This window comes from Somniosus microcephalus, chromosome 34 (genome assembly GCF_052327205.1).
Source record: "Somniosus microcephalus isolate GS21.2 chromosome 34, FLI_Smic_1.0, whole genome shotgun sequence".
In the NCBI taxonomy this organism is placed as follows: Eukaryota; Metazoa; Chordata; class Chondrichthyes; order Squaliformes; family Somniosidae; genus Somniosus; species Somniosus microcephalus.
The window spans coordinates 14,776,793-14,904,888 of record NC_141020.1 but is presented as its reverse complement, the minus strand read 5'-3'; the positions used below and the strand labels follow the sequence as shown (position 1 = coordinate 14,904,888).

At 51.5% G+C, this 128,096-nt stretch overlaps 3 protein-coding genes across 8 annotated transcripts; 2 read left to right on the top strand and 1 right to left on the bottom strand.

The window, feature by feature from the left end:
• Positions 1-7,767: 7,767 nt before the first annotated feature.
• Positions 7,768-20,410, top strand: LOC147096795 (uncharacterized). 3 transcript variants are annotated; one of them, XM_085973422.1, is made up of 5 exons: positions 7,768-7,990; positions 15,799-15,939; positions 17,759-17,894; positions 18,452-18,855; positions 20,283-20,410. In XM_085973422.1, the coding sequence occupies exons 2-5, from the start codon at positions 15,840-15,842 to the stop codon at positions 20,303-20,305; spliced, it is 663 nt and encodes a 220-aa protein (XP_085829548.1). In that variant the 5' UTR covers positions 7,768-7,990; positions 15,799-15,839; the 3' UTR covers positions 20,306-20,410. The 3 variants fall into 3 exon arrangements, with proteins under 3 accessions (XP_085829548.1, XP_085829549.1, XP_085829550.1); XM_085973423.1 differs by lacking the exon at positions 7,768-7,990 and adding an exon at positions 11,747-13,742; XM_085973424.1 differs by lacking the exon at positions 7,768-7,990 and having other exon boundaries at positions 14,819-15,939.
• A 16,446-nt stretch (positions 20,411-36,856) lies between these two features.
• On the bottom strand, positions 36,857-79,594 carry paf1 (PAF1 homolog, Paf1/RNA polymerase II complex component). The gene is made up of 14 exons (XM_085973417.1): positions 79,489-79,594; positions 68,629-68,658; positions 64,515-64,607; positions 61,149-61,270; positions 60,232-60,298; positions 56,366-56,467; positions 54,071-54,176; positions 53,090-53,158; positions 45,802-45,905; positions 44,378-44,494; positions 42,154-42,282; positions 41,454-41,565; positions 38,116-38,197; positions 36,857-37,418 (listed from the first exon to the last, which is right to left on the bottom strand). The coding sequence occupies exons 1-14, from the start codon at positions 79,530-79,532 to the stop codon at positions 36,991-36,993; spliced, it is 1,605 nt and encodes a 534-aa protein (XP_085829543.1). The 5' UTR covers positions 79,533-79,594; the 3' UTR covers positions 36,857-36,990.
• LOC147096793 (transmembrane protein 229B-like) lies at positions 78,876-121,326 on the top strand. Of its 4 annotated transcripts, none has more exons than XM_085973420.1 (3): positions 78,876-78,965; positions 104,392-104,488; positions 120,008-121,326. In XM_085973420.1, the coding sequence occupies exons 2-3, from the start codon at positions 104,453-104,455 to the stop codon at positions 120,551-120,553; spliced, it is 582 nt and encodes a 193-aa protein (XP_085829546.1). In that variant the 5' UTR covers positions 78,876-78,965; positions 104,392-104,452; the 3' UTR covers positions 120,554-121,326. The 4 variants fall into 4 exon arrangements, with proteins under 4 accessions (XP_085829546.1, XP_085829545.1, XP_085829547.1 ...); XM_085973419.1 differs by lacking the exon at positions 78,876-78,965 and adding an exon at positions 99,964-100,080; XM_085973421.1 differs by lacking the exon at positions 78,876-78,965 and adding an exon at positions 99,964-100,180 and having other exon boundaries at positions 120,020-121,326.
• The last annotated feature ends 6,770 nt before the right edge of the window (positions 121,327-128,096 follow it).

Here is a 128,096-nt window from a genome sequence, read left to right as displayed (position 1 = left end):
TAGTAGCAATTGAGTTTGCTTTGGGTTTTTGTTGTTTTCTGCCCAATATGACAGATATTTATCCTTTTGCTTAGCGACGATTGTCGTCTGGGTCGAATTCTTTGTGTTACGCTGTCACTGTCCTGGGGCTGGTTATTGTTAGTAGTGTTAGTAGTTACTTCACTGAGTCCCAGGACTAGTTGACTGAGGGTATTCTTCTTTATGGTCCTCTCTTGGCATTTCAGGGCTTCGTAATGATAGCATTGGGGGTTGCTCATTTCTAGGTGTTTCCAAAATTTGGTGGCTCTTTTTTGGATAGTGATTATTAATGGATATTGGCCTAGTTCTGCCCTGCATGCATTGTTTACGGTTTTCCTTTGAGTCCGGAGGATACTTTTACAGAATTCTGCATGTAGGATCTCAATTGGGTGTTTGTCCCATTTTGCAAATTCTTGTTGTGTTAGCGGTCCCCACATCTCACTGCCATAGAGTGCAATTGGTTCAATTACTGATTTGAAAATTTTGAGCCAAATGATAATTGAGATTTCTATTTGGATTGATTTTTTAATGGCATAGAAAGCCCTTCTTGCTTTCTCTTTCAAGTTCATTCACAGCCAGATGGAAATTTCCCGTAGAACTGATTTTTAAGCCCAAGTATGTGTTAGTTAGTGGTTTGTTCAATTTTGGTTGTTCCTAGTGTGAAATTTATTTTTGGGTCCCTGATGTCTGGATCTTTGCTGGAACATAAGGACTTTGTTTTTTTGGGGATTTTATTGTCAGGGTCCAAATCTGGCAGTACGACTCCAGCAGATCCAGGTTCTGCTGTAGACCCTCCTTAGTTGGTGACAGCAGAACCAGGTCATCTGCATAGAGGAGGAATTTAACCTTGGATTCATATAGGGTGAGGCCGGGTGCTTGTAGATTGTTCAAGTAGTTTTGGCCAATTCATTTATAGTAAATATTAAAGAGTGTCGGTGAGATTGGCGAGCCCTGCGTCAACCTTCCCCCCCTGTGGGAAGTATTTTGTTTGTTTGTCTCCAATTTTAACTGCACATTTGTTGTTTGTATACATTGATTTAATTACATCATATGTTTTTTCCCCCTACCCCGCTTTCGATAAGTTTCAGGAATAAACCGTCATGCCAGATGGAATCAAAAGGCCTTCTGGAAAATCTATAAAGCATGCGTAGATTTTTGCTTTTGTTTTGATGAACGTGTTTGTCAATTAGGGTCTGTAGGGTGAAGATATGATCTGATGTTCTATAGTTTGGCAGGAATCCAATTTGGCTTTTACTCAAGACATTGTGCTCCTCAAGGAAGTTTATAAGTCTTTTGATTTATGATACTACAGAATACCTTCCCCAGGTTACTGTTTACACAGATGCCTCGATAGTTATTTGGAGTCGACTTTGTCCCCCAACTTTTGTATAATGGGCATTATGAGTCCTTTTGTTCCAGATATCAGGGAAGTAACCGACACTCAGAACCAAGTTGAAGAGTTTTAGGATAGCCAGTTTCATTTTATCGTCTGTGTGTTTAATCATCTCGCTTAGTATGCCGTCTGCCCCACAAGCCTTTCCTGGTCGCAGGTCCTTGAGTTTTTCAACTAGTTCTTTTTCTGTTATTATGGAGTCTAGCGGGTTTTGGTTATCTTTTATGGCCATTTCGAGCTTTTCCAGTTTTTTGCATATTTGGTGTTGCTCTGGCCTTAGTGTGTTTTTCTGGTATAATTTTTCAAAGTGGTTTTCCTATGTGTCTCCATTTTGAATGGCCAATTCGTCGTGTTGTTTTTTGTGTAATGTATTCAGTTGTCCCAGAAACAATTGGAATCAATGGATTCCTCAATGGAGCTGAGTGTATTCTTAATATACTGCTCTTTTTTGGTTCTGAGTGTGTTTCTGTATTGTGTTAGTGTCTGACAATAAGTAAGGCGTAATTCCTCGTTTTCTGGATGTCTGTGTTTTTGGTTTGATATTTTTCTAAGTTTTTTCCTCATGTTATGGCAATCTGGGTCAAACCATTTTTCATAGTTTTTTGTTTTGGGTTTGTTCTTGCGAGCTTTCAAGTTTGACCTTGTTGCCAAATTATCAAAAATATTGTTTAGGTTATTCACTGTCTGGTTTACGCCTTCTTTATTGTGAGTGTATATGTTATCCAGAAAGGTGTCCAAGAGAGCTTGAGTTGATGCATTGCTAATTGCTTTCTGGTATTTTTCCGTGCTGCTCTCTCTCTCTCTCTCCTTCCCTCTCTCTCTCTCCTTCCCTCTCTCTCCTTCCCTCTCTCTCTCTCTCTCCTTCCCTCATCCAAATGGGGCGATACCAAATTTCTAGCCCTCTCCCTCTCTCTCCCCCCATCTCTCTCTCCCCGTCTCTTTATCTCTCTCTCTGTCTCCCAGTCTCTCTATCTCTTCCCCCAGTCTCTCTCTCTCTCTCCCCCAGTTTCCTCTCTCTCCCCGTCTCTCTCTCCCCTCAGTCTCTCTCTCTCTCTCTCTCTCTATCTCCCAGTCCTCTCGCTCTCGATCCTCGACTCTCCCTCCTCCAGTCCTCTCTCTCTCCGTCTCTCTCTCTCCTCCAGTCTCTCCCTCCTCCAGTCTCTCTCTCTCCCCCATCTCTCTCGCTCCCCGTCTCTCTATCTCTCTCTGTCTCCCAGTCTCTCTATCTCTCTCTCCCCAGTCTCTCTCCCTTCACCCGTCTCTCTCTCCTCCGTCTCTCTCCCCAGTCTCTCTCCTCTCTCTCCCCCAGTCTCTCTCTCTCTCCCCAGTCTCTCTCCTCTCTCTCCCCCCAGTCTCTCTACTCTCTCTCTCTCCAATCTCTCTCTCTCTCCCCCAGTCTCTCTCTCTCTCCCCCAGTCTCTCTCTTCTCCCCGAGTCGCTCTCTCTCTCTCCCCCTCAGTCTCTCTCTCTATCTCCCCACTCTCTCTCTCTCTCCCCCAGTCTCTCTCTCTGGCCCCCCAGTCTCTCTCTCTCTCCCCGTCCTCTCTCCCCCAGTCTCTCTCTCTCCCCCAGTCTCGCTCTCTCCCCCAGTCTCTCTCCTCTCTCTCCCCAGTCTCTCTCCTCTCTCTCCCCCCCAGTCTCTCTCCTCTCTCTCCCCCCAGTCTCTCCTCTCTCTCTCCCATCTCTCTCTCTCTCCCCCCAGTCTCTCTCTCTCCCCGAGTCGCTCTCTCTCTCTCTCCCGTCTCTCTCTCTCTCTCTCTCCCTGTCTCTCTCTCCCCCCCGTCGCGCTCTCTCTCCCCAGTCGCTCTCTCTCTCCCCAGTCTCTCTCTCTCTCCCCCCGGTCTCTCTCTCTCTCCCCCGTCTCTCTCTCCCCCCCAGTCTCTCGATCTCTTCCCCAGTCTCTCTATCTCTCCCCAGTCTCTCCCCCCAGTCTCTCTCTCCCCCAGTCTCTCTCTCCCCCGTCTCTCTCTCTCTCCCCTCCAGTCTCTCTCTCCCCCAGTCTCTCTCTCCCCCCAGTCTCTCTCTCTCAATTCAATTCAAATCGCTTTATTGGCATGACAAGTTACATCTTATGTTGCCAAAGCATCGGAAAACATTCATGTTTATTCACAAAAATACAGATCTATCCATACAGTGTATAAACAGATATATCCGAGTGTATAAATATACTTTCATATAATTTATATATACTCTTTTCTTATATTTAGTGGTTGTCCCTCTGTTTATGGCAAGCTGTAACATAGTGTGCCGCTAGTGTTACACAATTTCTCTGTTCCCCTAGTAGGTATGGGAGTTTTTGGTCGTCATTCAAATTTCTGAATTCCTGGCATATTTTTGTGAATTTTGGGTAGAAATTCTCCCTTATGCCCTGATATTTTCTACAAGCTGTGAGGAAGTGCATCTCTGTCTCCACCACTCCCTGACTGCAGTGAGAGCATATCCTGTCCTCTCTTGGTAGCCGGGTCTGTCTGTGTCTACCTTTTTCGATCGCCAGGTTATGTTCACTAAGTCTGTACCTTGTCAAGGTTTTTCTCAGTTTGCTATCCTTTAACATGGTCAGGTAATCAGCCATGTTGTATTGTCTGTTTAGGGCCAAGTAGCAATTGAGTTTGCTTTGGGTTTTTGTTGTTTCTGCCCAATATGACAGATATTTTTCCTTTTGCTTAGCGACGATTGTGTTGGGTCGAATTCTTTGTGTTACGCTGTCACTGTCCTGGGGCTGGTTATTGTTAGTAGTGTTAGTAGTTACTTCACTGAGTCCCAGGACTAGTTGACTGAGGGTATTCTTCTTTATGGTCCTCTCTTGGCATTTCAGGGCTTCGTAATGATAGCATTGGGAGTTGCTCATTTCTAGGTGTTTCCAAAATTTGGTGGCTCTTTTTTTGATAGTGATTATTAATGGATATTGGCCTAGTTCTGCCCTGCATGCATTGTTTACGGTTTTCCTTTGAGTCCGGAGGATACTTTTACAGAATTCTGCATGTAGGATCTCAATTGGGTGTTTGTCCCATTTTGCAAATTCTTGTTGTGTTAGCGGTCCCCACACCTCACTGCCATAGAGTGCAATTGGTTCAATTACTGATTTGAAAATTTTGAGCCAAATGCTAATTGGGATTTCTATTTGGATTGATTTTTTAATGGCATAGAAAGCCCTCTCTCTCCCCCCCACTCTCTCCCTCTCCCCCCAGTCTCTCTCTCTCTCTCCCCCACTCTCTCCCTTTCCCTCCACTCTCTCCCTCTCCCCCAAGTCTCTCTCTCTCTCACTCTCCCCATCTCTCTCCCCTCAGTCTCTCTCTCTCTCCCCATCTCTCTCCCCTCAGTCTCTCTCTCTCTCTCTCCCCTCAGTCTCTCTCTCTCTCCCCCCCACCACCCCCCCCGGTCTCTCCCTCTCCCCCCCAGTCTCTCTCTCGCTCTCTCTCTCTATCTCCACAGTCCCTCTCTCCCCAGTCTCTCTCTCCCTTCCCCTGTCTCTCTCTCTCTCCCCCAGTCTCTCCCCATCTCTCTCCCCAGTCTCTCTCTCCCCCTCAGTCTCTCTCTCTCTATCTCCCCATTCTCTCTCTCTCTCCCCAGTCTCTCTACTCTCTCTCTCCCCGTCTCTCTCTCCCCAGTCTCTCTCTCTCTCCCCATCAGTCACTCTCTCTCCCCTCAGTCTCTCTCTATCTCCCCAGTTTCTCTCTCTCCCCCAGTCTCTCCCTCTCTCTCTCCCCGTCTCTCTCTCTCTCTCCCCCCTCAGTCGCTCTCTCTCCCCCTCAGTCTCTCTCTATGTTCCCATTCTCTCTCTCTCCCCCATCTCTCTCTCTCTCCCCCAGTCTCTCTCTCTCCCCCTCAGTCGCTCTCTCTCTCCCCCCTCAGTCTCTCTCTCTCTATCTCCCGTCTCTCTCTCTCTCTCCCCCAGTCTCTCCCTCTCTCTCTCTCCCTGTCTCTCTCTCTCCCCCCTCAGTTGCTCTCTCTCTCCCCAGTCTCTCTCCACTCTCCCCCGTCTCTCTACTCTTTCTCTCTCTCTCCCCTGTCTCTCTCTCTCTACCCCAGTCTCTCTCTCTCCCCCTCAGTCACTCTCTCTCTACCCCTCAGTCTCTCTCTCTCTCTCCCCAGTCTCTCTCTCTCTCCCCCAGTCTCCCTCTCTCTCCCCCAGTCTCTCTCTCTCTCCCCCAGTCTCTCTCTCTCTCCCCCCAGTCTCTCTCTCTCTCCCCCCTCAGTCTCTCTCTCTCTCTCCCCAGTCTCTCTCTCTCCCCCAGTCTCTCTCTCTCCCCCCCAGTCTCTCTATCTCTCCCCCAGTCTCTCTCTCCCCCAGTCTCTCTCCCAGTCTCTCTCCCCCCAGTCTCTCTCTCTCTCCCCCACTCTCCCTCTCCCTCCACTCTCTCCCCCAAGTCTCTCTCTCTCTCTCTCTCCCCATCTCTCTCCCCTCATTCTCTCTCTCTCTCTATATTCCCATTCTCTCTCTCTCCCGTCTCTCTCCTCTCTCTCCGCCTCTCTCTCTCTCCCCCAGTCTCTCTCTCCCCCTCAGTCTCTCTCTCTCTATCTCCCATCTCTCTCTCTCTCCCCCAGTCTCTCCCTCTCTCTCTCTGTCTCTCTTTCCCCCAGTCGCTCTCTCCCCCTCAGTCTCTCTCTCTATCTCCCCAGTCTCTCTATCTCCCCGTCTCTCTCTCTCCCCCGTCTCTCTCCTTCCCTCTCTCTCTCCTGCCCTCTCTCTCTCTCCTTCCCTCTCTCCTTCCCTCTCTCTGTCTCTCTCTCCTTCCCTCTCTCTCCTTCCCTCTCTCTCTCTCTCTCCTTCCCTCTCTCTCTCTGTCTCTCTCTCCTTCCCTCTCCAAATGGGGCGATACCGAATTTCTAGCCCTCTCCCTCTCTCTCCCCCCAATCTCTCTCTCTCTCCCCCGTCTCTTTATCTCTCTCTCTGTCTCCCAGTCTCTCTATCTCTTCCCCCAGTCTCTCTTTCTCTCTCTCCCCAGTTTCTCTCTCTCCCCGTCTCTCTCTCTCTCCCCCCTCAGTCTCTCTCTCTCTCTATCTCCCAGTCTCTCTCTCCCCCAGTCTCTCTCTCTCCTCCAGACTCTCCCTCCTCCAGTCTCTCTCTCCCCATCTCTCTCTCCTCCAGTCTCTCCCTCCTCCAGTCTCTCTCTCTCTCACCCCAATCTCTCTCTCGCTCCCCGTCTCTCTATCTCTCTCTCTCTGTCTCCCAGTCTATCTCTCTCTCTCCCCAGTCTCTCTCTCCCTTCCCCCGTCTCTCTCTCTCGCTCCCCAGTCTCTCTCTCTCTCCTCCAGTCTCTCTCTCCCCCCAGTCTCTCTCTCTCCCCCAGTCTCTCTCTCTCTCTCCAGTCTCTCTCCTCTCTCTCCCCCCAGTCTCTCTACTCTCTCCCGTCTCTCTCTCTCCCCTTGAGTCGCTCTCTCTCCCCCCCTCAGTCTCTCTCTATCTCCCCAGTCTTTCTCTCTCTCTCTCCCCCCTCAGTCGCTCTCTCTCCCCCCAGTCTCTCTCTCCCCCCCAGTCTCTCTCTCGCCCCCCCCAGTCTCTCTCTCTCTCCTCCAGTCTCTCTCTCTCCTCCAGTCTCTCCCCCAGTCTCTCTCTCCCCTCCAGTCTCTCTCTCCCCCAGTCTCTCTCTCCCCAGTCTCTCTCTCTCCCCCCACTCTCTCCCTCTCCCCCACTCTCCTCCCTCTCCCCCAGTCCTCTCTATCTCTCTCCCTCTCCCCCCAAGTCTCTCTCTCTCTCTCTCTCCCCATCTCTCTCTCTGTCCCCTCAGTCTCTCTCTCTCTCCCCCCCCACCACCCCCTCCCCGGTCTCTCTCTCTCCCCCCCCCAGTCTCTCTCTCGCTCTCTCTCTCTCTCTCCCCAGTCTCTCTCTCCCTTCCCCCATCTCTCTCTCTTCCCCCAGTCTCTCTCTCTCCATCTCTCTCCTCCAGTCTCTCTCTCTCCCCCAGTCTCTCTCTCTCTCCCCAGTCTCTCTCCTCTCTCTCTCCCCCCCAGTCTCTCTATTCTCTCTCCCCATCTCTCTCTCTCCCCTCAGTCACTCTCTCTCCCCCCTCAGTCTCTCTCTATCTCCCCAGTCTCTGCCTCTCTCTCTCTCCCTCTCCCCCCAGTCTCTCTACTCTTTCTCTCTCCCCGTCTCTCTCTCCCCCCAGTCTCTCTCCTTCCTTCCCTCTCTCTCTGTCTGTCTCTCTCTTCCTTCCCTCTCTCTCTCTGTCTCTCTCTCCTTCCCTCTCTCTCTTCCCTCTCTCTCTCTCTCTCTCCTTCCCTCTCTCTCTCTCTCTCTTCTCCCCCCAGTCTCTCTCTCTCTCTTGCATCACGGGGGGGCGTTTCATTCCATGTGTGGGCGGGCCCTAATCCTGCAGCCTCCCGAAACGTCACCCGCCATTTTCTAAATACCGACAGCGACAGCACCAGCACAACAAACCTCCACAGTGCGGCTCCGGCACATATCGCGCTCCCGGCCCGCCGGAGCGGGAGGTGAGTTGGGGTCACTTGGGCCGGGCCTCACAACCGCTCGGCCCAAGACACAGAGCGGGGGAGCGGCAGCGGCCGGCCGTAAACCGCGCGGCCCTGTAAACTGCTGTTAAACAAAAAAGCCTTGGCAACGCCAGGCCCCCCCAGCTAGTAAGTTATAAATTAAGGTTGAGGTACAAGAGTCCTATGTGCACACAGTCCAGTGATCAAGATGTTCTTATGCGCTCACGGTTCAAGTGATATACAGATCCAGGGTGGGGGGGGTGAATGTGACTATGATATGTGGGGTAGTGCGTTTAGCAATTCAGTAGGCGCACTGCCTGTGGGTAGAAACTGTTCTTGAACCTGCTGGTCCTGGTTCGGATGCTACGGTACCGACGGCCGGACCACAGGAGGGAGAACAGTTCGTGCCCAGGGTGATTGGGGTCCTGGAGGATGGAGCGGGCCTTGTTCCGACACCTGGTCTGGAAGATCTCCTCGATGGGCGGAAGTGCACACCCGATGATCTTTTCTGCCGTCCTCACAACCCTCTGGATGGCTTTCCTGTCCTGTGCAATGGTGTTACCATACCACACATTGACACCACCCGTCAGGACGCTCTCTATGGTGCCGTGGTAAAAGTTCACAAGCCACTGTGTGCTTATGCCGCATTTCCTCAGGCACCGTAGAGGGTAGAGGCGCTGGTGTGCCTTTTTCAGCATGGCCTTAGTATTGTGGTTCCAGGCCAGGTCATCGGAGATCTGCAGTCCCAGGAATCGGAAGCAACTGACAACTTCCACTGGTGCCCCGTCTATGCTGATGGGGCGGTGGTTCCCTCGGTGGTTTCTGAAGTCCACAATGAGCTTCTTAGTCTTGCCAACATTCAGGGCAAGATTGTTGTCATTGCACCATCTCATCAGCTGGACTATCTCATCTCTGTACTCCGTCTCATCGTCGTTGCTTATCAGGGCAATTACTGTGGTGTCGTCGGCAAACTTGATGATCCGGTTGTTGCTGTGTATGGCTGTACAGTCATGTGTAAACAGAGAGTACAGCCAAGGACTGAGGCAGCAGCCTTGTGGCGCTCCGGTGTTGAGGACCAGAGTGAATGAGGTGTTGTTCCCTATTTTCACCACTTGAGGCCTGCCAGTCAAGAAATCCAAAATCCAATTGCAGATGATGATGTGTTGTGATGATGATGTGTTGTGATGATGATGTGTTGTGATGATGATGTGTCGATGATGATGATGTGTTGTGATGATGATGTGTTGTGTTGATGATGTGTTGTGATGATGATGATGTGTTGTGATGATGATATGATGATGTGTTGTGATGATGTGTTGTGATGATGATGTGTTGTGTTGATGATGATGTGTTGTGATGATGTGTTGTGATGATGTGTTGTGATGATGATGATGTGTTGTGATGATGATGTGTTGTGATGATGATGTGTTGTGATGATGATGTGTTGTGATGATGATGTTGATGTGTTGTGATGATGATGATGTGTTGTGATGATGATGTGTTGTGATGATGATGTGTTGTGATGATGATGATGTGTGGTGATGATGATGTGTTGTGGTAATGATGTGTTGTGATGATGATGTGTTGTGATGATGATGATGTGTTGTGATGATGTGTGATGATGATGATGTGTGGTGATGATGATGTGTTGTGGTAATGATGTGTTGTGATGATGATGTGTTGTGATGATGATGATGTGTTGTGATGATGTGTTATGATGATGATGTGTTATGATGATGATGTGTTGTGGTGATGATGATGTGTTGTGGTAATGATGATGTGTTGTGATGATGATGTGTTGTGGTGATGATGATGTGTTGTGATGATGATGTGTTGTGGTGATGATGATGTGTTGTGATGACGATGTGTTGCGATGACGATGATGTGTTGTGATGATGATGTGTTGTGATGATGATGTGTTGTGATGATGATTTGTTGTGATGATGATGTGTTGCGATGACGATGATGTGTTGCGATGATGATGTGTTGTGATGATGATGATGTGTTGTGATGATGATGTTGTGTTGATGATGTGTTGTGATGATGATGTGTTGTGATGATGTGTTGTGATGATGATGATGTGTTGTGATGATGATGTGTTGTGATGATGATGTGTTGTGATGATGATGATGTGTTGTGATGATGATGTGTTGTGATGATGATGTGTTGTGATGATGATGTGTTGTGATGATGATGATGTGTTGTGATGATGATGTATTGTGATGATGATGTGTTGTGATGATGATGATGTGTTGTGTTGATGATGATGTGTTGTGTTGATGATGATGTGTTGTGATGATGATGATGTGTTGTGATGATGATGGTGTGTTGTGTTGATGTGTGATGATGTGTTGTGATGATGATGTGTTGTGATGATGATGTATTGTGATGATGATGTGTTGTGATGATGATGATGTGTTGTGATGATGATGATGTGTTGTGATGATGATGATGTGTTGTGATGATGATGTGTTGTGATGATGATGATGTGTTGTGATGACGTGTTGATGATGTGTTGATGATGAAGATGGCGTGTTGTGTTGATGATGTGTCGATGATGATGTACTGTGTTTTTTTAAAATTCCTTTTTATGGGATGTGGGCGTCGCTGGCATGGCCAGCATTTTTTGGCCATCCCTAGTTGCCCTTGAGGAGGTGGTGATGAGCCGCCTTCTTGAACCGCTGCAGTCCGTGTGGTGAAGGTACTCCCACAGTGCGGTTAGGTAGGGAGTTCCAGGATTTTGACCCAGCAACGATGAAGAATTGGCGACAGACTTCTAAGTCTGGATGGTGTGTGCCTTGGAGGGGAACTTGGAGGTGGTGGTGTTCCCGTGTGCCTGCTGCTCTTGTCCTTCTAGGTGGAAGTGGTCACGGGTTTGGGAGGTGCTGCTGAAGAAGGCTTGGCGTGTTGCTGCAGTGCATCTTGTAGGTGGTACACACCGCAGCCATGGTACGCCAGTGGTGGAGGGGAGTGAATGTTTAAGGTGGTCGATGGGGTGCAAATCAAGTGGGCTGCTTTGTCCTGGATGGTGTCGAGCTTCATGAGTGTTGTTGGAACTACACTCATCCGGGCAAGCGGGGAGTATTCCATCACACTCCTTACTTGTGCCTTGTAGATGGTGGAAAGGCTTTGGGGAGTCAGGAGGTGAGACACTCGCCGCAGAATACCTAGCTTCTGACCTGCTCTTGTTGCCACAGTATTTATGTGGCTGGTCCAGTTAAGTTTCTGGTCAATAGTGACACCCAGGATGTTGATGGTGGGGGATTCGGTGATGGTAATGCCATTGAATGTCAAGGGGCGGTGTTTAGACTCTCGCTTGTTGGAGATAGTCATTGCCTGGCACTTCTGTGGCGCGAATGTTACCTGCCACTTATCAGCCCAAGCCTGAATGTCGTCCAGGTCTTGTTGCATGCGGGCATGGACTGCTTCATTATGAGGAGTTGTGAATGGCACTGAACACTGTGCAATCATCAGCGAACATCCCCATTTCTGACCTTATGTTGGAGGGAAGGTCATTGATGAAGCAGCTGAAGATGGCTGGGCCTAGGACACTGCCCTGAGGAACTCCTGTAACGATGTCCTGGGGCTGTGATGATTGACCTTCAATCACCACAACCATCTTCCTTTGTGCTAGGTATGACTCCAGCCAGTGGAGCGTTTTCTCCGATCCCCATTGACTTCAGTTTTACTAGGGCTCCTTGATGCCACACTCGGTCAAATGCTGCCTTGATGTCAAGGGCAGTCACTCTCACCTCACCTCTGGAATTCAGCTCCTTTATCCATGTTTGGACCAAGGCTGTAATGAGGTCGGGAGCCGAGTGGTCTTGGCGGAACCCAAACTGCGTATCAATGAGCAGGTTATTGGTAAGTGCCGCTTGATAGCACTGTCGATGACACCTTCCATCACTTTGCTGATCATTTAGAGTAGACTGATGGGGCGGTAATTGGCCGGACTGGATTTGTCCTGCTTTTTGTGGACAGGACATTCCTGGGCAGTTTTCCACATTGTCGGATAGATGTCAGTGTTGTAGCTGTACTGGAACAGCTTGGCTAGAGGCGCGGCTAGTTCTGGAGCACAAGTCAGGATGTTTTCAGGGCCTTTGCTGTTTTCAGTGCGCTCAGCCGTTTCTTGATATCACGATACAATCGAATTGGCTTAAAACTGGCTTCTTTGATGGTGGGGACCGCAGGAGGAGGTCGATATGGATCATCCACTCAGCACTTCTGACTGAAGATGATTGCAAACGCTTCAGTCTTGTCTTTTGCACTCACATGCTGGGCTCCACCATCATTGAGGATGGGGATATTCATGGAGCTTCCTCCTACCGTTAGTTGTTTAATGGTCCACCACCATTCACGACTGGATGTGGCAGGACTGCAGAGCTTTGATCTGATCCGTTGATTGTGGGATCGCTTAGTCCTGTCTATAGCATGCTGCTTCTGCTTTTTAGCATACATGTAGTCCTGTGTTGCAGCTTCCCCAGGTTGGCGTCTCTTTTTTAGGTATGCCTGGTGCTGCTCCTGGCATGCTCTTCTACACTCCTTATTGAACCTGGCTTGATGGTAATGGTAGAGTGAGGGATATGCTGGGCCATGAGGTTACAGATTGTGGTGGAATACAATTCTGCTGCTGCTGATGGCCCACAGCACCTCATGGATGCCCAGTTTTGAGCTGCTAGATCTGTTCTGAATCTATCCCATTTAGCATGGTGGTAGAGCCACACAACACGATGGAGGGTGTCCTCAGTGTGAAGATGGGACTTCGTCTCCACAATGACTGTGCGGTGGTCACTGCTACCAATACTGTCATGGACAGATGCATCTGCGACAGGTAGGTCAAGTAGGTTTTTCCCTCGTGTCAGTTCTCTCACCACCTGTCGCAGTCCTTCAGGACTTGGCCAGCTCGGTCAGTGGTGGTGTTACCGAGCCTCTTTTGGTGATGGACATTGAAGTTCTCCACCCAGAGTACATTCTGTGCCCTTGCTACTCTTAGTGCTTCTTCCAAGTGGCGTTCAACATGGAGGAGAACTGATTTATCAGCTGAGGGAGGGCGGTAGGTGGTAATCAGCGGGAGGTTTCCTTGCCTATGCTTAACCTGAAGCCATGAGACTTCATGGGGTCCGGAGTCAATGTTTAGGACTCCCAAGGCCACTCCTTCCCGACTGTATACCACTGTGCCGCCACCCCTGGTGGGTGTGTCCTGCCGGTGGGACAGGACATACCCAGGGATGGTGATGGAGGAGTTTGGGACATTGGTCGATGCTGGGTGGCCCGTCCAGTTTCATTCTTATTATGTTTCGTAGCGATTTGTTAAAACTGGGTGACTTGCTGGGCCATTTCAGAGAGCCGTTAAGAGTCAACTACATTGCTGTGGATCTGGAGTCTCATATAGGCCAGACCGGGTAAGGACAGCAGATTTCCTTCCCTAAAGGACATCAGTGAACCAGATGGGTTTTTACGACAATCCGGTAGTTTCATGGTTACCATTACTGGTACTAGCTTTTATTCCAGATTTATTTAATTAAATGAATTTAATTTCCCCATGGTGGGATTGGAGCTCTTGTCTCTAGATTATTAGCCCAGTGACATTCCCTCTACGCTACCGTCCCCACCGTGTTGATGATGAGGATGCGGTGTGTCGTTGAGGATGTGTTTTATTTCAGCTGATTTCTGCTGCTCACAGTCTGATGATATTTTTAGTCTCAGCCTCTCAGACCCACATCCTTCTTCCTCTTTCCATCTCTCTCTCCGTGACGTCTGCCATTTCCGTTTTGCTGCCAGTTTAAAAGCCCCGCGTTCGTGGTGTTTCCTAGCACTGGCTTGTCGGTTCACAGCTTAGTGGAGTTCAGGGGCAGACAGCTGCTGCAAGTAAGGCTCGATAGTAAGCAGGACTGGAACCGTGTGAGTAACTGGAACTCTCTCTCTTACGCTCTGTAACTCGCTCTCTCTGTTACACTCTGTATTACACTCTCTCCCCGTTACACTCTATCTCTCTGTTACGCTCTGTAACTCTCTGTGTTACGCTCTCTCTCCATTATGCTCTCTAACACTCTCTCTCTCTCTCTATTATGCTCTCTAACTCTCTCTCCGTTATGCTCTGTAATACACTTTCTGTTACGCTCTAACACTCTCTCTGTTACACTCTGTAACTGTAACTCAGTGTTTAACTCTGTAAATGGCAATTAACCGAGGGCGGGGAAGAGGGGGGAGACCGAGGGCGAGGAAGAGGGGGGAGACCGAGGGCGGGGAAGAGGGGGGAGACCGAGGGCGGGGAAGAGGGGGGAGACCGAGGGCGGGGAAGAGGGGAGACCGAGGCTGGGGAAGAGGGGGGAAACCGAGGGCGGGGAAGAGGGGAGACCGAGGGCGGGGAAGAGGGGAGACCGAGGCTGGGGAAGAGGGGGGAGACCGAGGGCGGGGAAGAGGGGAGACCGAGGGCGGGGAAGAGGGGAGACCGAGGCTGGGGAAGAGGGGAGACCGAGGGCGGGGAAGAGGGGAGACCGAGGCTGGGGAAGAGGGGAGACCGAGGGCGGGGAAGAGGGGAGACCGAGGGCGGGGAAGAGGGGGGAGACCGAGGGCGGGGAAGAGGGGAGACCGAGGGCGGGGAAGAGGGGGGAGACCGAGGCTGGGGAAGAGGGGGGAGACCGAGGGCGGGGAAGAGGGGGGAGACCGAGGGCGGGGAAGAGGGGAGACCGAGGGCGGGGAAGAGGGGAGACAGAGGCTGGGGAAGAGGGGGGAGACCAAGGGCGGGGAAGAGGGGGGAGACCGAGGCTGGGGAAGAGGGGGGAGACCGAGGCTGGGGAAGAGGGGAGACCGAGGCTGGGGAAGAGGGGGGAGACCGAGGCTGGGGAAGAGGGGAGACCGAGGCTGGGGAAGAGGGGGGAGACCGAGGCTGGGGAAGAGGGGGGAAACCAAGGGCGGGGAAGAGGGGAGACCAAGGGCGGGGAAGAGGGGAGACAGAGGCTGGGGAAGAGGGGACCCCCAGAAACAGCTGACAACAGTGCCAGCAACAGGAACCTCCGCAGACAGGAGGAGTGCAGGGTCCAAGGAGCATCTCAACATGATCATCATTGAAGGAGAAGCATTCCCCTCTTCCCCAGCACAGATCCTGGGTCTCAGGACCGTCTCTGCAGCACAGTGTCTGGGCCTCTCCAGCCTGCAGCCCCGCTCCTGTTCCCACCCCCGATTGCAGCACAGGTCTCAGCCATTGATGAGCCTGTGACAGAACTCCTGCCTGGTGTGGGTGACAGGTCGGAATATCTCCACACTCCAGGTGCCGTCCGCCCATCCCCAGCCCGCCGCCGCACGGACTGCTGCCGTCACCCCACAATCCACAGGCTGAGAAAGCAAACAGTTGATGACTGTGTCCATCAGTCCGCAGTATGTGGCTGTGTGAAGCAGCAGCCCCCTGGCTAGTACTAGTGGTCTAGACCCAGGTCTTGATCATTTCTGCTGTATTGGAACATAAACACTTTGAGGAACAGGAAGAGCCCATTAGGGACAAGAAGCCCATTTCTTTCTCAGAGATTCGCACCCAGCCACTGCTCACTATATTTCTCAATCCCACCTTCTCCCCCAACAGCACCCTCCCACCTTCTCTCCATATCCCTCAATCTCCCCATATCTCTGAACCCCTTCTGCCCACCTCACTATATTTCTCAACTCCAACTACCCATCATCTCACCCCATCCCTCAACCTCACCAACTCACCCGATCTCTCCATTCCTTCTCTCGATAAGCATATTTAATAATCGTGACCCTGTTACCCTATCTGCTTCATTATCCTTCCCTGGGAACTTAGTCCAGAACTCGATTCTTCCTTGTTTCCCAGTTTCCCTTCCTGCTCCACGCGGCCTCATTTCTGCCGAGTGCCCGTTACAGGATGATGACCAACTGCACAGATAATCTCAAAAAGATGTGTTTCTTTTGACTGTAACTAAATCCGAATTCTTCTTCAGCGTGTTGCAGGTGGCGTTTCACAAACGACGGTGGTCACAGGATGTCCAGTGGAAGCAGAAACCTGCGGAGCTGCCTAACGACTCTGTCTAATGGGTTGTTGCTGCTCGTGTTTGCAGATCACGTGTCTGGAGAACAATCTGGTAATGTATCCCCGTCCCGGCGTCACTGCCTCCCCGTGTCACTGCCTCGCCCTCCCCGTGTCACTGCCTCGCCCTCCCCGTGTCACTGCCTCCCCGTGTCACAGCCTCGCCCACTGCTCCCCGTGTCACAGCCTCGCCCACTGCTCCCCGTGTCACTGCCTCCCCGTGTCACAACCTCGCCGCCCCCGTGTCACTGCCTCCCCGTGTCACTGCCTCACCCTCCCCGTGTCACAGCCTCGCCGCGTCCCCGTGTCACTGCCTCCCCGTGTCACAGCCTCGCCGCCCCCGTGTCACTGCCTCCGCGTGTCACTGCCTCGCCGCCCCCGTGTCACTGCCTCCGCGTGTCACTGCCTCGCCCTCCCCGTGTCACTGCCTCCCCGTGTCACAACCTCGCCGCGTCCCCACCTCGCCGCCTCCCCGTGTCACTGCCTCGCCCTCCCCGTGTCACTGCCTCAACGCGCCCCCGTGTCACTGCCTCGCCCTCCCCGTGTCACAGCCTCGCCCTCCCCGTGTCACAGCCTCGCCGTGTCACTGCCTCGCCCTCCCCGTGTCACTGCCTCCCCGTGTCACAACCTCGCCGCGTCCCCACCTCGCCGCGTCCCCACCTCGCCGCGTCCCCGTGTCACTGCCTCCCCGTGTCACTGCCTCCCCGTGTCACTGCCTCGCCCTCCCCGTGTCACAGCCTCACCGCCCCCATGTCACTGCCTCGCCCTCCCCATGTCACTGCCTCCCCGTGTCACTGCCTCACCCTCCCCGTGTCACAGCCTCGCCCTGTCATTGCGTCGCCATCCCCGTGTCACAGCCTCGCCGCCCCCGTGTCACTGCCTCACCGCGCCCCCGTGTCACTGCCTCCCCGTGTCACTGCCTCACCCTCCCCGTGTCACTGCCTCCCCGTGTCACTGCCTCACCCTCCCCGTGTCACAGCCTCGCCGTGTCATTGCGTCGCCATCCCCGTGTCACTGCCTCGCCGCGTCCCCATGTCACTGCCTCGCCGCGTCCCCATGTCACTGCCTCCCCGTGTCACTGCCTCGCCCTCCCCGTGTCACCGCCTCGCCCTCCCCATGTCACTATTACCGTGTCAGTGTATCACAACAACAGCTTGTATTTATATAGCGCCTTTAACGTAATCAAACATCCCAGGGCGCTTCACAGGAGCGTTAACAAAGTCTGACACGGAGTCACATAAGGAGATATTAGGACAAAAGAGGGAGGTTTTAACTCCCCCTCACGATCTTTGTGTTTCTGTATCTTGCCAGCTGTAGGAGGGCGGGGACCGGGTGCTGATCCCGGGATCCTCAGACGGACCACCACCTCCTGATGCCACCCAAAAAAACTCAAAACATTTGCTGGGCTGTTTTACAAGCGGCTCCTCCAAGACCCGACACTGAGGCCACTCCAGGCCGGGGTCCCCTGCACACCTCCGGGCCCTGCCCACCCCACAGTCCCAAACAACACAAACCCCAGTACCCCCACCCACCCCACGGCCCCAAACAACACAAACCCCAGTACCTCCACCCACCCGGGCCCCAAACAACACAAACCCCAGTACCCCCACCCACCCCAAACAACACGCACCACTGTACCCCACCCGCCATGACCCCGCTCACCCTGTGGCCCCGTCTCTACCGGTGCGCGAAGCGATTCGGCCTCAATTTCTTTCCAGGCGCAAAATGATGGCAGAGTTTCATTCAAGCTAGTTCAGTGGGCAGGGCCTCCGCCTAGGGAGGGAGGAGCCTGGCAGCTCCAGTGACCAAACTCTGCCATTTCCAGCTTTCAGTCTGTGAATGACACCAACCCCGCTTTCACATTGTGCTTCCAGGTGTGGAGCCCCGTGGCCACTCGGCGACTCATTCCGTGCCCATGGTTGCAACCCTGGCCATGTGCTTGTCGGCGCTCCTTTTCCTGCTGATGCTCTGCGTCCTTCTCTCACCCAAGGCGATATCCCAACACTGCAGGTGAGTCCAGGCAATCCCGGGACTGACTGGGGCCACACAAATCACCAGACATCACATGGAACAGAGACGGTGCAACAGAGAAGCGGCGTGTGCGGGGGGGAGCGGGAGAGAGAGCCGGGGGGGGGGGGGGGGGGGGGGGAAAAAGAGAGCGCGGGCAGACCGCGGTGGGGTTGGGGGGGGGGGGCGCGGGCAGACGGCGGGGGGGAGAGCACGGGCAGACCGCCAGTGGGGGGGGGGGGGGGGAAAAGAGAAGAGAGCACGGGCAGAGCACTGAGGGGGGGGAAGAGAGAGCACGGGCGGACCGCGGTGGGGGGAAAGAGCGCGGGCAGACCGCAGGGGGGGGGGGGGAGGAGCGCAGGCAGACTGCGGGGGGAGGGGAAAAGAGAGCACGGGCAGACCGCGGGGGGGGGGGGGGGTGCAGGGGGACAGAGCGGGCAGAGCACGGGGTGGGGGGAGAAAGAGAGCGGGCAGAGCGCAGGCAGACCGTGGGGAGAGAGTGCGGGTTAGTTAGAGCTCAGGACCTGTGTCGTGCTGTCTGATACCCAATCTCATTCCAGGTGTAGAGGAAAGGCAGAGGATTGCAGAGTGCTGATAGCCCATGGTGCCGGTGTGTCTCTTCCAACTTATGAGGAAGCAGTTTTGGGGGGTCAAGTAAAACCTGGTCTTCCCTCAGAGATCTCATTGTTTCCAGCTGGATCAGACGTGTTGCAGTGTGGCCTGCAAACTGTCCACTGCTCGACATTGAACGGGACTCCTTTCTATCTAGACCACTTTGGCCCTTCTTACCAAATGGACATGGTGTTGAATGGCACAGTTCTGTCCGGTGAGGCTGAGTGCAAGCACCGAGAGGAACCTCCAACTTACCAGGACCTCTACCCCACATGGAGGGACAGATACTCTGACCAGGAAGAGCAGCAACATTGGATTCTGCCACTTACGGCTGCCCCTTTATCTGGCGATTGTGAGTTACTGGATATTACAAAGTATTTACAGCACAGAAACAGACCATTAGACCAAATAGGTCCGTGCCCATGTTTATGCTCCACACGAGCCTCCTCCCACTCCTTCATCTCACTCCATCAACATATCCTTCTATTTCTTTCTCCCTCATGTACTTGCCTAGCTTCCCTTTAAATGCATCTATACTATTCGCCTCAACCATTCCTTGTGTTAGGAAGGTCGACATTCCCACCACTCTCTGGGTGAAGAAGTTTCTCCTGAATTCCCTATTGGATTTATCTTATATTTATGGTCCCTAGTCTGGTTTCGCCAGCAAGTGGAAACATCTTCTCTATGTCTACCCATCCCTTCCTTTCATTATCTAAAAGACCTCAATCAGGTCACCCCCTCAGTCTTCTCTTTTCTAGAGAAAAGAGCCCCAGCCTGTTCAATCTTTCCTGATAAGTATAACCTCTCAGTTCTGGTACCATTCTAGTAAATCTTTTTGCACCTTTTCCAGTGTTTCTACAGCCTTTTTATAATATGGAGACCAGAACTGTTTGCAGCACTCCAAGTGTGGTCTAATCAAGGTTCGATACAAGCTTAACATAACTTCACTGCTTTTCAATTCAATCCCTCGAGAAATGAACCCTGTGCCTGGCTTGGTTTTTTATGGCCTGCTTCACTACTTTTAGTGATTTGTGAATCTTTATCCCCAGATTCCTGTTCCATTTAAACACTTATTTTCCAAGGAGTATGTGGCCTCCTTATTCTCCCTACCAAAATGTAGCGCCTTACACTTAACTATATAGAAATTCATTTGACAATTACACACCCATTCTGCAAGTATATTAATGTCTTCCTGTATTTTAATCGCAGTCCTCCTCTGTATTAACTACACGCCCCAATTTGGTGTCATCCGCAAATTTTGAAATTGTACTTCCGATTCCCGAGTTCAAATCATTTCTGTAAATGGTGAACAACACTGGTCCCAGCACCGACCCCTGTGGAACACCACCAATCTGAGTAATTACCTTTAACCCCTACTCTCTAGTTTCGGTTTGTAGCCAGCTTGCTATCCATTCTGCTGAGGCAGACAAGCTCCACCCGTACAGTCAGCAGCAGTTACAGTCGCTGCTGCGAAAAGGGGGTACATAATGGAGGCGGGTGAAAGTGGAGGGTGGGTTTAATCAGCGCCATCCCGGTGAGGGTCTGGACAGCGCCATCCCGGTGAGGGTCTGGACAGCACCATCCGGTGAGGGTCTGGACAGCGCCATCCGGTGAGGGTCTAGACAGCACCATCCAGTGAGGATCCGATCGCTACCATTGCAGCGATTCCAAAGCACAAGCAGCAGCTTTGCTGGCCACTGATTTGCGGAGGAACCGAAGTTATTGTTTTGCTCGGTGGTGCAGCTCTGTTAATATTTATCTTTGTTTTGATTTTTGCAGTCCCTCCCTCCGTGGAGCTCTGATGTTGCTCGGACCTGGTTTCTTGGAGAAAGCCTGGGATTCACGATCCTGTTAAACTGAAGAATGAAGCAATAGAAACGCACTTCCTGCTTGGAAATAAAATTGGACTTCTTAACAATGTTAATAATCGCGCTGAAATGAGGAATTTACTGGGCGTTCCAGAAAGGATGAACAGAGAAAAACTGACAGTAGCTCAGGCAGGGATACTTATCGGCACTTCCGACTCAACTGTTAGTAAAACGGGAACGATGACATTTTAATTGCGTAAAAAATCTGAGTGTTTGACTCCCTGTCCCAGCTGTTTAATGTCCTGGGTGACTCCCTGCCCCAGCTGTTTAATGTCCTGGGTGACTCCCTGTCCCAGCTGTTTAATGTCCTGGGTGACTCCCTGCCCCAGCTGTTTAATGTCCTGGGTGACTCCCTGTCTCAGCTGTTTAATGTCCTGGGTGACTCCCTGTCCCAGCTGTTTAATGTCCTGGGTGACTCCCTGTCCCAGCTGTTTAATGTCCTGGGTGACTCCCTGTCCCAGCTGTTTAATGTTCAGGAATTCCTATCCCCTCCCTCTCCTATTTCTGTTTTCATTGTCTTGTCCCTGCTTTCCCGAAGGCTTCGGCTGGCTTTGCTGTCCATGGGAGCGGCAACATTCCCCCGCACAGGTGAGAGAGCCTGGACAGCGCGTGTCAGCAGGATATTTACTGCTGGCAGTGTCGCAGTTCCTGCCTAATGTCCACACACACACACGCACTTTGTCCTGTCCTCACTCAACTTCTAAACACACGCACTTTCCAGCAGGGGCACTGGATCAGGGTCAGGAGAAGAACCCTGGCCACATTTCCCCTCAACTCAGGAACACTTTCCAGTCACAGCATCCCAGAGGAGTGCTGGTTGAGGCGAGCTAACTCAACACCATGCCTGGCCGAACCCCACACTGGTGCCTTAATGCAGAGGCCACAGAGGGAACGGTCCTCTTACTCCGAGAGTTTGACCCTGCAGCTGTCCTCCACAGTTCGGAGTTGGAATCACAGTGGTAGGGAGCTCGCTTCCGTTCACGGGTGCTCACCTACTAGAATGAGAAGCCCAATGAGTCTGGTCCACCCCCTCAGGAAAGGGCAGAATGGTGTCATTCTGGGAGCAATGTTAAGGAGCTTCTTACTCTGAGGAAACCCTGGGCCTGGTGGGTTTGGGCTGACCTCTACCAAGAGAGTATCTGGAAATGGCCAGCAAAAGGCAGTTACAGTTTAGTGCTCGAGTGTTTCTGTATTCCTATTTTTTTTACTGGTTAATATAAATAAAAACTGACCAACTTTTTCTATATATAGTGATGGCTCTCAATTCAAATTGCTGACAGAAAGTTGGAGGAACTGAGTCACAACTCTCAAAAAACAGGGGCGGGAATGGAAGCAGAGCAGAGGTGCAACTGGATTGGAGAGGCCACAGTGTGGCTAGGTCTAAAAGAGGGGGGGGGGTGGTGGGAGGGAGAGAGGGGGGGCGGGAGGGAGTGTGATACTGGGCAGGGGAGAGAGAGGGAGGGTAATACTGGGCAAGGGAGAGAGGGAGGGAGGGAACGAACGAGATACTGGGCAGGGGAAGAGAGGGAGGGAGCGTGATATTGGGCAGGGGAGGCAGGGAGGGTGATTCTGGCCAGGAGAGAGGGGGAGGGAGGGAGGGCGATACTGGGCAGGAGAGAGGGAGGGCGATACTGGGCAGGAGAGAGAGGGTGGGTAATTCTGGGCAGGGGAGACGGGGAGGGTAATACTGGGCAGGGGAGACGGGGAAGGTAATTCTGGGCAGGGGAGGGAGGGAGGGTGGGTGATACAGGGCAAGGGAGAGTGGGAGGGTGATATTGAGCAGGGGAGAGGGAGGGCGATACTGGGCAGGAGAGGGTGGGTGATACTGGGCAGGGGAGAGAGTAATACTGGGCAGGGGAGACGGGGAAGGTAATTCTGGGCAGGGGAGAGAGGGAGGGTGGGTGATACAGGGCAAGGGAGAGTGGGAGGGTGATATTGGGCAGGGGAAGAGAGGGAGGGTGATACTGGGCAGTGAGGATCCTGTCTGCCTTGGGGTTAGGGAAGCAAAGTCGGAGAGTGACAAACTGGCAGAAACAAGCAGCAGTTTGAGAAAAGCTGAGGTGGGGCGAGAGCGAGTGTCCCAGTGGCAGCAACTGCTGCTTCAGTGGGAAGGCTCATTGTGCAGATAAATGGATTTCTGCATGTGTTGGGTTTCCCAACATATATTTCTAGATTCAGCTTGTAAGGGATTAACTGCACAGGACCCAGCAGTCAGTCAGAATCCTGAAAGCTCAATGGGGCTCACGTAATAATGATCGTGACAGAAATGTTGCTTATTTAAGTGAGTTAAGCTGTGAAACTCCCAGGGGTGAGTTACCTGAAATAGTCCCATTCACTGACAACCATCCTAGGCCCTCAATAAAGAATGTCTTTATTTAATGCTCGTGAAATCCCACCCTGGTTTAATTAAAGCACGCGGGGTATATCACCTACCCAGTGTTCTGGGAGCAATTCTAAGACAGTGCTGAGGGGAGTCTCTCGCTCTCTCTCACACACTGGCCTCACTGCCAGCAGAAAATGGCAGTATTTTTTTCTGATTACATTCTATGAAGCATTTGGCCCATACTGCCGTAACCGACAGGGCTACGGACCAAGAGCTGGACAGCGGGGTTAAGCTGGATAGCTCCTTTTTGGCCAGCACAGACACGATGGGTTGAATGGCCTCCTTCAGTGCTGTAAATTTCTATAATTCTAAGCACCGTGCGACATTTTTCTACATTAAAGGTGCTACATAAATGCAGGTCAGTGTTGCTGTAAAGTCTAACGCAGCTTAACTTCGGAGTTAAGGTATCCCATATTACAACAGTGACTCCACTTCAAAAAGTACTTTATTGGCTGTGAAGCGCTTTGAGACGTCTGGTGGTCGTGAAAGGCGCTATATAAATGCAAGTCTTTCTTTCTTAGAAAATAATGCCAAGTCTTCTGCCTTCGAGCTCACATTGAGAAAACAAGTTGTGCCATTACTGTGTGTATAAGCTGGGGAGTGTACGAGTATTACGGCCTGGATTCCCCCCTCCGCTGGAGAAGGGATGGGGCAGGTGTTCTACCCGTCAGCCTCAGCCAAGGTTCCTCCTTGGGTCTCACTCAATGTGCAGGGTTGACCAAGAGGACACGGCCCAGAGGGAAGGCATGCACGGTGGCATAGTGGTTAGCACTGTTGTCTCACAGCGCCAGGGACCCGGGTTCGAATCCGGCCTCGGGTGACTGTGTGTGGAGTTTGCACATTCTCCCCGTGTTTGCGTGGGTTTCCTCCGGGTGCTCCGGTTTCCTCCCACAGTCCAAAGATGTGCGGTTGATTGGCTATGATAAATTGACCCTTAGTGTTAGGGGGATTAAATACGTGGGGTTACGGGGATAGGGTGGGATGTGTGTTGGTGTAGGGGTTACGGGGATCGGGTGGGATATGTGTCGGTGCAGGCTCGATGGGCCAAAATGGCCTCTATCTGCACTGTGGGGTTTCTGTGATTGTCAAGGAGGACAATGCAGCGGGGTGGGTGCACCAGGTCATCCACAGCAGCACCCAAGGGGGGAGCCCGTGATTAACGGGTCCCCACCAACAATCAAATTATTAACTGAAGATCTCAGCCTGGGCTAAGGCCTGCAATAGGTTGCTGTGTGGGGCTTTGTGGAGGGAGAAGCAGCCACGACTCGTTTTCAGAAGAGCAGCTAGAGTGGTGGCAGCGGCAGAAACAAGGCCGCTCGTTTCCGAACAGAAAATCAATGCAATCCAAGACATTTTGAAGCAGGTCTAAATTAAATGTGCCCAGTGGCCACAGAGTTGGATTGATTTATCCCAAACTCAGACCAATATCGAGTTCAACAATTTCAGATCATAACCTCGGCCCCTATTACATTTTTACATATATTTTTTATCCACACCTTTGTTTTGGCCCTTCCCCCTTTTTTTCTCTCCCACATGGCAGCTGTCTCCCATTCTGCCAGCGCATTTCACACCTAATCTAGAGCCGGCTTTTGTGTCTCCACTAGTCCTATCACCATCTAGTCTCGTTTTGAATACCTCTTATTGGCCCAGTAATTCCAGTCCCAACGCGTGAGTACGGACGGGGTACTCACGCGTGGGCCCGTTGGAAGTGCCGGATTTCAGCATGCACAGCGCATGCGCGGGAAACCGGCATTTCCTCCAAGGGGTTCAGAGGTCCAACAGAGGAAGAAGAACTTCCTTCTTTTTGACAGGTTTGCCCGTGTGTAAGGGCCTCAACTTTGTTTTTAAGGACTTTACAGTAAGGTAAGTGTATTTTTAGAAAATTTTTTAAAAATTTGAATAATTGTTTAAAATAGTTCTTTAGTTATTTATAGTTCATTTAATTAGTGGGATGTTTTAAAAAATTATTTAAAGTTTAAGTAGTGTTTGGGGCGCCTGTAGTTTTCATGAGTTTGACAGTTCTTACTCTCAAACTCATGAATGAAGTTTTCCCTCCCCTGATTGGCTGCCCAGTGCTCACCTGATCCCAGCCGGCACATCGCACTAACTACGCCGCTGGATCAGGCAAGCACAGCGCGCCGACATCAGAACTGGGCCAGTGGCAGGAATTCCAAGCAGGCCCAGGCTTCAGCTGTCAGCGCGCCGGGTAAGTGCACATCAGGGGCTTGCACGCGCGGCAAGCCCCCGAACCTAAATTCTGGGCCAATGTCTCTTCACTTCTCTTTTGTTCTCTCATCCCCGTTTCCCAGCCCCCAAAACTGGCCTTTTAATCTCTTTCATTTCCTGTGCTTTTTCATAGAAACATAGAAGACAGGAGCAGGAGTAGGCCATTCAGCCCTTCGAGCCTGCTCCGCCATTCAATGAGATCATGGCTGATCATCCAAATTCAGTACCCTGTCCCTGCCTTCTCCCCATATCCCTTGATCCCTTTAGCCTTAAGAAATATATCCAACTCTTTCTTGAATATATTTAATGAACTGGCCTCCACCGCCCTCTGTGGCAGAGAATTCCACAGGTTCACCACTCTCTGGGTGAAGAAATTCCTCCCCATTTCAGTACTAAATGGCTTACCCCTTATCCTTAGACTGTGACCCCTGGTTCTGGACTCCCCCGCCATTAGAAACACCCTTCCTGCATCTAGTCTGTCCAGGCCTGACAGAATTTTATAGGTTTCGATGAGATCCCCTTTCAATCTTCTAAACTCCAGTGAGTATAAGCCCAATCGACACAATCTCTCCTCATACGTCATTCCTGCCATCCCAGGTATCAGCCTGGTGAATCTTCGCTGCACTCCTTCCATGGCAAGAACGTCCTTCCTCAGATAAGGCGACCAAAACTGCACACAATACTCAAGGTGCGGTCTCACCAAGGCCCTGTACAACTGTAGCAAGACATCCTTGTTCCTGTACTCGAACCCTCTTGCTACGAAGGCCAACATACTATTTGCCTTCTTAACCGCCTGCTGCACCTGCATGCTTACCTTCAGCGACTGGTGCACAAGAACACCCAGGTCTCTTTGCACTTCCCCTTCTCCCAATCTATTGCCATTAAGATAATAATCTGCCTTCCTGTTTTTGCCACCAAAGTGGATAACCTCACATTTATCCACATTATAGTGCATTTGCCATGTTTCTGCCCAATCACCCAACCTGTCCAAGTCGTACTGGAGTTTTATGACATCCTCCTCACAGCATAACCTCCCACCCAGCTTTGTGTCATCTGCAAATTTGGAGATATTACATCCAATTCCCTCGTCCAGATCATTAATATATATTGTGAACAGCTGGGGTCCTAGGACCGATCCTTGCGGTACCCCACTAGTCACTGCCTGCCACTCGGAAAACGACCCGTTTATTCCAACTCTTTGCTTTCTGTCTGCCAACCAGTTCTCTATCCAAGTCAATACCTTGCCCCCAATCCCATGTGCCTTAATTTTGCACGCTAATCTCTTATGTGGGACCTTATCGAAAGCCTTCTGAAAGTCCAAATACACCACATCCACTGGTTCTCCCTTATCTATTTTACCAGTTACATCCTCAAAAAATTCCAGTAGATTAGTCAAGCATGATTTACCTTTTGTAAATCCATGTTGACTTTGTCCGATCCTGTCACTGCTTTCCAAGTGCTCTGCTATTACATCTTTTATAATGGACTCTAGCATTTTCCCCACTACCGATGTCAGGCTTACCGGTCTATAATTCCCCGCTTTTTCTCTACCACCTTTTTTGAATAGTGGGATAACATTAGCTACCCTCCAATCCATGGGTACTGTTCCTGAGTCTATCGAGTTCTGGAAGATGACCAGCAATGCATCTACTATTTCTAGGGCCACTTCCTTAAGTGCCCTGGGGATTTATCAGCCTTCAGTCCCATCAATTTTCCTAACACCATTTCCCTACAAATACTGATTTCTTTCAGTTCCACCCTTTCATCAGACCCTATGTTCCCCGGCATCTCTGGGAGGTTATTTGTGTCCTCCTTTGTGAAGACAGAACCAAAATATGTATTTAGTTGGTCTGCCATTTCTTTGTTCCCCATTATAAATTCCCCTGATTCTGACTGCAAGGGACCTACGCTTGACTTCACCAATCTTTTTCTCTTCACATACCTATAAAAGCTTTTACAGTCAGTTTTTATGTTCCCTGCAAGCTTACTCATATATTCTATTTTCCCTTTCTTAATTAATCCCTTTGTCCTCCTTTGTTGAATCCTAAACTGCTCCCAATCCTCAGGATTATTGCTTTTTCTGGCCAATTTATATGTCCTCTCCTTGGATCTTATGCTATCCCTAATTTCCCTTGTTAGCCACGGTTGAGTCACCTTTTTTGTTTTATTTTTATGCCAAACCGGGATGAACAAATTCTGTAGCTCATCCATTCGGTCTTTGAATGTTTGCCATTGCCTATCCACCGTCAACCCTTTGAGTGCCATTCCCCAATCAATCCGACCCAACTCGCTCCTCAGACCATCATAGTTTCCTTTATTTAAATTGAGGACCCTAGTCTCCGAGTCAACTACTTCATTCTCCATCTTAATGAAGAATTCGATCATATTATGATCGCTCCGACCCAAGGGGCCTCGTACAACAAGATTGCTAATTAATCCTTTCTCGTTACATAATACCCAGTCTAAGATGGCCTGATCTCTGGTTGGTTCCTCGACATATTGGTCCAGGAAACCATCCCGTTAACACTCCAGGAATTCCTCCTCCACAGTATTGTTACTAATTTGGTTGGCCCAATCTATATGTAGATTAAAGTCACCCATGATGACTGCTGTGCCCTTATTGCACGCTTCTCTACTTTCCCTTTTAATGCCATCCCCAACCTCCGCCTTACTGTTTGGTGGTCTATATACCACTCCCACTAACGTTTTTTTCCCCTTAGTATTTCTCAATTCTACCCATACAGATTCCACATCATCAGAGCTAATATCCTTCATTACAATTGTGTTAATCCCTTCTTTAACCAGTAATGCTACCCCACCTCCCTTTCCTTTTTGCCTATCTTTCCTGAATATCGAATACCCCTGGATGTTGAGTTCCCAGTCTTGGCCATCCTTGAGCCACATTTCCATAATCCTAACCAAATCGTATTCGTTTACCTCTATTTGCGCAGCCAATTCATCCACCTTATTACAAATGCTCCTCGCATTAAGACACAAAGCCTTCAGGTCTTTTCAGTCCCGATGAAGGGTTTCGACCTGAAACGTTGACTCTGTTTCTCTCTCCACGGATGTTGCCGGGCCTGCTGAGTTGTTCCAGCATTTTCTGTTGTTATTTCAGACCAAGTATCCATGTGTACTTACTGTTATAGTAACACCGCATGTGGTCCTCTGTATAAGTTATATTGCTCACCTTTGGAAGATTACATTTCCAAAGCAAATAGGAATTCTTAATCTCCCCTGACCCCCCCCTCCCTCATGCTCCAATCCCCCCCAGCACCATCACCTCTGTGCACCTCCTCCTTTCACACACCTGGCCCTCACTGATCAGTTGCAGCCTAGTTGGCGAGGGCCTGGACTGCCTATCCAGTACCAAACTCGGCTCAGTCACCTCCAGACCTACCTCTCCCTGCCAAGTCCTCCTACCTTCTGGGAAGCTGGAATAACACTCGGCTCCTGCACCACAAACCGCCTCCCGCCTCGAATCAAGACACCAAATGCGAGGAGTTTGGCTTTTAACTCCATTGCCTTACCTCGTCGGCCCATCTTTAAATATGTTCAAAATCTAGGGCATCGGCTCGGATCCGCCAACCCTTCTCCAGCTGCCCGTGGGCACTCCAGCCCCCACCCCTCAATCTTCCCTCTCACCAACCATTGCTGTCCCTAGAGGTTATCCACTTCGGTGGCAAAAACAGGAAGACAGATTATCTGAACGGCAATAGATTGGGAGAAGGGGAAGTGCAACGAGACCTGGGTGTCCTTGTGCACCAGTCGCTAAAGGTAAGCATGCAGGTGCAGCAGGCGGTTAAGAAGGCAAATGGTATGTTGGCCTTCATAGCGAGAGGATTCGAGTACAGGAGCAAGGATGTCTTGCTGCAGTTGTACAGGGTCTTGGTGAGACCACACCTTGAGTATTGTGTGCAGTTTTGGTCGCCTTATCTGAGGAAGGATGTTCTTGCCATGGAGGGGGTGCAGCGAAGATTCACCAGACTGATACCTGGGATGGCAGACGTATGAGAGGAGATTGGGCTTATACTCGCTAGAGTTTAGAAGAATGAGAGGGGATCTCATTGAAACTTATAAAATTCTAACAGGACTAGACAGACTAGATGCAGGATGTTCCCGATGGCGGGGGAGTCCAGAACCAGGGGCCACAGTCTAAAGATAAGGTGTAAGCCATTTAGGACAGAGATGAGGAGGAATTTCTTCACCCAGAGAGTGGTGAACCTGTGGAATTCTCTACCACACAAGGCAGTTGAGGCCAATTCATTAAATATATTCAAGAAGGAGTTAGATATATTTCTTAAGGCTAAAGGGATCAAGGGATATGGGGAGAAAGCAGGGCCAGGGTACTGAATTTGGATGATCAGCCATGATCTCATTGAATGGCGGAGCAGGCTCGAGGGGCCGAATGGCCTACTACTGCTCCTATCTTCTATGTTTCTATGTTAAACTCAGCCAAGATTGTCCACAGGAAGGAGCTGGCGACACTGGGCTGACATCTGGGTGCGCCTATGCAAATGATAGATTAGTGAGGTGAATACTTCATCCAGGTGACAGCAGCGCTATTGTGCACCTCGCACAGTGTTGCTAAGGCAGCGGAAGCTTGTGGCTTTGATAATTATGAAGGCCCGCCTTGTAGAGTGTGGAGCAATTGATTGCATTAGGCTCCTGGCACATCAGAAAATCTAGGCCATGGTCTCGAGCTACACTTTGACCGAAACTCAAGGCTTCACTGGCCAGAAGCCTGCTCCCATGCAGGTCATTGCATATGCTGCGATTTCCCAGCATGGCATGCCTGGGTAGACTGATGTAGAAATACGAGCACCCCCCCCCCCCCCCCCCCAGCCATTCGAATAACCCATGTGCCAGAAAGCGAGCAGGGCCAGAACAAAGCAGCATGACCATCTACTGCCCCAGCACAAGCCTATGACCACCTCAATCCCGAGCAGCTCGACTGAGATCCAGCAGCTGGGCTTTCTCCTCCTGCTAGTCGGCCAGTTAGAAATGGTAATTAGATTGTAAGGGCACAAACCGTACCCGAGGGCCAAGAACCACACATACCACAGGTAAATTAAACTCCTACTGCGATAGTCATGGGCGATTTTAATCTCCATATAGACTGGACAAATCAAATTGGCATGGGTAGCTTTGAGGATGAGTTCATAAAATTTATTTGGGATGGTTTCTTAGAACAAAAGTAGGGAAGTCTTGCTGCAACTGTACAGGGCGTTGGTGAGACCACACCTGGAGTACTGCGTACAGTTTTGGTCTCCTTATTTAAGGAGGGATATACATACATTAGAGGCAGTTCAGAGAAGGTTCACTAGGTTGATTCCCGAGTTGAAGAGGTTGTCTTATGAGGCTAGGTTGAGCCTATACTCATTGGAGTTTAGAAGAATGAGAGGTGATCATATTGAAACATAAGATTCTGAGGGGGCGCGACAGGGTAGATGCGGAGAGGATGTTTCCCCTCATGGGGGAATCTAGAACTAGGGGGCATAGGTTCAGAATAAGGGGTCGCTCATTTAAAACGATGAGGAGGAATTTCTGCTCTGAGGGTCGTGAATCTTTGGCATTCTCTACCCCAGAGAGCTGTGGAGTTGAGGCCAAGATCAGATCAGCCATGATCTTATTGAATGGTGAAGCAGGGTCAAATGGTCTACTCCTGCTCCTATTTCTTATGTTATTTTCTGCCCTTCAAATAATTTTTTGTCCACTCCCTATGGCTTTGAGTTTAACGAACTGCCTTTCACGTGTTTTTTGAAAGTCTAAGTTCACCAAGTTGCAGAATTGGAAGATCACATTTAAAAAAAATTCATTCATGGGATGTGGGCGTCACTGGCAAGGCCGGCATTTATTGCCCATCCCTAATTGCCCTCGAGAAGGTGGTGGTGAGCCGCTTTCTTGAACCGCTGCAGTCCCGTGTGGTGAAGGTACTCCCACAGTGCTGTTAGGGAGGGAGTTCCAGGATTTTGACTCAACGACGATATACTTCCAAGTCAGGATGGTGTGCGACTTGGAGGGGAACTTGGAGGTGGCGGTCTTCCCATGCGCCTGCTGCCCTTGTCCTTCTAGGTGGTAGAAGTCGCGGGTTTGGGAGGTGCTGCCGAAGAAGCCTTGGCGAGTTGCTGCAGTGCATCTTGTAGATGGTGCACACTGCAGCCACGGTGCGCCGGTGGTGGAGGGAGTATATATCTATACTCTCCCATCCCTTCATAATTTAAAACACTGTTATCAAATCACAGTATAATTGCCAGTGTTCTAATGAATCAGCTCCAATTTTTTCACGTCTGTGTTCGTATTTGTCTTTCCCGATACCAGGCAGCATCCTAGTGAATCTCAACATCCTTCCTATAGTGTAGAGCCCAACACTGCGCACAGTCCCAAAGCTCTTCACAGGCAATGAGTCACTTTGGAGTGTAGTCCCAGTTCTTGGGAGCAGCAGCCAATTTGCACAATGCAAGGTCCCACAGACAGCAATGGAGCAAGCAGCCAGAGAACCGAGAAAGCTCCCTGCGCAGAATCATTTTTATATCCATCAGGAAGGGGACAGCTCAGTGCGGCGCTGGAGTGTCTGCTTCGCATTAGGTGCTCGAGTCTCTGGAGTGGGGACGAACCCACAACCTTCTGACTCCGAGGAGTGTGTGCTGCCACTGGGCGAGGCAAGGAGCACGGTATAAAAACCGGCGCGAGCAGCGAGGCCCGACCAGTTCGGACCAGGGACCAGCGAGGCGAGGAGCGCGGTATAAAAACCAGCGCGAGCAGAGAGGCCCGACCAGTTCGGACCAGCAAGGCCCGACCAACTCAGCAGCGGGGAGAGGGGTAAAAAGTAATCAGTGTGTGACGTCACCAGGGAGCAGGTAAGTGATTGGTTGGTGAGTATTTCTCTATTTTTTAAACTTTAACTCTGTGGTTTATAGTTGCAAAGGTCTTTCTAATGTAGCGGGGACTGTTGGTAAACCGTACAAGCGCCCTAGAGTTTATCTTTAATTGGTGGTAGTGAATTAATTTAAATTAATTCAAGGGCAAGTCATGTCAGGACAGCCCAGGCCCATGTTATGCTCCTCTTGCTCTATGTGGGAATTCAGGGACGCTGCCCGTGTCCCTGACGACCATGTGTGCCAGAAATGCATCCAGCTGCAGCTACTAGCAGACCGCATTGCGGCGCTGGAGCTGCGGATGGATGGGCTTTGGAGCATTCACGATGCGGAGAGGGTCGTGGAAAACACTTTTACTGAGTTGGTCACACCACAGGTAAGGGCTGCACAGGCAGAAGGGAAATGGCTGACCAGCAGGCAGTGAGTGCAGGGGACCCCTGTGGCCATCCCCCTCTCAAACAGGTATACCGATTTGGATACTGTTGAGGGGGATGACTTACCAGAGGAAGGCAGCAGCAGCCAACTTCCTGGCACCAGGGGTGCTTCTGCTGCTCAGGAAGGGAGGAAAAAGAGTGGGAGAGCAATAGTGGTAGGGGATTCTATCGTAAGGGGAACAGATAGGCGTTTCTGTGGCCGTAGACGTGACTCCAGGATGGTTTGTTGCCTCCCTGGTGCCAGGATCAAGGATGTCAACGGCTGCAGGGCATTCTGAAGGGGGAGGGTGAACAGTCAGAGGTCGTGGTTCACATTGGGACCAATGACATGGGTAGAAAGAGGGATGAGGTCCTGCAGCAAGAATTCAGGGAGCTAGGTAGCAGATTAAAGAGCAGGACCTCAAAGGTTGTAATCTCTGGATTACTCCCGGTGCCACTTGCTAGTGAGTATAGGAATAGGAGGATAGAGCAGATGAATGCGTGGCTAATGAGTTGGTGCAGGAGGGAGGGCTTTAGTTTCCTGGATCACTGGGCCTGCTTCTGGGGAAGGTGGGACTTGTACATGTCGGACGGGTTGCACCTGAACCAGAGTGGGACAAATATCCTTGCGGGAAGGTTTGCTAGCACTGTTCGGGGGGGTTTAAACTAAAATGGCAGGGGGTTGGGAACCTGAGCAGGGAGACAGAGGAAAGGGAAACAGGGATAAAAGCAAAAGATAGGAAGGAGAAAAACAAAAGTGGCAGTCAGAGAAGTCAACAGTTTAAATCAAACGTGGCCACAGTAAATAATAATTCTAATAGGTCTAAGAGCGTTAAAAAAAACAAGCCTGAAGGCTTTGTGTCTTAATGCGAGGAGCATTTGTAATAAGGTGGACGAATTGGCTGCGCAAATAGAGGTAAACGACTATGATTTGGTTGGGATTATGGAAATGTGGCTCAAGGATGGCCAAGACTGGGAACTCAACATCCAGGGGTATTCGATATTCAGGAAAGATAGGCAAAAAGGAAAGGGAGGTGGGGTAGCATTACTGGTTAAAGAAGGGATTAACACAATTGTAATGAAGGATATTAGCTCTGATGATGTGGAATCTGTATGGGTAGAATTGAGAAATACTAAGGGGAAAAAAACATTAGTGGGAGTGGTATATAGACCTCCAAACAGTAAGTCGGTGGTTGGGGATGGCATTAAAAGGGAAATTAAAGAAGCATGCAATAAGGGCACAGCAGTCATCATGGGTGACTTTAATCTACATATAGATTGGGCCAACCAAATTAGTAACAATACTGTGGAGGAGGAATTCCTGGAGTGTTTACGGGATGGTTTCCTGGACTAATATGTCGAGGAACCAACCAGAGATCAGGCCATCTTAGACTGGGTATTATGTAACGAGAAAGGATTAATTAGCAATCTTGTTGTACGAGGCCCCTTGGGTCGGAGCGATCATAATATGATCGAATTCTTCATTAAGATAGAGAATGAAGTAGTTGACTCAGACTAGGGTCCTGAATTTAAATAAAGGAAACTATGATGGTCTGAGGAGCGAGTTGGATAGGATTGATTGGGAAATGGCACTCAAAGGGTTGACGGTGGATAGGCGATGGCAAACATTCAAAGGCCGAATGGATGAGCTACAGAATTTGTTCATCCCGGTTTGGCATAAAAATAAAACAAAAAAGGTGACTCAACCGTGGCTAACAAGGGAAATTAGGGATAGCATAAGATCCAAGGAGAGGACATATAAATTGGCCAGAAAAAGCAATAATCCTGAGGATTGGGAGCAGTTTAGGATTCAACAAAGGAGGACAAAGGGATTAATTAAGAAAGGGAAAATAGAATATATATGAGTAAGCTTGCAGGGAACATAAAAACTGACTGTAAAAGCTTTTATAGGTATGTGAAGAGAAAAAGATTGGTGAAGTCAAGCGTAGGTCCCTTGCAGTCAGAATCAGGGGAATTTATAATGGGGAACAAAGAAATGGCAGACCAACTAAATACATATTTTGGTTCTGTCTTCACAAAGGAGGACACAAATAACCTCCCAGAGATGCCGGGGAACATAGGGTCTGATGAAAGGGTGGAACTGAAAGAAATCAGTATTTGTAGGGAAATGGTGTTAGGAAAATTGATGGGACTGAAGGCCGATAAATCCCCAGGGCCTGATAATCTACATCCCAGGGTACTTAAGGAAGTGGCCCTAGGAATAGTAGATGCATTGCTGGTCATCTTCCAGAACTCGATAGACTCAGGAACAGTACCCATGGATTGGAGGGTAGCTAATGTTATCCCACTATTCAAAAAAGGTGGTAGAGAAAAAGCGGGGAATTATAGACCGGTAAGCCTGACATTGGTAGTGGGGAAAATGCTAGAGTCCATTATAAAAGATGTAATAGCAGAGCACTTGGAAAGCAGTGACAGGATTGGACAAAGTCAACATGGATTTACAAAAGGTAAATCATGCTTGACTAATCTACTGGAATTTTTTGAGGATGTAACTGGTAAAATAGATAAGGGAGAACCAGTGGATGTGGTGTATTTGGACTTTCAGAAGGCTTTCGATAAGGTCCCACATAAGAGATTAGCGTGCAAAATTAAGGCACATGGGATTGGGGGCAAGGTATTGACTTGGATAGAGAACTGGTTGGCAGACAGAAAGCAAAGAGTTGGAATAAACGGGTCGTTTTCCGAGTGGCAGGCAGTGACTAGTGGGGTACCGCAAGGATCGGTCCTAGGACCCCAGCTGTTCACAATATATATTAATGATCTGGACGAGGGAATTGGATGTAATATCTCCAAATTTGCAGATGACACAAAGCTGGGTGGGAGGTTATGCTGTGAGGAGGATGTCATAAAACTCCAGTACGACTTGGACAGGTTGGGTGATTGGGCAGAAACATGGCAAATGCACTATAATGTGGATAAATGTGAGGTTATCCACTTTGGTGGCAAAAACAAGGCGGCAGATTATTATCTAAATGGCAATAGATTGGGAGAAGGGGAAGTGCAAAGAGACCTGGGTGTTCTTGTGCACCAGTCGCTGAAGGTAAGCATGCAGGTGCAGCAGGCGGTTAAGAAGGCAAATGGTATGTTGGCCTTTGTAGCAAGAGGGTTTGAGTACAGGAACAAGGATGTCTTGCTGCAGTTGTACAGGGCCTTGGTGAGACCGCACCTTGAATATTGTGTGCAGTTTTGGGCGCCTTATCTGAGGAAGGACGTTCTTGCCATGGAAGGAGTGCAGCGAAGATTCACCAGGCTGATACCTGGGATGGCAGGAATGACGTATGAGGAGAGATTGTGTCGATTGGGCTTATACTCACTGGAGTTTAGAAGGTTGAGGGGGGATCTCATCGAAACCTATAAAATTCTGTCAGGCCTGGACAGACTAGATGCAGGAAGGATGTTTCTGATGGTCAGGGAGTCCAGAACCAGGGGTCATAGTCTAAGGATAAGGGGTAAGCCATTTAGGACTGAAATGAGGAGGAATTTCTTCACCCAGAGAGTGGTGAACCTGTGGAATTCTCTGCCACAGAGGGCAGTGGAGGCCAGTTCATTAAATATATTCAAGAAGGAGTTAGATATATTTCTTAAGGCTAAAGGGATCAAGGGATATGGGGAGAAGGCAGGGACAGGGCACTGAATTTGGATGATCAGCCATGATCTCATTGAATGGCGGAGCAGGCTCGAAGGGCCGAATGGCCTACTCCTGCTCCTATCTTCTATGTTTCTATGCGGACATTGAGGCTAGTTAGGCTACATGCTTAGGTAGGGTCGATGGATCTGCCGTCAACATTATGTCGCATTATTGAAAATGATGATGCCCTTCCCCTTGAGCGATCTTTAATGCTCACTTTTAATGGGTACAATTCCCGCTGGGCAGGCGTTCACCCAAAGGTCCAGGGCTTACTGTTAATGCAGTCGGAGCAGGTAAGCGAGCTGTGCGGGCTCTGTACAGCGGGGTGAAGGGCTGGCTGGTAAAGTGCCCATTCACAGCAGGGGGGAATCTCTTTCTGACCCGCACCTGCATCTAAACTTTAACTCTCCAAACTCTTGCCGGCTCTCCCAATCTCACCGAAGAGCATCATCCAACTGGAAATTAAGTAGAGATCACACACAGCCACTGAATAAATGGAGCATTTTTTACCCAATCATAAAACATACAGCCAGGTTAATCCTGCAACAAGCACGTCCCAATCACATCGCTAAAACTCTTCCACGAAGTTCCACCCTGTACACATTTCAGGAAAAACGAGAAGTACAAAAGTCGACGAGTTTCTCTCCAACAGAAATATTGCAATTCTCGAGTGCAGTGTCTGCATGAAGCTGGGAGCTCGTGTCCCCCCACGTCTCCCTTTGTAGTCTGACCTCACACACTCGCCATTGTCCTCAGTGTCAGATGTAACAGATGGGTTTTTAATCTCCATTTAGGGATATCATAGAATGTTGCAGCTTTATACAAATGCTTATAAAAATGATTAAACATCAGCAGTTAGCCAAATGTTACAATCTTCCACACCCGCTATGTACCTGAGTCAGTCGCTCGAGGCTTAAATGTACAGAACTGCACAATACTCACCAACTGCGTAGACAGATAGACAGGGGAGAGGAGGGTCACTGAAGACCCAAAGTCTCAGTGAATCTAGAAGATTATGTCCCAGTCCATTCGAACCCACTGCAAGCAGCCAGCTCAGGGTTGAGCTGTGCTCAGTCGCTCTCGCTGCCACTTCTCTCATTCTCGCTCGAATCTGAGCCTTGCTCACTGCCACTTTGCACAGGGCGTTGGTTCTCGTTGTCAGAGTGCTCGCTGCCGCTGTTGGAGGCGCTGCGGCTCCGGCTCCTGCTCCGGCGCACTTCCTCCTCACTCTGCTGCTCGTCGTCACTGCCGCTCTCCTCCTGGCCGCTCTCGTTCTGCTGATCCTCATTGTCACTGTCATCTTCGCTGCCGAAGATCGCCTCCTTGTCACGGGCCTCGCGAGCCTGCCGCTCGTCCCCGCTGTTGCTTTCCGCATCGCTCCCACTCTTGTTGCTCGCTTTATCCTCCACTTTGATCTCTTCCCGCTCACTTTCGCTCCCCGAGTGCTCGTCGGCGCTGGCTGCCTTCTCACTGCCACTTTCTCTGTCTTTCTCATCATCTAATGAACAGCAACAATGCAGCGGTTAGGCAGAGAGCTCAGGTCCCACGACACTGCCCCGTCCTCCCACACGGAGCAGATTTAACAAACCCCCGCAGGGTCAGAGCGCAATACACAAAATACTAAAAACAAGCGTGTTGTCACCACAAAGTATTATTACAAACAACAGAACCTGGGGCCGGGGGGGGGGGATGTTGGGACCTTGGGGCCGGGGGGTGGATGATGTGGGGACCCTGGGGCCGGGGGGATGTGGGGACCCTGGGGGGATGTGGGGATGTTGGGACCCTGGGGGGATGTGGGGATGTTGGGACCCTGGGGGGATGTGGGGATGTTGGGACCCTGGGGCCGGGGGGGGGGATGTTGGGACCCTGGGGGGATGTGGGGATGTTGGGACCCTGGGGCCGGGGGGGGGGGGGGGGATGTTGGGACCCTGGGGATGTTGGGACCCAGGGGCCGGGGGGAGGGGGATGTGGGGACCCTCGGGCCGGCGGGGGGGATGTTGGGACCCTGGGGGGGGGGGGGGGGATGATGTTGGGACCCGGGGGGGGGGGGGGGGGGGGGGGGGATGTGGGGACGGGGAACTGATTATTGTGGGGAGTGCTGCAAATTGCACAGATTATTACAGGAAGCGTGTGCCATTTCCCTGCACCTTCACTGATCAATGAAGTGAAACTCATTCTGGACAAAAAGCCCTCACCTGATCCTGGGATCCGTTTCCCATGGTCAATTTCCTCTTCATCCTCTGGCTCGTGATTCTCCAGCTGAGCCCGTCTGGCTTCCTGTGGAGTAACAGCACAAAGACATTCAGGCAAGCATCTCCAGGAAAAGCTGGCCTTAGAATACCCAGTGTAGCTGGACCTCATCTTCCCCTCCCACTGGGCCACCCGGACCTCATGTCCTCTTCCCACTGCACCACCCGGACCTCATCTCCCCCTCCCACTGCGCCACCCGGACCTCATCTCCCCCTCCCACTGGACCTCCCGGACCTCATCTCCCCCTCCCACTGCATCTCCCGGACCTCATCTCCCCCTCCCACTGCATCTCCCGGACCTCATCTCCCCCTCCCACTGCACCTCCCGGACCTCATCTCCCCCTCCCACTGCATCTCCCGGACCTCATCTCCCCCTCCCACTGCACCTCCCGGACCTCATCTCCCCCTCCCACTGCACCTCCCGGACCTCATCTCCCCCTCCCACTGCGCCACCCGGACCTCATCTCCCCCTCCCACTGCATCTCCCGGACCTCATCTCCCCCTCCCACTGGACCTCCCGGACCTCATCTCCCCCTCCCACTGCATCTCCCGGACCTCATCTCCCCCTCCCACTGGACCTCCCGGACCTCATCTCCCCCTCCCACTGCATCTCCCGGACCTCATCTCCCCCTCCCACTGGACCTCCCGGACCTCATCTCCCCCTCCCACTGCATCTCCCAGACCTCATCTCCCCCTCCCACTGCACCATCTCCCCCTCCCTACTGGAAACAATCTGCTTCTAACTGCCCCGTCCCATCCTTAAATAATTTAAAACAGTTCTATCACATCACCCTGGAATCTGCGTTGGACTAGCAAAAAATCTTGCATAAAAATCCTGTTCTGCTGGATGAGGCAGGCGCGAGCGGCATCAACCTCCTTGCATCCTCCGTCCAGCGAAATGCCGGGACGCACCCATCCCGGTTTGCCAGCACCTACTGCCGGAGAGAACACGCCAGCTGTAGTGAAGACCAAGGGGCTGTAAACAGCAGAGTAGAGCGAGGAGGTGCTGTTCCTGGAGCTTGCATTGAGCTTCATTGGAAGTGTAGGAGGTCAAGGACAGAGTGAGAGTGGGACGCAGAATTGAAGTGGCGAATGACAGGAAGCTCAGGGTGACATTTGCAGACACATCGGAGCGATCACCCAATCAGCATCTGATCGCCCCAGTGTAGAGGAGATGACGCTGTGGGCAGCAAATACAGTACACTCGGGTGGAGGAAGCACTAGCAAATCGCAGTCTCACCTGGAAGGTGTGTTTGGCGCCCTGGACAGTGGTGTGGGAGGTGGTGAATGGGCAAGTGTTGGCAACACGTCAGAGATGGAGGAAATGGTAGAAGGAGATGTGCCAAATCCAGAGGCTGGTGGGGTGGAAGGCGAAAACTAGCAAGACCTCATCACTGCGGGGTGAAAAGTGATGAGGGCAGAAGCATGGGAAATGGGACGTACTTGGTAGAGGGTCCCATCAACCATGGGGGAGGGGGATGAGAAAGGAGGTCATTTCGGAAGCTCTGGTGTGGAAGGTGGCATCGTCAGAGCAGATGTAATGGAGACGGAGAAATTGGGCGAAGGGAATGTAGTCCTTACAGGAAGAGGGGTGGGAAGAAGTATAATCAAGGTAGAAGTGGGAGTCAGTGGACAGACAGCCCATCCCCAGGGATAGAGAAGTCCAGAAAGAGTTAGAGATGGCCCACGTAAAGGTAAGGAGAGGTGGAAATTTGAAACAAAATTAAAGAGGCTCTCCAGATCAGGCCGAGAACAGGAAGCAGCACTGAAAGTAATCTACATACAGGAAGGAGTAATCAGGAAGGGAACCTGAGTAGGATTGACCCTCACCCCTTCTGCATCAGTCCTGAGGAAGGTTTTATACCCGAAACATCAAGTGTCTCGCGTTCTCTCGACAGAGGCTGCCTGGCCTGCCGTGCGTCTCAAACTGGTCCGGTTATTGTTACAGATTTCCAGCATCTGCAGTATTTTGATTTTTGCTCGGGGACACACAGTAACTATAGGACACTGATTGTGGGTATAGAGGGAAAGAATGTTCCTCCAGCATAAACATAAAGTTAGAACAGACAGAGATGGGCAAGAATAAGGTAAAGGAAGTTAGGGAACTGGTCTGGAGCAGAATACAAACAAGGGTAAGATCACGAGAATATAAAGTACAATAGGGAAGGCTTTAGAAAAATATTAGCAGATATCCTGTGGCATTGTTCACTCAGTCAGATGAGCGGGACTGGAGCTCAGAAGGGGGACGTGAACAAACAGTTAACAGAGGGAGTGGGGCAGATTGTCCCGGGGTCAGTGGAGGGAGATAGTGTCAGTAAATTGAAGAGGGAACAAGACAGACGTTTTGCAGGGAATGTGATTGAGGGGTAGGAGGGATGCAGTAGATGGGATATCAGATACCAGCCAAACAGACCGGCTTCAAGGGTCTAGGGACTCCCCATCCTGTACATTCCTACGTAATCTTCACGAGCTGATAAATCGTACCATGTGTATAGAAGGACATCAAGGTCAGTGAGGAGAGCATATTCACCAGCAGGTACTCCCTCATTTTACACTCAGTATAACGGAGACTGCAACTCCTCACTGACCTGGATCGCCCACGCACGCTGGCCCAGGGTCACTGCACTGCGGTGAAAGGCTGCCGTTTTATTCTTTTTGAAGAACGGGCTCCAGTTTTATGATCAATCTGGGGTTGGTCAGCCATTCCAGGAAAGGAATCTAATCTAATACAGGAAACTCTTCATTATCCGGCATCAACGGGACCGGTGTGGTGCCGGTTTATCAAAAAGCCCGGATTACGGAGAGGTATAGTTTAAAAGGTACGAGAGCTCCGTACACAGCAACAAATCCAGGCTTCCCTGTTGCTTAGCAACAGGTGCAGGAACTCCGGCCACAGACCAAGCATCCCTGTTGCTTAGCAACAAGTGCACGAACCCCAGTTACACGGCCACAGATCCAGGAACGGCCACTAATATGAAGTAAAACTTACCTGAATCTACTCCTGAATTTTGCCGGTTAACAGAGATTTCCGGTTATTTAGGTGCCGGTAAATCGAGAGTTTCAGGACCCATCACTTTGTTTCATCAGTGAACATGAGCCACAAGCGGGAGCGGACATGATGCTGCAGGTTAGGCGTTACTGAACACCGTCAGCACGGTGAGGAACCCGCAGTCTTTCTGATTAAATGTTAAACGCAGTTCTATTGTTTTATTATTCACATTGTACTTCAGAGAGGGTGAACCGTTCTGCCAACAGGTTGGCGAGTTATGAGCAGCTTCACCTACCTGTGCCTCCAACTCCTTCTCGTTCATGTCTCTGTGATTGACCACCAGCATTGCGTTGGTGTTTGACTGAACACCGTGACCTCCCTTTGCACGGCGCTTGCTCAGACGTACTCTGCAGAAACAGGTAACGCAGCCAGTTAGCCAGAAGCTGCAGCTGTGGGTTCGCGTTAGCAGCAACTCTCACGTCCGGTGCCTCCAACACAGCAAACCGTACCATGAGGAGCTTCAGCAAGGAGCAGTGTGTAGGAGGAGCCATGGATGGAGCCATGCAAGAGAGCTGTTGCCGACTATGGGGTGGCTTAGAGCGGAACCATGCAAGGGCAGCGCCATGGAGGGCGATCGTTAAGGAAAGGCACCAAGGATGGAGTGGACAGTGAGATCGAAGGGCAGCTGGCGAGGTCGAAGGGCAGCAGTGGGTGTAGTTGGGGGAATAGATGTGCAGGATGACGATGGAAGGAAGTGGCTGGAGGAGTAGAGGGCGAGGAATTTACGGGTAGGTTGAAATCACCAGAGAGGAGGAGCTCCTCAGCGTAGCGGCTGTGCGAGGAGTGAGGAAATGACCATTGATCTGGGGGCTTTAAGGAGGCGGCAAGGGAGGGAAGTAGACGTGGGTAAAGTAACTAAGGTCCAAGTGCCTCTCGCTAGCTCCCAGCGCCTGTCTGCGACTCTACAGTCGGGGGATTCTGAGCGCTCAGCTCACCTGGTCTCCAGCTCGTTGTAGTAGACCCCATCTCCATCGCGGAAGATGAAGAAATAGTTTTCCTCGTATCCTTTGCTGGCTTTGTTCTTCACGTTCCAGTTATACTCTCTGGATATTTTGTACTCGTACCTGAAATTGCAGAAACTCATTGAGCATGGGAACCAGAGCCATCTTATCCCACACCATTCACTCTGTATCTGACCCCGTGCTGTACCTGCACTGGGAGTGTGTGAGGGGGCAGTGTAGAGGGAGGTTTACTCTGTATCTAACCCGTGCTGTACCTGCCCTGGGAGTGTGTGAGGGGGCAGTGTAGAGGGAGCTTTACTCTGTCTGACCCCGTGCTGTACCTGCCCGGGGAGTGTGTGAGGGGGCAGTGTAGAGGGAGCTTTACTCTGTATCTAACCCCGTGCTGTACCTGCCCGGGGAGTGTGTGAGGGGGCAGTGTAGAGGGAGCTTTACTCTGTATCTAACCCATGCTGTACCTGCCCTGGGAGTGTGTGATCGGACAGTGTAGATGGAGCTTTACTCTGTATCTAACCCGTGCTGTACCTGCCCTGGGAGTGTTTGATGGGACAGTGTAGAGGGAGCTTTACTCTGTATCTAACCCGTGCTGTACCTGCCCCGGGAGTGTTTGATGGGACAGTGTAGAGGGAGCTTTACTCTGTATCTAACCCGTGCTGTACCTGCCCTGGGAGTGTTTGATGGGACAGTGTAGAGGGAGCTTTACTCTGTATCTAACCCAGGCTGTACCTGCCCTGGGAGTGTTTGATGGGACAGTGTAGAGGGAGCTTTACTCTGTATCTAACCCGTGCTGTACCTGCCCTGGGAGTGTTTGATGGGACAGTGTAGAGGGAGCTTTACTCTGTATCTAACCCGTGCTGTACCTGCCCTGGGAGTGTGTGATCGGACAGTGTAGATGGAGCTTTACTCTGTATCTAACCCGTGCTGCACCTGCCCTGGGAGTGTTTGATGGGACAGTGTAGAGGGAGCTTTACTCTGTATCTAACCCGTGCTGTACCTGCCCTGGGAGTGTTTGATGGGACAGTGTAGAGGGAGCTTTACTCTGTATCTAACCCATGCTGTACCTGCCCGGGGAGTGTTTGATGGGACAGTGTAGAGGGAGCTTTACTCTGTATCTAACCCGTGCTGTACCTGCCCTGGGAGTGTTTGATGGGACAGTGTAGAGGGAGCTTTACTCTGTATCTAACCCGTGCTGTACCTGCCCTGGGAGTGTTTGATGGGACAATGTAGAGGGAGCTTTACTCTGTATCTAACCCGTGCTGTACCTGCCCTGGGAGTGTTTGATGGGACAGTGTAGAGGGAGCTTTACTCTGTATCTAACCCGTGCTGTACCTGCCCTGGGAGTGTCTGATGGGACAGTGTAGAGGGAGCTTTACTCTGTATCTGACCCCGCGCTGTACCTGCCCTGGGAGTGTTTGATGGGACAGTGTAGAGGGAGCTTTACTCTGTATCTAACCCGTGCTGTACCTGCCCTGGGAGTGTGTGATGGGACAGTGTAGAGGGAGCTTTACTCTGTATCTAACCCGTGCTGTACCTGCCCTGGGAGTGTCTGATGGGACAGTGTAGAGGGAGCTTTACTCTGTATCTGACCCCGCGCTGTACCTGCCCTGGGAGTGTTTGATGGGACAGTGTAGAGGGAGCTTTACTCTGTATCTAACCCGTGCTGTACCTGCCCTGGGAGTGTGTGATGGGACAGTGTAGAGGGAGCTTTACTCTGTATCTAACCCGTGCTGTACCTGCCCTGGGAGTGTTTGAAGGGACAGTGTAGTGGGAGCTTTACTCTGTATCTAACCCAGGCTGTACCTGCCCTGTGAGTGTTTGATGGGACAGTGTAGTGGGAGCTTTACTCTGTATCTAACCCGTGCTGTACCTGCCCCGGGAGTGTTTGATGGGACAGTGTAGAGGGAGCTTTACTCTGTATCTAACCCCGTGCTGTACCTGCCCTGGGAGTGTTTGATGGGACAGTGTAGAGGGAGCTTTACTCTATCTAACCCATGCTGTACCTGCCCTGGGAACGCTTCAACCAGCCATTTGCTTATTTCATCCCTCGTGTATAACTGTGCTCAGGTCCTGCTGTGTAATTCGCGCAGCCTCTGGTTCTTATTTAGGGACTTCCTCATTTTCAGAATTCTCGTTGTTGCAATTCAGGGGAAAGTCTTACTCTGAATTCTGACCACAAGAACACAGTAAACTGCAGACTTACACATCCTCGGGCATGTAATCGATGCATTCCTCATTGTCTCTCTTGCGTTTCCTTGTGGTGTCCTCATTTGGCAGGAAGTAAGCAACAAACTGGTTTCCTTCCTCGTCCATCATACCTCTGCAGTTCGAGAGAAACAGTCACATTTTAACCTGATCCACATCAGGCACGTTACAGCCTGCCGCACTCAACACCGAGTGCAGCAATTCCCCATCATAACCGCTGCTCCCGTTGGTTCAGACAGCAGCTGCTGCTAATGATTCTGCCGTTGTCATTTACACCTCTGGGCCCATCTTTTGTTTCTTTACTTGTCCCATTAACATCCCCTTTTGCCTCGCACCATCGTCCCTGTTGTCATTTAATCCACCCTATCACAGACCTTCCCTTTTGTTCTTTCCTCCCCCCCCCCCCCCCCACTTTCCCTGCCCCTGCACTTGCTTAAAACCTGTTACAACCTCCGGATAAACCAGTTTCCTGTATGTCTGGAAACCTCGATCTACCGGCAGAAATCAGGAGCCGTTTTGTTAGGTTTTTTTTCTTCTCGTGGCTTTGTTTTCAACAGTCGGGCTCTGGAAAGTCTCTCTGAAGCTGTTGCTAAGCTACAGAGATGCTTCCAAGGTACGGGCCAACTGTTTACAAGCTGTTGCTAAGCAACAGTGTTTGTTGTCAGATACGGAGATGAAAACCTCCGTATGCTTCAACATTAACTTTGTATGTCCGGCAGTTTTGATAGATCGGCAACAGCTCAGTCCCGTCGGTGCCGGATATAACAAAGTTTTCTGTACATATCTAACTTTTTCCAGTTCTGATGAAAGGTCATCGACCTGAAAGGTTAACTGTTTCTCTCTCCACAGCTGTTGCCTGACCTGTTGAGCATTTCCAGCCTGGGGGCAGGGGAGAGAGTTAAGGGTTCACTCGGGGACAGCACTGCAGCACTTACATAGGCCTTCACTCAGCAGAACAGTAACTGAGAATAAAACACAGTTTACCACCCTTCAAGCACAGGCCGTGTCCTCTGGTTCCGCTCTTCTAGACCAGGTGAAACAGCTCATCATGCTCGACATTATCTGGTATCTTTAGAATCCTAAAAGTATCAATCAGATCATCTCGCTACCTCTTTTTACACTCCTGGCATGAATTTTGCTATTGAATCCGTCTTAATCTGGAGCCATTTTCCTTCATGGCCTTAAATGCTTTCTCCTCTTAATGAGTTGCTTTGTGGTGCTGCTCCGTCAGTCAGGAGTCCCTTTACGAAGCAGTATGATCCCATCCTTTGATACTCGATCACTGCGTATTCAGCAGTTGTAATGAGGTAAGCTCACCGTTTGAACTCCTGAACTTCTGTGATTTTCAGCCTAAAAATGCACATTAAACCCAAGAGCTCCCGACCTCCGCCTTTACACCATTAGCAGGTTGGACTGCCTCACCTGATCATAGCTTGGGACATCATCTCCACGGCACCTGGACCAGCGATCTCCTTAGGTGCTGGGTCGGAGTCGAATATGACCTGTGCACACGGGTTAATCCACATCTACGGAAAGGAGAAAGAAATGGAGATTCGAAACCATCCTCAACAATCCTAATGGAAGTAGAGCAGGGGCGCTAGCATTTCCTGACCATGAGCATCATAGGAACATTCAGCCCCTCGAGCCTGTCCCGCCATTCAATGAGATCATGGCTGATCTGCGACCTAACTCCATATACCCGCCTTTGGCCCATATCCCTCAATACCTTTGGTTAACAAAAAGCCATCGACCTCAGATTTAAAATTAACAATTGGCCCAGCAGCAATTGCCATTTGCGGAAGAGAAACTTCTACCACCCTTTGTGTAGAAGTGTTTCCTAATTTCACTCCTGAAAGGTCTGGCTCTAATTTTTAGTCTATAGTCCCCAACCAGCGGAATTAGTCTCTCTATCTGCCCTGCTTATTTTCTTGAAAACTTGGATCAAATCATCCCTTAACCTTCTAAATTCCAGGGAATACTACCCTAATTTGTGTAATCTCTCCTCGTAATTTAAACCTTGGAGTCCGGGTATCATTCTGGTAAACCTACGCTGCCCTCCCTCCAAGGCCAGTACATCCTTCCTAAGGTGTGGTGCCCAGACCCGCTCACAGTGCTCCAGGTGTGGTCTAACCAGGGCTTTCTCCAGCTGTAGCATAACTTCTGCCCCCCTGTACTCTAGTCCTCTAGATATTAAGAACATAAGAAATAGGAGGAGTCGGCCATTCAACCCCTCGAGCCTGCTCCGCCATTCAATAAGATCATCTCCACTTTCCCGCACTATCCCCATATCCCTTGATTCCCTTAATATCCAAAAATCTATCGATCTCTGTCTTGAATATACTCAATGACTGAGCCTCCACAGCCTCTGGGATAGAGAATTCCAAAGATTCACCACCCTCTGAGTGAAGAAATTTCTCCTCATCTCAGTCCTAAACCCCTTATTCTGAGACTGTGACCCCTGGTTCTAGGGGAAACATCCTCCCTGCATCTACCCTGTCAAGCACTGTAAGAATTTTGTATGTTTCAATGAGATCACCTCTCATTCTTCTAAACTCTAGAGAATATAGGCCTAGTCTACTCAATCTCTCCTCATAGGACAATCCCCCCATCCCAGGAACCAGTCTGGTGAACCTTCGTTGCACTCCCTCTATGGCAAATATATCCTTCCTTAGGTAAGGAGACCAAAACTGTACACAATACTCCAGGTGTGGTCTCACCAGGGCCCTATATAATTGCAGTAAGGCGTCTTTACTCTTATACTCAAATCCTCTTGTAATAAAGGCCAACATACCATTTGCTTTCCTAATTGCTTGCTGTACCTACATGTTAACTTTCAGTGATTCGTGTACAAGGACACCCAGGTCCCTCTGAACACCAACATTTCCCAATCTCTCACCATTTAAAAAATACTCTGCTTTTCTATTTTTCCTGCCAAAGTGAATAACTTCCCATTTCTCCACATTATATTCCATTTGCCATGTTCTTGCCCACTCACTTAGCCTGTCTATATCCCCTTGAAGCCTCCTTGCATCCTCCTCACAACTTACATTCCCACCCAGCTTTGTATCATCAGCAAACTTGGATATATTACATTTAAGGATAAGGGGTAAGCCATTTAGGACTGAGATGAGGAGGAATTTCTTCACCCAGAGAGTGGTGAACCTGTGGAATTTTCTACCACACAAGGCAGTTGAGGCCAATTCATTAAACATATTCAAGAAGGAGTTAGATATATTTCTTAAGGCTAAAGGGATCAAGGGATATGGGGAGAAAGCAGGGACAGGGTACTGAGTTTGGATGATCAGCCATGATCTCATTAAATGGCAGAACAGGCTCAAGGGGCCAAATGGCCTACTCCTGCTCCTATCTTCTATGTTTCTATTTGGTCCCCTCATCCAAATCATTGATATAGATTGCGAACAGCTGAGGCCCAAGCACTGATCCTTGCGGTACCCCACTAGTTACAGCCTGCCAACCCGAGAATGGGTTTACTGGGAGTGTACTATAGGCCCCCAAACAGTCAGGGGGAGATAGAGGAACAGATATGTAGGCAAATCTCAGAGAAGTGTAGAAATAATAGGGTAATAATAGTAGGGGATTTCAACTTCCCCAATATTAACTGGGATAGTCAGAGTGTGAAAGGCTTAGATGGTGCGGAATTCTTAAAGTGCATCCAGGAGAGCTTTTTGAGCCAGCATGTAGAAAGTCCTACAAGAGAGGGAGCGGTACTGGACCTAATTCCAGGGAATGTAGCCGGGCAAGTGGTAGATGTGTCAGTAGGAGAGCATTTTGGTGACAGTGACCATAATTTGGTGAGATTTAAGGTAGTCATGGAAAAGGACAAAGATGGACCGAAAATAAAGGTTCTAAATTGGGGGAAGGCCGATTTTAATATGATAAGGCAGGATCTGGCCAAGGTGGGTTGGGATAAGCTACTTGTAGGAAAATCCACATCAGAGCAGTGGGAGTCTTTCAGAAAGGAAATAGAGAGAGTACAACACCAACATGTTCCCGTAAAGGTCAAGGGTGGGACCAACAAGCCCAGGGAACCCTGGATGTCAAGGGATACACAAGAATGGATTAGGGAAAAAAGAGAGGCTTTTGACAGAACAAAGGACTAAAAACAGTGGAAGCCCTAGAGAAGTATAGAAAGTGCAGGGGGGTACTTAAAAAAGAAATTAGGAGAGCAAAGAAGGGACATGAAAAAACACTGGTGGGCAAAATAAAGGAAAATCCCAAGGTGTTTTATAAGTATATTAAGGGCAAGAGGATAACCAGGGAAAGAGTAGAGCCCATTAGGGACCAAAGTGGCAATCTGTGTGTAAAGCCGGAAGGTGTGGGTGAGGTTTTAAATGAATATTTTGCTTCTGTGTTCACTATGGAGAAGGACGATGTTGGCACTGAAATCAGGCAAGGGGATTGTGATATACTTGAACAAATTAGTATTGAGAGGGAGGAGGTACTAGCGGTTTTAGCGGGCTTAAAAGTGGATAAATCCCCAGGCCCAGGCGAGATGTAACCCAGGCTGCTGTGTGAGGCAAGGGAGGAGATTGCAGGGGCTCTGACACAAATTCTCAGAACCACTCTGGCCAAAGGGGAGGTGCCAGAGGACTGGAGGACAGCTAACGTAGTACCATTATTCAAGAAGGGTAGTAGGGATAAACTAGGGAATTACAGGCCAGTGAGCCTAACATCAGTGGTAGGGAAATTATTGGAAAAAATTCTCAGGGACAGAATTAGTCTCCACTTGGAGAGGCAAGGATTAATCAAGGATAGTCAGCATGGCTTTGTCAGGGGGAGATCATGTCTAACCAATTTGATAGAATTTTGAGAGGGGGGTGACTAGATGTGTGGATGAGGGTAGTGCAGTTGATGTAGTCTACATGGACTTCAGTAAGGCTTTTGACAAAGTGCCGCATGGGAGACTGGTCAAGAAGGTTAAGAGCCCATGGGATCCAGGGCAATTTGGCACATTGGATCCAAAATTGGCTTAGTGGCAGGAGGCAGAGGGTGATGGTCAAAGGTTGTTTTTGTGACTGGAAGCCTGTGTCCAGTGGTGTGCCGCAGGGATCGGTGCTGGGTCCTTTGCTGTTTGTAGTGTACATTAATGATTTAGATATGAATGTAGGAGGTATGATCAGTAAGTTCGCAGATGACACGAAAATTGGTGGAGTGGTAAATAGCAAGGAGGGAAGCCTCAGGCTATAGGACGATATAGAAACATAGAAGATAGGAGCAGGAGTAGGCCATTCGGCCCCTCGAGCCTGCTCTGCCATTTAATGAGATCATGGCTGATCAACCAAATTCAGTACCCTGTCCCTGCTTTCTCCCCATATCCCTTTAGCCTTAAGAAATATATCTAACTCCTAGACAGGTTGGTCAGATGGGCAGAACAGTGGCAAATGGCATTTAACCCTGAAAAGTGTGAGGTGATGCGTTTTGGGAGGACTAACAAGGCACGGGAATACACAATGAATGGTAGGATCCTAGGAAGGACAGAGGATCAGAGGGACCTTGGTGTGCATGTACATAGATCCCTGAAGGCAGCAGGACAGGTAGATAAGGTGGTTAAAAAGGCATATGGGATACTTGCCTTCATTAGCCGAGGCATAGAATATAAGAGCAGGGAGGTTATGATGGAGCTGTACAAAACGCTAGTTAGGCCACAGCTGGAATAGTGTGCGCAGTTCTGGTCGCCACACTATAGAAAGGATGTGATTGCATTGGAGAGGGTGCAGAGGAGATTCACCAGGATGTTACCTGGGCTGCAGCGCTTCAGCTATGAAGAAAGACTGGACAGGCTGGGGTTGTTTTCCTTGGAGCAGAAAAGGCTGAGGGGGGACCTGATTGAGGTGTGCAAAATTATGAGGGGCATAGATAGGGTAGATAGAAAGGAACTTTTCCCCTTAGTAGAGGGGTCAATAACCAGGGGGCAAAGTTTCAAGGTAAGGGGCAGGAGGTTTAGAGGGGATTTGAGGAAAAACTTTTTCACCCACAGGGTGGTTGGAATCTGGAACTCACTGCCTGAAAAGGTGGTAGAGGCAGGAACCCCCTCAACATTCAAGAAGCATTTAGATGAGCACTTGAAACGCCATAGCATACAAGGCTACGGACCAAGTGCTGGAAAATGAGATTAGAATAGACAGGGCTTGATGGCCGGCGCAGACACGATGGGCCGAAGGGCCTCTTTCTGTGCTGTATAAACCTATGACTCTATGACCTGTTTATTCCTACTCTGTTTTCTGTCCGTTAACCAATCCTCAATCTGTGCTAGTATATTACCCCCAATCCCATGAGCCCTAATTTTGTTTAATAACCTCGTGTGGCACCTTATCGAATGCCTTCTGAAAATCCAAATACACTACATCCACTGGTTCCCCCTTATCTATTCTGCTAGTTACAACCTCAAAAAACGAACAGATCCGTCAAACATGATTTCCCTTTCATAAATCCGTGTTGACTCTGCCCAATCCTATTATTATTTTCTAAGTGCCCTGTTACCACGTCCTTAATAATAGATTCTAGCATTTTCCCTACTACTGATGTCAGGCTAACTGGTCTGTAGTTCTCCGTTTTCTCTCTCCCTCCTTTCTTAAATAGTGGGGTTTCATTTGCTACCTTCCAATCCGTGCGAACCGTTCCAGAATCTATGGAAGGCCAGAATTCCATTAGATTGGAGCACATAATCTCAGTTTGAGGGGGAAAAATGAAACTCAAAGGGTTAAGATATATCGAAGAGAAAGAAACACGTTGAACCAGTCCTTGTGTAAAGTGCTACAGGAGATCGGAGTGGACGGTACAGCAAACCGTCCCCGGACTCCAAACCTCCAGCTCGAAGCGACGTTTACATCCAGTGTTCACTCCAGACCTCATAACCCCTCGTGCAACGTGCTCCAACAGAAAAAGCGTCAGATTGGCTCAGTGGGTACTACTCTCGTCTCGGAGTTAGAGCTTGAGGGTTCAAACCCCACTCCAGGACTTAAGTCCATAATCTGAGAGGGGGGTGGGGAAATGGAACACAAAGGGTTAATAGATATCGAAGAGAGAGAAACAAGCTGAACCAGGAATGAATGAACAGTGCAAACAAAATGGAAATTAGGTGAAGCAAAATCTCCAAGTTAATGGGAAGAAAGGAGGCCAGGGAAACAGAGCTTAAAAACATCAGAGTGACTAAAGGGCCCTGGGATTTGTTGGCGGCAAGCTGTATTTATTTGTATGTTTTTTGAGAAGTTGCCGATTGAATAGACAAAGGGAATGCAGAGAATAGCAGAATCTAAGAATCATAAAAGTGTACAGCACGGAAGCAGGCCACTCGGCCCTTCGTATCTCTGCCGGCTCTTTGTTAAAGGATTCCCAAACTAACCCCACTAACACACACACTCCTCCCATAGCCCTGTGTTTATGATGTATTTATGGATTTTCAGGTGATCAAGTAGATTTTCTCAAGAGGCTTGTTAAAAAAATTCAGGAATATGAACAAGAGGAAATGTAGCTGCAGTGATAGAAAGCTGGTTGAACAGGAAAGAGTTTAGGTAAATAGGTTTTGCTCATAGCCCTGTATTAATCCCACTCATCCCACTGCCCCGCTCTCTCCTCAGAGCCCTGTATCAATCCCAAACTAATCCCTCTGCCTCGCTCTTCCCCAGAGCCCTGTATCAATCCCAAACTCATCCCACTGCCCCGCTCTCTCCCCAGAGCCCTGTATCAATCCCAAACTAATCCCTCTGCCTCGCTCTTCCCCAGAGCCCTGTATTAATCCCAAACTAATCCCTCTGCCCCGCTCTCTCCTCAGAGCCCTGTATCAATCCCAAACTAATCCCACTGCCCCGCTCTCTCCTCAGAGCCCTGTATCAATCCCAAACTAATCCCTCTGCCTCGCTCTTCCCCAGAGCCCTGTATCAATCCCAAACTAATCCCTCTGCCCCGCTCTCTCCTCAGAGCCCTGTATCAATCCCAAACTAATCCCTCTGCCCCGCTCTTCCCCAGAGCCCTGTATCAATCCCAAACTAATCCCACTGCCCCGCTCTCTCCCAATAGCCCTGTATCAATCCCAAACTAATCCCACTGCCCCGCTCTCTCCCCATAGCCCTGTATCAATCCCAAACTAATCCCACTGCCCCACTCACTCCCCATAGCCCTGTATCAATCCCAAACTAATCCCACTGCCCCGCTCTCTCTCCATAGCCCTGTATCAATCCCCAAACTAATCCCACTGCCCCGCTCTCTCCCCATAGCCTTGGGTTATCCTCTGTTTCAAATACTTATCCAACTTCCCTTTAAAAGAGGTCGTGTATTTAGATTTTCAGGTGGTGATCAGGAAGATTTTCTCAAGAGGTTTGTCAGAAAAATTCAGGCGTCTGGAACAAGAGGAAATATTGCTGCAGGGATAGAAAACTGGTTGAAGAGGAAAGAGTTATGGTGAATGGGTATTGCTGGTAAGTGGCATACCCCAGGTGTCCACTTCTGCTCTCTGTGTATATCGCTGTCTTGGACTTGGGTACAAGGAGCACAATCTCAAAATCTGTTGACGACAGACACACACTAGCAGCCTCCAAGATTCACCAGTAATCCCCGTACCTCCCCACCATTCCAGCCGACACCCAGAAGCCTCTGCCACAGCCGAATGGACAAGGTCACAAAATGCAACATTTCATTGGGAGACAATGCGCCGTGCAACATCCAATAGGTAACACACATCCATCGCCCTTACCTTAAAATCAGGGAACACAGGCATGACCTCCACAGGGATAACCCGAGGCTTGCTGTAATGTTGAGTGACCTAGGGGATGTGGAGAGACACAAGAGTAAACAACAGCCTCCTCACAGGTTACACACCCGGCCTGCTGACAGAAGCATCAGCTTCGCCCTCGGTCAGTATGTTTGCACCTGAACCAAGGAGAGGAAGGCTCAGAGCCAAACCATTAACCTGAAGTTTCTGCATTCAGCTGCTGCTGGACTGGGGCCCCATGATCTGGTTAGACAGCACCTTCCCTACAGGGGTGGGGGTATAATAATGTCCAAGGAGGTTAGTCTGTCTCACACCCTCAGGAGCAGTTTGGTACAGTCCCTCGGGAATAGGTTATAGACTGGTTTATTCCCTCGGGAGTACAGTCTCGGGAATAGGTTATAGTTTGGGCGCTCTCTCTCTCGGGGTAGTCCCTGGGGAATAGGTTATAGTTTGGGCGCTCTCTCTCGGGGTAGTCCCTGGGGAATAGGTTATAGTTTGGGGGGCGTTGGGACACTCGTACTCTCAGGATGGGGGGCGTTGGGAGTCTCGTACTCTCAGGATGGGGGGCGTTGGGAGTCTCGTACTCTCAGGATGGGGGGGGCGGTGGGAATCCCGTACTCCCTCAGGATGGGGGGCGTTGGGACTCTCGTACTCTCAGGATGGGGGCGTTGGGAATCTCGTACTCTCTCAAGATGGGGGGCGTTGGGAATCTCGTACTCTCTCGGGATGGGAGGCGTTGGGAATCTCGTACTCTCGGGATGGGAGGCGTTGGGAATCTCGTACTCTCGGGAGGGGAGACGTTGGGAATCTCGTACTCTCTCAGGATGGGGGGGCGTTGGGACTCTCGTACTCTCGGGAGGGGAGACGTTGGGAATCTCGTACTCTCTCAGGATGGGGGGGCGTTGGGACTCTCGTACTCTCAGGATGGGGGGCTGGTGTGGTCTGTTTGAATATTTTTTCTACCTCTTTATTCGCGTCCACAAAGGTCTTTTCAATCGCTGCGATCTGGCTGTCTCGGTCCTTGTAAATCTCCTCCTCTGTGAACTGTTGTTTGACAGATACACCAATCCTGGTTTTGGGGGAGGAAAGAAGATGAAACAGTAACAGAACTGGTGCAAGTTACAGCACAAAACAGAAAACACCAGAACAGCAACTACAGCTCCTGTTAAATTCCCACTAATAATACGCAGCCTGTGAGAACTCCGTAGCTGTTCACACAAATCTTAACTAAAAGTTCAGGTGAGATTATAATAATCTGCAGCACACTGGGGGATACTACCTTGGCCTGATCACTCTAAATGCTAGTTTGGCAGGACTGTACCAAGTCCCCAATATCCTCTGCCCAGAGCCCGACACAGGGCCACCAATCCCCAAACACCCAAACCTGGGTTTGGGAACGATACAACTTCAGCAGGGAGCTGCCCCACTTCCTGCTGGAGAAAGAAGCTAGCAGTCATTGGAGAACTGGGAAGAGGATTAAGCAGCAACCTGGGGCTGGGCCACCACCCGAGACCAGCCGATCACACCCAGTGTGTCCCAGGGACCTCCGGGACCAGCCGATCACACCCAGTGCGTCCCAGGGACCAGCCGATCACACCCAGTGTGTCCCAGGGACCTCCGGGACTAGCCGATCACACCCAGTGCGTCCCATGGACCTCCGGGACCAGCCGATCACACCCAGTGCGTCCCAGGGACCTCCGGGACCAGCCGATCACACCCAGTGCGTCCCAGGGACCTCCGGGACCAGCCGATCACACCCAGTGCGTCCCAGGGACCTCCGGGACCAGCCGATCACACCCAGTGCGTCCCAGGGACCTCCGGGACCAGCCGATCACACCCAGTGTGTCCCAGGGACCTTCGGGACCAGCCGATCACACCCAGTGTGTCCCATGGACCTCCGGGACCAGCAGGTCACACCCAGTGTGTCCCAGGGACCTCCGGGACCAGCCGATCACACCCAGTGTGTCCCAGGGACCAGCCGATCACACCCAGTGCGTCCCAGGGACCAGCCGATCACACCCAGTGTGTCCCAGGGACCAGCCGATCACACCCAGTGTGTCCCAGGGACCTCCGGGACCAGCCGATCACACCCAATGTGTCCCAGGGACCTCCGGGACCAGCCGGTCACACCCAGTGCGTCCCAGGGACCTCCGGGACCAGCTGATCACACCCAATGTGTCCCAGGGACCTCCGGGACCAGCCGGTCACACCCAGTGCGTCCCAGGGACCTCCGGGACCAGCCGATCACACCCAGTGCGTCCCAGGGACCTCCGGGACCAGCCGATCACACCCAGTGTGTCCCAGGGACCAGCCGATCACACCCAGTGCGTCCCAGGGACCAGCCGATCACACCCAATGTGTCCCAGGGACCTCCGGGACTAGCCGATCACACCCAGTGTGTCCCAGGGACCAGCCGGTCACACCCAGTGTGTCCCATGGACCTCCGGGACCAGCCGATCACACCCAATGCGTCCCAGGGACCTCCGGGACCAGCCGATCACACCCAGTGCGTCCCAGGGACCTCCGGGACCAGCCGATCACACCCAGTGCGTCCCAGGGACCAGCCGATCACACCCAGTGCGTCCCAGGGACCTCCGGGACCAGCCGATCACACCCAGTGTGTCCCAGGGACCTCCGGGACCAGCCGATCACACCCAGTGTGTCCCATGGACCTCCGGGACCAGCCGATCACACCCAGTGTGTCCCAGGGACCTCCGGGACCAGCCGATCACACCCAGTGTGTCCCATGGACCTCCGGGACCAGCTGGTCACACCCAGTGTGTCCCAGGGACCTCCGGGACCAGCCGATCACACCCAGTGTGTCCCAGGGACCAGCCGATCACACCCAGTGCGTCCCAGGGACCAGCCGATCACACCCAGTGTGTCCCAGAACCTCCGGGACCAGCTGATCACACCCAGTGCGTCCCAGGGACCTCCAGGAGCAGCCAACCCTATCCAGTCTCTCCCAGGGACTTCTGCCCACCAATCTCTATCTCGCCAGTCCCCCAATTCCATCTTCCCCGAACAAATTTAACGCTTACCTTCCGTTCATTTAAATTTTTTTCAAAAAGCCATTTTAACTAAAAGTACTCTTGGCTCACAGCCAGCTCCAAGTGACCAAAGACCTCACCGCGATCCCCACATAGGTTTGTTTCACATGGCAAGGTTTAAACACAGGCTAAGTGACCCGCTCAAACAATCCGCCAGAGTTGCAGTCCCACATCAACGTCTGCAGTCCCACATCAACGTCTTACTTACTTGACTTCAGGTTTCTCATTGGAGATCCCGTATCGATTGAACTCTGTGGAGATATATTCAGTCTTTCTCATCCATGGCACCACCTTCGCATGCTGCTGTGACCTGCACCAAAACATACTCAGTCACCACACAGAAAATACCACTCAGTTATAACTGGTACTCAACCTTTAAGAACATAAGAATTAGGAGCAGGAGTCGGCCATTCGGCCCCTCGAGCCTGTTCCGCCATTCAGTAAGATCATGGCTGATCATCGATCTCAACTCCACCTTCCTGACCGATCCCCATATCCCTCGATTCCCCTACAGTCCAAAAGTCTATCTATCTCAGCCTTGAATATACTCAAATGTTTCAGCATCCACAGCCCTCTGGGGTACAGAATTCCAAAGATACACAACCCCGAGTGAAGAAATTCCTCCCCATCTCAGACTTAAAAGGCCGACTCCATACCATGAGACTATGTCCCCTAGTCTAGACGCTCCAGCCAGAGCAAAGTCTAAAACTAGTAGGTCTTAACCCCTCATCATAATACAATCAAGCAGAGTCAGCATGGTTTTATGAAAGGGAAATCGTGTTTGACAAATCTATTCAAGTTCTTTGAGGAGGTAACGAGCAGGGTGGATAAAGAGGAACTAGTAGATGTCGTGTATTTGGATTTCCAGAAGGCATTCGACAAGATGCCACATAAAAGGTTACTGCATAAGATAAGAGCTCATGGTGTTGGGGGCAATACATTAGATTGGAGAGAGGATTGGCTAACTAACAGAAAACAGAGAGTCGGGATAAATGGGTCATTTTCAGGTTGGCAATCTGTAACTAGTGAGGTGCCACAGGGATCAGTGCTGGGGCCGCAACTATTTTCAATCTATATTAATGACTTGGATGAAGGGACCGAGTGTATTGTAACCAAATTTGCGGACGATACAAAGATAGGTGGGAAAGCAAGTTGTGAGGAGAACACAAAGGGCTGGATTTTCCTGGAGCCGTCAGGTGGGGTTTCAGGCGTGTGGGGGGGGGGGGGGGGGGGAAATCCCAAATTTGGGGGTCCCGACACCATCCCGCCCCACGTAAGTTTCAGGGGCGGCGGGTACCCGCCCTGCACTGGGACCCGCCGAAACCAGGCAGGAAGGGATTAGTGCCAATTAACTGCCTATTAACAGGTAGTTAACAGGCAGTTTTTAGCCTAATCCCTATTTTGAGGGGTTTCGTGTGGGTTTCCCGACGGCTCCAAACCACGTCAGGTTAGAGCAGGCGGGCCGTCGGGTTGAATAAGTTGGAGGGGTCGCGATGTCAGCGCTCAGGTGAGTGATAGGTGCATGAGTGCAAAGGTAAGTGTGTTTGGTGTGCGTAAAGTGTGTAAAGAACTTTTACTTACCTGTACTTACCTTAACAGCCTTTCTTCCTGTAGCCGTCGGGAGCCCATCACTCACCCGGCACTTAAAGCTGAACGGCTGCGATCTGTCAAAAGGTGACAGCCTTCAGCTTTGAGTGCCGGTGAGAGTTCTAACTGAGTCTGTGCAGAAGGACTCATGTCAGAACTCAGACTGTCAGTGTTTCACAGCTTCTTGACAGAGGAAATTGCAGTCTGTGACGTCACCTGTTGCCGGGCGGCCCTTAATTGGCCTGCTGAGCCCGCTGGGCGGGCTCAACAAGGGAAAATCGCGCGGATTGGCCAGACGTCGATGTAGGCGGGTCAAAAACCCAAATGGGGAAGTCCCGCCGTCTTCCCGACAAATTCGGGAAAATCCACCCCAAAGAGTCTGCAAAGGGATATCAACAGGTTCAGTCAGTGGGCAGATGGAGTATAATGTGGGAAAATGTGAAGTTATCCACTTTGGTAGGAAGAATAGAAAAGAATATTATTTAAACGGAGAAAGACTACAGAATGCAGCAATACAGAGGGATTTGGGTGTCCTCGTACATGAAACACAAAAAGTTAACATGCAGGTGCAGCAAGTAATTAGGAAGGCAAATGGAATGTTGGCCTTTATTGCAAAGGGGGGATGGAGTATAAAAGTAGGGAAGTCTTGCTACAACTGTACAGGGCGTTGGTGAGACCACACCTGGAGCACTGTGTACAGTTTTGGTCTCCTTATTTAAGGAGGGATATACTTGCATTGGAGGCAGTTCAGAGAAGGTTCACGAGGTTGATTCCTGGGATGAAGGGGTTGACATATGAAGAAAGGTTGAGCAGGTTGGGCCTATACTCATTGGAGTTTAGAAGAATGAGAGGGGATCTTATTGAAACATAAGATTCTGAGGGGGCTCGACAGGGTAGATGCTGAGAGGATGTTTCCCCTCGTGGGGAAATCTGGAACTAGGGGGGCATAGTTTCAGAATAAGGGGGCACCCATTTAAGATGGAAATGAGGAGGAATTTCTTCTCTCACAGGGTCGTGAATCTTTGGAATTCTTTACCCCAGAGAGCTGTGGAGGCTGGGTCATTGAATATATTCAAGGTGGAGATAGACAGATTTTTGAGCAATAGGGGAGTCGAGGGTTATGGGGAACAGGCAGGAAAGTGGAGTTGAGGCCAAAATCGGATCAGCCATGATCTCATTAAAAGGCAGAACAGGCTCGAGGGGCCGAATGGCCTCCTCCTGCTCCTACGTCTTAGGCTCTCCCCATACACACCACCAAAGGCTCATGTTGCCAGATCTCTTCCCCTGCTCTAAAATTGCTTGGCACAATCAAAACCTTGTGACTTGAATGAATAGAAACAGCAACTAAGCGCACACAACAATCTCATTCCTGCTCCATCAAGTGCTGTGTGCATGGATTGCAAAAATGCAGTTTGTCTCGATTGAATTTTGTTTAACTTGTATTGCTAGGGTTTAATTCCAAAGGCCGCGCAAAGTATTCTCATCAGTAGCTTGGGTTGACCGGTTTGTCAGCTGGGAATTTATTTTGACCCACAAAATGATGCTCCCAAGTGGTTGTTCAACCGGGGGGAGCTGTTAGTTACACTCCCAAATGATTTACACTATTGCCACAGATAGCCCACACTGTTCCTCAGAAAACTGAGAGATGTGTTTCTATTCATTCAAGTCCCACTCATCACGAAAACAGGTAAATAAAAGTGTGCACTGCTCGACCCCCCGGTCAGTCCCGGACAGCACTGTGACCCCCCGGTCAGTCCCGGACAGCACTGTGACCCCCCGGTCAGTCCCGGACAGCACTGTGACCCCCCGGTCAGTCCCGGACAGCACTGTGACCCCCCGGTCACTCCCGGACAGCACTGTGACCCCCGGTCACGCCCGGACAGCACTGCTCCCGGACAGCACTGTGACCCCCCGGTCACTCCCGGACAGCACTGTGACCCCCCGGTCACTCCCGGACAGCACTGTGACCCCCCCGGTCACTCCTGGACAGCATTGTGACCCCCCGGTCACTCCCGGACAGCACTGTGACCCCCCCGGTCACTCCTGGACAGCATTGTGACCCCCCGGACAGCACTGAGACCCCCCGGTCACTCCCGGACAGCACTGTGACCCCCGGTCACTCCTGGACAGCACTGTGACCCCCCGGTCACTCCTGGCCAGCACTGTGACCCCTGGTCACTCCCGGTCAGCACCGTGACCCCCCAGTCACTCCCGACCTGCACGGTGACCCCCCCCGGTCACTGCCAGCCAGCACGGTGACCCCCCGGTCACTCCCGGCCAGCACGGTGACCCCCGGTCACCACTGTGACCCCCGGTCACTCCCGGTCAGCACTGTGACCCCCCGGTCACTCCCGGCCAGCATTGTGACCCCCCCGGTCACTCCTGGACAGCACTGTGACCCCCCCGGTCACTCCCAGACAGCACTGTGACCCCCAGTCACTCCCGGACATCACTGTGACCCCCCCCCCCGGTCACTCCGTCACTTACCTTTTTGAACTGGACGGTGCCTGAATTTCTTCCTCTAGTAATTTCTCATCTGCAATGTCGAGGATCACTGCGAAGAGGAGGCGACACAATCAGAAGACAGCACCCCTCACTACAAAGGCCATGGGGCATGATCACTCACAATAACAAGGTAAGAAGTGTTACATGTAAATCTGCCAACCCTCTGTGTGTAGGTGGAACGAGGATGGGACTCTCTCAACTGGTTGCCTTCATTCAATCCAGAATGAGTAATGCCGACGAATTTCACCATTGTGCAACGCCAGACTCCAACATGGTGCCAGAGGTGGAATGTCACAGCTGGGTGGCTGAGGATGGCCCAGGCCTGTCCAAAAACAGCTCGGCTTTGGTCTGGTCATTTTTATGTATTTGCTTTCCTACTTCAAATGAGCGAAGTGGCTAACAGCAAGATCTCTGCAGATCCCTCAGCTCTTGCTGACATTTAAAGCGGTTCATACGAAGGAGTTCTATGAGCATTTAGCTTAAACACACATTAAATTCCCCAAGGAACACGACCTTAAGAGAATAAGTGAAGATGGGACTGTTAACTTTCACTGCGCCACGAACCCCAATTGTCCTGTCCGTAAACCTAAGATCATCCAAACCTCTGCTACCTGCGTCCTAACTCGCACCAAGGACCATTCATCCATCACCCCTGTGCTCGCTGATCTGGATTGGCTCCCGGTTAAGTAAGGGATGCAATCTGGTTACGACGTCGTTTCCTGGGCTGTTGAGTGTGCAAACCGTACAGCAGGACCAGAAGCTGGAACAGTGCTCAACAGCTGGTGCTGGGGCGTGGGCCGAAGCACAGGGACCGAGCCGGTGCACAGTCCCATCAGCAGATCTACAGGGAGCGGAGACGTACAGAACATTGCGTTGCTGCAGACAGGCCTGGGCCTTACCACTGTTATCAATCCGGTATGTATCGGGGTTGATGAGATCAATCACGACTCCCAGATCTGGCTCCGTTAACAGCTCATGCTTGTGCTGTTTTTCAAGAGAGGTAGCTTTATACTGTACAAACCTGCGAAATATACAAGATAAAATGTTCAGATTGGGTGAGCACTTTGCGGACCACCTCCGTTCAGTCCGTAAGGGGGACCCCGAGCTTCCGGTCGCCTGTCATTTTAATTCACCGCCCCATTCCCACTCGGACCTCACCGTACTCGGGCTCTTGCATTGTTCCACGGAAGCTCAACGTAAACTCGAGGAACAGCACCTCATCTTCCGATTCGGCACTTTACAGGCTTCCGGACTCAATATCGAGTTCAACAATTTCAGATTATAATCTCGGCCCCTATTACATTTTTATATATTTTTTATCCACACCTTTGTTTTGGCCCTCCCCCCCCCCCCCTTTTTTTCTCTCTCCCACATGGCAGCTGTCTCTCACTCTGCCAGCGCATTTCACACCTAATCTAGAGCCGTCTTTTGTCTCCACTAGTCCGACCACCATCTCGTCTGGTTTTGAATACCTCTTAATGTCTCTTCACTTCTCTTTTGTTCTCTCATCCCCATTTCCCAGCCCCCAAACTGGCCTTTTAATCGGTTTCATTTCCTGCGCTTTTTCAGTCCTGACGAAGGGTTTCGACCTGAAACGTTGACTCTATTTCTCTCTCCACGGATGTTGCCTGGCCTGCTGAGTTTTTCCAGCATTTTCTGTTGTTATTTCGGATTTCCAGCATCCACAGTATTTTGCCATCATAAAATGTTCAGTGTTGTCATAGAATCATAGAATAGTACAACACAGAAGGAGGCCATTTGGCCCATCAAGTCTGTGCTGGCTCTATTGAAGAGCAGTCCAGTTAGTCTCACTCCCCCGTTCTTTCCCCATAGCCCTGAAATTTTTTCTCCTTCAAGTATTCATCGAAGGCGACTGTTGAATCTGTAGCCACCACCCGCTCGGGCAGCGCATTCCAAATCCTAACCACTCGTGAGAGAAATGCTTTTTCTGCAACGTCACCCCAGGTTCTTCTGCCAATCACCTTAAATCTGTGGCCTCTGGTTTCAACCCTTCAGCCATCGGAACCAATTTCTCTTTATTCACTCTTTCTAAATCGTTCATGATTTTAAACGCCTCGATCAAATCTCCTCTTAGCCTTCGCTGCTCCAAGGAGAACAACCCCAGCTTCTTCCCCAGTCTCTCCATGAAACTGTATTCCCTCATCCCTGGAACCATTCTAGTAAATCTCCTCCGCACCCTCTCCAAAGCCTTCATGTCCCTCCTAAAGTGCGGTGCCCAGAATTGGACACAATACTCCAGCTGGGGCCGAACTAGTGTTTTATACGGGTTTAGCATTAACTTCCTGGCTTTTGTACCCATGGCCTCTATTTAGAAAGCCCAGGATCCCGTATGTCTTATTAACGGCTTTGTTAACCTGTCCTGCCACCTTCAAAGATTTGTGCACAAACACTCCCAGGCCTCTCTGTTCTTGCACCCCTTTTAAAATGGTACCATTTAGTGTGTATTGTCTCTCCTCATTCTTCCTACCAAAATGTATCACCTCACACTTCTCTGAATTGTATTTCATCTGCCGTGTGTCCGCCCATTCCACCAGCCTGTCTATGTCCTCTTGAAGTCCATCACTCTCCTCCTCACTGTTCACTATACTTCCAAGTTTGGAGTCATCTGCAAATGTCAAGATTGCGCCCTGAACCCCCAAGTCCACGTCACTCAAACTATTTAGTGCACTTGCCCCAACACAACTGGAAAAAAAAAGCAATATTTAAATCAATACACTTCAATGGAACAGTCTGACAGTTACACAGAATTATCAGAAGCTCAGAAACAGCCAAACGCACTGCACTCAATCAATGACAACAAACACGGCTGCCATTCTGCACACAGCAAGATCCTGCAATAAGGTGAACGACCCATTCATCTGTTTGCGCTGGTTGAGGGAGCAATGATCACCAGGACACTGGGAGAGCACCCGCACCGACGTGGCCCCGACCCATGCCCTCGCTCCCCCACCCCATGGATTTTAGGAAGGCGTTTGACAAAGTACCACATAGAAGACTAGTTAACAAAATTAAGGCTCATGGAATAGGTGGGTCAGTGGCAGCTTGGATAAGGAATTGGCTTAAGGACAGAAAACAGCGAGTTGTGGTAAATGGCTGTTTTTCAGACTGGAGGATGGTAGACAGTGGTGTTCCCCAAGGGTCAGTGCTGGGGCCACTGCTTTTTTTGATATATATAAATAACCTGGATATTGGAATACAAAGTAGAATTTCTAAATTTGCTGATGACACCAAACTTTGGGGGGGGGGGGGGGGGGTGGCAAACCGTGAGGATGATACCAATCGACTACAACAGGACATAGAAAGGCTAGCAGAATGGGCAGACAAGTGGCAGATGGAATTTAATACAGAGAAGTGTGAGGCGATGCATTTTGGCAGAAGGAACAGGGAGAGGCAATATACACTTAATGGCACAGTTTTAAAGAGTGCAGAGACAGAGGGACCTGGGAGTTAATGTGCATAGGTCCCTGAAGGTGGTGGGACATACTGAGAGAGTGGTTAGCAAAGCATATGGGATCTTGGGCTTCATAAATAGAGGTATTGAGTACAAAAGTAGAGAAGTTATGCTGAACCTTTATAAAGCACTGGTTAGGCCACAACTGGGGTATTGCATCCAGTTCTGGTCACCACACTTTAGGAAGGATGTGAAGGTCCTTGAGAGGGTGCAGAGGAGATTTACCAGAATGGTTCCGGGGATGGGGGATCTTAGCTACAAGGACAGGTTGGAGAAGCTGGATTTATTTTCATTAGAACAAAGGAGGTTGAGGGGTGATTTGATGGAGGTGTACAAGATTAGGACGGGTTTGGATAGGCTAGACGGGGAAAGGCTGTTCCCACTAGTTGATGGTACAAGGACTAGGGGACACAGATTTAAGGTTTTGGGCAAGAGATACAGGGGGGACGTGAGGAAAAACTTTTTTACTCAGTGAGTGGTGAGGACCTGGAACTCGCTGCCGACGGAAGTGGTGGAAGCGGAGACACTCAATGTTTTCAAAGGGGAGACTGGATAGGCACTTGAGGGAAATAAACTTGCAGGGCTACGGGGATAGAGCGGGGGAATGGGACTGACTGGATTGCTCTACAGAGAGCCGGCACGGACTCGATGGGCCGAATGGCCGCCTTCTGTGCCGTTATGACTCTATCCCGGCCCACGTTACCCCACCCCCACCACGGTAAATGCTGTGCAGGGAGGCATTGTCAGAGGGCAAAGAGAAAGGTTAAACCTGCAGACCAACACATTACCGTACCTGTTGGGATCAAACGGATACGTCACAAACTTTGGGTCAAAGGGAATGTCTGGCAGAGAGTTGCAATACTTCACCCTGCACACAACTCCAGACCTGGTAAATGAACAGAGACAGAAACACTCAGTCACAACACAAACAGAGCATTCGTTACTGGAACCCCAGGCTCAGGCCCTTGGGACAGCCCAAAGTTCGCAAGGATTTGAAGTGCAGTCAGGGGAGTTTTAGTGATGGACTCAAGACTGCACGGCCACAGTCCGACTGAAACATTCCGAGCCACGAAAAGATCACAGGCCATTGCCTGGGAGATCCAGTGGGATTGCCCAGGATCAAAGCCTGGGAATATCACTGACCGCCCGCCCACAGACTGGGGATATTACTGACCATCCGCCCACAGACTGGGAATATTACTGACCCCCACCGACTGGGAATATTACTGACCCCCTACCGACTGGGAATATTACTGACCCCCCACAGACTGGGAATATTACTGACCACCCACCCCCTCCCCCGCACAGACTGGGAATATTACTGACCGTCCAGAGACTGGGAATATTACTGACTGTCCACAGACTGGGAATATTACTGACCCCCCCCCCCCCACAGACTGGGAATATTACTGACCCCCCAGACTGGGAATATTACTGACCCCCTACCGACTGGGAATATTAATGACCCCCCCCCCCCTCCCCCGCACAGACTGGGAATATTACTGACCGTCCAGAGACTGGGAATATTACTGACCCCCCCCCCCCCCCCACAGACTGGGAATATTACTGACCCCCCCAGACTGGGAATATTACTGACCCCCCACAGACTGGGAATATTACTGAACCCCCCCCCCCACAGACTGGGAATATTACTGACCCCCCACAGACTGGGAATATTACTGACCCCCCCCACAGACTGGGAATATTACTGACCCCCCACAGACTGGGAATATTACTGACCCCCCACAGACTGGGAATATTACTGACCCCCCCACAGACTGGCAATATTACTGACCCCCCCAGACTGGGAATATTACTGACCGTCCCACAGACTGGGAATATTACTGACCCCCCGCCCACAGACTGGGAATATTACTCACCCCCCCACAGACTGGGAATATTACTGACCCCCCCCACAGACTGGGAATATTACTGACCCCCCGCCCACAGACTGGGAATATTACTGACCCCCCACAGACTGGGAATATTACTGACCCCCCGCCCACAGACTGGGAATATTACTGACCGCCCACAGACTGGGAATATTACTGACCCCCCACAGACTGGGAATATTACTGACCCCCCACAGACTGGGAATATTACTGACCCCCCACAGACTGGGAATATTACTGACCCCCCACAGACTGGGAATATTACTGACCCCCCACAGACTGGGAATATTACTGACCCCCCCAGACTGGGAATATTACTGACCGCCCCACAGACTGGGAATATTACTGACCCCCCACAGACTGGGAATATTACTGACCCCCCACAGACTGGGAATATTACTGACCCCCCAAGAGACTGGGAATATTACTAACCCCCCCAGACTGGGAATATTACTGACCGCCCCACAGACTGGGAATATTACTGACCCCCCGCCCACAGACTGGGAATATTACTGACCCCCCACAGACTGGGAATATTACTGACCCCCCACAGACTGGGAATATTACTGACCCCCCAGAGACTGGGAATATTACTGAACCCCAGAGACTGGGAATATTACTAACCCCCCCAGACTGGGAATATTACTGACCCCCCACAGACTGGGAATATTACTGACCCCCCACAGACTGGGAATATTACTGACCCCCCCACAGACTGGCAATATTACTGACCCCCCCAGACTGGGAATATTACTGACCGTCCCACAGACTGGGAATATTACTGACCCCCCCACAGACTGGGAATATTACTGACCCCCCAGAGACTGGGAATATTACTGACCCCCCAGAGACTGGGAATATTACTAACCCCCCCAGACTGGGAATATTACTAACCCCCACAGACTGGGAATATTACTGACCGCCCCACAGACTGGGAATATTACTGACCCCCCGCCCACAGACTGGGAATATTACTGACCCCCCACAGACTGGGAATATTACTGACCCCCCCCACAGACTGGGAATATTACTGACCCCCCACAGACTGGGAATATTACTGGCCCCCCGCCAGACTGGGAATATTACTGACCGCCCCACAGACTGGGAATATTACTGACCCCCCGCCCACAGACTGGGAATATTACTGACCGCCCGCCCACAGACTGGGAATATTACTGACTGTTCACAGACTGGGAATATTACTGACTGTTCACAGACTGGGAATATTACTGACCGACCGCCCTTTAGCTGAAATTGAGCTTCCGGACCAGACGTTCCCCGGGCTTAGACCGTGAGGTCAGCTCCTCCCAGCTGGGCAGCGGCTGGGTTCTACAATTGGCCTCAGAGCTTATGTGAAGGCAAGGTGGGGGGAAATTGGTTACGTGTCCTGCTCCTGGTCCATCCAGTGACTCCTGCTGGGAAATGAGTGTTGACGTGGGGTGAAGACAGGGTGAGGCTCGGCAGCGATGCCCTCCTTCGTTGAGCAGCTCGCTGCGTCGGCTCATTGTGGACCAGGAAACTAGCAATAAACCTCACAGCACAGCAACCGTGAGACGGGTACCTCAAACCGAGCGTGGAACTTAAAAACGCTTCGGCTGGTTCAAACAACCTGCAGACGGAGACCGTGAACAATAACTGGTCGAGGTGGGAGACTGGGCTTTAAACAGGTGGCAACAGCACAGGCAGCACCAAAGGGAAAGCTGGACTAAAACACTGCACCCTGTTGTCTCCCAACACCCCCCTCTCCAGAACCCAATCAGAGACTGTAAGAGGCATGGCAGTGTGTGGTTCCACACAAGACCTGCAAACACAGACAGTTACAGAGCCATGTGACAGGCGGAGAAAGGCGAAGGCGTATAGGAGCTGCACCCCAGTCAGTGATCTGAGATGGGGACACCGACATTGCCACACACAAGGTGCGCCAGACTTTCATCTCCGAGATTCAGGAAAGCCACAGCGGCAACACGACCACTGGCCAGCGATCAGAGAGAGAAGGGTCAGGAGAAAAATCTTCACATAGGCTGGTTGGAGCATGTTTGTGTGAGGCAGACCCCTGTAAATATGGACATACACCCGGGGACCCTCTGTTGTAACTGCTGAAAGACACCGTCAACTACCCAAAGGAAAGCACATTAGCGCACAGCAACAGAAAGAATGACATACAGGAAACTTTCCATTTACCGGCACCTAAATAACCGGAAATCTTGGTTAACCGACAAAATTCAGGAGTAGGTTCAGGTAAGTTTTATTACTTGCCTTCCTCGATCTGTTGCTCTGCAAGGGTGTGGCTGCAGCTGTTGCTAAGCTACAGAGACGCTTGAAACTTGTGGCCATTGTTCTGAACCTGTTGCTAAGCAACAGGGTTTGTTGCTTTATACGGAGCTCTCAGCTCTCCGTATCTTTTACTATAGCTTTCGGTTATCCGGAATTTTTGGTGAACCAGCACCACGTCGGTCCCGTATAAAAAAAAGTTTTCTGTAGAATGAATTAGAATGTACAGCACAGACAGGCCATTTGGCCCAACAGGTCTGTCCTGGTGTTTATGCTCCACACGAGACTCCTCCCAGCTCTCTTCATATCTTCCTATTCCTTTCTCCCTCATGTGCTTATCCAGCTTTCCCTTAATGGCATCTATGCTCTTCGCCTCAATCACTCCCTGTGGTAGTGAGTTCCACATTCCCACCACTCTCTGGGTAAAGAAGTTTCTCCTGAATTCCCTATTGGATTTATCCGTGACTATCTTATAGTGACGGCCCACTAGTTCTGGTCTCCCCCACGAGTGGAAACATCTTCGCTACGTCAACCCTTTCATAATCTGAAAGTCCTCTATGAGGCCACCCTCTCAGCCTTCTCTTTTCTAGAGAAACGCGCCTCAGCCTGTTCAGCCTTTCCTGATCGTTAGAAGAGGTGTGCAAGTAATAGAGATAGAGTCTGGAAATTTGATGAGGTCAGGAAGTGCGGTTTGAAGCTGTGCTCGATAAGTGGAACGCTCAGAGCCTGCACGGTGTCACTTACCTCTCGGGTGCTGCTCGATGTGCACTGGACCTGAAACAACACAACAACAATGAGATTCCTGTTCAAGTATCGAGCAAACCTTCAGTTTGCCAAGTCAGTGTGCAGTTCTGACCCTGCAAACAGTTACAAGCCTTCCGCAGAGCGCAATCGTTTGATCTCATTCACAGTTCATCACTCGCTCAGATGTGGTGTGCACTTTGAGCTCACCACAGATCAAGGTATTTTCCACATACGGCTACGTCAGGGAGCACAACAGAGGCTCCCTACCCACGTCACAGAGGTCTGCAGTGCAGAGTACCAGTCCGCCCATCGTGCCTGTGCCAGCTATTTCCTACAACAGTATTTCTTCAATATTGAACTTTATGCCCCTATTTATAAAGCTAAAGGTGGTCTTTTTCTGGCTTTTTGCCACGTGCAGTTTTTGGCCAACTACCGGGCAAAATGTACCACCCACATGTATTAAAATGTATATTCTGCAACCTTCATTAATAGGTAAATTATAAATCCAACTGCACTTGCACCTTCAGCAAAAGGTAGCATCTGCCCATCCCCCCCAACCCGCCTCCGCCCGCCCCCCCAACCCGCCCCCCCCAACCCGCCTCCGCCCGTCCCCCCCGCCCGCCCCCACCCGTCCCCCCCGCCCGCCCCCGCCCGTCCCCCCAGCCCGCCTCCGCCCACCCGCCTCCGCCCATCCCCCCCCAACCCGCCTCCGCCCACCCCCAGATATTAGGGCAGATGAGGGTCAAAGAGTTCGGTATTAAGGAGCGTCTTAAAGGAGGACTGAGAGGTAGAGAGGCGGAGAGGTTTAGGGAGGGAATTCCAGAGCTTGGGGCGCTGGCAGCTGAATGGTGGAGCGATCAAAATCGGGGATGCTCAAGAGGCCAGAATTAGAGTGCAGAGATCTGAGGGTTGTTTGGCTGGAGGAGATTAGGGAGATAGGGAGGGGGTTTGAAAACAAGGATGAGAATTTTGAAATCGAGGCGTTGCTTAACCGGGAGCCAATGTAGGTCAGCGAGCACAGGGGGTGATGGGTGAACGGGTCTTGGTACGAGTTAGGACACGGGCAGCCGAGTTTTGGATGACCCCAACTTCACGGAGGCTAGGAATTTACAATGAAAGCTGTAACTGAAAGCTAATAATTAAACACAAAGGGACAGAATTTGCTGGCAAATTAACAGTGAGTTTAATGCGCACATTGTTAATAATGTGTAAATAGCCCAGCAACTTGTGGGCGAGGAAGAAATACGCACGAGTTGTGAATCGCCACAAGTTGCTGGGCGAGTTGCGCTGCTCTGCTCCGCCGTTAGCCTCACGAAAACAGCAGCTCACTCTCAACCTGCAAGAAATTGCCACATCTTTGCGGGAAGATAAGGCAGGTGCTTAACAGCATAAGAACCCTTTCAATGAGGAGGTTTATCTTTCTGCAATGCCACTCAAGCTCTCCGTCCCAGAAACCAGAGAGTCTCATTCCTGCAGGTAGTAAATTGTTCTTGGAGATTTGGCAGGGGGAGAAGAACCAGGATGAAGCATCAGAGAGGAGAGGACTGGGAGAGACAAACAACATTAGAATTAAGAGCAGTCCAGAAAGGGGAGGGCTCAGACAGGAGAGGAATGCAAATCAGCCTAAGGCAGGGTTGGCGTGCATGTGCATAAATGCACAGAGCGTGATAAATAGGTGGGTGAGCTGCAGGCACAAGTTGCCACATGGGGTTATGATACAGTAGCAATAACAGAGACCTGGCTCAAACAAGGGGACTGTTCAGCCCTGGTAAGGGATGATGTGCTTGAGAATTCAAAGACAGAATCTACTTGGCTCCAGTTAAGGAGCAGATTAGGAGCTGTTACACTGCTGGGTGTAAACTATAGACCACAAAATAAAGCGATAGAGGAGCAAATCTGCAGGCAAATTTCAGAAAGATGTAAAAAACAATGGACTGGTGATACTTGGGAACTTCAATTATACTAATGCAGACTGCGAAAATAACAGTGTAAAGGGCAAAGGACAGGAGGAAACATGCACAGGAGAACCTTCTTGATCAGTGTGTTTCCAGCCCAAAGAGGAAGGAAGCAGTGCTGAATCTGGTTCTGGAAAATGAAGTGGGGCAAGTGGAGCGTGCTTCAGAGGGAGAGCATTCAGAAACATAGAATAGGAGCAGGAGTCGGCCAGTCGGCCATTCGGCCCTTCGAGCCTGCTCCGCCATTCAATATGATCCTGGCTGATCCTCTATCTCAATACAGGAAACTTTGGTTTATCCGGAGGTTGTATGTCCGGAATAATCGATCTAACGGCAAAAATCAGGAGCCGTTTTCTATAAGTTTTTTTTTTAAGTTCTCGTTCTTTTTTTTCCCCCCAGTCAGGCACTGCAAGGTCTGTAGCTATAGCAACAGCTTCAGCTAGAGACGCTTGCAGCTGCAGCCGACTCTTTAGAAGCTGTTGCTAAGCAACAGTGTTTGTTGTCAGATACGGAGATGAAAACCTCCGTATGCTTCAACATTAACTTTGTATGTCCGGCAGTTTTGATAGATCGGCAACAGCTCGGTCCCGTCGGTGCCGGATATCACAAAGTTTCCTGTACCATGTTCCCGCTCTCTCCCCATACCCCTTGATGCCTTTTGTGTCTAGAAATCTATCTATCTCCTTCTTAAATATATTCAGTGACTTGGCCTCCACAGCCTCCTGTGGTAGAGAATTCCACAGGTTCACCACCCTCTGAGTGAAGAAATTTCTCATCTCAGTCCTAAATGTCCTACCCCGTATCCTGAGACTGTGACCCCTCGTTCTAGACCCCCCAGCCAGGGGAAACATCCTCCCTGCATCCAGTCTGTCCAGCCCTGTCAGAATGTTATACGTTTCAATGAGATCCCCTCTCATTCTTCTAAACTCTAGTGAATACAGGCCTAGTCAACCCAATCTCTCCTCATACGACAGTCCTGCCATCCCAGGAATCAGTCTGGTGAACCTTCGCTGCACTCCCTCTATGGCAAGTATATCCTTTCTTAGGTAAGGAGACCAAAACTGCCCACAGTACTCCAGGTGTGGTCTGGGAACAGTGCCCATAATATCATCCGGTTTAGAGTAGTTATGGAAAAAAGGAGGAAAAATCAAACATAAATATACTCAACTGGAGGAGGGCAAATTTCAGTGAGTGGAGAATGGATCTGGCCTAGGTAGATTGGAATGTGTGTGGCAGGTAAAACGTAAATGAGCAATGGGAGGCCTTCAAAGAGAAGATGGGAATGTGTCTAGTCTGTACCCGATCTATGAGGGGGAAAGGAAGGGTATCCAAAGCTCGAGGTCCTGGATGACTAAAGATATAGATCAGCGTAGAAGATAGGAGCAGGAGTAGGCCATTCGGCCCCTCGAGCCCGCTCCGCCATTCAATGAGATCATGGCTGATCATCCAAACTCAGTACCCTGTCCCTGCCTTCTCCCCATATCCCTTGATCCCTTTAGCCTTAAGAAATATATCTAACTCCTTCTTGAATATATTTAATGAATTGGCCTCAACTGCCTTCTGTGGTAGAGAATTCCACAGGTTCACCACTCTCTGGGTGAAGAAATTCCTCCTCATCTCTGTCCTAAATGGCCTACCCCTTATCCTTAGACTGTGACCCCTGGTTCTGGACTCCCCCGCCATCGGGAACATCCTTCCTGCATCTAGTCGGTCTAGTCCTGTCAGAATTTTATAAGTTTCAATGAGATCCCCTCTCATTCTTCTAAACTCCAGCGAGTATAAGCCCAATCGACCCAATCGCTCCTCATACGTCATTCCTGCCATCCCAGGTATCAGCCTGGTGAATCTTCGCTGCACTCCCTCCATGGCAAGAGCATCCTTCCTCAAATAGGGCGACCAAAACTGCACACAATACTCAAGGTGTGGTCTCACCAAGGCCCTGTACAACTGCAGCAAGACATCCTTGTTCCTGTACTCGAACCCTCTCGCTACGAAGGCCAACATACCATTTGCCTTCTTAACCGCCTGCTGCACCTGCATGCTTACCTTCAGCGACTGGTGCACAAGGACACCCAAGTCTCTTTGCACTTCCCCTTCTCCCAATCTATTGCCGTTCAGATAATAATCTGCCTTCCTGTTTTTGCCACCAAAGTGGATAACCTCGCATTTATCCACATTATGCTGCATCTGCCCAATCACCCAACCTGTCCAAATCATACTGGAGTTTCTCTGCATCCTCCTCACAGCACACACGCCCACCCAGCTTTGTGTCGTCTGCAAACTTGGAGATATTACATCTAGTTCCCTCGTCTAGATCATTAATATATATTGTGAATAGCTGGGGTCCTAGCACCGATCCCTGCGGTACCCCACTAGTCACTGCCTGCCACTCGGAAAAAGAGCCGTTTATTCCAACTCTTTGCTTTCTGTCCGCCAACCAGTTCTCAATCCAAGTCAGTACTTTGCCCCCAAAACAAAACAGAAGCCATAACTGTCAGATTCATAATACAGCAGAGAACCAAGCTGAATACAGAAAGTACAGAAAACTGAAAAAGGAAGTAAGAGGGGCAAAGAGATTATATGACAAAAAGATTAGCGGCTAACATAAAGGGGAAGAATAAATTCTTTTATAAACATATAAATAGTGAAAGGATGGTCAAAGGAAGGGTGGGGCTGACGAGGGACCAAAAAGGAGATCTTGTGGAGGCAGAGGGCATGGCCGAGGTAACTGAGGACTTTGCATGTGTCTTCACTAAAGAGGGTGCTGCCAATGTCACAGTAAATGAGGAGGTAGGAGTGATATTGGAGAGGATAAAAATAGATAAAGAGGAAGCAATTAAAAGATTGGCAGTGGTCAACATCCTAGGGCACGGAGGGAAGGGTGGAAATTGCAGAGGCTCTGGTCACAATCCTCCTCGGATATGGGGCTGGTGCCAGAGGACTGGGGGGTTGCAAAATTTTACACACCTGTTCAAAAAAAAGGGGAGGGATAAACCCAGCAAGTCAGCCGGACGACAGTGGTGGGAAACTTTCAGAGAGAATTATCCAGGACCAAACTAACTGCGACTTGGGTATGCAGCGCCATCATTTCAAAGCTTGCAGATGACACAAAACGCAGCGAGAAGAATAGGAGCAGACTTCAGGAGGACTTAGACGGATTGGTGAATTGGGAAGACACATGGCAGATGAAATTTAATGCAGAGAAGTGTGAGATGATGCACTTTGGAAGAAAGAATAAAGAGAAGCAATATAAACTAAATGGTACAATTTTAAAGGGGTCCAGCGACAGAGAGAGCTGGAGTTTACAAGCAATTGTTGATGGTGGCAGGACAAGTTGATGAGGTGGCTTTATGAACAGAGGAATAGGAAAAGCAAGGAAGTGACGCTGAACCTTTATAAAACACTGGTTAGGCCTCAGCTGGAGTATTGTGTCCAATTCTGGGCACCACACTTTAGCAAGGATGTCAAGATCTTGGAGAGGGTGAGGAGGAGATTTACCAGGGATGGTTCCAGGGATGAGGGACTTCAGTTATGTGGAGAGACTGGAGAAGCTGGGATTGTTCTCCTTAGAGCAGAGAAGATTAAGGGGAGATTGAAGAGAGACGTTCAAAATGATGAGCGGGTTTGACAGAGAACATAGGAACAGGAGTCGGCCATTCAGCTCCTTGAGCCTGTTCTGCCATTCAATTAGATCATACCGTAACTCCATCTACCCACCTTGATTCTGTAACCCTTAATGCCTGGCCTAACAAAAATCTATCAATCTCAGTTTTCAAATGTTCTATTGATCCCCAGTGTCAATAGGTTTTTGGGGGGGGGGGGGGGGGGGGGGGGGGAAAAAGAGTTGCAGATTTCCACTCCCCTTTGTGTGAAGAAGTGCTTCCTGACATCAGCCCTCAACGGCCTAGCTCTAATTTTAAGGTTTCTGCCCCCTTGTTCTGGACTCCCCCCACCAGAGGAAATAGTTTCTCTCTCCCCTATCAAATCCCTTTATCATCTTAAACACCTCGATTAGATCACCCCCTAATCTTTTACACTCAAGGGAAGACAAGCCTAGTCTATACAACCTATCCCTTTAGCCCCGGGATCATTCTGGTGAATCTGCGCTGCACCCCCTCCAAGGCCAATCTATCCCTCCTGAGGTGTGGGGCCCAGAACTGAACAGTGTCCAGAGCTTTATATAAACTGTAGCATAATTTCCACCCCAGACAAGTGAATGACCTCACCCTTCCCCACACTGAACTCCATCTGCCACAGCTTTGCCCACTCACTGAATCCACCAATGTCCCTTTGCAACTTTCTGCTCCCAGCTACACTACTGACTGAGCCACCTAACCCAGTGTCGTCAGCAAACTTGGATATACGGCTCTCTGTTCCTTCATCGAAGTCATTGATACATATAGTGAAAAGCTGAGGCCCCAGTACCGATCCTGGGGGACACCACTAGTCACATCCTGCCATTGGAGTACATCCCCATTATCCATACACTGTCTCCTACCTCCAAACCAATTCCCTATCCAGGTCAACAGGTGGTCTCCAATTCAATACACTTTTTGTTAATAATCTCTTATTAACAACAACCTGGCCCTTAACACCAAGAAAACAAAGGAAATAATCGTGGACTTCAGGAAGTCCAAAGGCGGAAGTCACACCCCCATCCACATCAATGGGGCGGAGGTGGAAAGGGTGGCCAACTTTAAGTTCCTCGGAGTCCACATCACGGAAGACCTCTCCTGGTCCCTCAACAACACCTCTCTGGTGAAGAAGGCCCAGCAGCACCTATATTTCTTGAGGAGGCTGAAGGGATGTAATCTGTCACCCCCGATCCTCTCTAACTTCTACCGCTGCACTATAGAGAGCATCCTGACAAACTGTATCACGGTATGGTACGGCAGCTGTAGCTCCCATGACCGGAAAGCCCTGCAGCGGGTAGTCAAAACTGCCCAACGCATCACCGGCACCCGGCTACCGACCATAGAACATATATATCAGAAATGCTGCTTACGGAGGGCACGGTCCATCATCAAAGACCCTACCCACCCCAGCCACAGTCTGTTCGCCCTCCTACCATCTGGAAGACGCTACAGATGCATTCGCACCCATACGACCAGATTTAGGAACAGCTTCTTTCCCAGGGCTGTCATCCTACTGAACTCCACAAATAAACACTAAAGCCTGCACATCTGCCAATGCACTTTATTATGGTCATATTTATGCTAATATATATGTACAAATGTATGTTGAAATGTTTAAGTGTCCTAATCCAAATTGTACACTCTCGGGAGCCGCAAGCCTACATTTCGTTGTACTGCACTTGTGCACTAACAATGACAATAAAAGTTGATTTGATTTGATGTGGAACCTTGTCGAAAGCCTCTGGAAATCCATATAAATAACATCCATAGACACTCCCTTATCTACCACGTTAGTGACCTCTCCAAAAAAATCGAGCTAAGTTTGTTAGACATGATTTATCCTTTACAATCCATGCTGACTCTCTGAGCAGCTCATATTTGCCCAAATGCTCAGTCACTCTGTCCCTAATAACAGATTCCAGTAACTTCCCCCCAACAGGCATTAGACTAATAGTATTATCATTTCCCAGTTTCTCTCTCCTACCATTCTTCAATAACGGAGGGACATTGGCAATTCTCCAACCCAAGGGGACAATTCCTGAATCGAGAGTTTTGGAAGATCATGGCGAACACATCAATAACTTCCTCGCCTACTGGCAGCACGGTGGCATAGTGGTTAGCACTGTTGCCTCACAGCGCCAGGGACCCCGGGTTCAAATCCGGCCTCGGGTGACTGTCTGTGTGGAGTTTGCACATTCTCCCTGTGTTTGCGTGGGTTTCCTCCGGGTGCTCCGGTTTCCTCCCACAGTCCAAAGATGTGCGGGGTTAGGTTGATTGGCCCTTAGTGTTCGGGGGGATTAAATACGTGGGGTTACGGGGATAGGGCTTGGGTGGGATGGCCGTCAGTGTAGGGACCGGGGTGCTAGGGTTTGGATGATCAGCCATGATCTCGTTGAATGGCGGAGCAGGCTCGAAGGGCCGAATGGCCTACTCCTGCTCCTATCTTCTATGTTTCTATGTTTACTTCTTTTAAGGCCCTGGGGTGGAAACCATCAGGTCCTGGAGATTTGTCAATCATTTCTCCATCACCATTTTCTTTTACTTGTATTGAATCTAGTTAGTTAGCCACTCTCTTTCTCAATATATTGGTAGAAACCTTTAGTGTTGTCCTTGATATCCCTCGCAAGCTTTTTCTCGTATTCCCTTTTTGCAGTTCTCCCCACTTTCTTTGTATCCCTTTGCTGTTCTTTATATCTCTCCCAGTCTCTACTGATCTTTGCCTTTGTATAAACACTTTCTTTTAGTTTTATACCATCTCTCACTTCTCTTGTTGACCAAGGTTGTTTAAATACACACGTAGAGCTCTTGCCCTTTAGATGTATGGTCCTGTATTCTACCAAATACTTCTTTCAATACCTCCCCCTGTTCATCCGTGGTTTGATCCATTAATAGTTCTGACAATCTATTGTGGTCAATTCCTGCTTCATCCCTCCAAAGTCAGCCTTACCTAAATTTAAAACTTGGTTCGTGACTCACCCATCTCCCTCTCAAACACAATATCGAATTCAATCAGATTATGGTCACTGTTTGGCTCGGTGTTCCCTCACCGTTAGACTGCTGTCTAACGGAGCCTCATTACTCAGCACTAAATCTAATATGGCCAGTTCTCAAGAACATATTATTCCAGAAAACTGTCCCAAATACACTACATTGGATTACATAGGATATATGGCACAGACACAGGCCATTCGGCCCAACCAGTCCATGCCGGCGTTTATGCTCCACGCAAACCTCCTCCCGTCTTTCCTCATCTAAATCTACTCAAGAAATTTGCGGCCTTTAAGTTGAAATTGCACTAGGGAGAAACTGTTTCCACTGGCAGGGTCGGTAACCAGAGGACACAGATTGAAGGTCATTGGCAAAAAGAACCAGAGGAAAGATGAGAATTTTTTTTAACGCAGCGAGTTGTTGTGATCTGGAACGCGCTGCCTGAAAGGGCAGGGGAAGCAGATTCAATAGTAACTTTCAAAAGAGAATTGGATAAATACTTGAAGGGGGAAAAACTGCAGAGCTATGGGGAAAAGAGCGGGAGCGGGACTAATAATAGTTCTTTCAAAGAGCCGGAACAGGCACGATAGAGCGAGTGGTCTCCTTCTGTGCTAATTCTGTGATTTTTAACATTTTCTTTTACTTTCTGTCTCTTTCTTCACTCTTAATCCAATGATTCTTTCCTTCGGTTTCTTGCTCAATCTTTAAATCTCATTGGTAATGGAGAGACACTGTTGGTCCTGTTGTTTACCAGGTCCCAGATGCCCCGATGACCTTGGTTATAAGCTCCAGCACAAAGTTTTTCGAGTTGAAGGGCGAGAGAAAAAGGCGAACCAACGGAGCACACCGCAAGAGGCCCCACTCCAGCAAAATCTGGGCCATTCCGCTCCGCCATCTGCGAGCTGGCTGACAGCAAGGGGGGGGGGGGGGGGGGGGCCAAGAGCTGGACGAGAGGGTCTGCCCTGCCCCCAAAGGATAGATCGGGAATAGGGAGAGTGGGATAGAACTGGATAACAATCGGCAAAATATTACTTCCTGTGTTGGTCTGCAGCAGGTAGCGTGAGCAAGCAATTAGGAAGCTGGTTGGACAAAAAGGACCGCAGAACATTGGGATGTCCTGATTGTTTTGGGGGGGGGGGGGAATTGGATGGATGGAGCAGGGAAAGTCTGAAGGGTCTGGGAGGGGGCGAGAATAACATCTGGTGCCGCTGGAGCAGAGACTGTGGTGGATTTGGTGTTTACCAATGTTGTGTCAGCAGTGGCTCAGTGGGCAGCACTCTCGCCTCTGAGTCAGATGGTTGTGGGTTCAAGTCCCACTCCAGGGCCTTGAGCACAAAAATCCAGGCTGACACTCCAGTACTGAGGGAACGCACACTGTCGAAGGGGCAGTGCTGAGGGAGCGCTGCACTGTCGGAGGTGCCGTCTTTCGGATGAGATGTTAAACTGAGGCCCCGTCTGCTCTCTCAGGTGGACGTAAAAAATCCCATGGCCACTATTTCGAAGAGGATCAGGGGGAGTTCTTCCTGGTGTCCTGGGGCCAATATTTATCCCTCAACCAACATTACCAAAACAGATTATCAGGTCATTATCACATTGCTGTTTGTGGGAGCTTGCTGTCACGTTTCCTACATTACAACAGCGACAGCTCTTCAAAAAAGTATTTCATTGGCTGTGAAGCGCTTTGGGACGTCCGGTGGTTGTGAAAGGCGTTATAGAAATGCAAGCGCTGGTCAGTAAGCTTGGCGAACACCAGAGCCAGGTGAGTTCCCCATCAGTAGATCCGATACTGTCGGGACCAAAACCAACAGGGGAACCGGAGTTTGGGAAAGGGGCTGGGACAACAACTTGTATTTATATAGCACCTTTAACATAGTAAGACGTCCCAAGGCGCTGCACAGGAGTGTTACAAAACAAAATTTGACACAGCCACATAAGGAGAAATTAGGGCAGGTGATCAAAAGCTTGGTCAAAGAGGCAGGTTTTAAGGAGCGTCTTAAAGGAGGAAAGGTTTAGGGAGGGAATTCCAGAGCTTAGGGCCCAGGCAACAGAAGGCACGGGGGGCGCAAGAGGGCAGAATTGGAGGAGCGCAGATACCCGGGGGTTGTGGGGCTGGAGATTACAGAGACAGGGGGAGGGAGGAGTCCCAAAGGCCGCGGCTCTGTGTACCCTGGCCCCGTCACACCTCACTCCCGCTCCCCGGGCTCTCTGCCCCGGGTACAGCTACCGCTCCCCGGGCTCTGTCCCCCCCCCGGCGCTCGCTCTGTCCCCCCGGGCCCACCTACCGGTGTCCGTCGTCCCGCTGCGCACTCTGGATTGTCGGCGCCATGGTGCTGCGTTGCGCGAGGACTGCTGGGAGCTGGAGCCCAAGCCCGAACTACACCTCCCACACTGCCCCGCGCCCACACTGCCATGCGCACTGAGCCGCCTGCCATTGGCCCATCGGTTAGCGAGGGACAGCAAGGCGGGGCCGACACTGACCCCGCCCTCACTGACCACGCCCCCCGCAATGACCCCGCCCCTCACTGACCCCGCCCCCCACCCGGCACTGACCCCGCCCCTCACTGACCACGCCCCCTGCATAAGAACATAAGAAATAGGAGCAGGAGTAGGCCAATTGGCCCCTCGAGCCTGCTCCGCCATTCAATAAGATCATGGCTGATCTGATCCTAACCGCCAATCCACTATGACAGGACTATCTCCTGAATCTAACAGCATTAGACACACGAAAATAGGAGCAGGATCAGGCTACACGGCCCCTGGGCCCGCTCCGCTACCCACAGGGCCATGACCTATCCGAACCTAGACTCATGTCCAAATTCCTGCCCGCTCCCCGTAACCCTTAATTCCCTTTTCTACTAGGAAACTGTCTATTTCTGTTTTAAATTTATGTAATGATGTAGCTTCGACAGCTTTTTGGGGCAGCATATTCCATGGACCTACCACCCTCTGAGTGAAGTAGTTCCTCCTCATCTCAGTTTTGAAAGAGCAGCCCCTTATTCTAAGACTATGCCCCCTAGTTCTAGTTTCACCCATCATCTGGAACATCCTCCCTGCATCCACCCGATCCAACCCCTTCATAATCTTATATGTTTCAATAAGATCGCCTCTCATTCTTCTGAACTCCAATGAGTAGAGTCCCAATCTACTCAACCTCTCCTCATATGTCCATCCCCTCATCCCCGGGATTAATCGAGTGAACCTTCTTTGTACTGACTCGAGAGCAAGTATGTCCTTTCTTAAGTATGGACACCAAAACTGTATGCAGTATTCCAGGTGCGGTCTCACCAATACCTTGTACAACTGAAGCAATACCTCCCTATTTTTATATTCTATCCCCCTAGCAATGAAAGCCAACATTCCATTGGCCTTCTTAATCACTTGCTGCACCTGCATACTAACCTTTTGAGTTTCGTGCACCAGGACCCCCAGATCCCTTTGTACTTCAGTACTTTCAAGTTTCTTGCCATTAAGATAATAACTTGCTCTACGATTTTTCCTGCCAAAGTGCATAACCTCACACTTTCCAGTATTGTATTCCATCTGCCAAATCGCTGCCCACTTACTTAGCCTGTCTATGTCCCCTTGCAGGTTTTTTATGTCCTCCTCACTCACTACTTTCCCTCCCATCTTAGTATCATCTGCAAACTTTGACGTGTTACACTCGGTCCCCTCCTCCAAATCATTAATATAGATTGTAAAGAGTTGGGGACCCAGCACTGACCCCTGCGGAACACCACTGGTTACTGATTGCCAGTCTGAATATGAACCATTTATCCCAACTCTCTGCCTTCTGTTAGATAACCAAACCTCTATCCATGCCAGAATATTACCCCCAATCCCGTGATTTTTTATCTTAAGCAATAATCTTTTGTGTGGCACCTTGTCAAATGCCTTTTGGAAGTCTAAATACACTACGTCCACTGGTTCACCTTTATCCACCCTATATGTTACTTCCTCAAAGAACTCCAGCAAATTTGTCAAACATGACTTCCCCTTCATAAAACCATGCTGACTTTGTCTTATTAAATTATGATCATCCAAATGTCCTGTTACTGTCTCCTTAATAATGGACTCCAAAATTTTACCTACCACAGATGTTAGGCTAACCGGTCTATAGTTTCCAGCCTTCTGTCTACTGCCCTTTTTAAATAAGGGTGTTACATTAGCAGTTTTCCAGTCTGCCGGGACCTTTGCTGAGTCCAGGGAGTTTTGGAAGATTATTACCAATGCATCCACAATCCCTACCGCCACTTCCCTCAAAACCCTGGGATGTAAGCCATCAGGTCCAGGTGATTTATCCGCCTTGAGTCCCATTATTTTACCAAGTACTACTTCCTTAGTGATTTTAATCGTATTTAGCTCCTCCCCCCCTATAGCCCCCTGCTTGTCAAGTGTTGGGATATTCTTGGTGTCCTCTACTGTAAAGACTGATGTAAAATATTCATTCAGTGTTTTTGCCATCTCCATATTTCCCACCATTAATTTCCCGGTCTCATCCTCTAAGGGACCAACATTTACTTTAGCCACCCTTTTTCTTTTTATATAACTATAAAAACTCTTACTATCTGTCTTTATATTTTTTGCTAATTTACTTTCATAATGTATCTTCCCTTTCTTAATCAATCTTTTTGTTATTTTTTGCTGTCTTTTAAAGTTTTCCCAATCCTCTATCCTCCCACTAGATTTGGCTACCTTATATGCCCTTGTTTTTAGTCGAATACTATCCTTAATTTCTTTACTTAGCCACGGATGGCTGTCTTTTCTTTTACACCCTTTTTTTCTCAGTGGAATATACTTTTTTTGGAATTTGTAAAATAACTCCTTAAATGTACACCACTGATCATGTATCGTCTTATCCTTTAACCTATTTTCCCAATCCACTTTACTCAATTCCGCTCTCATACCTTCATAGTCTCCTTTATTCAAGCTTAGCACGCTTGTTTGAGATACAGCCTCCTCACCCTCTAACTGAATATGGAATTCAACCATGTTATGGTCACTCATTCCAAGGGGATCCTTTACTAGGACATTTTTAATTAATCCTGTCTCGTTACACAGGACCAGATCTAAGGTTGCTTGCCCCCTGGTTGGTTCAGTTACATACTGCTCAAGAAACCCATCCCTAATACACTCAATGAACTCATCCTCAAGGCAGCCCTGCCCAATTTGATTCGTCCAATTTATATGATAGTTAAAATCCCCCATAATTATAGATGTTCCCTTATTACAAGCCTCAACTATTTCCTGATTGATACTCCGTCCAACCGAGTTGCGACTGTTCGGAGGCCTATATACTACACCCACTAGTGTTTTTTTCCCCTTATTATTCCTTATCTCCACCCAAACTGTTTCATTATCCTGATCCTTTGACCCAATATCATTTCTCTGTATTACAGTGATTCCTTCCTTTATTAACACTGATCCCCGCCCCCGCCCCCTCACACTGACCCCGCCCCCACTAACCCCGCCCCCTCACTGACCCCGCCCCAATCACTGACCCCGCCCCCCACTAACCCCGCCCCAATCACTGACCCCGCCCCCCGCACTGACTCCGCCCCCTCATTGACCCCGCCCCCCTGCACTGACCCCGCCCCCCGCACTGACCCCGCCCCGCACTGACCCCGCCCCTCACGGACCCCGCCCACCACCCGGCACTGACCCCGCCCCCTCATTGACCCCGCCCCTCACTGACCCCGCCCCCTCACCGACCCCGCCCCCTCACCGACCCCACCCCCGCGCCGATGCCGCCCCCTCACACTGCCCCCGCCCCCGCACTGACTCCGCCCCCTCACACTGACCCCGCCCCCTCACACTGACCCCGCCCCCTGCACTGACCCCGCCCCCTCAATGACCCCGCCCCCTCACACTGACCCCGCCCCCCACCCCAGTCATAAATCAATGAGCCATTACCAGGCCCACAACCTGCCCAAAATAACAACAGAAAATGCTGGAAAAACTCAGCAGGTCAGGCAACATCCGTGGAGAGAAATTTGAGTTGACGTTCGACCCGAAACGTCAACTCAAATTTCTCTCCACGGATGTTGCCTGACCTGCTGAGTTTTTCCAGCATTTTCTGTTGTTATTTCGGATTTCCAACATCTGCAGTATTTTGCTATCGCACAACCTGCCCTGTCTTGACAAAGAGTTTGACTCGAAACGTTGACTATTTTCTCTCCCAAAGGATGTTGCCTGGCCTGCTGAGTTTTTCCAGCATTTTCTGTTGTTATTTCTGCATTTATATCACGCCTTTAACAGAAATAGGGAGGGGGCGAGGGCCACGGACGGATTTGAAAAGGATGAGAATTTTGAAATCCAGGCGCTGCTTAACCGGGAGCCAATGTAGGTCAGCGAGCACAGGGGGTGATGGGCGAACGGGACTTGGTGCGAGTTAGGACACGGGCAGCAGAGTTTTGGATCATCTCAAGTTTATGTAGGGTAGAACATGGGAGGCCAGCCAGGAGTGTGTTGGAATGGTCGAGTCGCGAGGTGACAAAGGCATGGATGAGGGTTTCAGCAGCGGATGAGCTGAGGCAGGGGCGGAGACAGGCGATGTTACAGAGTTGGAAGTAGGCGGTCTTAATTATGCTGCGGATATGTGGCCAGAAGCTCATTTCAGGGTCAAATACGACACCAAAGTTGCGAACAGTCTGGTTCAGCCTCAGACAGATGTTCGGGAGAAGGATCACGTTTGTGGAGGGAACCGAAGGCAAGAGCTGGAAAATGTATCAACGCAAATTTAGTGGGGTGGGCAGGTCCCAGCTCCCTCAGAAGATATCCTCTGCGTGATCTATACATGCATATTCATGTACACACAGACACAGGCATACACACCTACATTCTTATCTATATTACATCTGAGTGCAGCCAGTCCACAGAACCTTACTGTTGTGAAATAAAATAGGAAGATTGGGTTGTTCGGTGATGCTGTGCCTGGTGATATTCAGTAACTTTGAATGTTTCTGCGTGTACGATGTGTAAGATCGTAATGATCTCTGAGTTCTTGGACAAGATACCAATAGGCAGCAGCCAGTATGTTTGAGCAATAGATCAAGATTTATTAAGCATACAGCGTAATATACTTAATATTAGGCAATAGTTTTAACGAGTAGCTCACAGCCCTTGGTCTCTGGAACCTCTCAGACACAGATGACGTTGTCTTAAGTCTGTTCCTTTGTCCTCGCAGTACGACTGTGTAAAGTAGTTCTTTGAGTATCGAGGTTTTAACCCTATTCTTATCAAAAGTTGGTTTGGCCAGTGTCCATATATGGTCTTTAACAAAATCACCTTTTATAATTGGTTCTAATGGTCAAAATACCATTGTCATTCAGACTAAGGGTAACAGCCCTCCTTTCCAGTATTTTTCCACCAACTTTGCCATGTTCAGTGTTATCTTGTTTATAGTTTTTCACCCCATTGGAATTTACAAGGCCTTGTCGTGGATTTTGACCAAATAATATCCACTAGAATGGAGCTAATTTACAGAACAAACGGGAAACTGTTCAACCTCCGTCGCCTCCAATCCAGATCCAAGGTTGTCCCATCCTCTGTCGTTAAATTACAGTATGCAGACGACGCTTGCGTCTGCGCTCACTCGGAGGTCGAACTCCAAACCATCGTCAACACCTTCACCGAAGCGTACGAGAGCATGGGCCTTACACTAAACATCCGTAAGACAAAGGTCCTCTACCAACTTGCCCCCGCCACACAGTACTGCCCCCCCCATTATCAAAATCCACGACAAGGCCTTGGACAACGTGGACCACTTTCCATACCTCGGGAACCTACTGTCAACAAGGGCAGACGTCGATGACGAAGTCCAACACCGCCTTCAGTGTGCCAGTGCAGCCTTCGGTCGCCTGAGGAAGAGAGTGTTTGAAGACCAGGACCTGAAACCCGGCACTAAGCTCATGGTTTACAGAGCAGCAGTGATACCCACCCTGCTTTATGCCTCAGAGACATGGACCATGTAGAGGAGGCACCTCAAAGCACTGGAGAGGTACCACCAACGCTGCCTCCGCAAGATCCTACAAATCCATTGGCAGGATAGGTGCACCAACGTCAGTGTTCTCGCTCAGGCCAACATCCCCAGCATCGAAGCTTTGACCACGCTCGATCAGCTCCGATGGATGGGTCACATTGTCCGCATGCCCGATACGAGACTCCCAAAACAAGCGCTCTACTCGGAGCTCCGACACGGCAAGAGAGCCCCAGGTGGGCAGAGGAAACGCTTCAAGGACACCCTCAAAGCCTCCTTGAAAAAGTGTAACATCCCCACCAACACCTGGGAATCCCTGGCCCAAGACCGCACAAAGTGGAGGAGAAGCATCCGGGAAGGCGCCGAACACCTCGAGTCTCTTTGCCGGGAGCAAGCGGAAGCCAAGCGCAGGCAGCGCAAGGAGCACATGTCAACCCAAGCACCCAACCCATCCGCCCTTTCAACCACTGTCTGCCCCACCTGTGACAGAGACTGTAGGTCCCGCATTGGACTCATCAGTCACCTGAGAACTCAAGCAAGTCATCCTCGGTTCCCGAGGGACTGCCTAAGAAGAAGAAGAAGGACATCGCTGCAGGAGTTCCTAGGCCCAACCATCTTCAGCTGCTTCATCAATGACATTCCCTCCAACATAAGGTCAGAAATGGGGATGTTCGCTGATGACTGCACAGTGTTCAATGCCATTCACAACGCCACAGATAATGAAGCAGTCCATGCCCGCACGCAACAAGACCTGGATGACGTTCAGGCTTGGGCTGATAAGTGGCAGGTAACATTCGCGCCACAGAAGTGCCAGGCAATGACTATCTCCAACAAGCGAGAGTCTAACCACATCCCCTTGACATTCAATAGCATTACCATTGCCGAATTCCCCACGATCAACATCCTGGGGGGTCACCATTAACCAGAAACTTAACTGGACCAGCCACATAAACACTGTGGTAACAAGAGCAGGTCAGAGGCTAGGTATTCTGCGGCGAGTGTCTCACCTCCTGACTCCCCAAAGCCTTTCCACCATCCGCAAGTAAGGAGTGTGATGGAATACTCTCCACTTGCCTGGATGAGTGCAGCTCCAACAACACTCAAGAAGCTCAACACCATCCAGGACAAAGCAGCCCGTTTGATCGGCACCCCATCCACCACCTTAAACATTCACTCCCTCCACCACCGGTGCACCGTGGCTGCAGTGTGTACCATCTTCAAGATGCACTGCAGCAACTTGCCAAGGCTTCTTCGGCAGCACCTCCCAAACCCGCTGTGGTAAACCACTGTTTGTATTCCACTGTGTACATGCCTGGACATGCCTCGGCTGACTCCTCCCACATGTCCTAGTATAAAGGTGACTGCTCCCCAGCCCTTTGTATTTCTGGACCGGTCGACCACTCGAGGCAGACCTTCATTCTTTTGTTAATAAAAGCCTTTAGTTACTCTCTTAACACTCAGTCTTTTATGAGTAATTGATAGCGCATCAATTTTATTAACAACATTTTTATAATGGAGAAGATCCTCACACCAGCATCCCTGGACTTAGATCATCGGGAGGCGGACTCATCCACCAAGTTTACTCACTGGCTTAAGTGTTTCGAAAAATTCCTGACCGCCTCCGCAGCAATCAAATCGGACGAGGACAAACTGGATGTCCTGACCTCCAAAGTGAACCACCGAGTGTACTCGGTCATCCAAGACGCGACCTCGTACGCGGACGCTATCAAGCTCCTCAAGGACCAGTACACGCGCCCAGTGAACGAAGTGTACGCCAGGCACCTTCTGGGGAGTCGTAAACAACAACCTGGGGAATCGACCGTGGAATACCTTCAGGCACTGTCTGTGCTTGGCCGGGCCTGTGGTTGTAAGGATGTAAAGGCCGCCGTGTACACAGAGGAACTTATCCGGGACGCTTTTGTAGCGGGCCACAGATCCAATTACACCCGACAGCGACTGTTGGAGCAGAGTGACCTCGACCTCAACAAGGCCTCTGAACTCGCACTATCATTGGATGCAGCCTACCGGGGCATGGATGCCTACTCCTCTGCACCGTGGACGCCGCGGGGAATGACAGCCTGGGACACGGTAGGACCGCCTCATAGCGCCGTGCCACCCCAGCCACACCCCAGCAATGGCCCAACTACCGCAGCAGTGTCCCAAGGCCAGACAGCAGTGCCCCAAGGCCAGAAATGCTACTTCTGTGGCCAGGCAAAACACCCCAGAGCGCGCTGCCCGGCGAAAAACGCGATCTGCTCGGGCTGCGGGAAGAAGGGACACTACGCTAACGTCTGCAGGGCCAAAGCCACCCCGAACCCCAGCAGCGCCGCGTGTGGGCCATGCGGGCCGCCATCTTGGGCCTCCCCGGCCATGTGCGAACCACCGGTACAGCAGCCATTTTGGACGCCTCCAGCCACATGGGGATCATGGACGCCGCCATCTTGGACGACAGCCGGAACGCAGCAGGCCCCCAACACCGCCTCATCTGATACCCGCAGCGACACAACGACCCCTACGCTGGCATCCGTTACACTGGACCAAGCGAGACCGCACCAGCTGGCCAGTTCCACAATGGACATTAAGGTAAATGGCCACGATACAATCTGCCTTTTTGACTCTGGGAGCACGGAGAGCTTCATCCACCCCGACACGGTGCAGCGTTGCTCTCTCCCAGTCCTGCCTGCGCACCAGCGGATTTCTATGGCCTCCGAGTCCCAGTCGGCGGACATCGGCGGCTACTGCGTAGTGACACTCGTAGTAGACGGGACCGTGTATGATCATTTTAAACTTCTGGTCCTGCCCGACCTCTGCGCTGCTGTCCTGCTGGGGTTAGATTTTCAGTGCCACCTTAAAAGTGTTACGATGGCGTACGGTGGACCCCTACCCCCACTCACAGTCCGCAGCCAGCAGCTCCCAAATTGCCCGCCGTGCACCAGGTGCAACCTCTCCACACTCAGAGTCACCCCCCCCCCACTGTTTGCTAACCTCACCCCCGACTGTAAGCCCATCGCCACAAAGAGCAGGCGATACAGTGCCGGGGACAGGGTTTTCATTAAAACCGAAGTGGAGCGGCTCCTGAAGGAAGGGATCGTAACACTTCGTAACACTTTTAAGGTGGCACTGAAAATCTAACCCCAGTAGAACGGCAGCGCAGAGGTCGGGCAGGACCAGAAGTTTAAAATGATCGTACACGGTCCCGTCTACTACGAGTGTCACTACGCAGTAGCCGCCGATGTCTGCCGACTGGGACTTGGAGGCCATAGAAATCCGCTGGTGCGCAGGCAGGACTGGGAGAGAGCAACGCCGCACCGTGTCGGGGTGGATGAAGCTCTCCGTGCTCCCAGAGTCAAAAAGGCAGATTGTATCGTGGCCATTTACCTTAATGTCCATTGTGGAACTGGCCAGCTGGTGCGGTCTCGCTTGGTCCAGTGTAACGGATGCCAGCGTAGGGGTCGTTGTGTCGCTGCGGGTATCAGATGAGGCGGTGTTGGGGGCCTGCTGCGTTCCGGCTATCGTCCAAGATGGCGGCGTCCATGATCCCCATGTGGCTGGAGGCATCCAAAATGGCTGCTGTACCGGTGGTTCGCACATGGCCGGGGAGGCCCAAGATGGCGGCCCGCATGGCCCACACGCGGCGCTGCTGGGGTTCGGGGTGGCTTTGGCCCTGCAGACGTTAGCGTAGTGTCCCTTCTTCCCGGAGCCCGAGCAGATCGCGTTTTTCGCCGGGCAGCGCGCTCTGGGGTGTTTTGCCTGGCCACAGAAGTAGCATTTCTGGCCTTGGGGCACTGCTGTCTGGCCTTGGGACACTGCTGCGGTAGTTGGGCCGTTGCTGGGGTGTGGCTGGGGTGGCACGGCGCTATGAGGTGGTCCTACCGTGTCCCAGGCTGTCATTCCCCGCGGCGTCCACGGTGCAGAGGAATAGGCATCCATGCCCCGGTAGGCTGCATCCAATGATAGTGCGAGTTCAGAGGCCTTGTTGAGGTCGAGGTCACTCTGCTCCAACAGTCGCTGTCGGGTGTAATTGGATCTGTGGCCCGCTACAAAAGCGTCCCGGATAAGTTCCTCTGTGTACACGGCGGCCTTTACATCCTTACAACCACAGGCCCGGCCAAGCACAGACAGTGCCTGAAGGTATTCCACGGTCGATTCCCCAGGTTGTTGTTTACGACTCCCCAGAAGGTGCCTGGCGTACACTTCGTTCACTGGGCGCGTGTACTGGTCCTTGAGGAGCTTGATAGCGTCCGCGTACGAGGTCGCGTCTTGGATGACCGAGTACACTCGGTGGTTCACTTTGGAGGTCAGGACATCCAGTTTGTCCTCGTCCGATTTGATTGCTGCGGAGGCGGTCAGGAATTTTTCGAAACACTTAAGTCAGTGAGTAAACTTGGTGGATGAGTCCGCCTCCCGATGATCTAAGTCCAGGGATGCTGGTGTGAGGATCTTCTCCATTATAAAAATTTTGTTAATAAAATTGATGTGCTATCAATTACTCATAAAAGACTGAGTGTTAAGAGAGTAACTAAAGGCTTTTATTAACAAAAGAATGAAGGTCTGCCTCGAGTGGTCGACCGGTCCAGAAATACAAAGGGCTGGGGAGCAGTCACCTTTGTACTAGGACTTGTGGGAGGAGTCAGCCGAGGCATGTCCAGGCATGTACACAGTGGAATACAAACAGTGGTTTACCACAGCGACATCATCCGAAAACACAGCGTCAGTTTCCACATGTACGCTGATGACACACAGCTCTACCTCACCACCACTTCTCTCGACCCCTCCACGGTCTCTAAATTGTCAGACTGCTTGTCCGACATACAGTTCTGCATGAGCAGAAATTTTCTCCAATTAAATATTGGGAAGACCGAAGCCATTGTATTCGGTCCCCACCACTAACTCCGTTCCCCAGCATCACCAGGCACAGCATCACCGAACAAGCCGATCTTCCTATTTTATTTCACAACAGAAAGGTTCTGTGGACTGGCTGCACTCAGATGTAATATAGATTAGAATGTAGGTGTGTATGCCTGTGTCTGTGTGTACATGAATATGCATGTATAGATCACGCAGAGGATATCTTCTGAGGGAGCTGGGACCCGCCCACCCCACTAAATTTGCATTGATACATTTTCCAGCTCCTATTTTCGGTCCCCACCACAAACTCCGTTCCCTCGCCACTGACTCCATCCCTCTCCCTAACATCTGTCTGAGGCTGAACCACACTGTTCCCACCCTTGGTGTCATAATTGACCCGGAAATGAGCTTCTGACCACATATCCGCAGCATAACTAAGACCGCCTATTTTCACCTCTGTAACATCGCTCGTCTCCGCCCCTGCCTCAGCTCATCCGCTGCTGAAACCCTCATCCATGCCTTTGTTGCCTCTAGACTTGACTATTCCAACGCGCTCCTGGCCGGCCTCCCACATTCCACCCTACGTACACTTGAGGTCATCCAAAACTCGGCTGCCTGTGTCTGAACTCGCACCAAGTCCCGTTCGTTCATCACCCCTGTGCTCGCTGACCTACATTGGCTCCCGGTTAAGCAGCGTCTCGATTTCAAAATTCTCATCCTTGTTTTCAATTCCCTCTATGGCCTCGCCCCTCCCTATCTCTGTAACCTCCTTCAGCCCCACAACCTCCCGAGATATCTGCGCTCCTCTAACTCTGCCCTCTTGAGGATCCCTGATTATAATCGCTCCACCATTGGTGGCTGTGCCTTCTGTTGCCTGGGCCCTAAGCTCTGGAATTCCCTGCCTAAACATCTCCGCCTCTCTACCTCTCTTTCCTCCTTTAAGACACTCTTTAGAACCTTCCTCTTTGAACAAGCTTTTGGTCACCTGCCCTAATTTATCCTTGTGTGGCTCAGTGAGAATTTTTTTGTCTTATAGCACTCCTGTGAAGTGCCTTGGGACGTTTTACTACTTTAAAGGCGCTATATAAATACAAGTTGTTGTTGTTGTTGTTGATCCAAACATGGACAAAGGAGCTGAATTCCAGAGGTGAGGTGAGAGTGATTGCCCTTGACATCAAGGCAGCATTTGACCGAGTGTGGCATCAAGGAGCCCTAGTAAAACTGAAGTCAATGGGAATCGGGGGGAAAACTCTCCACTGGCTGGAGTCATACCTAGCACAAAGGAAGATGGTTGTGGTTATTGGAGGCCAATCATCTCAGCACCAGGACATTGCTGCAGGAGTTCCTCAGGGCAGTGTCCTAGGCCCAACAATCTTCAGCTGCTGCATCAATGACCTTCCCTCCATCATAAGGTCAGAAGTGGGGATGTTCGCTGATGACTGCACAGTGTTCAGTGCCATTCACAACTCCTCAGATAATGAAACAGTCTGTGCCAGCATGCAGCAAGACCTGGACAACAGGCTTGGGCATAGTCTCAGGATAAGGGGTCGGCCATTTAAGACCGAGATGAGGAGGAATTTCTTCACTCAGAGGGTTGTGAATCTTTGGAATTCTCTGCCCCAGAGGGCCGTGAATACTGAATCTTTGAGTATATTCAAGACTGCGATAGATAGATTTTTGGACTCTAGGGGAATCAAGGGAGATGGAGATCGGGCGGGAAAGTGGAGTTGAGGTCGATGATCAGCCATGATCTTATTGAACGGCGGAGCAGCCTCGAGGGGCCGAATGGCCGACTCCTCCTCTTATTTCTTATGTTTCTTAGTGGCAAGTAACATTCACGCCACACAAGTGTCAGAAAATGATAATTTCCAACAAGAGAGAGTCTAACCATCACCCCTTGACATTTAATGGTATTACTATCACCCACTGATGAAGGGTCCCAGACCTGAACCGTTAACTCTGTTTCTCTCTCCACGGATGCTGCCGGGCCTGCTGAGTATTTCCAGCATTTTCTGTTGTTATTTCAGATTTCCAGCATCCGCAGTATTGTGCAATTATATCAACATCATAGGGTTCACCTTTGACCAGAACCTCAACTGGACCAGCCACATAAATGCTGTGGCTACATGAGCAAGTCAGAGGCTGTGTATACTGCGGCAATTGACTCACCATCCTGTTTTGGAAATATATTACCTTTCCTTCATCGTCGCTGGGTCAAAATCCTGGAACTCCCTACCTAACAGCACTGTGGGAGCACCTTCACCACACGGACTGCAGCAGTTCAAGAAGGCAGCTCACCACCATCTTTTAAAAAGCAACTAGGGATGGGCAATAAATGCCGGCCTTGCCAGCGATGCCCACATCCCGAGAATGAATTTAAAAAAAAGGTATTCTGAACTGGCCAAGGCCGCGTCCACACCAATCCTTTTGTTCCCTAGTTGGACAGGAAGCTGAGGGCTTGACCTCTGACCCCCTTCCAGCTCTCAGTGTCTGGGGAGTCCAGAACCAGGGGTCACAGTCTAAGGATAAGGGGTAAGCCATTTAGGACAGAAATGAGGAGGAATTTCTTCACCCAGAGAGTGGTGAACCTGTGGAATTCTCTACCACAGAAGGCAGTTGAGGCCAATTCATTAAATATATTCAAGAAGGAGTTGGATATATTTCTTAAGGCTAAAGATGTCAAGGGGTATGGGGAGAAAGCAGGGACAGGGTACTGAATTTGGATGATCAGCCATGATCGCATTGAATGGCGGAGCAGGCTCGAGGGGCCGAATGGCCTACTCCTGCTCCTATCTTCTACGTTTCTATGTTATCCAACTGCACCAGCTGCCATCCTGCGGTGTGGTACCCGACAGATAACCTGTATCCATGAATTCAGCCTCTCCATTAGGAGACAAAGAATTAAAAGACACCGAATTTATTTGGCCTGGAAAGTGCCTTAGGGGCCTGGGGCCGCTCGGCCTTACAACAGGTTGGGGTGCGGGGCTCTGAAACATCCCCACAGGCAATCTGTCTCCCTGACCCGTCAACTGATTGTGTACGGGGTCTGTCCGTTGATTTGGAGTTCCCTCCTGCTCGCTGTGTGAGTATCCAGATTACTCGCCGTACCGAGAAACCACAAAGGAAATCTCTTGGCTTACTCCTTCACCCCAGAATCCTGTTAACAACTCTTCACGCTCCCGTTTGCTTTACATACCACGACATGACCTCTGCATGACCCCGCTGAAAGGCCATACCATCACATAAACTGAACCCAGGAGCAGTTCATAGGAACATAGAAGATAGGAGCAGGAGTAGGCCATTCGGCCCTTCGAGCCTGCTCCGCCATTCAACGAGATCATGGCTGATCATCCAAACCCTAGCACCCGGTCCCTACACCGACAGCCATCCCACCCAAGCCCTATCCCCGTAACCCCACGTATTTAATCCCCCCTAACACTAAGGGCCAATTTTTTTATCATGGCCAATCAACCTAACCCGCACATCTTTGGACATCGAGTGAAGCTGCCATGGATGTTTTATGTTGAAACAAATACTGCTTCACATTTCAAAGCCAGCCTAGGTGACATGGATTTAACGGATGATTAAAATCCAGCTGTGAACTCAATTGCCACCATACTTGGCCCCAGCATTTGCACCGATTCTGTGGGACCCTCAATCACTGGGGGGGTGGGGCAATACTTTGCACTCAGGGGTGTAATGATCAATAACATGTCATTCTAGAGTGGTACACTAGATGGAGCCGTAGAGCTGTATATTTAGTTGTATGCGTTTAAGACTACACTACCCACGATGCACTAGGCTACCCACAAGGCAGTAGTCAAGATGGCTGCCTGCACACAGAAGTACACATGCTGAATCTCTACAGATGCTGTACCTAGAGAACGTGTACTGAATAAATGACTAGCTGGAAGCTAGCTGTTCATAATAAGAATGTCTAGTTATTAATGAACATAACAGGGGTTTTTTGCCTCATACTATGGGTAGAACAAGTACAGAGACTTACTATACTGCCAGGAATGGAGTGTTTTCTCAATTTTACACACGCTGTGCCATTGAGTCCTCCCTGCTCAAGCATGGCAGTAAATAATCATAGAGTTCGATGGAGTAGGGTGGGAGGAGGCTTGTGGAGAGCACAAACACCTGCACAGACCTGTTGGGCTGAATGGCCTGTCTCTGGGCTGTAAATACCGTGTAATGCTATGTAAAACTGCTTCAGCCCAACATCAGAGTGTCACCACCTGTGACATTGTGGTTTTCACACCAGCTCCGGGTGAAACTACTGGTTTGTGCTGAATTCTGGGTACCGTTATACTACAGACTCAGGACGCTAGGAATCAGTTACAAGCAATCCCGTCCCGTACGGTCACAGTGCAGCTGACGCACACCCTGGCCCCCACCAACCAGACACATAGGCCTAGATTTTCAGTGTGCCGTGAGGCGGGCTTCTAGGCGTGCGGGGGGCAAAAATCCCGAATTCGGGGGTCTCGACGCCATCCCGCCCAAAATCCGCCTCCACGTGAGTTTCAAAGGAGCCCGCACCGGGACCCGCCGACCCGAGGCGGGAAGGGATTAGTGCCAATTAACTGCCTGTTAACAGGTAGTTAACAGGCAGTTTTTAGCCTAATCCCTATTTTGAGGGGTGTCGTGTGGGATTCCCGACGGCTACAAACCACGCCAGGTTAGAGCAGGCGGGCCGTCGGGTTGAAGGACTTGGAGGGGTCGCGATGTCGATGTTCAGGTGAGTGATGGGTGCATGAGTGCAAAGGTAAGTGTGTTTGGTGTGTCTAAAGTGTGTAAAGAAGTTTAAATTACCTGTACTTACCTTAACAGCCTTTCTTCCTGTAGGCGTCGGGAGTCCATCACTCAGCCGGCACTGAAAGCAGAATGGCTGCGATCTGTCAAAAGTGGCAGCCTTCAGCTTTCATTGCCGGTGAGAGTTCTAACTGAGTCTGCGTAGAAGGACTCAGGTTAGAAGTCAGACTGTCAGTGTTTGACAGCTTCAAACAGCTGTGAAACACTGATATTTCATCTGTCAACACGTCTTGACAGATGAAATTTCGGTCTGTGACGTCACCTGTTGCCGGGTGGCCCTTAATTGGCCTGCTGAGCCCGCTGGGTGGGCTCAACAAGGTCAATCAAGGGAAAATCACGTGGATTGGCCGGACGTCGATGGAGGCAGGACTAAAACCCAAAAGTTGTAGTCCCGCCTCCTTCCCGACAGCTTAATGAAAATCGACCCCACAATCTCCTGGAAGAGGTGGAAAATAACAGGGACAAACCCTTGAGAAAAAACACTGTGAAATTCCACTCCAACCCCTGAAAGCAATTAAAGATATTCCAGGAGACCACAGTGACTGAGAAACACGTCTCGTGCTCCGCTGACCCCTCTTGTGTCCCGCTGACCTCATTCATGTCCCGCTGACCCCTCTCTGTGTTGCACTAGGCCGACTTTTTCAATTAAGTGTTTGAGTCTGTTGAAGGTGAGGCCTGGGTTGGTGAATTGTTTGTTAGGGAGTCACAGCCTAGACTCACACAATGAGTCCCTGACGGACATTTCACCAACTGGACACAGGCCTCACGGTAAACAAACTCAAATAATTTCACAGCCTCGAGTGACTTGGCATCAATTTCCTGCAAGGTTCTGGCACACAGCCAGCTGATTCAGTCGCTGGCATCTGTGTGATTTATGTTTAAACTAATTGAACTGGAATATTTAATTTACTAGATCATACAAGAATAGGGGAAGAGTGCGGGACAGTGGGATTAGAATCATAGGGGAAAAATTCGGTTGCTTTGCGCCTCCCGTTAGCGCCCTAAGAGAGCGCTAATGGGGCGCAAAGCAAATAGCGCCCGGGCGCGGTGATGTTTGCGCCGCTTGCGAAATTGACCAGACATTTTGCGGTGGTGCTAAACACTGCCGCCACGATCTCCTGCGCCCGCAGATCGTGACATCAGTCGAGCGTGCAACGCCCTGGTAGCGCCCCAGACTGGATATTGAGCAGCGCCCCCTGCCTTACCGCCTGCCGCTAGCAATGACAGGTTGAGGGGAGCGTTTTGCAGTCAGGAAGGGACTGGGGGAGCGCTATTTAAAGGCGACCGCTTCCTGCCATTTTTTGTCGGCGATATCTTTGCACCACGCATTCTGAGAGAGAGAGAGAGAGAGACTTCTGGAGAGATTCAATGCTGTGTGAAGGAGTTTTGGGTACTGAGCAGCACTTTGCAGGTTCATTTTGATTTGATCTTCCTTGCATCGATTTAGAAGAGACTATGGGGGCTGCACTCTGAGCTCTTTCCCTGGGCCTCTCCATTGTTCTTTCCAACAGATTTGATGTCCAGGTCTCTCCAGGCCGCGATTCAAGGCTGCAATGAGCAGGATGTGGATGGAGAGCAAGATCGACCCTCCCCTTTAAGAACTGGCCGGCGCCAGTGTGTCTGTGTTCCATTGCTGACTGACATCACCTGAGCTTCGCCAGCGCTCTGAGGTAGCGCCTCGCTCCTCGGCCTTTGCGCCTTAAGACAGGTGTGAAGCGCCTGATTTAGCGCTCCAATCACCTCCAGGGGCGATAAAAGCCAAGTTTGCAGTCGGAGGCGATAATTAGCACCAGGCGCAAATCTTTGCGCCCGGCCGATAATTGCGCCCCAAACGGGGCGATACTGAATTTCTCCCCCAGAGAGTCATAATGGCACAGAAGGAGGCCATTGAGCTCATCGAGTCCGTGCCGGCTCTCTGTAGAGCAATCCAGTCCGTCCCATCCCCCCACTCTATCCCCGTAGCCCTGCAAGTTTATTTCCCTCAAATGCCTATCCAGTCTCCCCTTGAAAACATTGAGTGTCTCCGCTTCCACCACTTCCGTCGGCAGCGAGTTCCAGGTCCTCACCACTCGCTGCGTAAAAATGTTTTTCCTCACGTCCTCGCTGTATCCCTTGCCCAATCTGTGTCCCCTAGTCCTTGTACCATCAACTAGTGGGTTCAAAGGTGGTAAAATGCAGATCAGCCACAACCAAACAACATTGCAGAACAGAATGAAGGGGCAGAATAGCCTACTTCTGCGCTGGTCTCCAACTCTCCCCTCCTATACAGCCTTCCCCTCCTGTGCTCCCCCCACCGTGCAGCGTCTCCAGTCCCCCTCCCTCTCTCCAGTCCCCCTCCCTCTCTCCAGTCCCCCTCCCTCTCTCCGTTCCCCCTCCCTCTCTCCAGTCCCCCCTCCCTCTCCAGTCCCCCTCCCTCTCTAGTCCCCCTCCCTCTCTCCAGTCCCCCCTCCCTCTCTCCAGTCCCCCCTCCCTCTCTCCAGTCCCCCTCCCTCTCTCCAGTACCCCCTCCCTCTCTCCAGTACCCCCTCCCTCTCTCCAGTACCCCCTCCCTCTCTCCAATCCCCCTCCCTCTCTCCAGTCCCCCCTCCCTCTCTCCAGTCCCCCCTCCCTCTCTCCAGTCCCCCCTCCCTCTCTCCAGCCCCCCCTCCCTCTCTCCAGCCCCCCCTCCCTCTCTCCAGTCCCCCCTCCCTCTCTCCAGTCCCCCCTCCCTCTCTCCAGTCCCCCCTCCCTCTCTCCAATCCCCCTCCCTCTCTCCAGTCCCCCCTCCCTCTCTCCAGTCCCCCCTCCCTCTCTCCAATCCCCCTCCCTCTCTCCAATCCCCCCCCTCTCCAATCCCCCCTCTCTCCTCTCCTCTCCCTCCCTCTAGCCCCCCCCTCCCTCTCTCCCTCTAGCCCCCCCCTCCCTCTAGCCCCCCCTCCTCCTCTCCTTCCCCTCTCTCCAGGCTCCCCCCTCTCCCTCCCCTCCTCTCTCCTGTTCCCCCCTCTGTCTCCTGTTCCCCCCTCTGTCTCCTGTTCCCCCCGTCTCCTGTTCCCCCCTCTGTCTCCTGTTCCCCCCTCTGTCTCCTGTTCCCCCCTCTGTCTCCTGTTCCCTCCTCTGTCTCCTGCCCCCCCCGTCTCCTGTTCCCTCCTCTGTCTCCTGCCCCCCCGTCTCCTGTTCCCTCCTCTGTCTCCTGCCCCCCCGTCTCCTGTTCCCTCCTCTGTCTCCTGCCCCCCCGTCTCCTGTTCCCTCCTCTGTCTCCTGCCCCCCCCGTCTCCTGTTCCCTCCTCTGTCTCCTGCCCCCCCGTCTCCTGTTCCCTCCTCTGTCTCCTGCCCCCCCGTCTCCTGTTCCCTCCTCTGTCTCCTGCCCCCCGTCTCCTGTTCCCTCCTCTGTCTCCTGCCCCCCCCCCGTCTCCTGTTCCCTCCTCTGTCTCCTGCCCCCCCGTCTCCTGCTCCCTCCTCTGTCTCCTGCCCCCCCCCGTCTCCTGTTCCCTCCTCTGTCTCCTGCCCCCCCCCGTCTCCTGTTCCCTCCTCTGTCTCCTGCCCCCCCGTCTCCTGTTCCCTCCTCTGTCTCCTGCCCCCCCCGTCTCCTGTTCCCTCCTCTGTCTCCTGCCCCCCCGTCTCCTGTTCCCTCCTCTGTCTCCTGCCCCCCCGTCTCCTGTTCCCTCCTCTGTCTCCTGCCCCCCCGTCTCCTGTTCCCTCCTCTGTCTCCTGCCCCCCCGTCTCCTGCTCCCTCCTCTGTCTCCTGCCCCCCCGTCTCCTGTTCCCTCCTCTGTCTCCTGCCCCCCCCGTCTCCTGTTCCCTCCTCTGTCTCCTGCCCCCCCGTCTCCTGTTCCCTCCTCTGTCTCCTGCCCCCCCGTCTCCTGCTCCCTCCTCTGTCTCCTGCCCCCCCCGTCTCCTGTTCCCTCCTCTGTCTCCTGCCCCCCCCCGTCTCCTGTTCCCTCCTCTGTCTCCTGCCCCCCCGTCTCCTGTTCCCTCCTCTGTCTCCTGCCCCCCGTCTCCTGTTCCCCCTCTGTCTCCTGCCCCCCCTCTCTCCTGTCTCCTCCTGTCTCCTGCCCCCCCCGTCTCCTGTTCCCTCCTCTGTCTCCTGCCCCCCCGTCTCCTGTTCCCCCCTCTGTCTCCTGCCCCCCCGTCTCCTGTTCCCCCCTCTGTCTCCTGCCCCCCCCGTCTCCTGTTCCCCCCTCTGTCTCCTGCCCCCCCGTCTCCTGTTCCCCCCGTCTCCTGTTCCCTCCTCTGTCTCCTGCCCCCCCGTCTCCTGTTCCCTCCGTCTCCTGTTCCCTCCTCTGTCTCCTGCCCCCCCGTCTCCTGTTCCCTCTTCTGTCTCCTGCCACCCCCGTCTCCTGTTCCCTCCTCTGTCTCCTGCCCCCCGTCTCCTGTTCCCCCCTCTGTCTCCTGCCCCCCCGTCTCCTGTTCCCCCCTCTGTCTCCTGCCCCCCCGTCTCCTGTTCCCCCCTCTGTCTCCTGCCCCCCCGTCTCCTGTTCCCCCCTCTGTCTCCTGCCCCCCGTCTCCTGTTCCCCCCGTCTCCTGTTCCCTCCTCTGTCTCCTGCCCCCCCCGTCTCCTGTTCCCTCCTCTGTCTCCTGCCCCCCCGTCTCCTGTTCCCCCCTCTGTCTCCTGCCCCCTCTCTCCTGTTTCCCCCTCTGTCTCCTGCCCCCCCCGTCTCCTGTTCCCCCCTCTGTCTCCTGCCCCCCCCGTCTCCTGTTCCCCCCTCTGTCTCCTGCCCCCCCCGTCTCCTGTTCCCCCCTGTCTCCTGCCCCCCGTCTCCTGTTCCCCCGTCTCCTGTTCCCTCCTCTGTCTCCTGCCCCCCCGTCTCCTGTTCCCTCCTCTGTCTCCTGCCCCCCCGTCTCCTGTTCCCCCCTCTGTCTCCTGCCCCCCCTCTCTCCTGTTCCCCCCTCTGTCTCCTGCCCCCCCCGTCTCCTGTTCCCCCCTCTGTCTCCTGCCCCCCCCGTCTCCTGTTCCCCCCTCTGTCTCCTGCCCCCCCGTCTCCTGTTCCCCCACTCTGTCTCCTGGCCCCGCCCCTCTGTCTCCAGGCCCCGCCCCGCAGGATCAGCTGCTGTCAATCACCCGGCCCGCCCGAGGCGCACTGCACATGCGCACTGCTCTCCCCGCCGGGCCAGGCCGGTGACGCCATCACGTTGTGTTTACGTCCCTCTCAACCGGACGGAGCGGGCGGGCGCGGAGGGAGCGGCGGAAGATCGGGCCGGGCTCAGCGGACCGGGCCGCTCACACCGTGCGCGCCGCTCGCTGCTGTCCGGTCACAAGGTGCGGCACGGCACGCTCCCGCTAGTGTCGCGCGCCCCTGCCGCTGTCCGGATTGGGGCATCGCTGGAGGCGGGCCAGGGACGGCTGATTGACATCCAGGGTAACCAATGGGGAGCGGCGGGGTGGGACTGACCGTCGGCCAGCAGGTTAGGTGGCGGGGCGGTCCCAGCAGGTTAGGTGGCGGGGCTTTCCCAGCAGGTTCCACTAGAGGAGCATACTGTATAGTATCTAGTATACTGTATTCGCTGCTCAGGATGTGGTCTCCTCGACATTGGGGAGACCAAACGCAGATTGGGTGACCGCTTTGTGGAACACCTCCGTTCAGTCCGTAAGGGTGACCCCGAGCTTCTGGTCGCCTGTCATTTTAATTCACCACCCCATTCCCACTCGGACCTCACCGTCCTTGGCCTCTTGCATTGTTCCACGGAAGCTCAACGTAAGCTCGAGGAACAGCACCTCATCTTCCGATTAGGCACTTTGCAGACTTCCGGACTCAATATCGAGTTCAACAATTTCAGATCATAACCTCGGCCCCTATCACATTTTTACTTAAAATTTTTTTTCCCACCCCTTTGTTTTGGGTTTTCCCTCCCCCCCCCCCCTCTTTTTTTACATGGCAGCTGTCTCTCATTCTGCCAGTACATTTCACACCTAATCTGAGCCGTCTTTTGTCTCTTTACTGGTCCTATCACCATCTCGTCTGGTTTTGAATACCTCTTAATGTCTCTTCACTTCTTTTGTTCCCTCCCCAGCCCTGCCTTTCGATCGATTTCATTTCCTTTCCAGTTTTGAAAAAGGGTTAGACCCGAAACGTCGATTCTAATTTCTCTCCACGGATGTTGCCTGGCCTGCTGAGTTTTTCCAGCATTTTCTGTTGTTATTTCGGATTTCCAGTATTTTGCTATCCACTAGAGGAGTGATGGGGAACATCTTGGCAATAGTGATCACAACACATAATGATTGAGAAAGACATGTTTAACTGGGGGAAAGCCAAATTCAGTGGGAGGAGAATGGATCTGTCCCGGGTAAACTGGAATCAAAGATTGGCAGGCAAAACTGTAATGGAACAATGAGCTGCCTTTAAAGAGGAAATAGTTCAGGTACATTCTCAGTAGGGGGAAAGGCAGGGCAAGTAAAGTCAGAGCTCCCTGGACGATGAAACAGATAGAGAATGGCCCAGAAATTCCGTTCGCAGCCCTCCCGCGGGCGGAGGGCTGCGATTTGGAAAAATCTGCGCCTGGACCGGAGGGCTCCCGGGAGGTGCAGAATTCCGTTGCTGTGCCTCTTCAAACTGCCGGTGTGCAGGGCCCGCGTATCCCAGAGGCGCAGCTATTCCGCAGTGTCCCTGGGATCACGTGGGCCATGGGGAGCCAATCAGAGCAGGGAGTCTCCATTCATAGATTCAAAGACATCAGGGAGAAAGGAATAGAAGGATATGCTGATAAGGTGAGAGGGGTGGGAGGAGGCTCGCATGGACCAGTTGGGCCGAATGGCCTGTTTCTGTGCTGTACATTCGATGTCATTCGATGATTTTTTTAATATGTAGTTACAGTCAGTTTACAAAAAGGACACACAGGCCATCGAGCCTCTTGATTAAATCGATTAGGAAAATACCCTTTGCAATTTTGATATCAGCTTTGAGTCAACGGGAAGCCATGACGCACACCCTAAAGGTTTTCACACCCTTAGTGTCAAAGTGCGACTTCATCAGTTTGTGCAGTGCGATGGGCGGGGGTTGGAGGGGGTTTGGCTCAACAGACTGTGTCATGGCCAAAGCTTCCTCCGCAAGGGGGATGTTTCCCATTCGAGGTGCTAACTTCGTTTGGTGACTCAGTGAGGCAACCGTGAACACAGAGAGCTGAGGGAGGGGTCAGTCGTCATCCGTGTTCTCTTTGTGTATCTCTGGAGAACTCAAAGAAAGAGAGACTTGGACATCTATAGCGCCTTTCGCCACCTCAGGAAATCCCAATGAAGTAATTTGACGTGTAGTCACTGTTGTAATGTTGGGAAACATGACAGCCAATTTGCATACAGCAAGATCCCACAAACAGCAATTTGATAATGACCAGATAATTTGTTTTTGTTATGTTGGTTGAGGGATAAATATTTTCCAGGAGACTGGGGAGAACTCCCACTGCTCTTCTTTGAATAGTGGCCGTGGGATCTTTTACGTCCTCCCGAGAGAGCAGACGGGGCTTCGGTTTAACGTCTCATCCAAAGTCAGTCTAGAGCAGTCTGTGCGTGGAACAGCCAGAGATACGGAGAGTTCTCGCTATCTCTCCAGCAGTGACGGAGGCTATCAGACTCCACAGTGAGGTATGGACATGTGCAGTCTGTAATAGGAAGGTTAGTGCTTGTTACTACAGGGCTGCTAAACCTTGTGAGTGAGTTCAGGCCATAGCACAGGGGCGGAGTTGTGTCATTTATTATTTATCAGGGTATGAGAACAGTAGGAAATGGATATATTGCACTGGAAAACTTTATTCTGTTCATTCATATATTTTATGTGAAATAAGCTAGTTTATTAGCTTACAGTTACTTCTGTATGTGCGTGTCGCAGTGCTTGTAAGATCATCGTATCCAGTGCACATAACAATAAGATCCCTTGTTATGACCCTCCCTGGCTACGCCATCATTTAAAAAAATATCCGACAGCAAAGGTGCACTCCAGATCATAGGGAACATGATCAATGTTCCCTCTAATTTTTTTGTATTGAGCAGGACACAAATTCCTTTGAGTGTGACCTTTGTTTGCCCGTAGACAAATTTTACAACGACAATAACGACTTTTACAACAGCAACAACCACTTAAATGCCATATTGCCACCCCACCGTCTCAAATCATGAGGCAATCAGACAAACTCTTAAAAATCATGAAATCAGTTGCTTTCTTTTTGGTTTATAAACATCATTTGTGGCCACTGAACTCCCGCCTCAGGGTGGGGGGGGGGTGTTGTGTTCGGGGGGGTGGGTTGTGTTCGGGGTGGGGCGGGTGTGTTCGGGGGGGTGGGTTGTGTTCGGGGTGGGGTGGGTGTGTTCGGGGGGGAAGGGTGTGTTTGGGGTGGGGTGGGTGTGTTCGGGGGGGTGGGTGTGTTCGGGGTGGGGTGGGTGTGTTCGGGGGGGAAGGGTGTGTTTGGGGTGGGGTGGGTGTGTTCGGGGGGGTGGGTGTGTTCGGGGGGGTGGGTGTGTTCGGGGGTGTGGGTGTGTTCGGGGGGTGTGGGTTGTCTTCGGGGTGGGGTGGGTGTGTTCGGGGGGGAAGGGTGTGTTTGGGGTGGGGTGGGTGTGTTCGGGGGGGTGGGTGTGTTCGGGGGTGTGGGTGTGTTCGGGGGGTGTGGGTTGTCTTCGGGGTGGGGTGGGTGTGTTCGGGGTGGGGGGGTATGTTTGGGGGGGTGGGTTGTGTTCGGGGGGGGTGGGTTGTGTTCGGGGTGGGGTGGGTGTGTTCGGGGTGGGGTGGGTGTGTTCGGGGGGGAGGGTGTGTTCGGGGGGGGAGGGTGTGTTCGGGGTGGGGTGGGTGTGTTCGGGGGGGTGGGTGTGTTCGGGGGGTGGGTGTGTTCGGGGGTGTGGGTGTGTTCGGGGGGTGTGGGTTGTCTTCGGGGTGGGGTGGGTGTGTTCGGGGGGGTGGGTGTGTTCGGGGGTGTGGGTGTGTTCGGGGGGGTGGGTGTGTTCGGGGGGGTGGGTGTGTTCGGGGGTGTGGGTGTGTTCGGGGGGTGTGGGTTGTCTTCGGGGTGGGGTGGGTGTGTTCGGGGGGGAAGGGTGTGTTTGGGGTGGGGTGGGTGTGTTCGGGGGGGTGGGTGTGTTCGGGGGTGTGGGTGTGTTCGGGGGGTGTGGGTTGTCTTCGGGGTGGGGTGGGTGTGTTCGGGGTGGGGGGGTATGTTTGGGGGGGTGGGTTGTGTTCGGGGGGGGGTGGGTTGTGTTCGGGGTGGGGTGGGTGTGTTCGGGGGGGGCGGTGGGTTGTGTTTGGGGTGGGGTGTGAGGGGGGTCCAGTAATGTGCCCCTAGCTTGTCATTTCTGTTCCCTTGTGCCGCGTTGGATTTGAGGTTTTTTTCTTTGCTGTAACCGCTGATGGGGCCCATGCACTATCTCAACGCACCATCTCCCTGATAACACCAGTGCTCTAGAAATAACTGGCACTATTTGCAAAATCTTAAGATAATTGACTTGCTACAGTTGAGCAAAGTTTGCTCAGTATTTCTGGAGGTCTTGTGCGAGTACAGTACAGTTTTGTGGCTGTAAAGGGCTTTGGGACTCCCTGAGGTCGTGAAAGATGCTATATAAATGCAAGTCTTTCTTACAGTTTTTGTTTTGACCCAGGTCCTGCAGGTGAAAGGCCGGAGCCACAGCCTCTTGTAGCACGCAGTCAGAGCGTATATCCATGATGGATCTGAACCTAGGTCACAAAAGAAAAAAGGTAATATTTTTAAAAATCTCAACTTTTTTATTTCCCTGTAACAACTATTATCTATCTAAATCATTAAAATTCTCATTCTGCACGTACTGCCATTATAAAATCCTATGCCCATAATTATAATGTAAACGTCACGCTGTAATGACACCTCCTGCTCATGGTGGCGCTGTATTACCTCAGTTTGTGTGTCCCTGTGCAGCAGAGAAACTCCCACTCTCCATCCAACTCATCTTTTCTTGCTTCCTAAGTTGCCATGGCTTTTGCTGTTCAACTTGTTAGTAATTTGAAATCAAAGTATTATAGAAAAACAAGAACAGAATGTCTGGGTTAGAAATTCCATAGCTCTTGGGCCGCTAAGTTTTCAAAAGTTGAAAAAGTAGCGCCAGGCACTAATCCTTCTCTCCTGGCGGGAACTGTGGCTTCAGCGCTCCCACTTCTCCTTAAATATACCATTTAACTGTAGTGTAATTGGTGGGATTGATTTGATTTAATTTAATTGCAATTAATTAAAGGGTAAGTCATGGCAGGACAGCCCGGTACCGTGGTATGCTCCTCCTGCGCTCTGTGGGAACTCAGGGACACTTCCTGTGTCTCTGACAACTATGTGTGCAGGAAGTGTGTCCAGCTGCAGCTACTGGCAGACCGCATTGCGGCGCTGGAGCTGCGATTGGATACATACTGGACCATTCGCGAGGCTGAGGACGTCGTGAATAGCACGTTTAATCAGTTGGTCACACCGCAGGCAAAGGTTGGACAGGCAGAAAGGGAACGGGTGACCAACAGACAGAGTACTAGGCACAGGCAGGTAGTGCAGGGGTCCCCTGTGGACATCCCCCTCTCAAACAGATACACCACTTTGAGTACTGTTGGGGGGGTGGCTTATCAGAGGAAGGCAGCAGCAGCCAACTTCCTGGCACCAGGGGTGGCTCTGCTGCACAGGACGGGAGGAAAAAGAGGGGTAGAGCTATAGTAATAGGGGATTCTATTGTAAGGGGAATAGATAGGCGTTTCTGCGGCCGCAAATGAGACTCCAGGATGGTGTGTTGCCTCCCTGGTGCAAGGGTCAAGGATGTCTCAGAGCGGCTGCAGAACATCTTGGAAGGGGAGGGTGAACAGCCAGTTGTCATGGTGCATATAGGTACCAACGATATAGGTAAAAAATGGGATGAGGTCCTAGGGAGTTAGGAGGTAAATTAAAAAATAGGACCTCAAAGGTAGTAATCTCAGGATTGCTACCAGTGGCACGTGCTAGTCAGAGTAGAAATAGAAGGATATTTCAGATGAATACGTGGCTAGAGGAATGGTGCGAGGGGGAGGGATTCAAATTCCTGGGACATTGGAATCGGTTCTGCGGGAGGTGGGACCAGTTCAAACCGGACGGTTTGCACCTGGGCAGGACTGGGACCAATGTCCTAGGGGGAGTGTTTGCTAGTGCTCTGGGGGAGGGTTTAAACTAAAATGGCAGGGGGTTGGGAACCTGAGTAGGGAGACAGAGGAAAGGGAAACAAGGATAAAAGCAAAAGATAGAAAGGAGGAAAACAAAAGTGGCAGTCAGAGAAATCAACGGTTTAAATCAAACATGGCCACAGTAAATAATAATTCTAATAGGTCTAAGAGCGTTAAAAAAACAAGCCTGAAGGCTTTGTGTCTTAATGCGAGGAGCATTCGTAATAAGGTGGATGAATTAGCTGCGCAAATAGAGGTAAACGAATATGATTTGATTGGGATTACGGAAACATGGCTCCAGGGTGGCCAAGGCTGGGAACTCAACATCCAGGGGTATTCAATATTCAGGAAAGATAGGCAAAAAGGAAAGGGAGGTGGGGTAGCATTGCTGGTTAAAGAAGGGATTAACACAATTGTAAGGAAGGATATTAGCTCTGATGATGTGGAATCTGTATGGGTAGAACTAAGAAATACCAAGGGGCAGAAAACATTAGTGGGAGTGGTATATAGACCTCCAAACAGTAATGCGGAGGTTGGGGATGGCATTAAAAGGGAAATTAGAGAAGCGTGCAATAAGGGCACATCAGTCATCATGGGTGACTTTAATCGACATATAGATTGGGCTAAGCAAATTAGTAACAATACTGTGGAGGAGGAATTCCTGGAGTGTTTACGGGATGCTTTCCTGGACCAATATGTCGAGGAACCAACCAGAGATCAGGCCATCTTAGACTGGGTATTATGTAACGAGAAAGTCTTAATTAGCAATCTTGTACGAGGCCCCTTGGGTCGGAGCGATCATAATATGATCGAATTCCTCATTAAGATGGAGAATGAAGTAGTTGACTCAGAGACTAGGGTCCTCAATTTAAATAAAGGAAACTACAATGGTCTGAGGCGCGAGTTGGGTAGGATTGATTGGGGAATGTCACTCAAAGGGTTGACGGTGGATAGGCAATGGCAAACATTCAAAGACTGCATGGATGAACTACAGAATTTGTTCATCCCAGTTTGGCATAAAAATAAAACAAAAAAGGTGACTCAACCGTGGCTAACAAGGGAAATTAGGGATAGCATAAGATCCAAGGAGAGGACATATCAATTGGCCAGAAAAAGCAGTAAACCTGAGGATTGGGAGCAGTTTAGGATTCAACAAAGGAGGACAAAGGGATTAATTAAGAAAGGGAAAATAGAATATGAGAGTAAGCTTTCAGGGAACATAAAAACTGACTGTAAAAGCTTTTATAGATATGTGAAGAGAAAAAGATTGGTGAAGTCAAGCGTAGGTCCCTTGCAGTCAGAATCAGGGGAATTTATAATGGGGAACAAAGAAATGACAGACCAATTAAATACATATTTTGGTTCTGTCTTCACAAAGGAGGACAAAAATAACCTCCCAGAGATGTCGGGGAACATAGGGTCTGATGAAAGGGAGGAACTGAAAGAAATCAGTATTTGTAGGGAAATGGTGTTAGGGAAATTGATGGGATTGAAGGCCGATAAATCCCCAGGGCCTGATAATCTACATCCTAGGGCACTTAAGGAAGTGGCCCTAGAAATAGTAGATGCATTGCTGATCATCTTCCAACATTCAATGGAATCTGGAACAGTACCCATGGATTGGAGGGTAGCTAATGTTACCCCACTATTCAAAAAAGGTGGTAGAGAGAAAACGGGGAATTACAGACCGGCAAGCCTGACATCGGTAGTGGGGAAAATGCTAGAGTCCATTATAAAAGATGTAATAGCAGAGCACTTGGAAAACAGTGACAGGATCGGACAAAGTCAACATGGATTTACAAAAGGTAAATCGTGCTTGACTAATCTACTGGAATTTTTTGTGGATGTAACTAGTAAAATAGATAAGGGAGAACCAGTGGATGTGGTGTATTTGGACTTTCAGAAGACATTCGATAAGGTCCCGCATAAGAGATTAGCGTGTAAAGTTAAGGCACATGGGATTGGGGGCAAGGTATTGACTTGGATAAAGAACTGGTTGGCAGACAGGAAGCAAAGGGTTGGAATAAACGGGTCTTTTTCCGAGTGGCAGGCAGTGACTAGTGGGGTACCGCAGGGATCGGTCCTTGGACCCCAGCTATTCACAATATATATTAATGATCTAGACAAGGGAACTAGATGTAATATCTCCAAATTTGCAGACGACACAAAGCTGGGTGGGCATGTGTGCTGTGAGGAGGATGCCGAGAAACTACAGGATGATTTGGACAGGTTGGGTGATTGGGTAGAAGCATGGCAGATGCAATATAATGTGGATAAATGTGAGGTTATCCACTTTGGTGTCAAAAACAGGAAGGCAGATTATTATCTGAATGGCAATAGATTGGGAGAAGGGGAAGTGCAACGAGACCTGGGTGTCCTTGTGCACCAGTCGCTGAAGGTAAGCATGCAGGTGCAGCACGCGGTTAAGAAGGCAAATGGTATGTTGGCCTTCATAGCGAGAGGGTTTGAGTACAGGAACAGGGATGTCTTGCTGCAGTTATATAGGGCCTTGGTGAGACCACATCTTGAGTATTGTGTGCAGTTTTGGTCGCCTTATCTGAGGAAGGATGTTCTTGCCATGGAAGGAGTTCAGCGAAGATTCACCAGGCTGATGCCTGGGATGGCAGGAATGACGTATGAGGAGAGATTGGGACGATTGGGCTTGTACTCGCTGGAGTTTAGAAGAATGAGAGGGGATCTCATTGAAACTTATAAAATTCTGACAGGACTGGACAGACTAGATGCAGGAAGGATGTTCCCGATGGTCGGGGAGTCCAGAACCAGGGGTCACAGTCTAAGGATAAGAGGTAGGCCATTTAGGACAGAGATGAGGAGGAATTTCTTCAGTGGTGAACCTGTGGAATTCTCTACCACAGAAGGCAGTGGAGGCCAATACATTAAATATATTCAAGAAGGAGTTGGATATATTTCTTAAGGCTAAAGGGATCAAGGTGTATCGGGAGAAAGCAGGGACCGGGTACTGAATTTGGATGATCAGCCATGATCGCATTGAATGGCGGAGCAGGCTCGAGGGGCCGAATGGCCTACTCCTGCTCCCATCTTCTATATTTCTATGTTTCTATGTTTCCTGGGGCGCTGAGGAGTGTGAGAGGGGTGGTAGCAGCAGAGTGCACATGAATGTGCAGTGCAGTGCTGCCGGCATCAGAGGCTGCTTCGCTCGCCTAAAGGGAAGGGCCAATGATGGTGTGCAGCATTCTGTGGGGCCTCGGGACCTGAACGACTTGCATTACAGCCCCAAGCGCTCAGAGAGTGGAGGGCTGAGGAATCGCGCCTCACTCAGGCGTGAAAAACATTCAGCAGGCACCAGACTGGTGCGCAGAATAAAGTTTGTCCTACCTGACCACCGCTGCCTTTAATTATCGCTCCCCAAGCTCACCGACCGAGGGGACACCGCCTCCTGCTGCGGCTGCTGTTCTTGACGCCTGGCGATGCAGCAGGGGAGCGGGAGCGAATTTCACATCCGGGGTGGTAATGGGGCGCCGCACACCTGACGACGTCACGCTCTCCGCGGCGCAACAGAGCGAAGCAGTAAGTGTTAGTGCCAATGGAAAACCACCAGGGAAGTTCGCGTGCGCCGGTGAACTCGCCGCGCCTGGTCGGTCACCCCCTTCGCGCCCTGTTAACGCCCCCCACAGGCGCTAACGGCAGGCGCTAAGGAGACGAATTTCTAGCCCCCTGACTTTACAGTGGGGATTGAATCACGCCTGGGCGCCTGGTCCAAGTATCCCCTCGCCCTCTACACGCACTTCGCCCGAAGATGGCCTTCAGTCTTGTCTTCCACGTACTCGACCCCAGGAGACTGACCGGTAAATATATCAAAGGCTTGTGTCTCATGAGTGTGCGTCACACTTCAAAGTGTCGAAGTATAAAAAAGACAAGAAAACCAGTCATTTTGTGCTGGTTTCCTTGGACCTGGAGCTGAAAATTTAGCAGTGCCGCCAATCTGCAAACTTTCCCCACCAACAGCAATAGTTAATACAGCACCCTGACAGAGCCTGGACACTGACAGCACAACAACATCTTGCATTTATACGGCGCCTTTAATGTAGTAAAACATCCCAAGGCGCTGCACAGGAGCGATTATCAAACAAAACCTGACACCGAACCACAAAAAGAGATATTAGGACAGGTGACCAAAAGCTTAGTCAAAGAGGTGGGCTTTAAGGAGGAGCAAGAGAGGCGGAGAGGTTTAGGGAGGGAATTCTGGAGCTTAGGGCCTCGGCAGCTGAAGGCACGGTCGCCAATGGTGGAGCGATTAAAATCGGGGATGCTCAAGAGGGCAGAATTAGAGGAGCGCAGAGATCTCGGGGGGTTGTGGGGCTGCAGGAGGTTACAGAGATAAGTGAGGGGCGAGGCCATGGAGGGATTTGAAAACAAGGATGAGAATTTTGAAATCGAGGCGTTGCTTAACCGGGAGGTCAGTGAGCACAGGGGAGATGGGTGAACGGGACTTGGTGCGAGTTAGGACACGGGCAGCAGAGCTTTGGATGAGCTCAAGTTTACGGAGGGTGGAAGATGTGAGGCCGGCCAGGAGTGCGTTGGAATAGTCAAGTCTAGAGGTAACAAAGGCATGGATGAGGGTTTCAGCAGCAGATCAGCTGAGGCAAGGGGCGGAGACGGGCGATGTTATGGAGGTGGAAATAGACGGTCTTTGTTATGCTGCGGATATGTGGTCGGAAGCTCATTTCGGGGTCAAATATGACACCAAGGTTGTGAACAGGCTAGTTCCGCCGCAGACAGATGTTAGGGAGAGGAATGGAGTGGGTGGCTAGAGAACGGAGTTCATGGTGGGGACTGAAGACAATGGCTTCGGTCTTCCCAATACTTAGTTTGAGGTAATGGTGCAGGAGCGGGAAGCAAAGCCTAGAGAGATAAGAATGGAACCAGGCGAGTGCAGTCCCACCAAGCTGGATGATGGAAGAGAGGGAGTGGTCAACCGTGTCAGAGGCTGCAGACAGGTTGCGAAGGACAAGGAGGGATAGTTTACCTTTGTCACAGACACATATGATGTCATTTGTGACTTGGATAAGAGCCGTTTCGGTACTGTGGCAGGGCTGGAAACCTGATTGGAAAAGTTCAATGATCTAGACGAGGGAACTAGATGTAATATCTCAAAGTTTGCAGATGACACAAAGTTGGGTGGGCGTGTGTGCTGTGAGGAGGATGCCGAGAAACTCCAGTATGATTTGGACAGGTTGGGTGATTGGGCAGATGCTTGGCAGATGCAGTATAATTTGGATAAATGCGAGGTTATCCACTTTGGTGGCAAAAACAGGAAGGCAGATTATTATCTGAACAGCAATAGATTGGGAAAAGGGGAAGTGCAACGAGACCTGGGTGTCCTTGTGCACCAGTCGCTGAAGGTAAGCATGCAGGTGCAGCAGGCGATTAAGAAGGCAAATGGTATGTTGGCCTTCATAGCGAGAGGATTCGAGTACAGGAGCAAGGATGTCTTGCTGCAGTTGTACAGGGCCTTGGTGGGACCACACCTTGAGTATTGTGTGCAGTTTGTGTCACCTTATCTGAGGAAGGATGTTCTTGCCATGGAGGAAGTGCAGTGAAGATTCACCAGACTGATACCTGGGATGGCAGGAATGACGTATGAAGAGAGATTGGGACGATTAGGCTTATATTCGCTAGAGCTTAGAAGAATGAGAGGGGATCTCATTGAAACTTATAAAATTCTAACAGGACTAGACAGACTGGATGCAGGAAGGATGTTCCCGATGGCGGGGGAGTCCAGAACCAGGGGTCACAGTCTAAGGATAAGGGGTAAGCCATTTAGGACAGAGATGAGGAGGAATTTCTTCACCCAGAGAGTGGAGAACCTGTGGAATTCTCTACCACAGAAGGCAGTTGAGGCCAATTCATTAAATATATTCAAGAAGGAGTTAGATATATTTCTTAAGGCTAAAGGGATCAAGGGACATGGGGAGAAAGCAGGGACAGGATACTGTATTTGGATGATCAGCGATGATCTCATTAAATGGCGGAACAGGTTCGAGGGGCCGAATGGCCTACTCCTTCTCCTATCTTCCATGTTTCTGTGTTTCAAACATGGAGTTGAGGGAGAGATGGGGACGGGTTAGGGAGGCGACAACACGTTCCAGGACTTTGGAGAGGAAAAGGTGGTTGGAGATGTGGTCATAGTTTGCAAGGACAGAAGAGTCGAGGGTTAGTTTTTGGAGGTGAGGGGTGATGATGACGGCAGATTTGAATGAAAGGAAAGTAGTTGATGAGAGAGAACCATTAACAATATCAGCGAACATGGGGGTCAGGAAGGGAAGTTGGACGGTCAGCAGTCGTGGGAATAGGGTCAAGGAGGCAGGAGGTGGGTATCATGGGCAGGGTGAGCTCGGAGAGGGAATAATGGGAAAAAGGAGAGAAACTACAGCCCGGGATAGGGAGAGAGCCCGGGAGAGAGAGAGAGCCCGGGATAGGGAGAGAGCCCGGGATAGGGAGAGAGCCCGGGATAGCGAGAGAGCCCGGGATAGCGAGAGAGCCCGGGATAGCGAGAGAGCCCGGGATAGCGAGAGAGAGCCCAGGATAGAGAGAGAGAGCCCGGGAAAGGGAGAGAGCCCAGGATAGGGAGAGAGCCCGGGAAAGCGAGAGAGCCCGGGATAGAGAGAGACCCCGGGATAGCGAGAGAGCCCGGGATAGCGAGAGAGAGCTCGGGATAGCGAGAGAGCCCGGGATAGAGAGAGAGAGCCCGGGATAACGAGAGAGCCCGGGATAGAGAGAGAGCCCGGGATAGCGAGACCCCGGGATAGGGAGAGAGCCAGGGATAGAGAGAGAGAGCCCGGGATAGGGAGAGAGCCCGGGATAGGGAGAGAGCCCGGGATAGGGAGAGAGCCAGGGATAGAGAGAGAGAGCCCGGGACAGCGAGAGAGCCCGGGATAGCGAGAGAGCCCGGGAGAGGGAGAGAGCCCGGGAGAGAGAGAGAGCCCGGGAAAGGGAGAGAGCCCGGGATAGGGAGAGAGCCCGGGATAGGGAGAGAGCCCGGGATAGAGAGAGAGCCCGGGATAGAGAGAGAGCCCGGGATAGAGAGAGAGCCCGGGATAGGGAGAGAGCCCGGGATAGGGAGAGAGCCCGGGACAGGGAGAGAGCCCGGGATAGAGAGAGCCCGGGATAGAGAGAGAGAGCCCGGGATAGGGAGAGAGCCCGGGATAGGGAGAGAGCCCGGGATAGTGAGAGCCCGGGATAGAGAGAGAGCCCGGGATAGGGAGAGAGCCCGGGATAGTGAGAGAGCCCGGGATAGGGAGAGAGCCCGGGATAGCGAGAGAGCCCGGGATAGAGAGAGAGAGCCCTGGATAGGGAGAGAGCCCGGGATAGGGAGAGAGCCCGGGATAGCGAGAGAGCTCGGGATAGGGAGAGAGCCCGGGATAGAGAGAGAGCCCGGGATAGAGAGAGAGCCCGGGATAGAGAGAGAGCCCGGGATAGTGAGAGAGCCCGGGATAGGGAGAGAGCCCGGGATAGAGAGAGAGCCCGGGATAGCGAGAGAGCCCGGGATAGCGAGAGAGCCCGGGATAGGGACAGAGCCCGGGATAGTGAGAGAGCCCGGGATAGCGAGAGAGCCCGGGATAGCGAGAGAGCCCGGGATAGAGAGAGAGCCCGGGATAGCGAGAGAGCCCGGGATAGCGAGAGAGCCCGGGATAGCGAGAGAGCCCCGGATAGGGAGAGAGCCCGGGATAGAGAGAGAGAGCCCGGGATAGAGAGAGAGCCCGGGATAGAGAGAGAGAGCCCGGGATAGAGAGAGAGAGCCCGGGATAGAGAGAGGGAGCCCGGGATCGGGAGAGAGCCCGGGATCGGGAGAGAGCCCGGGATAGGGAGAGAGCCCGGGATAGAGAGAGAGCCCGGGATAGGGAGAGAGCCCGGGATAGAGAGAGAGCCCGGGATAGCGAGAGAGCCCGGGATAGGGAGAGAGCCCGGGATAGGGAGAGAGCCCGGGATAGAGAGAGAGCCCGGGATAGGGAGAGAGCCCGGGATAGAGAGAGAGCCCGGGATAGAGAGAGAGCCCGGGATAGGGAGAGAGCCCGGGATAACGAGAGAGCCCAGGATAGAGAGAGAGCCCGGGATAGAGAGAGAGCCCGGGATAGAGAGAGAGAGCCTGGGATAGGGAGAGAGCCCGGGATAGAGAGAGAGCCCGGGATAGAGAGAGAGCCCGGGATAGCGAGAGAGCCCGGGATAGAGAGAGAGCCCGGGATAGGGAGAGAGCCCGGGATAGCGAGAGAGCCCGGGATAGGGAGAGAGCCCGGGATAGGGAGAGAGCCCGGGTAGGGAGAGAGCCCGGGATAGGGAGAGCCCGGGATAGCGAGAGAGAGCCCGGGATAGAGAGAGAGACCGGGATAGAGAGAGAGAGCCCGGGATAGGGAGAGAGCCCGGGATAGGGAGAGAGCCCGGGATGGGGAGAGAGCCCAGGATAGAGAGAGAGAGCCCGGGATAGGGAGAGAGCCCGGGATAGCGAGAGAGCCCGGGATGGGGAGAGAGCCCGGGATAGCGAGAGAGAGCCCGGGATAGAGAGAGAGCCCGGGATAGCAAGAGAGAGCCCGGGATAGTGAGAGAGCCCGGGATAGGGAGAGAGCCCGGGATAGAGAGAGAGCCCGGGATAGGGAGAGAGCCCGGGATAGCGAGAGAGCCCGGGATAGGGAGAGAGCCCGGGATAGGGAGAGAGCCCGGGATAGGGCGAGAGCCCGGGATAGAGAGAGAGCCCGGGATAGAGAGAGAGCCCGGGATAGAGAGAGAGCCCGGGATAGAGAGAGAGCCCGGGATAGGGAGAGAGCCCGGGATAGGGAGAGCCCGGGATAGCGAGAGAGAGCCCGGGATAGAGAGAGAGCCCGGGATAGCGAGAGAGCCCGGGATAGTGAGAGCCCGGGATAGTGAGAGAGCCCGGGATAGAGAGAGAGCCCGGGATAGAGAGAGAGCCCGGGATAGGGAGAGAGCCCGGGAGAGAGCCCGGGATAGGGAGAGAGCCCGGGATAGCGAGAGAGCCCGGGATAGCGAGAGAGCCCGAGATAGCGAGAGAGCCCGGGATAGGGAGAGAGCCCGGGATAGGGAGAGAGCCCGGGATAGGGAGAGAGCCCGGGATAGAGAGAGAGAGCCCGGGATAGCGAGAGAGCCCGGGATAGGGAGAGAGCCCGGGATAGAGAGGGAGCCCGGGATAATGAGAGCCCGGGATAGCGAGAGAGCCCGGGATAGAGAGAGAGCCCGGGATAGGGAGAGAGCCCGGGATAGAGAGAGAGCCCGGGATAGGGAGAGAGCCCGGGATAGGGAGAGAGCCCGGGATAGGGAGAGAGCCCGGGATAGGGAGAGAGCCCGGGATAGAGAGAGAGCCCGGGATAGAGAGAGAGCCCGGGATGGGGAGAGAGCCCGGGATAGGGAGAGAGCCCGGGATAGGGAGAGAGCCCGGGATAGAGAGAGAGCCCGGGATAGAGAGAGAGCCCGGGATAGGGAGAGAGCCCGGGATAGAGAGAGAGAGCCCGGGATAGGGAGAGAGCCCGGGATAGAGAGAGACAGCCCGGGATAGGGAGAGAGCCCGGGATAGCGAGAGAGCCCGGGATAGGGAGAGAGCCCGGGATAGGGAGAGAGCCCGGGATAGGGAGAGAGAGCCCGGGATAGGGAGAGAGCCCGGGATAGAGAGAGAGCCCGGGATAGCGAGAGAGCCCGGGATAGAGAGAGAGAGCCTGGGATAGGGAGAGAGCCCGGGATAGGGAGAGAGCCCGGGATAGGGAGAGAGCCCGGGATAGGGAGAGAGCCCGGGATAGAGAGAGAGAGCCCGGGATAGGGAGAGAGCCCGGGATAGGGAGAGAGCCCGGGATAGAGAGAGAGAGCCCGGGATAGGGAGAGAGCCCGGGATAGGCAGAGAGCCCGGGATAGGCAGAGAGCCCGGGATAGGGAGAGAGCCCGGGATAGAGAGAGAGAGCCCGGGATAGGGAGAGAGCCCGGGATAGAGAGAGAGCCCGGGATAGCGAGAGAGCCCGGGATAGCGAGAGAGCCCGGGATAGAGAGAGAGCCCGGGATAGGGAGAGAGCCCGGGATAGGGAGAGAGCCCGGGATAGAGAGAGAGCCCGGGATAGGGAGAGAGCCCGGGATAGTGAGAGAGCCCGGGATAGAGAGAGAGCCCGGGATTGAGAGAGAGCCCGGGATAGAGAGAGAGAGCCCGGGATAGAGAGAGAGAGCCCGGGATAGAGAGAGAGCCCGGGATAGGGAGAGAGCCCGGGATAGGGAGAGAGCCTGGGATAGAGAGAGAGAGCCCAGGATAGGGAGAGAGCCCGGGATAGGGAGAGAGCCCGGGATAGAGAGAGAGCCTGGGATAGGGAGAGAGCCTGGGATAGGGAGAGAGCCCGGGATAGAGAGAGAGCCCGGGATAGAGAGAGAGCCTGGGATAGGGAGAGAGCCCGGGATAGGGAGAGAGCCCGGGATAGAGAGAGAGCCCGGGATAGAGAGAGAGAGCCCGGGATAGAGAGAGAGAGCCCGGGATAGAGAGAGAGCCCGGGATAGGGAGAGAGCCCGGGATAGGGAGAGAGCCCGGGATAGAGAGAGAGCCCGGGATAGAGAGAGAGCCCGGGATAGAGAGAGAGAGCCCGGGATAGAGAGGGAGCCTGGGATAGGGAGAGAGCCTGGGATAGGGAGAGAGCCCGGGATAGAGAGAGAGCCCGGGATAGAGAGAGAGCCCGGGATAGAGAGAGAGCCCGGGATAGGGAGAGAGCCCGGGATAGAGAGAGAGCCCGGGATAGAGAGAGAGGGCCCGGGATAGGGAGAGAGCCCGGGATAGCGAAAGAGCCCGGGATAGAGAGAGAGCCCGGGATAGGGAGAGAGCCCGGGATAGGGAGAGAGAGCCCGGGATAGGGAGAGAGCCCGGGATAGAGAGAGAGCCCGGGATAGCGGGAGAGCCCGGGATAGGGAGAGAGCCCGGGATAGAGAGAGAGCCCGGGATAGGGAGAAAGCCCGGGATAGAGAGAGAGCCCGGGATAGCGAGAGAGCCCGGGATAGCGAGAGAGCCCGGGATAGCGAGAGAGCCCGGGATAGAGAGAGAGAGCCTGGGATAGAGAGAGAGCCCGGGATAGAGAGAGAGCCCGGGATAGAGAGCCCGGGATAGGGAGAGAGCCCGGGATAGGGAGAGAGCCCGGGATAGAGAGAGAGAGCCCGGGATAGGGAGAGAGCCCGGGATAGAGAGAGAGAGCCCGGGATAGGGAGAGAGCCCGGGATAGGGAAAGAGCCCGGGATAGAGAGAGAGAGCCCGGGATAGGGAGAGAGCCCGGGATAGAGAGAGAGCCCGGGATAGCGAGAGAGCCCGGGATAGAGAGAGAGAGCCCGGGATAGGGAGAGAGCCCGGGATAGGGAGAGAGCCCGGGATAGGGAGAGAGCCCGGGATAGAGAGAGAGAGCCCAGGATAGGGAGAGAGCCCGGGATAGAGAGAGAGAGTCCGGGATAGGGAGAGAGCCCGGGATAGCGAGAGAGCCCGGGATAGGGAGAGAGCCCGGGATAGGGAGAAAGCCCGGGATAGGGAGAGAGCCCGGGATAGAGAGAGAGAGCCCGGGATAGGGAGAGAGCCCGGGATAGAGAGAGAGAGCCCGGGATAGGGAGAGAGCCCGGGATAGAGAGAGAGAGCCCGGGATAGGGAGAGAGCCCGGGATAGGGAGAGAGCCTGGGATAGGGAGAGAGCCCGGGATAGAGAGAGAGCCCGGGATAGAGAGAGAGAGCCCGGGATAGGGAGAGAGCCCGGGATAGCGAGAGAGCCCGGGATAGAGAGAGAGCCCGGGATAGGGAGAGAGCCCAGGATAGAGAGAGAGCCCGGGATAGGGAGAGAGCCCGGGATAGCGAGAGAGAGCCCGGGATAGAGAGAGACAGCCCGGGATAGGGAGAGAGCCCGGGATAGAGAGAGAGCCCGGGATACCGAGAGAGGCCGGGATAGAGAGAGAGCCCGGGATAGAGAGAGAGCCCGGGATAGGGAGAGAGCCCGGGATAGGGAGAGAGCCCGGGATAGAGAGAGAGCCCGGGATAGGGAGAGAGCCCGGGATAGCGAGAGAGAGCCCGGGATAGAGAGAGAGAGCCCGGGATAGAGAGAGAGAGCCCGGGATAGGGAGAGAGCCTGGGATAGGGAGAGAGCCCGGGATAGAGAGAGAGAGCCCGGGATAGGGAGAGTGCCCGGGATAGAGAGAGAGCCCGGGATAGAGAGAGAGCCCGGGATAGCGAGAGAGCCCGGGATAGCGAGAGAGCCCGGGATAGAGAGAGAGAGCCTGGGACAGGGAGAGAGCCCGGGATAGAGAGAGAGCCCGGGATAGAGAGAGAGCCCGGGATAGGGAGAGAGCCCGGGATAGCGAGAGAGCCCGGGATAGGGAGAGAGCCCGGGATAGGGAGAGAGCCCGGGATAGAGAGAGAGAGCCCGGGATAGAGAGAGAGAGCCCGGGATAGGGAGAGAGCCTGGGATAGGGAGAGAGCCCGGGATAGAGAGAGAGAGCCCGGGATAGGGAGAGTGCCCGGGATAGAGAGAGAGCCCGGGATAGAGAGAGAGCCCGGGATAGCGAGAGAGCCCGGAATAGCGAGAGAGCCCGGGATAGAGAGAGAGAGCCTGGGACAGGGAGAGAGCCCGGGATAGAGAGAGAGCCCGGGATAGAGAGAGAGCCCGGGATAGGGAGAGAGCCCGGGATAGCGAGAGAGCCCGGGATAGGGAGAGAGCCCGGGATAGGGAGAGAGCCCGGGATAGAGAGAGAGAGCCCGGGATAGGGAGAGAGCCCGGGATAGAGAGAGAGAGCCCGGGATAGGGAGAGAGCCCGGGATAGGGAGAGAGCCCGGGATAGGGAGAGACCCCGGGATAGCGAGAGAGCCCGGGATAGGGAGAGAGCCCGGGATAGGGAGAGAGCCCGGGATAGAGAGAGAGAGCCCGGTTAGGGAGAGAGCCCGGGATAGAGAGAGAGCCCGGGATAGGGAGAGAGCCCGGGATAGGGAGAGAGCCCGGGATAGAGAGAGAGCCCGGGATAGGGAGAGAGCCCGGGATAGCGAGAGAGAGCCCGGGATAGCGAGAGAGAGCCCGGGATAGAGAGAGAGAGCCCGGGATAGAGAGAGAGAGCCCGGGATAGGGAGAGAGCCCGGGATAGGGAGAGAGCCCGGGATAGAGAGAGAGAGCCCGGGATAGGGAGAGAGCCCGGGATAGGGAGAGAGCCCGGGATAGAGAGAGAGAGCCCGGGATAGGGAGAGAGCCCGGGATAGAGAGAGAGAGCCCGGGATAGAGAGAGAGAGCCTGGGATAGGGAGAGAGCCCGGGATAGAGAGAGAGCCCGGGATAGAGAGATTGCCCGGGATAGGGAGAGAGCCCGGGATTGGGAGAGAGCCCGGGATAGCGAGAGAGCCCGGGATAGCGAGAGCGTCCGGGATAGCGAGAGAGCCCGGGATAGAGAGAGAGCCCGGGATAGGGAGAGAGCCCGGGATAGCGAGAGAGCCCGGGATAGGGAGAGAGCCCGGGATAGGGAGAGAGCCCGGGATAGAGGGAGAGCCCGGGATAGAGAGCCTGGGATAGGGACAGAGCCCGGGATAGGGAGAGAGCCCGGGATAGGGAGAGAGCCCGGTATAGGGAGAGAGCCCGGGATAGAGTGAGACCCCGGGATAGGGAGAGAGCCCGGGATAGGGAGAGAGCCCGGGATAAAGAGAGAGCCCGGGATAGAGAGAGAGCCCGGGATAGAGAGAGAGCCTGGGATAGGGAGAGAGCCCGGGATGGGGAGAGAGCCCGGGATAGGGAGAGAGCCCAGGATAGGGAGAGAGCCCGGGATAGAGAGAGCCCGGGATAGCGAGAGAGCCCGGGATAGGGAGAGAGCTGGCTCCTCTGGCCTCAGGGAGCTGGCTCCTCTGGTTTTGGGGTTCGGGATCCTCTGGTTTTGGGGTTTGGGCTCCTCTGGGTTTGGGGTTCGGGGGTTTTAGGGTTCGGGGTGCGGGCTCCTCTGGGTGCGGGGGTTTTAATATTCGGGGTGCGGAGTCCTCTTGTTTCGTGGTGCGGGGGTTTTGGGTGTGGGGGGACAGCTCTATCTAACCCTGCTGGAAATAACCTTGATCTCTTTTGGTTGAGGTGCGTGTGCAGTTTCGGGAGGGCGGGAGGATGATGGGAGCTGCCGAGCCCCTCAGTGCCCTCTCCCGCTGGTACCTTTATGCCATCCATGGCTACTTCTGTGAGGTGATGTTTACAGCCGCCTGGGAGTTCGTCATCAATTTCAACTGGAAGTTCCCCGGAGTCACCAGTGTCTGGGCTCTCTTCATCTACGGCACCTCCATCATGGTCGTGGAGCGAATGTACCTGTGCCTCAAGGACCGATGTCCTGGCGTGGTGAGGTGCCTCATCTACACCCTCTGGACCTACGCCTGGGAGTTCTCAACTGGATTTATCCTGCGCCAGTTCAACGCCTGCCCCTGGGACTACTCCCAGTTTGATTATGACTTCATGGGGCTAGTGACACTGGAGTACGCAGTCCCCTGGTTCTGCGCCTCCTTCATTGTAGAAAAGCTGGTGATCAGGAATACCCTGCGTTTACGATTCGATGAGACCGGGGAGCCACGATCCCCCACCATCGCCCTGGCGACACTGTGGAGCCACCTGAAGCTGAGGAAAGACGAGTAGAGCGGCCGCTCTCTGTTCCGATTAACACCAGCCTGAGCTCGGCGTCTTCCTGTTTACATTTCCAGAGTTGGGCAATGGGACCTCAGACCAGTCAACAAAACATTGTATTTTTGTACTTTTTCCTGTTCAGTGGAGGAGAAGCCTTTTCGCGGCGTTCGGACTCCAGCGCAGTGCGATCGGGTTGAAGTGCGCTGCCCGTGGTACTGACGTGCTGCTCACTGTGGTGTCCTCACTCCCAGTGCACACACTGTCCCTTGACGAGTATATCCTCACCAACAGTGGCTCAGGCCGGGGGCTCACGGGGTGACCGAGTATTTATAATCAGTTATTACAGTTCCTGGAATCTCCAAGATCTACCAAACCAATCACAGCCCTTGCATGTCACAGTGTTTTTATGCCACTTAACTTGTTGCTGCTGCACAAGGGTTGTGGGAACGACTGTACGTACTTGTGCAAAGGTCACACTGATTGTAAGTACATGTGCAAAGCTCACATTGACTGTAAGTCAGATTGCAAAATGAATGGGTTCGGGTCAGATGCGCCCACATTGTTCAGGGGGCGTGGGGAGGCGGAGCAATTTTGATATTTGGGGTGGAGGTCGCTCCACCGGGAGCATGACATATTATTACGAAAGGCACATTGTGTGTTTGGAGGCCAGATATCTAATGGAAATGCATGTGCCCGATCATTGTCCAAGGGCTACTCTCGGTTCCAGATCCGACTTCTCCATTTCTGCTCTGTGTCATCCAATAAAACCCAACCAGTTCAGGAAATCATTGGCAGGCTCTGCTTCCACAATTCACACATCCTCTCCTGAAAGTACTGACTCTCACTGGGATACAGGTTCCACAGACACTGACTCTCACTGGGATACGGGTTCCACAGACACTGACTCTCACTGGGGTACGGGTTCCACAGACACTGACTCTCACTGGGGTACGGGTTCCACAGACACTGACTCTCACTGGGGTACGGGTTCGACAGACACTGACTCTCACTGGGGTACGGGTTCCACACACACGGACTCTCACTGGGGTACGGGTTCGACAGACACTGACTCTCACTGGGGTACGGGTTCCACAGACACTGACTCTCACTGGGGTGCGGGTTCCACAGACACTGACTCTCACTGGGGTACGGGTTCCACAGACACTGACTCTCACTGGGGTACGGGTTCCACAGACACTGATTCTCACTGGGGTACGGGTTCCACAGACACTGACTCTCACTGGGGTACGGGTTCCACACACACTGACTCTCACTGGGGTACGGGTTCCACAGACACGGACTCTCACTGGGGTACGGGTTCCACAGACACTGACTCTCACTGGGGTACGGGTTCCACAGACACTGACTCTCACTGAGGTATGTGTTCCACAGACACTGACTCTCACTGGGGTACGGGTTCCACACACACTGATTGTCACTGGGTACGGGTTCCGCAGACACTGACTCTCACTGGGGTACGGGTTCCGCAGACACTGACTCTCACTGGGGTACGGGTTCCACACACACTGACTCTCACTGGGGTACGGGTTCCACAGACACTGACTCTCACTGGGGTACAGTTCCACAGACACTGACTCTCACCGGGGTAAGGGTTCCACAGACACTGACTCACTGCGGTACGGGTTCCACACACACTGAATCCCACTGGGGTATGGGTTATAGAAATATAGAAGATAGCAAGAGTAGGCCATTCGGCCCCTCGACCCTGCTCCGCCATTTAATGAAATAATGGCTGATCATCCAAATTCAGTACCCTGTCCCTGCTTTCTCCCCATATCCCTTGATCCCTTTAGCCTTAAGAAATATATCTAACTCCTTCTTGAATATACTTAATGAATTGGCCTCAACTGCCTTCTGTGGTAGAGAATTCCACAGGTTCACCACTCTCCGGGTGAAGAAATTCCTCCTCATCTCTGTTCTAAATAGCTTACTCCTTATCTATAGACTGCGACCCCTGGTTCTGGACTCCCCCGCCATCAGGAACATCCTTCCTGCATCTAGTCTGCCTAGTCCTGTTAGAATTTTATAAGTTTCAATGAGATCCCCTCTCATTCTTCTAAACTCCAGCGAGTATAAACCCAATCGACCTAATCTCTCCTCATACGTCATTCCTGCCATCCCAGGTATCAGTCTGGTGAATCTTTGCTGCACTCCCTCCATGGCAAGTACATCCTTCCTCAGGTAAGGCGACCAAAACTGCACACAATACTCAAGTTGTGGTCTCACCAAGGCCCTGTACAACTGCAGCAAGACATCCTTGTTCCTTTACTCGAATCCTTTCGCTACGAAGGCCAACGTACCATTTACCTTCTTAACTGCCTGCTGCACCTGCATGCTTACCTTTAGCGACTGGTGCACAAGGACACCCAGGTCTCGTTGCACTTCCCCTTCTCCCAATCTATTGCCGTTCAGATAATAATCTGCCTTCCTGTTTTTGCCACCAAAGTGGATAACCTCATATTTATCCACATTATACTGCATCTGCCATGCATCTGCCCAATCACCTAACCTGTCCAAATCGTACTGGAGTTTCTCGGCATCCTCTTCACAGCACACACGCTCACCCAGCTTTGTGTCAGCTGCAAACTTGGAGATATTACATCTAGTTCCCTTGTCTAGATCATTAATATATATTGTGAATAGCTGGGGCCCTAGCTCTGATCCCTGCGGTACCCCACTAGTCACTGCCTGCCACTCGGAAAAAGACCCGTTTATTCCAACTCTTTGCTTCCTGTCTGCCAACCAGTTCTCTATCCAAGTCAATACCTTACCCCCAATCCCATGTGCTTTAACTTTACACGCTAATCTCTTATGCGGGACCTTATTGAAAGCCTTCTGAAAGTCCAAATACACCACATCCACTGGTTCTCCCTTATCTATTCTACCAGTTACATCCTCAAAAAATTCCAGTAGTTTAGTCAAGCACGATTTACCTTTTGTAAATCCATGTTGACTTTGTCCGATCCTGTCACTGTTTTCCAAGTGCTCTGCTATTACATCTTTTATAATGGACTCCAGCATTTTCCCCACTACCGATGTCAGGCTTACCGGTCCATAATTCCCTGTTTTCTCTCTACCACCTTTTTTGAATAGTGGGGTTACATTAGCTACCCTCCAATCCATGGGAACTGTTCCAGAGTCTATAGAGTTTTGGAAGATGACCAGCAATGCATCTACTATTTCTAGGGCCACTTCCTTAAGTACCCTAGGATGTAGATTATCAGGCCCTTGGGATTTATCGGCTTTCAATCCCATCAATTTCCCTAACACCATTTCCCTAAAAATACTGATTTCATTCAGTTCCTCCCTCTCATTAGACCCTATGTTCCCCGACATCTCTGGGAGGTTATTTGTGTCCTCCTTTGTGAAGACAGAACCAAAGTATATATTGGTCAGCCATTTCTTTGTTCCCCATTATAAATTCCCCTGATTCTGATTGCAAGGGACCTACGCTTGACTTCACCAATCTTTTTCTCTTCACATATCTATAGAAGCTTTTACAGTCAGTTTTTACTAGATACAGGAAGGATGTTCCCGATGGCAGGGGAGTCCAGAACCAGGGGTCACAGTCTAAGGATAAGGGGTAAGCCATTTAGGACAGAGATGAGGAGGAATTTCTTCACCCAGAGAGTGGTGAACCTGTGGAATTCTCTGCCACAGAGGGTGGTGGAGGCCAGTTCATTAAATATATTCAAGAAGGAGGTGGATATATTTCTTAAGGCTAAAGGGATCAAGGGATATGGGGAGAAAGCAGGGACAGGGTACTGAATTTGGATGATCAGCCATGATCTCATTAAATGGCGGAGCAGGCTCGAGGGGCCGAATAGCCTACTCCTGCTCTTATCTTCTACGTTTCTATGTTTTATTTTCCCTGCAAGCTTACTCCCATACTCTATGTTTCCCCTCTTAATTAATCCCTTTGTCCTCCTTTGCTGAATCCTAAACTGCTCCCAATCCTCAGGTTTGCTGCTATTTCTGGCCAATTTATATGTCCTCTCCTTGGATCTTATGCTATCCCTAATTTCCGTTGTTAGCCACGGTTGAGTCACCTTTTTTGTTTTATTTTTATGCCAAACAGGGATGAACAAATTCTGTAGTTCACCGTGCGATCTTTAAATGTTTGCCATTGCCTATCCACCGTCCACCCTTTAAGTCACATTCCCCAATCCATCCTACCCAACTCGCGCCTCATACCATCGTAGTTTCCTTTATTTAAATTTAGGACCCTAGTCACTGAATCACATACTTCACTCTCCATCTTAATGAAGAATTCTATCATATGATCGCTCTGCTCCAAGGGGCCTCGCACAACAAGATTGCTAATGAATCCTTTCTCATTACATAATACCCATTCTAAGATGGCTTGATCTCTAGTTGGTTCCTCGACATATTGGTCCAGGAAACCATCCTGTATACACTCCAGGAATTCCTCCTCCACAGTATTGTTACTAATTTGGTTAGCCCAATCTATATGTAGATTAAAGTCACCTATGATAACTGCTGTGCCCTTATTGCACGCGTCTCTAATTTCCCATTTAATGTTATCCCCAACCTCAGCATTACTGTTTGGGGGTCTGTTTCCAACTCCCACTCACGTTTTCTGCCCCTTGGTATTTCTCAGCTCTACCCATACAGATTCCACATCATCAAAGCGAATATCTTTCCTTACTATTGTGTTAATCTCTTTAACCAGCAATGCTACCCCACCTCCTTTTCCTTTTTGCCTGTCTTTCCTGAATATTGAATACCCCTGGATGTTGAGTTCCCAGCCTTGAGTCACCCTGGAGCCATGTTTCCGTAACCCCAATCATATCATATCCGTTTACATCTATTTGTGCAGCTAATTCATCCACCTTATTACGAATGCTCCTCGCATTAAGACACAAAGCCTTCAGGCTTGTTTTTTTTAACACTCTTAGACCTTTTAGAATTATTATATACTGTGGCCCTGTTTGATTTAAACCCTTGATTTGTCTGACTGCCACTTTTGCTTTTCTCCTTCCTGTCTTTTGCTTCTATCCTTGTTTTCCTTTCCTCTGTCTCCCTGCACAGGTTCCCAACCCCCTTCCATTTTAGTTTAAACCCTCCCCAACAGCACTAGCAAGCACTCCCCCTAGGACACCAGTCCCGGTCCTGCCCAGGTGCAAACCGTCCAGTTTGTGCTGGTCCCACCTACCCCAGAACCGGTTCCAATGTCCCAGGAATTTGAATCCCACCCCCTTGCACCATTCCTCTAGCCACGTGTTCATCTGAAATATCCTTCTATTTCTACTCTGACTAGCACGTGGCACTGGTAGCAATCCTGAGATTACTACCTTTAAGGTCCTATTTTTTAATTTACCTCCTAACTCCCTATATTCAGCTTTTAGGACCTCATCCTGGTTTTTACTTGTATCGTTGGTACCTATATGCACCACGACAACTGGCTGTTCACCCTCTCCCTCCAGAATACTCTGCAGCCGCTCCGAGACATCCTTGACCCTTGCACCAGGGAGGCAACATACCATCCTGGAATCTCGTTTGCGGCCGCAGAAACACCTATCTATTCCCCTTACAATAGAATCCCCTATTACTATAGCTCTCCCACTCTTTTTCCTCCCGTGCAGCAGAACCACCCACGGTGCCAGGAAGCTGGCTGCTGCTGCCTTCCCCCAATAAGCCATCTCCCTCAACAATATCCAAAGCGTTATATCTGTTTGAGAGGGGGATGGCCACAGGGGACCCCTGCACTACCTGCCTGCGTCTACTACTTTCTCTGGCGGGCACCCATTCCCTTCCTGCCTGTGCAGCCTTTACCTGCGGTGTGACCAACTGATTGAACGCGATATCCACGACATCCTCAGCATCGCAAATGCTCCAGTATGTATCCATTCGCAGCTCCAGCGCCGCAATGTGGTCTGCCAGTAGCTGCAGCTGGATACACTTCCCGCACACATGGCCGTCAGGAACACAGGAAGTGTCCTTGATTTCCCACATAGTGCAGGAGGAGCATGCCACGGGGCCGAGCTGTGCTGTCATGACTTACCCTTCAATTAATTTAAATTAACTTAAATCAAATCAAATCAATACCAACAATTACATTACAGTTAAATGATATACTCACGTGCCCTTGGTTACTAGAACTCCCCGATACACAACAGAGACCTTAGAAACTATAATCACAAAAATTAAGACCTTCTAAACTTTATAAACTATTAACCTTAACTGTCAAACTATAGAGTATATATAAATACTCACCTGGCCATACTCACCCAGTCAGCTGCTTCCTCTTGCCCGCGTCACTTTTGGAATCGTGGCGTGGCCCTGGAATGCCGCCGCCGGTCTGCAAGATTGACCGGCCTTTGAGAAAAAGCCCGCGAAAGTGAGTTTAACAACTCACTACTCCTGCTGCTCCCGACACCCTCTGTTTAAAACAGCCTCTCCCGCTCTCGCAGCTCTGTTTAAATCAGCCTCTCCCGCTCTCGCAGCTCTGTTTAAATCAGCCTCTCCCGCTCTCGGCTCTGTTTAAATCAGCCTCTCCCGCTCTCGGCTCTGTTTAAATCAGCCTCTGCCGCTCTCGGCTCTGTTTAAATCAGCCTCTGCCGCTCTCGCAGCTCTGTTTAAATCAGCCTCTCCCGCTCTTGCAGCTCTGTTTAAATCAGCCTTTCCCGCTCTCGCAGCTCTGTTTAAATCAGCCTCTCCCGCTCTCGCAGCTCTGTTTAAATCAGCCTCTCCCGCTCTCACAGCTCTCTTTAAATCAGCCTCTCCCACTCTAAGCTGTTTAAAACAGCCTCTCCCGCTCTCGGAGCTCTGTTCCACAGACACTGACTCTCACTGGGGTACGGGTTCCACACACACTGACTCTCACTGGGATACGGGTTCCACATACACTGACTCTCACTGGGGTACGAGTTCCACAGACACTGACTCCTACTGGGTTATGGGTTCCACAGACACTGACTCTCACTGGGGTACGGGTTCCACAGACACTGACTCTCACTGGGGTACGGGTTCCACACACACTGACACTCACTGGGGTACGGGTCCCACAGACACTGACTCTCACTGGGGTACGGGTCCCACAGACACTGACTCACACTGGGGTACGGGTTCCACAGACACTGACTCTCACTGGGGTACGGGTTCCACAGACACTGACTCTCACTGGGCTACAGGTTCCACAGACACTGACTGTCACTGGGGTACGGGTTCCACAGACACTGACTCTCACTGGGGTACGGGTTCCACACACACTGACTCTGACTGGGCTACAGGTTCCACACACACTGACACTCACTGGGGTACGGGTCCCACAGACACTGACTCTCACTGGGGTACGGGTTCCACACACACTGACACTCACTGGGGTACGGGTCCCACAGACACTGACTCTCACTGGGGTACGGGTCCCACAGACACTGACTCACACTGGGGTACGGGTTCCACAGACACTGACTCTCACTGGGGTACGGGTTCCACAGACACTGACTCTCACTGGGGTACGGGTTCCACACACACTGACTCTCACTGGGGTACGGGTCCCACAGACACTGAC

Bases quoted from the DNA above. Each gene is read 5' to 3' on its own strand.
- paf1 (XM_085973417.1), bottom strand. From the start codon at position 79,532: ATGGCGCCGACAATCCAGAGTGCGCAGCGGGACGACGGACACCG. The intron at 68,659-79,488 runs GTAGGTGGGCCC...GTGTTGTTTCAG, and splicing joins CAGCGGGACGACGGACACCG to GTCCAGTGCACATCGAGCAG. The intron at 56,468-60,231 runs GTAAGTGACGGA...GTTTTGGTGCAG, and splicing joins GCACCGTCCAGTTCAAAAAG to GTCACAGCAGCATGCGAAGG.
- LOC147096795 (XM_085973422.1), top strand. From the start codon at position 15,840: ATGTCCAGTGGAAGCAGAAACCTGCGGAGCTGCCTAACGACTCTGTCT. The intron at 17,895-18,451 runs GTGAGTCCAGGC...ATCTCATTCCAG, and splicing joins GCGATATCCCAACACTGCAG to GTGTAGAGGAAAGGCAGAGG. The intron at 18,856-20,282 runs GTGAGTTACTGG...TGATTTTTGCAG, and splicing joins TGCCCCTTTATCTGGCGATT to TCCCTCCCTCCGTGGAGCTC.
- LOC147096793 (XM_085973420.1), top strand. From the start codon at position 104,453: ATGATGGATCTGAACCTAGGTCACAAAAGAAAAAAG. The intron at 104,489-120,007 runs GTAATATTTTTA...CTTTTGGTTGAG, and splicing joins TAGGTCACAAAAGAAAAAAG to GTGCGTGTGCAGTTTCGGGA.